The sequence below is a fragment of the Sinohyriopsis cumingii genome, chromosome 11 (assembly GCF_028554795.1).
Source record: "Sinohyriopsis cumingii isolate HCF-2022 chromosome 11, ASM2855479v2, whole genome shotgun sequence".
Lineage (NCBI taxonomy): Eukaryota > Metazoa > Mollusca > Bivalvia > Unionida > Unionidae > Sinohyriopsis > Sinohyriopsis cumingii.
The window spans coordinates 77,892,239-78,036,417 of record NC_142971.1 but is presented as its reverse complement, the minus strand read 5'-3'; the positions used below and the strand labels follow the sequence as shown (position 1 = coordinate 78,036,417).

The 144,179-nt window shown below is 35.5% G+C and overlaps 2 long non-coding RNA genes across 3 annotated transcripts; both read right to left on the bottom strand.

The window, feature by feature from the left end:
• Positions 1-52,389: 52,389 nt before the first annotated feature.
• LOC149788797 (uncharacterized) lies at positions 52,390-91,674 on the bottom strand. 2 transcript variants are annotated; one of them, XR_016424432.1, is made up of 13 exons: positions 91,641-91,674; positions 91,040-91,072; positions 85,166-85,189; positions 82,306-82,320; positions 81,673-81,696; positions 73,063-73,086; positions 72,549-72,572; positions 67,024-67,047; positions 64,658-64,681; positions 63,613-63,684; positions 62,040-62,063; positions 60,144-60,168; positions 52,390-53,973 (listed from the first exon to the last, which is right to left on the bottom strand). It is a non-coding gene; the product is annotated as an uncharacterized LOC149788797 (long non-coding RNA). The 2 variants fall into 2 exon arrangements; XR_016424431.1 differs by lacking the exons at positions 52,390-53,973; positions 60,144-60,168; positions 62,040-62,063; ... (1 more) ...; positions 64,658-64,681; positions 67,024-67,047 and adding an exon at positions 71,787-72,061.
• Positions 91,675-95,325: 3,651 nt separating this feature from the next.
• Positions 95,326-120,223, bottom strand: LOC149788796 (uncharacterized). The gene is made up of 7 exons (XR_016424057.1): positions 120,209-120,223; positions 110,173-110,203; positions 101,387-101,416; positions 97,840-97,872; positions 97,601-97,633; positions 96,818-96,850; positions 95,326-95,454 (listed from the first exon to the last, which is right to left on the bottom strand). It is a non-coding gene; the product is annotated as an uncharacterized LOC149788796 (long non-coding RNA).
• Between the last annotated feature and the right edge of the window lie 23,956 nt (positions 120,224-144,179).

Genomic DNA, 144,179 nt, shown 5'->3' with positions numbered 1-144,179 from the left:
ATTTCTTTGAGGTCAAGGTCATAGTCATGTATTGGACAAATAAATTTGATGAGTCAAATAAATCCTGGTCAGATAATATGGAGAATTATAACCCATTTATGTCAAAAGGTTCTATGTCACTTATTAGTGATTGGGTCAATCCTATCCCAATAAAAATATTAAGGTAAGCAGGAGCTTCTCGCAATATTTTATTATCAGGTATTCTGCCTTTGTCTGAGAAGTCTTCTGATGATGAAAGTGTCCTTGTTTAGGAAGTAGAGTGTGTTTTTTTTCGAATTCCACTCCATAACGTTAATTTGTCTTCACACCTAGTTTTAGAACCAAGGACTGTCAGCTCTGTGAGTTCATTGTCCATTGAGGATGTACATTTATTGATAGGCAACGACTTAGCTGGATATAAGGTTGTGATTAATCCACTTGTAACTGTCAATCCTAGTTTGGTTAAAAATTCTGATCATATTTAAAACTAAATCTCTTATTTGTACCCTGCTTGTGCAGTTACTAAAGCTATGGCAAAAAAAAAAAACCTCTTAGGAATGATGTTTCTCAGGAAATTGTTCCTTTGTCTGACACATTCGTTGGTCAGATTTTTGATATGGACACCTTTGCTCCTGTTACTGATCAATAAAAAGGTATTGATCATTGTGATCATATTTTAACTACTCATTCTCTTATTTCTAATCAGCCTGGCAAATGACATTCACTTGTCGTCGGAAAGGAAAAAGATCCTGATATCTCCTATTTGTATCAGAGGGTTATTAGTGTAGCTTATTCTGCAGATGTAACAATTCAATAGTTTTGGAAAATGGGGTCGTTATGATAAAATCGAGACCACCGGAGGCACCTGCTGGTGAAGAGTGGTCAGTGAGCTATCAAAATGTTGCCCTTATGTCATATAGACAGGAAATTCATAGTTTAGCTCATGTAGCTATCTTGGCTGGTCATTTAGGAGTCAAGGAAATCTATCAGAAATTCTTGCATCATTTTTACATCTTCTTACATCATGTTTCCAAATATTGAAGAGCAGTGGCTGGTTTCAGTTCTTTTGAACTAATTTTTGATCATATATTATCCAAGGGCTTGTTAAGAGAAGATGCTTTTTTATACAGAGGAATCTGATACTAATCCTTTTAAATTATATCTCTGATTGTGCTGTAGCAAGATATAATATTCTGTCTACTCACTCAAAATTACTATTAAGGCAGGTCAAAAGTACAAAGGTAAGACTTTTTCAACCTGGTGATAAAGTTCTGTCTCTTTTGCCAATACTTCAAAATTCTAGTTAGGTATGATATTAACTGTCCTTACAAAGTTAAAAAGAAACTGATTTTGGAAATGTTTCGATTATTCGGTGGAAATAGAAAGTGTGCATTTGACTAAAATTTGATTTTGGAACTAGTGTAAATTATTTAAACAAGTTCTGGATGACACCATTTTGACACAATGGATTGTTGGCAAACAAATATATTCTTGCATCTCAAAATTGTTTCGAACATTTCATTATTTTGGACCATAATATGATTATTTTGGATGCAGTTCATAATTATATGTTGCTCTTAGATTCTCTTTTTAAAGCATTGATAGTTAAATTCTTTGTTAAGTTTTACAAAACTTGTCAGTTTTTCTTCTTTCTATGACTTAGTTTATGACTAAAGACTTGTAACAGTTACTGATACAGGTGACAACCCTCTGTCGAACATGACTTAGTCCTCATATCTTATGAAATCACACATGTGTGCATGTGAACTGTGGATAATAATCCAGGAAAGTTACCAACAGGCATCCATGCAAGATGATAGTCATGTAGAGTACCACTCTACTTGAAAACGTCTTCGTGATTGTGACATGATAACTACAATGAACTGCGCTTATTTTTGGTATTTATAAACTTTTTATTTTAAAAAGAAATTACTCAACTTGTACTTTCTGTCAGTCCACAAACCCCTGGTTTCGTACATGTGCACTGAGTTGCAGTGGTTTTCCATTCCCACTCAAACTCAGCCATGCTAATTCGTTGATCCTCAATAGCCATTGAGTTACTAATTCTTACTGAAACCGCTTTATGCTGCCATGAAAAGTTTGGAATAGACACAGATTCCAGAATGCAGCCATAACAAAATAATTTTACCAGCACCATCTGTGACACTGGTTCCGACAATTCCACTGGGTGTACTATAATAGTCAATGTGGTTGAGATTCATACCACACTCAAACCAAAGGCTGTTGCCGTGTCGATTCCACAAATAGCATGTTACACATTTTAAGTTTACCAGTTCTATCTTCAATGTTCACAATCTCACCTGGATCAATGTCAGCAACAATGTGGCTGGTAAACTAAGCCAAATCTGGCTTGGTGGAAAATCTGCTCAGATTTTCATCAATACAACATCTGAGTAAATATTAACATACCTTTTGAAAAGAATGTTAAGCAAACTTAAACGTTATTTCAATACACATTTGCCTGGATGGTGAATGCTCAAGTGCATGCAATTCTTTAACAACATGACCATATATTGGCCTATCTGACAATGATGGCTGTCAGTCTGGGCTATTGACATGGGTTAAATAATTAACAATTTTAGGCGGTGGTACCAGCCAATACAAGTCAAAATATAAAAAATGTTTGGGACTTATTATGTATGTTACCCAATTCATTATAGGTGCCTTTGTCAAATATAGGTTAACAATGCCATTTTGTATTATTTGTGGAATCCTCATGGCATGTTCCCCCGCATAAAGACACCTAAAAAGTGTTCGATTTTACCACTGCTAACAGCACTGAAATCTCTGCGACGAATGGAAATATCCCACTGAACTTTTGCATTTACTGGTACTGGTATACAAAGGAAAATCTTACTCTAATTACAAATTCCATCAATAATTTTCTTTTAGTTTGTTGACTCTATCAGGATCATAAACTGCAATTGCTTCAACGCTGGATGTTACTTCATCAACATATGCTTCCTCAACAGTTTAAACGTTGCAGGGTGTTTTTATTGGCATTATATCTTAGCGAATCATTGTCTGAGTGCACAATAATACTCAGGAACAGATCCATAAGGTCGGCAAAGCTTGTTTTGTGATTTAACTCGGATGCCGCATTTAAGACACCATAAGGTCGGCAATGCTGGTTATGTGATTTAACTCGGATGCCGCATTTAAGACACCTATACCAACATGTCATGGGAGCAAATGTCATTTACAGTATACAAAATGGCAAGTTCTGCTTAATAGTTACCATTTTCCAAGGCCAACATCTCTAGAGTCATTTCTTACCAATGTCACTGAACTTTATATATTTATAAATTGTATCTTAACAGAAATAATCATCTGTGTTTTAATAACAATCATAATTTATGTTTCTAATTGTTGTGAGTATGTTGAAGGCCATATGTATATTCTGGCAAGCTTTCTCACATACCCACATTGGCCAAGCCTGTGCCTTGAACCCATGCAAATGTGACATGGTAATAATCAGTAAAGTTGACCCCTTTAGACCATTTAGTCACCCCCAGGGCCCCTAATATTTTTTTAATGATGGTGTACGTATTATCAGGCGTATCTCCTCAGCATGCACATATGGTCTTCAAAATACTCACAGTGGACAATATTTGATTGTATGGCCATTTGCGGTAAAATACACCGCTGTGAAAGTAATTTGCAAACCTGTGGTAGTGCATTTTACAAACATTTTTACACCAGTCTGCATCAACCAAGGATAAATGTCAAATATAATTGTGTGTCTTAGCATAATTTTCTTTAATTTAGTATCCTATACCAAAACATTAACGACCACCGCTTTTACAATTACAACTGATGTTCTTAAAACATTGTTTGTACAGTGACACTAGCTTTTCTCTTTGCATGTGAATCTCTTTCCACAAAACTTATAACACTGCATCATTTGCTTCTTCATCCTCCAAAAAAGTCTCATATTATTCATGTAAAGGTGTTGTTCGTAATTCAATATATTAATGCTAAAGACATCTTTCTCTAATTATTTCATTCTTGATGATCATCACTCTTAGGCTACTATATTCACTTAATGTTTCCAATGTCACCACTATCATCATCATTGCAGTATTTATTCATTTTTGGGTTCTCTAAATGTTAACTACTTCAGTTCTTTCCTGTTTAATATCAAAGGACTTTCCATGATTTTGTTCTTCTCCCGAGTCATGTTTACCTGTACATCATTGCTACTCTAAGATAATTTCAAATTTAATAAATTATCAATATGTCCAGGCTATGTCTTTAACAAGTCTCTGACTAATCTTTGTGATAATTTATGTGACACAGTAATTTAATCTTTATCTGTAGCATTGTACATAATTCACTGATCTGGTAAAATGAAAATACAATTTGATATGTCAATACATTCTTTCAAAAGACTATAATATCAATCTGTGACTTTTTAGCCATTTTTATATAGTGTGGTAATTGTCTAATATAAAAATATCTTCTGCTGCAATTTGTATAAAATAATTTCAAACTACATCTGCCACAGAAAATAAAATCATTGTAGTGGTGATCAATATTCCTATTTCTGCAGTTACACAAGAATTTGTAGTATTGCCACAATCAATACTATAGACCTGACTGAAACTTCAGCTCTTTTGTGTAATGCAGAATAATGAAAAATTGCTTATACAAGTAAAATCATGAAAGTCTTTTTGTCCATCTTCTTCTGAATAAGACCTTGTCAGACCTTTTGCATCAGTACCTGGACTCAACTGATTTACTTATTTTGTTTGGTTCATGAGTCAATGACTGGTGGTAAGAACCAACAAATTTACATGGGTAAAGCACATATGTAAAGGAATACAAATTTCCGATTGGACTGATGAGAAAGAAAACATAACCAAGACTGAAAGAAAGGAAATGTGAAAGAGCATGTTAATTTGTTTTAATAAATAAAAGTGCCTTTTCTTTTTTCAAAAATCAACATATTTAATAATAAAAATAAGCTTCTCTAACTCACAACCATAAAACAAACATGCAATGTATTAAACCTGAACATGTTTACAAGGTTGACAAGTCTGGTTGAAATTAGTGTGTCAAGATTAATATCGCAGTTGCCGAGGGACACAAAATGATGCACGATGGAGGAAAGACAATACCAAAGCATATAAAAGGCTTTAAAAGCAATAGATCACTTGGCTTTACAGATAAGATAAGTAAAACGCGAGCTCCTTCAAACGAGGTTACTCCGCTGGCCAAAATGAATTTCCAGGAACCAACAACTGTTTTCTTTTCTGTTAACTGATGTTGTGGAAACTATTTCTGATATTCTGGTGGAAAAGGTTTTCAAAATGGTCACCATGAGAACCATAATGGGAGTAAGATTGGGGCCATTGTTTTATGTGAAGTTTTCTGATGAAAGCCATATGTTGATATGACCATTCATTTAGGAAGAGTAGATATACAATGTTTTCCAAGATAGTCATTGTAGCAATCATATTGTCTGTGCAGACTGGCATCTTTAAAGACCAACGTTAAGTCATAGGGGTTGAACTTAGGTAACAAGACCAGGTAAAACCAAACAAGCATTCAAGTCTTCCAAAATATAAATTTACATAAATAAAATATAAATTCAAACAATGTGAGAGAATTAAAAATAACTTAAAATTGTATGATGGCTCCCATAGTGGCCATTGTTGATGTCACCTCCACAATGTTTTCATTTATGACCATTTAAAGCTTTTTGGTGAAAACCAAATGTATATATAACTATCCATTCAGAAGAATGCAACAAAAAAAAAAAATTCAAGATAGCTACAATGGTAGCCATGCTGATTGAAAGATTAGAATCATTGTCATTTGCTTTCATATAGGCTTGATAATAAATCACCTGGTGCAAAACCACATGTCATATGATTTTCCATTCATGAGATGACAGGAACAATATTTCTATGATGGCTGCCGTTATCATTCACATCTGATGTCAGATCAGCACCACAAACAAAATAAACAAGCTGTCTGGTTGCTTTGACCAAACTCTTGCTAAATGTGACCTATTTTTACCAGTGATGAATGAAAATGTAAATACATGTGATGATTAGTGACATTCTTTTTTTAATACAGATAAATATGCATTAATGTTCAATAATATTTTGCTTTGACCAGCTCTTGCGAATAATTTGTTCAGTTAATAAATATAAAAATAAAAATGTTTCATATTTCAACAGGCAACAGTATCCAAGATCTCAGAAAGTCAGCTTAATGTAAACAAAGAATACAATTAACCGAACCTGAACTTTACATCATGGTTCTACATTTGTTTGCAAATGGGTAAAACAAACTCTTAAAATAAATAACCAAATGTCATGACTGTATAAAGAACATTGTAAGGAAATATTAACTAAAGGCATAGCGATATATGTAGTCATGGGACGATGAGACCAGGTCTTTGTGACTAACTTTGTCAGTTAATTACTGTACAACAAGATTGAAATTATTTCTGCGTGTCCCCACTGTTGAACAAAAGGTTGCGAGTTTCATCTAAAAAAATTGTTACTTTTTTATTTTTATCTTCAAACTTTTTTAAGTTTCCCTATTTGATAACTTATTTATATACTTTTTCTTAAACTCCCATACCAGGACAGGCAATTAACCAAGGTTTGAAAATAAATATGGCCAGTAATACAGACCAATGGATGCCAGTAAATGCCATATTGTTTCCCCAAGCAATGCAGTTTAAAAACAGTACAACTTTTCAAACATTAAGAATAGGAGCAAAGCAAATATATTAATACTAAATTCCATCTCCATCTTAAGTATAATCTTCATTTCAGCTAATAATACAGGAATTCAGTGTACAGTTGCTTAGCTATAATTTCTATAAAACCTTTTAAATGAACGCAACACTATATGATAAAGCAGTTAAAATATTAGACTAATACAATGGTTTTCAAGTGCAATGAAATACTCCTGGTCACATTATAAAACAGTAATGTTTTACCCTGTACACAAGAATTATGACATAGATGAACATGCTTCAATGACGGATCATAGCCAGCTTTCTTTCCAAAAGGTGGAGCCACAGAAAAACATGGTCCCGATATTTGGTTATCCTTGGACTTTATCATCGCTCAGAACAATATATTATTGATCGGTCTAGATATATTATTTTAATTAACTCATTATAAGACAATTAAAAATGCAAAACAGCTTTGAGAACAGTTTCGTATTTAAATCTTGATAAAATGTTGTAAAACATTGCATTTATATTGGTGAACAAATGTGAAATACATGGTCAAGGAGAGGTAAATAAGACTTGGTATAAATTTACAATAAATATGCCTTTTGACAAAGCCAGGCAACAATATCACCGATGCCTAGCTTGCTTAACCTATTGACTAACTCATGTGTTTCACATAGATAACTTAGCTCGTCATTTAAACTCCTCTCTCACTACCGATAATATCAATGATCTATATGATTGAGACATTTTGCAAAGCTATATGAAGTATACCGCATATAATTTTGGACTGCTTTGTTCCATGCTGTCACCTATCAGATAAAGCGAAGATAACTGGCTATGATCCCTCATTATTTGAGATTGAGATGATTTTAAACCCCAAACTTTCCCCATATCTCTTGGTATATCTTGTTACTGTAAACAAATACATTAATTTCTCTTACTGATTATGTTCAGACTGTTCAGTTAGATTCTAACAAGCATGCACATACTGTGTCTCACTGTTAAATGTAGTAAAGCACATGCCCCAATTTCATACATATCTGGGTATAATTCAGCTTAACCAGTTTAACAGCCAATTCCTCCCCCCCCCCCCCCGCAGTGCAGGCTTTACTTCCATGTCACTGCCATGGTCATATACAAATATTGCTAGTGATACAAAGAAAATTCAAGAGTCTATTACGACTATTTGTCCCAACATACGCTAAATGACTACTAATCCAATATATCAAATAGTAGTTTATGGGACCAAACTCATCCAATATGAATTAACTGAATTCTTCTTAAATACCACCTGACACTCACACAGATTGTTGTTGTTTTTCAGCACAGGATAGACTATGTATTGCGGCCAGTATTAATGGTGGAAGAAGATCCTAGGAAAACCCCGGAAAGAACCACATACCCAAGAGAAGTTACTGTCAAGCTTTCTCACATGCCCACATTGGCTGAATCCGAGACTCGAACCCACGCATAATGAGGTGACATTGCAGTGGTCCGTAACGGACAGGGCTTTAGACTACTCGGCCACTTGGGGCCCCCACTCACACAGATCACTCCTTCATATGCTTATTATTGTTTGAAAGAACGAATCGATTAATGTGCCTAGTCGGAACGCATAAGCTATTGAATACACCTTCTCACGGTAGTACATCAATTCTAGATCCAGTGTCTGCATATGATGGTGTGCGCTACAAGTACGAATAATCCAAATATCTCATTGAGTACCTGTTCTAAAACGGTTATGTAATGCAAAGATTCCAAAGTATGTACCACGTATACAGATGTTCATGTGTTTACATGTGGCTATACCTTGCCCATTCTTATGTCTTTTTGGCTAGATTCCAGATTCTTTTATGCAAGCTTGGACGTTAATATCATGTATGCACGGTAATTTGAATTGCTTCTTGCTCTTGACTTCATTTTACTGATCTCGCTGGGAGACTTATGATTTTGTTCAATTAGATATTGTGTCGGACACTTTTCTCATGTCAGTTTTTCTTTGTGTAAACAATTGCTATTCATTATCGCAAGGTATTTTGTTATTATTGTTTTTGGTTTGACATCATTTTTCAGAGCACGTTAGGTTATTCAAAGCACCATTATAATTAGCTGGCGAAGAAGTCGGAAAGGCGTAGGTAATAATCAACGACCAATGTTAGTAGATATATATATATATATACATATATATATATATATATATATATATATATATATATATATATATATATATATATATATATATATATATATATATATATATATATATATATATATATATATATATATATATATATATATATATATATATATATATATATATATATATATATATATATATATATATATATATATATATATATATATATATATATAGATAGATAGATAGATATATAGATAGATGGATAGATAGATAGATAGATGAGCATGGAGTCTATATATTGAATTTATGCTTAAGTATTCCAAGGTTCCTCAAACGCATCCGTAGATATATATTCTTACTCGTATATCGCCCGTGATTTTAAAACTTGGGAGGAATAATCTAAAGCAGGCTCGCACAGAAAATAATGATTTTAGTTAAAAGTTGCGAGGATAGTGATACCTCTAACGAAATATGCCCACACATGCATGAGTTATTATGGCTGCGGTTTGTAACCACTCTCAGAAAGAAAAGGTAAAACCCATACAAACTCTATAACTCAAGTGGAATTATTTATACATTGGTTTGTTCCCACAAAACTTCAAAATATATTCTGAGTAATCAGTAAAACATCTCTATATTTAATTTCAGGCATGTTAATAATAATAACATAATCTTTCCTTAACCCTTCTATGTCTATGTAATTGGACCCATGTACGTATAAAACGCTTTTATTTGATTTGCGTGAGAACTTTATTACTCTCGCTCGCCCAGAATTTTTATAGAAGTGTATATCATGTGATTTTCATTAACATTAAACTCTCCCTTTCCCTCTGAAATATCATGTTTTTTTATGTTTCGTGTTCCTTTTATTTTAATTTTCTTCTCTTTTTCCGGAAATGTCCTGATGTCCTGACATTTGGGTAGTACATGAAAGAGTTTTCTTAAAAGATAATGACCCCACCGACCACCATCCAACTCTATTCCTGGACTTATTACATATGTATGTGTAACATTTCGTTACATATTTGAGATGATCCATGATTACAAATATTGTAGAAGTTATTTAACTACAGCTGATTGTTTAATTCCTATATAACCTCAGCACAGACAAGCTTGGAGAGGGTACGTCAACGCCTTCGTCAGGCTACAATTTAGAAAACTATGTTTCGATGTTGCAACTAGTAATCAGGTTATATAGGTATGCATTGAAGGTATGACTCGTTGATTATACAAGTATATTAATGGAATAGTCGCCACATAATTTAAGTAAACAAGTCTAAGGACGTTTTCTTGACTTTTGTAGCTTAAAAATATTACAGATTTTCAAATTAGATAAAGATTTACCCATATAAATGTAGTGGTATACAACTTAAGCAGAAATGGTCAGTGGTAGAAGAATCAAAAACAAATTAAAAATCAATTAAACAATATGCGAGGTCCTTGATGAATGTTAAGGTATCGAAAACTTAAAAGAAGAGATATATCCCACAATGGGAACAATGATGCCACTAAACGTTGGAATGAATTGCATTACGTATTTATTGCGCCTTGGTTACTTTTGATTTGTCATAGTTCCTCTGGATCAGAGGAAGATTAATAATAACAATTATATTTAGAATTAAAGTGTACAACGTTAATACGCCTCATATATTTAATGTACATCAAACACGTGTTAAACACCTTCTATTTATGCTCACTGGCAAATTCAAGTTTGCCATTGTAGAAGGAGCTATTGAAGTTATCAGGGTGATTATTTCCTTAAAACTATTTAGTAGATTTCTTCCCTTGAAACGTGTATTTGATGCATATGAATATACAATGATACAATATGCCTGCAAGTACCCAACATTATACATGATGAATGTCTGTCAGGTGAGTGTTGCACTGATCTTTCGTTAGGTCGCTGTATTGGTTTTTGCATCTAGTATGAATAATAGAGGATTTACGATCACAAAAAATAATAAATAGGAAGGAAAATATTTAACAGGGTAGCAGGGTAATGCATACATTCAAAACATCGCTTTCGGATATAAGTCCTTAAGGAAATATTATTTTATTTAAAGACTATAAATGTTTCTTTATCCAAATGATTTGTTAAAAATATTATTGCAAAACAAATACACATTGCTTTAACCCGAGCATACATTCACTTTGAACTGTAATTCAATCGTGATAAGTTAACCGTGTCAGAAGCAATATTAGGTGATGATGAAATAATTGTTTCATGGGTGTAATGACAAACGTTTTAATAAACAACGAACTCTGAGACTTGGAACTGCTCATGCACTGATTGCCTAGCATTATTTTTTATTTCTGAGAATTCAAGGAGGCAGCCATGTATGATATCAGACAGTTCCTGTTCAGTACCTACGAATGTAGTCCCAGTCATTTTTAGAACATCTTTTGGTGATTCGTGAGTTAGATTTGGCATTCCTGGTATGGATTTAAAGGTAATTTTTGTTTACAACATGTGCTTAGGGCAAGGTTGTCTGTGTTTGTTTTCCTGACTGTGTACAGTGGGTACTAAGGTCTTGGTGATGATCCGGAAGTGAAATATGTGTTTCATTTCATGCTGTTTTGCTTACAGTCCAGCCTCTAAATAAGGGGCCTTGAACCTATGACAAGAAATTCACAGTGAAGCCATCCTTGAAGAGATTTTAGATTAACACATGATTTGTATTGATAGCCACAGAGTGGAAAGTTCAGTACTGCGCAAAAATGCAGATCATATAGAGTACAATTAATGTTATTATGGGACTGTGTATTGATCCAATCCGTCAATAAGTGCATACTAGTGTAATATTGTTGAACACCTGCTACTCTTTGACAAATATACATTTTATATAACTATGGGAGTGAACTGCGCCACCACTTTATTAATAAAAATACTTTACTTGGTGTAGGTATACGGACTGATTATTCTTGCCCATTGGTCGTTCTTTACACTCAGCGACTCAAATAGTTTGATCAAACAAAAACAAAAAAAAAAAAAAACAACAAAAAAACAAACAACGATTATATTGAGAATCATGACAATTAACGCATTATTCAGTTTGATACAAGGTTATAAATGCAGCTTGTGTTTGCTATTACTGTCATTCAAGCTAATCAGGGAAATTAACAATGTGTCATAAATCGAAAACATATGTGATCATATAGTCAACCCCATATAAAACCGGTGTTACACGGGGCAAACCTACTCTGCGTGAAGGGGAATAAATGCACACCATACTTATATTTTGCGCCTCTATTATCCAACCAGCTCATATATATATTGCTTGGAAATAACTGTATGCATTTTTAGGTGCCTATGTGTGTAATGTTTGAATAACCATTAATAAATGTTTCCAAATAAAGGATAGAAGAGCATTGTTCAGCAATCCGTTATCTCAGTGAATAAATAACAGTGACACTTCACAGTGTTTAGCTATGAAACGGAACGAAAATGAAGCTCGTCACAATACATACTATTGTCAGTACAAATGTTACGAATGTCTGGTATTCAGCAAGGTAATATAAAAGAGAACACAGCGACAAATTAAAAAGGGTATTATGATACGATCAAATCCCAATATTCCTAGCTAATACATTTGTAGTTAAATGCCAATGGTGGTCGAACTAAAATTTAACGTTGACGCTGTTGATGTATGTGTAGTGGCTTGTGACGTGGAGATGTGCCAACAGTCTTTTGATGAAATGCAATAATATAATGCATGATGTCCGTGTTAGACGTTACTATAATTTTAAGTTAATATATATTTCGAATAATCTTATTCACCACTTCATAATTTTAGAGGAAAATAAGTTGAATAACACCAAATGAAAATTGAACAAAAAACACAAAATATTTTGACTTGGATGCTATTGATAGAATGAATAACTTTACAACTATACAAATTTATTGTTAAAGGTACATTAAAACCCCAAATCAGAGACACGCATACACACACACACACGCACACATATGGTAAAAATATTTTCTGAAAATACTAAGGTGCAAAAGAAAAGTCAACATTAGGTCATAATCTTTTCTGGACAATGTGATGTGTAACCAGATATCATTTATAATCAGTAAAGAAAACAATCCTAGTATGTACACGCACGTAATGACTTGTTTCTAATAACGAACTTTATTTTGGACAAGGTCGGTTACTATTTACAACTACACACCAAAACATAACGATGGGAAACAAAGGAAAATATAAAACAGAAATTGAATATGCAGAGTATTATACATAGCAAGTGAACCAAGCATACATATCAACATATGTCAGCACAAATCGAGCCACTTCATGTGTTAAAGTCAACTAGTTTTGTTTTAGTTAACATTTTTTCGTAAATTTATATTATTGGTAGAAACAGACCTAAATATAATTATGATAATACATTTTTTAATTAAATGTTACCGCTAATCTTAAAATCGTTATGGTCAAATTTATGGATAATTTCTGGATGTTTATGCATTGTTGTTTCTTTCATTTTGTTTCCTAAAGCACTCATTGCTGTTTCTGTAAACAAATGCGTCTCTTGACTAGATAGTTTCTTGACGAAGATTTAAGTCCTGTGGAGTTTTCTTCCTTATAAAAAATGTCTCCCAATGCTTGTTATTTCTAAATAGCGAATACATTGTGTTATTGTCTCATCCATCTTTGAGATTTGTACGTTTTTTCTCATGCCACTAATTGATAGGAGCGTTTCTTCCAAATTATTTTTCTAGGAAGGCAGTCTATGCTTTGGTGCTCTTTTTGGTTGCGAATGTCTCTCTTTTTTAAAGGTATGCTAAGTTTTTTCACGATTGTTGATGTTGTTGCTGTTGTTATATCTTTCTGCTTTTTGTGGGTCTTGTTCTTTGTGATCCTTTCAAACGAAACACATAAACAATTACTAGTGTGCAATTATGACTTTGAAGAAATTCAAGGACATTATCAACGATTTTCACTTGATTTTAATTTGAATATCATTTTCAGGAATGCTGGCACTACTGTTGTATGCAGTTAGTAAGTGTATAAATACCAAATAGGTTGGAACACGTTTCTTTATATTCAAATACAATTAGTTTACCAAACATTTTGGCACGACATCTATTTCAGGCATAACTTAATATTTGTGTGTTTTAACTGTAAATCTCTTCTGTACAATATTAGACCCGTTAGGTGAAGTAAGGTTAAAAGCTTTCCGGACTGGAGACCTACTTACCGCGGAGCCATCACACAATACCGATTTGGAAGACAACCGACCGAAGTCGCTCAATCTAAGATGGATCGTTCATAGTGTTGATGAATATACATGGCTGTTACTTATGGGTAAGGCGAGTGTTGCCTAATTTGCTAATCTCATTAGGAAACAAACCCTAAATTCGTGATCCGGCATGCTGATATTTATATTGTATTAAGTCACTAGTATTGCCCTTACTTTCCAAGGACTTTGCACAACAACCGTTGTCTACTGGAAATTCTAGCTAAGCATCAATACTATATATAATGTCCTCTAATCAGTGAATGACCACACATATATCAACCTTACAGATGCATTAAAATTACATAATTTAATGGCAGCCTCACAGTTATATGTTTTCTCCTTGTTAGCTCTCTGTAACATGGCGCCAATTCGTCAGGGCTTGGAAATAATAATACGTAGCAAAACACCAAGTACGGGGGAATATTATCTTACCCTACCATCCCTAGGTCAGTCAAATAATGATTTTTAAGCCTCATTTCGGACATAGCACTACACCATATTTACAATTAAAGCAACAGTAAAATGTATGTCCAGATAAAGGAAATCCACTTTCTTCATTGAAAGAGATACATACATGTATAATATGCATATTGTGCCTTTTTCATCATTGTTATACCACATGCTGTATATATATATATATATATATATATATATATATATATATATATATATATATATATATATATATATATATATATATTTCATCAAAGGAAGCGAGTTTTAATTAAAACTGTATATGAGTGGTATATCGAAGATACAGCATATATGATCATAGATAAACATACAAACATTTTCAAAAGCGTATTGACTCTGTTCGTAAACTCTTCACATCGCTGCACAGTGTATCAGTTGAACAATGCAGTTTTAAATCTTTACCGTGGATCCACAGTCTGTGTTCCAAATAAATAAGCTCCTTCTGTTCTTTCATGAGCTTCTTTTTATTGCAGTTGATTCAATAACTATATGACATATTCATGTTTGAAGCACGAAAGACGTTTTAAATTAAGATTTTAGAGCACTACAAATGTAACAGTGTTACTTTACTGAACACTGAACGCGTAGCAATTCATTTACCGGTGACTATATTTAAACAGGTGGAGAATACCTATAAAGCGAAAGGTAATTCAAATATTTAGTTTTATTTAAAGTCGATCTAGGTCTTTATTGCTCATTTAATTTTGCTACTGGACATATGACTGTTGTTATATGCTAACTCTTTCTTTGAATGTAAATAGTATCATCATTGATCGGTCTATGAGCAGCAGGGGGGGCGAATCGGACATTTTGTCCAATCGTTATTTTGCTTAATTATTACTTTCTGCACTCAACGATCTAGTGTCGTCAGCGCCTGGTAAAAAAAAAACGACGTCGGTCCATCCTACACGATGGTGACGTCATTTGGTTTAATTAACACCTTCTGCGCGTCGATCCCCAGCGTCGTCAGCGTCCGGTAAGCACATCGACGACCGCGTCGATGTCATCGCCCCCCCTGCTGCTATGATCTTACAAACAGAGTGATCACTAACTCCTCCTCTTGCAGATCAATTAGGTTATTTGACTGATCGGTAAGTCTGAAATTAATTCTCGTTAAAAACCGATCATGGCATCGCATATAGACTGGATTAATCGGACTCTCAATGATCAAAAATCCCGGAGGGGCTGTTGGTGAAAACGAATAAAGGATATACCCCTGTTGAGCTTGATTTGATTGCTTGGTATCCACCTGGTAACTCCCTTCGATAACATCACACACTAGATTGATCGCTATCACTGATGCGATATTTACGTTGTATGGAGCAATATGCCTACCACCATCTCCGTTATCGTGTCTGAGGATAGTTGATGGGGGGGGGGGGGGTGTCCGCGGGTGGATTCTCAGGCCATCCTAGTATGGTTCTTATTGAACTGTTATAAATATCAACCATATACCCCGGTGTGCTTATTTCAATCGTCGACGATAACGTCGGTTCATGAACCGTAATAGCGATTTTTGATTCCTTTCCTGTGATCGATTTTATCCTGCGTTGAAATTCTTTATTGATTTGCTCTATTTGGTATGACCCAGTTGGTATTGTAACCTCCTCCCAGTTTGGGGTCCCATCGGGTTTATTTGTCCGTGCAAAAACCAGCGAGTTATTAGGTTGTTGTCCGTTAAATGCGTCCGCTCGGATATTAGGCCAACTGTGATATACTCGCAATTTTGCCAGCGCTATTTCCTTTACTGGAACCGGTGATGGGAAGTTCACACTGAATTCGGGTTTCGTTGATGTTATCGATATCATACTTGTTTGTACCGGAGTGGTGTTCTCCGCGATCCGCTGAAGTAATTGAGACCCTTCGGGGTTCAGCGACATTATTATTATTCGTTGTTTTTAGTGTCTAATTTTAACAACCAGGTGGTTTCGGCTTCCAGTTGAAAATCCTCGATTTTTGACATCGCGGAGCTATATAACTGGACCATCGTGGAGAATTCAACATCGGATACGAACAAATTATCAATCGATAACGAGATCAACCCGGATAATTTCGAGTATGCGTCGGATACTATTTGATGTTTTACTGTATACTCGTTGAGTTTTTTCTGAAAACACGATGATATCTTCCTAGTGATTGCGTTGGCAACTCCAGCAACTGTTGTCATTGCGGAGACAGCGATTGGAACAGCGATCGGGGTTATCGTGGTCACCGTGGATAAAATAACACCGGCGCCAGCTACTATACCCGACACCGAGTACACGACCGCGTCGATGGCGGTTATTTTACGACGGTATTTTTTTATTTTTACACGGTATTGTTCGGAAAGCGTTTTCAAGTTCGCGGAAAATTCTTTTGCGGTATCGAATCGATATTGATGTGACGTCGGTGATACCTCTGATTCAACTTCCTTGGTGGTCATTTTTATTTTAAAAGAGCTAGTGTTTTTAATTACTTAGATTCGCTACAAATTCCACATACCATGTAATGTTTGCCCCGGCTAGATTTCTATCAACGGCATAAATTGTAAACTTTTCAGTTGCGTTCTTGTCTATAATTGTTGATATTGTATTGTTAAACCCGGATGAACTCGACGATAATATATTAAACTGCATCATTGAAATCAGTGTCAATCGATAAATGCCCTTAATAGTTGCGGTGATATTTACTGTATTCTGTGTAGGAGTCCAATCGAATGATCCATGCCGAATTGTGTATACTGTGTTGATGATGTTCTCATGAGGGATTTTTATTTTTTCAAATTGCTCTGCTACTCTCGGTAGCCCGTCTTTAATCGCTTCAACATCAGTTCTGATTATTCCTACTTCCTGCCAATGCGCGTCTATATTATTCTTGTTCGCTGCAACATTAGTTTTGATTGTTTCTATTTCCCGTGTATTCTCGGTCATACTTTTTTTGTTTGCTGCAACATCAAGTTTGATTGTTCCTATTTCATATGTATGCACGTCTATACCTTTTTTGTTCGCTGCAACATCAGTTTTGATTAATCCTATTCCCCGCCAATACGCGTCTACATTTTTTTTGTTCGCTTCGACATCAGTTTTGATTGTTCCTATTTCCTGTGTATGCGCGTCCACACCCTTTTTGTTCGCTTCAATATCAGTTTTGATTGTTCCTATTTCCTGTGTATGCGCGTCTATATTATTTATGATCGTTGTAACATCAGTTTTGATTGTTTCTATTTTCCGTCCATGCGAGTCTACATTATTTATGATCGTTGCAACATTAGCGCCGATTATTTCTATTTCCCGTTCATGCGCGTCTACACTCCTTTTGTTTGTTGCAACATCAGTTTTGATTGTTTTTATTTCCTGTCCATACGCAGTGATATCATTTATAGTTATTGTAATCTCATCCGGCTTGGTATTTTTTTTACCAAAGAATTTATCAAAGTTGTCATCGATCCTGTTAACATTTTTTCGCAACGGGGGTAAATTGGCCGACATCTCCATAAGATCCGAAATAGCATTTTTTATTATTACAAGATTTGGTTCGTCTGCCGTCGGGGGTCCCCGAAAAAAACTATTGACAATGTCTCGCATTTCGCTGACGTGCGTTATCATCGACCTGAACTGTTCTCCATGAAAGTTAAATTCACCACGTAAACCCTTTAACGAATTTGACATGGTTATATAATTGTCGCCAAGTGTACTTATTTTTCCATTTATTGTCAAGATGGATTCACCCGGTTTGAGTCGTCCGTCGCCGGTATACAACGCGATAGTGCCCTCGGCGGCATCACGCTGTCGTATTAAAACGTCATTCAGCGACACATTACTGGATTTCAATTTACCCTGGCGGTCTTGAAATACAACTATTTCGCCCGGGTCAACACTTGTTAGATTCAACGTATCAGCGATTTCATCCTCAATTAGTTTTTTTATGTCGGCGGCGGCCGTTTCCGTGGATTCTTTCAGCGCCGAAACCGGTCGCCCCCAGATATCAATCATTATTATTGTAAATGTTATTCTCTAAAATCCGTTGAGCTTCTACGACCCCACTAGTGTATTCGTTTACAACCACATGAGGTGGTTTTCGCGATGATGAAATAGCCGCGAGTACGTTCAATACCTCACGGCCACATATCGGTGGGTCACTCAATTGCTGTGTTGGCAGCGTGGAATAAAAGACCCGGGCTGAACACGCCCGGGCTGAACACGCCCGGATATACCGCATAAACTCTTTCGGCGGAGCTAACCCGTATGAATCAAAATAGACGATCGCACGCGGATCAATCGCGTATGCAACCCAATGAGTTCCCGCTCCGGAGGACCCATCGAGGTTAATTATACCGGTTTCAATATTCCTTGGTTTTGTCGGTAATTGATCCCTCATAAAAACACCTCTGAAGTTTTTTATCGCTAACGCGTTTGCGGCGTGTATTAAATCAAAATTAGACATTGGAGTCAATGACTCCCGAGTCAATAAACGGTTCCCGGTAGTCTTAGACCCTTTCCCGAGTACCATGAATACGGGGTTCCCGGTAGTCTTAGACCCTTTCCGGCCACGGGTCGTTTTTTTTTGTAGCCTTTCCCGGTTGCCTTCTTCAATGCCATCCCCGCCGCGGTACCAACGGCTCCTAACGCCGCCGCCTTAGCCACTGCTGGTGCGGCCGCGGCAATCAACGCTGGAATCGCAGCTAACAGTGGAAATATCCCACCGGTCCTTTCCATGTTTTTAATTGCTGCGGCTGAAAAATCTATTTGAACACCCTTTTTATTCTTCATCGCATCATTGAAATGTTTTATTTGACGCGCCGTCAACGATATCTTATGATTACCACCTGCCATCTGTGACGGCTTCAGTGTTATTGTGGTTCCGCATTGTTTAGCCGACTTTGATCGTAATTTCTTGACTTGACCATCAGTCAACTCTACACTGACGACACTATACGACATTTATTGTAAACGCGTTTTGTGCTTTCAATTACATGTTTTCCACTGGCGCATCAACGATTCTCATTCGTCCACCAACGCCTTCTAGCAGCATTGATTTATCGCTGAGAATGACAGCAACCGCTCTATAATTAACACCACCCGGGGCTATACGAGCTCGGAAGTGTATATCAACGACGGATTGTCTCGTTAAATCAAGATGTTCCAGCGAAAAATAATAAATCGGATACAGGTTTTTAAAATCAAGTTGTGATATTTGCAAACCAGTGTCGACGTTTTGATCACGACCCATATACGACAGCAATCGATGATACACACGTGCGATATGGTTGTCGCCGTAATTAAGCTGTATATCCTCGGATGGTTCCTGTTGTCCGTTTATTCTCAGCGAAACATCCCTGACTCCTAATTGATCAAATATCATATGGCTGCGTTCTTGACTACCCAATCGTTCCCTATTCTGCAGCGCTATGAATATATGACGCGGGGCTGAAACACCCTGTTTTGACGCCAGGTGCCATGTAAACGTATCGGCGACGTTATCCTCTTTAGCATCAGTTGTTACCGCTAGCCAACTCAACAACGATTTCCCTCCCTGTTCCATAAATGCTAACAATCGTGCTTCCGTGGTAACTGATGGAGTCAGCACCGGCATCCACAATGCCATTTTAGTTAAAATGACTTTACCGGCAGCGACGCCAGCAGCATGCCATATTGCATTGTTATCATCGCCCCTTCGCGTCAGCGCGATTGTATGCTTAGCCCCATAGACAACTTTTCTGACATTTCTGCAGAATCCAAATATGTGATGGAGTGGAATCGCGCATGAAAACTGTCGGCGTGGTCCTTGCAACATTCCTACTCGTGCTGCGAATCCCATATTGTAATTATCGTTAAGACTTTTTATAATATTGAAATTAGCGCCTGGTTTTACTCTGCGGTCTGGGTTATTTGCTTCAGCCTGATCAATTGCGGTATCTTTTTCCACCAGCAAGTTAACGTACTGAAGATGATCAGCGTTATTAGTGGTGTCCTTTGCGAACATTATAGATGGGCCCGCCGATCTTGTATAATCATCCGAGTATCTCGCCAACCCAATTATCGTTGTTGCAACATCAACCTCGCGTTCTATTGATTCAATTTCTCGCCCGTCAATAAGATATCTGGCGCTCTCAAATAACGCCATGATACCATTGTTGACGAAGCCAACTCGAACACGATGGTCATCTGCGTATGGTGCATTATCGGCGGCATTTGTCACGAGTTCTCCCTCGATTTCGATAAACGCTTCACACGGCAAAAAATATTTACTGGTATCTTGGACTTGAAGTTCAATTCGCGATCGTAGGTCGGGTTGCGCTGCATAATAAGAATAAAATTGATAATCACGGACAGAATCATCCCTGCGCACTGGGGCGTCCATATCAAACGCGGGATCAGCGGTTCGCGCAAACATTCTATTATTTATCATGTTGATGTTTTCAATTGAAATCCATCAACGTCGTTTTCGTCGTAAATTCTTTGAATTTAAACCACTCCCCGCTATCGCGTTCATGAGCGCGTTGGTTGCCGCATCGGCGGATGGCGAAGTCGCCAACGACTGAGTCGTCGCCAACGACTCTAGTTTTTCTTCCACGGCGTTATTTATTACTTTACTGACATTTGCAGGCATCACTGTCGTTGATGGCATTACCGGTGGTTTCTGTTTTCTTTTTGAAAATCTCTTGGATTTCACCAACGACATTAGTTTGTCTCGTGCGGCAGAAAACGCCCTTCCGGCAACATCTCCAATGGCACTAATACCCTTATCACGAATAACATCAATAGCCTTCATTCCTAATTGTTTGGCTAACGGCGCTACTTTTGGAGCCATTCTTGTAAATAACCCCGCAATGGTGCTACCGAGACCATCTCCATAGTACGCGCGGTAAATAGGCAATCGCGAGTTTACCACGTAGACGAGTACTGGTTTATCATGGTTGTAGTGTATGATCATCCTTATTAAAAACACCAGTTTTCCAATTAATCATCCACGAGTTCGTCTATGAGCGTTCGATATGCATTAATGTCCATAATACCGCCTGCAAATAACCGCTTGCAAATATCAGCGGCCTCATTGATTATTTCCGGAGAGTTATTTCCGGCTCGTTTTCCTCCGATTAGTACTTCCAGCCGTGATATATCACTGAGAACACTATTAGGACAGGTAACGCCGTAGGATTCTTTACCAACAGAGTATCCTTTTCCTTTTTTTGGTGTTATACTCTTAACTTCCTTGTGGAATGCGTCGTAATCGGATTTACTACGATGTGGTAATGCATCTTTATGTTTACTCGCTAAATACACTATTCTTGCCCAGTCCTTTAACGACTTTATATTTTTCTCGTAACCGCTATTGATATGCTTCTTATCTCGTATGCTCTTAGCAAAATTGTTGGCAGCAAAATTAATTAATTCTTCCCTGTTGCTGAAGCCTCTAATTTCATCTATTGTGCTCTTCTTGAGTACAATACGGGGTATATTCCCCTCTTTTTCTTCCGGTATTTCTTCTTCTGGTGTTTCTTCGGGTATTTCTTCTTCTGGTTCTTTCGCAGTAGCACCTAATTCTTCCTCGTCGGCCATTGTAACATAAGGTTCTTGTGGTTCGGTTATAGCGAGTGGTGGTGGCCTCCGTGTTGTAGCAGCCGCTATTTTTGCAGGGAGTGTTTCTAAAGACCTTTTTGTTTGTTTTGTCTCTGCCGCTATCTTTTCAAGCGCACCAAGAACGGGTACAGTTACCGCCGTAACATCCTTAGTCGCTTTAGTTACCGGGGCAAATAACTGTTCACTTCCAACAGCAAAATCAGTTTGCATTTGTTGTCGCGTTTGAAGTTTCTCTCTCACTCTGTCTCGTAACGGTATAAACTTTCTAAGCGCTGCTAGCCGCTCTCTGGCTAGCCGAGTAGTAAGTGATTCACCTACCATTATTGTAAATTGATCCGCAATTTTCTAATTTTCCGCCGAGTGTACCATCGGGGGCTCCACGGAGTTTTCGTCTATAATCCTTCTAATGTTTTTGATCTTACTAGAAATCTCCCGGCGTCGTTCATAAACACGTCCGAGTTTTTTTCGTATTATTTCAACGGCAGTGAATAGTCCAATGAATGCATTTGCGTCATTGTGGTACAGGTTCTCATTAATCGTATGTTGTAATCGTTTTATAAAAAAATACTCGCGGGCCAGGGTAAAACGCCCCCGTTTCGACTGTTCGTTAATAATCTCATAATCGGATAATATTTTTTCACTGTCGAGACCATCAGATAATTCAATTCCTTGATTTTTTAATTTTGAAATCTCGGCTAATATATTATTGATGTCTTCGATATTCATTATTCTTATAAAACATCTTGTTTTTAAATAAAAAGAAAAATGAAACCCCGTGTATCAATTCCGAAGGTGTTTAATAATTCGTTAGACGTGACCTCGTCAGCGCCATAGGCGCCGGTGACTTCGTCACGGTGACCTTGTCACTCGCTGATTTCTGTTATATATGAAAATCGAATTCTATGCCCGGTCTTTTTTGAGATCGCTGAATTCCGTATTCCTTCTGCAACAAATCGTATTGAGGCGATATAAATGTCAAAATATTTTCCTGCCTCATTCATCGACTGAAATATTTTTTCCTCGTGAGTTGTTGTATCAAATGACTTTACGGGTTTTGCTTTCTTTGGGTATTTACCGGTTTGGCCTTTTTTGGTATTCTGACTTTGCGAGATAGCTTGCAAGTTTGTAAGAGAATTATCAGTCTTATTATTATTAATATGATCAATCACAAGCCCATTTTCGATTAATCCGTTGAATGCTTCAAATACAATCCTGTGAACATAATACTTCTTTTTTCCGGCACCAAACATCAAATACCCCTGATTATTTTTCCATCCAACCGGCTTCTTCAGTCTACGATTTCTAACAATGCCGTCGCGAGATGCCTCGTAATTGACGACCAGGGGATGCGGCTGAAATTCTTGGTCCATTTGTATAATAATACTACTTGTCTAATTTATTATTTGGTTTAATTATGAATCTTTCAACGTAGTCTTGGGGGTTTTTAATGACGAAATCGGCGGTGGGGTCAATGACGGCGTTTTTAATTCGCTTGTCATAATAGCGTTTTAGTTCCCTGTATCGCTTTCCGCCACAATTAATACACAACTGCGATTTTCCTCTTACACCGACGTGACAAACCAAGCACGGGAGGGGGCCAAGAGAACCATTACGAACGCTTTGTAAATGATACCCGCAGAATTCACCTCTACATGATTTATTGCACGGGGTTGTCGACCCAATCATCAACCATTTGCAGTGATTCATTATACTATATTCTTTCATTTAAATACTTGTTTTAATTATATGGATGAGTTTGAGAGATTAGCAGTAATTAAGCCCTGGAAAAATATTAAGTTCAATCTCGATAGAGTCCTCAAGGACACACCAAAAGCGTTAATAAACGATAAAACCCTGTTGAATAAAATACGCGATTGTATCAATGAATTCAAACGTGATGGTGCATCTCATAGTTGGTCAACATTTCGAATTGATGGTGTTGTTGATGCTACCATGAACGACAACCGCGCAGCAATGATAATATCACAACTTGACAGTAAAAGGTATTTCTTCAGAGTAAAATTCATTGTCCGGGTGGAATCAGGCGATTGGATCATACGTGATAAATTTGAACCAGTTTTCAGCGACAAGAAAACAGTCACTGTCAGCCGCGACTCCAAGCCGGGGTTGTTAACCGGAATTGACAGACCATACTATGAACGAGCGTATCCTGAAACAGCAGTTGTTTATGGAATATACCCGTTAAATAAGAAACCTGATATCGGAAAACTGAAACCGATGAAACAGTCAACGGGGATAAATTGTGTAGCAGAACGAATAATAGAGCATTTTACAAATGCATGTCGAGGAAACAAATTGACTGATTTACGACGTAGCAAAATCAACCAGTGGGAACTAACCGTAAAAGAGCGTGGAGCGACCATCAGCGACATAGCGAGATTAGAAACATCGCTGAGATTTCCAATAACCGTTACAACGATAACCGGTGAAGTATTACACGAATCAAAGTACAAATCAAAGGGAGCCCCAATCAAAATTATCGATCATAACGAACACGCATGGACGCCCGTGATCATAATATTTCCACGGAATAGAACAGTAAAGTATATACCCGAAGAATTCCTGGGAGAACAATTCTCCAAGGACGGTTTTCTCGCGGGGAGGAAACTATTTGATGCTATTGCCTACTTGTGTAAAAACGACCCTGTATCAGTGTGGTTACTTCGCAGCGCTGAAAACGATGCGGATACCTTTGATCAGTTTGTAAGGCCAAACGGTGAATTATATCGCACTGAAGCATTTCACAACAGGATGAAAAAAACCGCCATAGAATTTGAGGAGCATGATGAACAACTGCTAACAAATTGTTTTACGATTCCATCGGTTGCGGCTCATGTTGCAGCAAGGAAAAATGCGTGGAGACCAACGCGCAAGGAATTTCTGCCGGATGTACAATCCAGTTGTTTGGAGTATTATCACGGTGGATTATGGAACACTGAATACAACCGCGACGCTATGATCTCGGTTGATATGGTTGCCTGTTATCCAGCGAGTTTTCTCGGGTATGGATCCGCCGCCGAGTACTTTAGACGATTTGGACACCCCAGTCATGAAATGACTCGTGTTGCTATTAATGGACCACTGCCTGATTTTGATTTAACCGGATTCGCTCGCATAGTATCATTTGAATTCGCGGCAGGACTCCATCGCTGTTGCTATATTTGGATCGGTAGACACATGGCTGAAAAGAAGTGGCTGCCAATAGCGCTGCTACGGTATATGATTGATTGTAGCATGCTAGTTTCGTTGATTGTCAGTGACGCGATTATATCATACCGGGCACAGACTGAAGTCTGGTTACCAGAACCGGAGCGTCTAGATAGCATAATTGACGAGTCCAGAAAGCGCATTGATGCCGACATGGAATATATCATCGAATGGTCCAGGAGGATATTTAACCAACGAAACCGCGAGGCAAAAGATCTCGGTAGAAGAATAATTGGTAAGTTCACACAAGGTGGAAAAAACCACGACTACAAACGATATTGCTCACGGCTGATTATAGATGACGCAGAATATGATTTCGTAATCAAGGACGCAGTGGCAAAAAATAGATACGTGAACTGCAAAACAGCTTTCTTGTCCAATGGAACGAGGTTGGGTACAGTTGTTACCTACAGCGATGGAGACAGCCCGGCGTATCCACATTTGAGGGCGTCTATGCTGGGTTATGCCGCTATCAATTTATTCTCGATGATAAATAGATTCCCCGATACCGCGGTTAGAGTAGCAGTTGATTCGTTTTATATTGACGTAAAGTATAAGGGAAACGTAGCCGAGTTTACTAGTCCGGACGAGAGTTGGGGTACATGGAGAATTAAAAATGAAATACGACGCGATTATTCCCCGTCAGCAGATGTCACCGTTGAGAACAACTACTTACGCGGTGATAAATTGTCAGAATGGTCTAATGCACCATCGTGTTCTGATCCAATTTGTAGACACAAGACGGTTTATTTAAGCGGCTGTGGCGGGTCAGGAAAGACGACTCGGGCAATTGAATTATTTCGAACGCGGGCAAGTATAATCGTGCTTACACCGACCCATAGACTAGCGCGAGAGATAAAACAACGAAATGTTGACGCCGTTACTTATCACAGCTTTTTTCGATACAGCGGCGGTGAGTGGACCCCTGATCGAATGGGTGAAAAATTTATTCCCGATATTATCATCTGGGATGAGATATGTACTGTTTCGTTAGATACTTTACAAATGTTTCTTGAGTGGTTGCTGCGCGCGAATACAGCGGTAATCATGTGTGGCGACCATGGCCAACCACCACCATTTGTCGGCGAGGGTCCACATGATTGGTTAAGGGGTTTTGTGGACTATTATGAAGAAACCGATACTGATTACCGAGCACTTGATGAACAACTGCGCGAGGTTAAAAAACTAATCAGATTACAGCCGGATAGAGTTCAGTGTGAAATAATCCGCGAGGTAATTCCGGAAACGCCGTTGAATGAATTCTGGGAAACATGGAGACCAAACGATTTAATTGTAGCGAGTAGAAAGATAGTCAGAGACACACTTCAGCGGAAGTTGTTTACGTTGCATAAGGAAAAGTTTCCAACGCGTCCAGTACCGTTATGTTATAGACCCGCGGACACACGGCGGCAGAACATTGAAGTTGAAATTCCAGCCCCGACAGCGTCGGGGACAAAAAAACAAATTCTCGTGCTGAATGATATCGTGCTCGTTGATATCGGTGTCGTCGAGGACGCGCTACGTGCTGATAAATCCCCGTGGACGCTAGGATACGCAACGACAATACACTCCTCGCAGGGATTAACCATCACGGATACAATTGTTTGGATAGTTGATAATCGCATCGAATGGTCAAATCTAGTCTATCTTGCAGTGTCCCGAGTACGGAGAATGAATCAGCTTCGAAGAATTGTTGTTGACGGAGCCGGTGACGAAGCCGGCGACAAGGTCACCATCGATACAAGCGTCATTGATAGAAAACTCTCGGGTTACCGCCAACAGGATAAAAAAAAACAGCGGCGTTTTGATATTGATGCCGAATTAATAATCTCGCTACGACAACAACAGAATAATCACTGCGCGAGTTGCAATTGTATAATGAGTTGGCGTTATTCGGATAAAGACACTCGCCAATTTACCGTGGATAGGATCGATAACAGTCTCGGTCATGTCAAAAACAATGTGAGGTTGACCTGTCTTGAGTGCAATAGACGCAACGGCGCTAGTTAAGACCACGTGGGGGTAATTGAGTATCGTTAGGTATCACTTGTAGTTGCTCGCGTGTAAATCCGCGCTGAGGAGCAGTTGAATCCAGTCTGTAGATCGGTGGTCTACCAGTTGATCGTGTTATCGTTGATATGTTATGTGTGGTAACACTCCAAATAGGATCGGTAGCCCTTTTTTTACCGCCTTCAAGCTCTCCTGGTTCATATAGATATCTCACGGTGACATTGCCGAGAATCGGCTTGGAAACGCTATTTATTTTTGATTTTCCGGGTATATACTCGTATTTAATCGCGTCGCTGGGCTTCATGTTGATTGCTCGGGTAATCTCGTTATTTAACGCTGCAATTACACCTGGCAACCTTTTAACCCATTCACGAGATCGTTTTTCTTGGATGAATTCCTTCGCGTACTGATATCCAAATAACCGTTCAGCGTGAGTCCGATTGAATCGTTCAACAATTGCCTGATCACGATGTAGCGCAGTATGACCTCGTCGTATCGCGACGCTATGATGTTTCAGCGTTGATAAAACAGCGCCGCGAAATTCACTACCGGGATCAACTTGTAATAGATTTGGCCAGCGCAGAGGGCCTCTTCGATAAATTCTTTCAAACGCAGCGGCTACTTCAGTTGCCGACTTTGTTTTTAACGGCTCCGCTTGTTTGTATCGACTCGCAACATCAACTACGGTTAGCGCGTATTTGTAACCGTTGTCATGCGGCAGAAATAGTATATCAGCTTGATGAACTTCATTAGGTACGCTGACATCAAAGCGCGAAAAGTTGATTTGTTTAGGCGGTGGTAGATAAATTTGCCATATAGCCTGTTTGGATAACCAATTAGCCGCAGTGGTCTTTGTTACCTTTGCAGCGCTTGCAAGCTTACCAATTGCGGCCTTCCCCTTCCAGTATCCTCTCGGAGAATAATAGATGGATTCCATGTTGTTATTAATTACCAGCGCCCATCATTAATTTACCTTTCATAGCCGATTTTACCAACCATGAGGCCAATTTTTCCTTGACGGATTTATCAGGAATAGCATTTAATGCGTGAATTAATTTTACATCCGCGATATGACGCTGTTGCAGATCGCTACTTTTGTAAGCAACATCATGAGCATGACACGCCTTATCGATAGCGTTTATTGGATACTCACCGGGTTTGGGCTGATTTTGATCATCGAGTCTAATATCTAATCGTGTTCCGGGGCCACAGTAGTTATATCCTGGGAGGTGTTTTTCTCCTGGATACTTTGCCCACGGTGTTCCGGGGAGTTTTGCCAATTTGGCTGCGATGTCACCTCCTCGCTTTTTTTTAAAACATCTCCGGGTCTAATAGAAATAAATCTAAATTTCTTTGTACCGCATTGTACACACTTACCAGTAAGCGCCGATCTGTTATTTCTTGTTGTAGCGGTTGTCATATCATTTGTGCCAGTACGTACTCTACACTTCACACAATATAGATCCATAATTTATGTATAGAAATATGAATATAATTGATTTTTCGGCGACTAAAACAAGAGAACCAGTTAAGCACGTTGCAGCGTTACCAAACTCGATCCGGATGATTATCATCGGACCATCTGGATCCGGCAAGACGCAATTGTTACTCAATTTAATAATGAGATGGATGAAGTGGGATAAGTTGTATTTAGTTGCTCCTAGCGTAGATGATCAACGATGCTACGAGGTGTTGAAAGATTTCAACGAGAATGCATCAGCGATCGCTAAAAAAAATGTTATTGAGTTTATTACAGATATCAATGATGCACCAGGTATTGATGATATTGATGGCGACGTTAACAATCTAGTCGTGTACGATGATGTTATGTTAGACAATCAAAAAAACCCAGCTAGGATATTTTCCAGAGGCAGGCATAAAAACACCGACGTGATATATGTCACTCAACGATACACTCAGATTCCAAAAGTAATTAGAGACAACTGTAATATTCTTGCCGTGTTCAACGGCGTTGATACACACACGCTACGAAATATTTGGCAGACATGGTGCGGCGGTGACATGGACTTTAATGTTTTTCGAAACTTTTTTAGTCATGCTCAGTCGACCCCACATGGATTTGTAACGATAAATTTACATGATCCTCGGACACGATATCGTATCGGACTTGACCAAATATTCGGTTAGTTGTAAATAATTTTCATTGTAAGCAGCAGGGGGGGCGATGACATCGACGCGGTCGTCGATGTGCTTACCGGACGCTGACGACGCTGGGGATCGGCGCGCAGAAGGTGTTAATTAAACGAAATGACGATTGGACGATCCCCAACGACGTCGTCGTTTTTTTTTTACCAGGCGCTGACGACACTAGATCGTTGAGTGCAGAAAGTATTAATTAAGCAAAATAACGATTGGACAAAATGTCCGATTCGCCCCCCCTGCTGCTCTATGGACACAGTCGAGGGTTCCGGGTGGCCGACTGGCGTAAAATGCAGCCCCTCTCATCTATGTCTATGTATGTTCGAGTCTCGAGTTCGACCAAAGCGGTATGTTAGGAAGCATGCAATATCTTCCCGTTCGTCGATGATTCTTACCGAGATTTACCCTAGTTTTCTCTATCGGTGTGTGTGTGTGTGTGTGTGTGTGTGTGTGTGTGTGTGTGTGTGTGTGTGATTTGGATTTTTATCGTAGCTTTACAAAAGTTTCAGACATATCGCTACGATGTCTGCAGTTTGACAATTTTAGTGATGTCTAACACTGGAGCATCATGCCATAGACATGTAGCATGATGTCACACCCAGTCACATTATCCTGACACCAGGCCGACGAGTCCGAACACTAACCTCATAATGCTGAGCGCCAAGCGAGGTAGCGGTTAGTACCAGTTTTGAAAGTCTTTCGTATGACTCGGCCGGGGAGCGAACCCACGACCTGCCGCATCCGAGGCTGACGCTCTAACCACAAAGCCACCGGAGCGGTCTCTATCGGTGAGAAATGGCGTTAAACACAAAATAACAAAAGGAGGCGTCATCCAATGATACACATCAAACTGTTATGAGGACGTTTATTCATCGAACTTAGAAAGTATCTATTTCTCGCCGTTCCAGAGAGAGAGAGAGAGAGAGAGAGAGAGAGAGAGAGAGAGAGATTAAGATAGTCTGTAGTATAAATGATGGTGACAGACCAACCCAAAATAGAGGGAGGGCGCGGTCGCACGAGGCTTGGGGACAAATACCACAACATTATTTTAATTACTATCCATTGTTAGGTTTCACCGTTGGTGGATTAGTTTTCTCTCTGATTGACAGACACAGGGAGCGAAAATGAGATATGAGGACAATGCCATTCAGATAGTGTAATATGTAAAATTAAGATGTTGTTATTACATTATTAAATGCTTAACAACAATAGTAATGATATTACAGTATGTGTTTTGATTGGAAACAATACATGTATTGTACATTCGCGTCTGTCTAAAGCAGCTTTATAGCAATGATGTTGTGAACATCTTACGTAAATTCCATATAACGTCTACCCATACCGTTACATCAATTGTATTATTAAACATAAATTATCTTACTCTCTCATACCACATATGTGCACTTATTAAGTCCTGTACGCAGAAGATAGAGAGAGAGATTAAGAGATAGAGATAGTGAAAGAGTTAGATTTACACGAGCTTGCGTATCATGTTTAATTTATTAAGAACACTTTAAATAGTAATTAATTTGTTCGTTATTTACTAATGTCGTTAATGATTAACGAACTATTTGTACGATGTATGTATGTATGTATGTATGTATGCATGCATGTATGTATGTATGTATGTATGTATGTATGTATGTATGTATGTATGTATGTATGTATGTATATTTTTATTATCGATACCAAATACGTTGAAAAAACATATTGTGCTGTTATAAAGTTATTTGGTATTCAACAGTACATCAAAATTTGATTTGATCATGCTGCTGATTACGCTTTAACATCATGCTTTCATAGCTACTGTACTCTTTATTACCATATGCTCCTTTTTTCCTTCATTAACTTTGCATTGTCAGAATCGTATAGTATTTTATGAAAATGAACATCCTCATAATGTTTAAATGTGCACAAAACGTGTATCTAAATATCGAATGGTTTATGACAAGCTAGTATGTAAACAAACCATGTACACTCATGTGTAGGCTTTATGTTAAAGAGTCTTTCTGTTGCTTGTGGATGAACTAAACAAGCGTTTCCTCTATATTAACCTTTAGATGATAGAGTGACCAATGTAGAGTGTTCAAGGAGTCACAAATGAAACTTTCAGACAAGGAAAGGAAGGAATGAAAGTGGTATTCGTTATGTCCACAAAGACGTGCGAGACGCAATATTGATAATACAATACTCATTATTTCAACAGTTGTGTGGGAGAAATGTTTGTAAATTTTCGTTAACGATAATAATGCATAATGTTTTCAAACAGCACATAAAAAGCTTATCGAGAGCAAAGACTATCCCATATATACCATTTTATAAGTGAATGTGGAAAATGTGTGGGATAAATGTGAGAAGGTATTGGTAGAAAAAAGTAATAGCCTCTGACCTTATACACAGAGACAACGAATATGTCTTATTTCCGTTGGCTGAAAGGACTGTCATACACCAGCTGTCACAAGTCGTGCAGTGACTAATAAAACCAGAACACTTGTTAATATTTGCCAATACAAATGCCTCACGATATCGAAGTTGCTATGGAATATTACAGTTGTGATGGAGAAAAGATAACGAAAATGATATGTATGTTCACTATTGTTTAGATAAATAATTCCAAACAAGGTGAACCAAGCAAATACATATTAGTGAGCTCCATCCTAAGTCGTATGTTTGCATTTTTGACTACACTGCTTTTTCCACTGTTTCCCTCTTTAAATAAGCAAAAACTGGGGAACTTAATTAAACAATAAGACAACACAGACACAAAAATGGAGAACAATCATGACGCATCATTTAATCTATGAAAATGTGACCTACTTGAACATATTTATAGAGATGCAGCTGTGATATTTGTAAAATAAAAATGAACATTCTGTGTCCAAATATCAAGTGTACATATATGTACACGATGAACGTCAATATATATTCAAATTTATAGAATTCAAACTGAAAGCAAACACTTTAAGAAATCTTTGATGTTTGGCCTGTGACAAAATTGTCGCAATTAAACAATTAAGCCAACGACGTACACAAAGTTCCCTAGTTATAATTAGGTAAACACCTTGCAGTTGTATCCTCAGTATAAGGAGAAAACATGATGTGAATTTGACTCAAACAGCAGACATAGCATAATCATCTATGTTGAAAACAACAATAACAAGAAGTGACAAACAAAATGTTTGCATGAACATGAAGATAAAGAAACGCTTAGTTAAGAAAAGAATTAAACGGAATGGAAGCATCTTAAGAGATAGTAAATGTATTTTCGTTTAAAAAGTCAGTGCATTATCCTTTAATGACTATTTACATTAAGATTCGAGGGAGTGACGGAATATTATAATCATTAATGTGGGATATTATGCTACAAAATAATCGTATATTCTAAAATGCATCAAAACAAATACGACAATGAGTGAAATTCAGTTGATATAGCTGCAAAAGGTATGGAGTGCAAAGACAATGGTTATTAACAAGAAGATATGTTTTGGTTGTTGGATTGGAATTCATGGCATACAATTTTAAGTCAATTATTTGATTAAATTACCGATTTGCACCCATATTTATATACTCAGAAAAATAAAAGAAAGCGATCCAGACCATTTTTGTTTACTACTTGTAGAAACACATGTTGGTCATGCGCAGATGTTGCTTCAGAAGGATGAAGCAGAATATTAAGTTATGCCTTATTAAACAAAGAGACGAATTATTCTAATTCTTCTAAAGGTTGTAGTAGTAGCCAGTTCATGTCCTTAGCTAACCATTTTGTTGTTATGTGCTTTGTATGTGCGTTTCGGCGGAAGAAAAAAAAGACGTAAATTATGCTTCATTTGCATTGATATTAGCTCAACGTATTTTGTTTTGCTTCGGTAAGGGTATGTCATTTATATCGATATGAACTGGACTCCCAACCCTTCCGTCCAAACTTTGTTATCATATTCATACAAATGTTCTTTAACGGTTCAAATAAGCATCAGCTTTGGCCTATTACACATGGAAACACGACAGCTCTGTAACTATTAGTAACACCCATCTTTTCGTTTACTGTATATATATATATATATATATATATATATATATATATATAAAATCTCCATCTTGTACGATCATTGATGCATTCATGTTACTGTTTCATTACATGAATTTAAACTAGTACGGCGTCCATCGTCCCTTATGTTTCTTGGCGCCATATTATCTCATTTATCAGATCATGTTTACCAGAAACATTCAATTTTGACTTGTGCTTCTCTCAAGTTCTACACCTGCCCTGCCGGAACGAGTGACAAGATGAAGAAATAGGTATGTAAGAACAAAATATACATTCAAGTAATGCCAATAGGAATTACTAGCAGGTGTTTTGTCTTTATAAGCATTGGTTCCTGTCGATATCATTGCTTTCGCTTCCTGGATTCATTTTGCCATAATCCATGCTACAATATTTCAAGAAGTGTATCGGTCACTTACTGCATTTGTTCGTTTTGTGTCTGCATATACATTTTTCAAATGTCACGTCGAAGTGTAGCCAATACGAATTGATCTTCTGGGTATGGGCTAGTAGAATGATCATACCACATTTCATCTCTGCCTCGTTGTCAAAATTCATAAAGTCTATCCGATGTGGCAGTCTTGGCCTATCACAAATCATTTTATGCTTTAACTTGCCTATGTCTAATTGGTTACTTTTGACTGCCACGGATGAGTTAGTTTTGATAAATTCGAACGTGGTTATAATTGCATCCAGCATGATGCTTTGATTGGACAACGCGACTTTGAATTAGGTCATCACAATTGCATTTATATTTTGCAATAGTATGTCAATATTATGTAGTTTCGACATTGATTTGCAAGCAAACACCTAGTTCTGCATCCGATGTAGTACTTATAACACACATATTTACTATTTTAAAAGAGCATCCCTTCTCTTGACATTTGTTCAACTGCATACCTCGCAGACTCGTTGATAAATACATTTACATTAGGTACCTAGAGCCAGAAAGCTAAGTTATGATGAACGTTTCTTTTTAAAAAAATTTCCAACAGACAACATGTAGTTTATGGTGAATTTTCAGAGATATTTGTTATGATTCCTTTTCTGCAATATATGTTTAATAAGCAAAGGACTCGCTTGTGTATGTGATTCAATAATGGAAATGTGAATATTCAATTGTTAGATTATTCACGTTGAACCAAAAGGACTTTTTATATAGTCAACAATGCCTTATATATATATATATATATATATATATATATATATATATATATATATATATAAACATTTACGCAACTAATTTGTAAGTTGCACTTTAAAATTGATGTAATGACGCTCTTAGACGTATAACTGCGACTATAAATTCCGAAGCAGCAGTCCTATTTAATTAGGCGAGAAAAAAACCTTCATACTCTTCACATGAAGCAGAATATGGAGACAAAAATCATCATGAACAATTAACAGTACATCTTCGCTTAGGAAACATACAACAATTTCCCCCACTTCATTTCTACAATATGTCACAATTTTATTACATTAAATAATTTATGGAGAAATGAAAACCTTACCTGGCATTATCTTTTTTCTTAACACAACTTTCATTCATATTTTCTTGCCTTTTATCATCTACACTGGATTCTCATATTGTGAACTATTGTTCTAAAAGCTTCAGGAGAATTATTTTGGTTAGTTCGGTATAGATAGTTTGGTTTATTATGATCTTAAACGAGACACAAGCATTATGTACATTGTTGTTGAACTCGACGATAAGATATATGTTTACAACCATTACACGTGTTAATTAAATTACATAGTTAATATTGTTTAAACACATTTGGGTTATTATTGAGGTTCAAACAGTTGTTTATATTTATGTGACACGAGCTTAACAGTGAAAACAGACAGTTATATATATATATATATATATATATATATATATATATATATATATATATATATATATATATATATATATATATATATACATATATATATATATATATATATATATATATATATATATATATATATATATATATATATATATATATATATATATATATATATATATATATATATATATATATATATATTAAAGGACAGGATGATTTGGTTTAAATTTCATCTACAGTCATAGGTCTTGTTATTGAGAATTCAAATATTCTAATATAAGGTTAATAGTTTTAAAATCCGATTACATTGTACTACTTCGGGCAATAATTTTCCAGTTAGTGCCGCATTGAACACATCGCATTGCCAAACTGAGGAGCGTGTTTAATCACTGATCATCAATAGCAACAAGCTGTTTTTTTTTGTTGTTGCACACACAGCATATTTTATCGACCTCTACAGAGTCCTACATAGTCATAGAATCCTGGATGAATATTGCTTGCTCCTCCGATGGACTACTCGTGTTGAAAGAATATCAGCGTATCTTAAATGTCGGTTTAGTACTTCATTTTGTCCTAATGTTTTCATAAAGTAATGATTTTATAAACATTGTCGTTCATCCTTTTTACATATTTTGTATCAGTTGAAAAGATATTGCGCCTATCAACGCGGCCTTTTAATTTGAATGTCCAACGCATTTCTCATTTATTTATATCGTCTGTTTTGCTTGGCTTTGCCAAATATCCCTGCTTTACATTTTCATTCATATCAATATGCCTAAAAGAGTAAAGAAAGTGGTATTAATATTTCACTATAAGCACTGTTTACAAAAAATGAAAAATATTTATAAAAGCTAGTCCTTATGTTAGTGTGAACCATAGAGACTCGTGTATTAGCCAAACAAAGGCAAACATCTTTAAACGGTGGCGAATTATTGTGTAAAGATTTATGAACAATCCAATATGCATGAAGCAATATAGATCATTAGTGACGAATAAGCTTATCATGACAGTATAACACATGCCATAACTACTGAGGCAGCTATTAATGTACAGCAATTTTAAGTAATTGAGTTTGAATTGTATAGATAGAGTGGTAATTTACAATATTACTCAACAATAATTCTGTCCAAATACTAGATAGACTTCTTAAGAAGCATTGTATAAAGATGATTCTTGGAATCGTTAACTCGAACACTACTCCAAGCAGGAGTATCCTAAATGTCCCACTGCAAATTATGGCTATCATTAATCCTGGCATAGGGGTTAATATATTTAGCTTGGAGTAAAGGTATGCAGCATATACGTTAGTCATGCTACTAAAGCAGCTATTAGAAACGAATGATTATTGTTACAGAGTACAGAGGCTTACTGACATAATTACTACGAGGGTATAATACGCATATGCAAACGTTGATGCATATATTCACCACTCAAAACTGTCCGTGGATTAAGATTGCTGCGTTGTAATTGGTAAAAATCAGTTTGGTACGGTGATGCCATCAGCAGGAAACACATTTCAGAGATTTATTGAGTTGCAACAAAAATGTTTTCAAAGCTGATCAAAACGATGAGCGATACACAGGAACTAATGCAAATTTTGCGAGAACATCTACGAAAAAATACTGGAACAGAAACAGATGCAAGCTAATTGAGAAAACATCGTCAATTATTAAAAGTTGCAGACAAGAGATGACCGGGCAACTAAGCTAGCTAAGTGCAATTCAATTGTATCACAGCCTGAGCAAGTAAATAGATTGGGATTATGCAAAATTAGATTATTCGTTCCCCGGAGATGGGTGAAGTTACGTCAAGATACATTATCGAAAACATTCCAAAAAGATAGCATCAGTTTTTTTGGAAATGGTTGGTACATCGCGATGGGTCTAAAAATATTTGTCAGCAGATGACCAATACAATATATTTTAAGCTGAATGAAATAGGAAATTTTAAAACGGGTCAGGATAGCAGGTCACAAACAATTGTCTGTGAAAAAGCAAACAGAAGAAGAATAAGCAGGCGAGAGTATCAGAAAATACGCGACCGCGGACCATTGACTGGTAGCCAAGTTTGAAACTTTCCTTGGGTGAACATACAGGGACAATAAGTTTCATGATGACGTTACTGGGACCTCATCGCTTTGTCACAATGATAATCATGGAGCGGGAAGCGTTTCACGTGTTGAAGAGATTTAGAATGTATATCGTACCTTGACCAATTTAATCTCATTAATGAAAATTTTATGTCGCCATTACCGTTTTGTGAAAGTTGGAGACAAGGACTTTAAATACGCACAAGATGTTTTATAATGCTGTGCATCTATCTATCTATGTATCTATCTGTCTATGTATCTATCTATCTATGTATCTATCTGTCTATGTATCTATCTATCCATGTATCTATCTATATATCTATCTACATACACATATATATGTATCAATATATCTATCAATTAATCAATCAATCTATCTATTTATGTATCACTTCATATATCTATATATGTCTCTCTGTCCCTCTCTGTCTCTGTCTCTGTCTCTCTCTCTCTCTCTTGATTTAAGTACGTTTTAATGTCTTTGCTATGACATAGATATGTAGTGAACAGCTTATCAGATAAATGCTACATGCCTCCACATAAAAAGGAGTTGTGGGCAAAATGGATTGTTTTAAATATATGGTGTAAAAATAAATTGTAACTAAGCTCTTCGATTTCATTTCATATTTCCCCTCGAAATCAGAATGTGTAAAATTGTATTTTCGCACAAAGAATTTACGCATAATGCTTTATTGCAAAGTTCCATGACATATACTTTTTAATGGTTTTTGGCGTTAATTAAACATAAAAATTTAGAAAATAATGCCACGACTCAGAAAACAATTATTTTATTTGCTTGTTAGATCATTAGAATACCGCAGCTTCGTGAACATCAAATAAATAAACATTACCTTTTCTTTCCCATTGATTGTATGTATATAACAGTTAAATGTTATTTGAAGCATGATAATTAGAAGAAAATCAAAATTATCAACGTAAACTGTTTCCTTCTTGTTAGTTATTATTTTGAAGTGTGGACACAATTTATATATTTCATTAATAAGACTACAATACATGGTAGTTAAACGTCTAATGGCCTTGTTTGAATGGATCGAGGTATCACTTTGTTTAACCTATTGCTGGATATACATTCCTCTGGTAGTTACGTGGTGCTGATGACGTAATTTAGCTCATATTAAAGTAGAACAAAGTGTGATAATTTACAATTCTTAAATCCAAGTGTATAAGCAATATGTTTCCTTAATACATCTTGCTTAAGTAAGCAAATGAGTTATACATATTAGACCAAACTTAATTCGTATGTATCGTAACTTACCCAGCCCTATCAAAAGCAAATAATGACTGACACAAGGGTATTGCGAAAATATGTATGAATTTCAATTCTGTCACCTCAAATTCGAAACGTGTTTTTGTAATTATAACTTCTGTCACATGTATGAGGTAATGTTATATACAACATGTACAAAACCGGCACTTACTAGTGTTCTGTCTGCAAATGGATTCTTTCAGAACTCTATCACCTTCCAGTCGTCTAACACTTAGGTATGTTGTAGTATGAACACAACATGTATGCGAAGAAGGCTTTGTTGACAATTCAACCCATGGTGACAACCATATATATACGTATAGGAGTGAAATAATCAATGCAAGAATACACCTGGACTTCAGAGAAGCAAATGCACTCTTCGTCAAAATAACATACACTATACATCTTTCATGATAAAAGCATATTTACCATATTGGGCCAAAATATATTCAAGTCTATTGTTGCTAAAATATTAAAAAGAAAATTCACAGCTTAAGATGGACGGTTACACATTCACAAGAGTAACAAAACATCGGTAGAAAATATGTATTGCAAATTTAGTTGGATTTAAAAAAATGACAATAATACAAACGCTTTATTAGTGAAAACTAGACATCTGAGTTATATAAACCCTCTGATCGACATAATTTTTTGGCGTCTTCTATTGGAGCTTTTTCAATTGATGTTCATACTGGCACTGGCTGACATACGTTTAGCTGACAGATCTATTGAACAAGCTTCTTAAGAGGTCATCTTTACTCATCGAATTAATCAATCATTCTCTGTTTTCCAATCATGATGACCATCGGCAAACATTTGTGGTCGAAAAAAAATCTATTCTTAAGTTCAGAGGGTTTTTTGCCAAACTGAAGGCCAAGACGTACATTTTTATTGATTTGTTAGCAATCAATACGTTGGAAAATGTTATGATTCTATGCTGTTAAAATAAGTACAAAAATAGTGTCAAATATAACAAGCTTTGTAAAATTTAACAAATAATTTATCTCCCTATAATACAAAGTGAAACTGAGAAAAAGAACTTGTTGTATCCCCAAATAGTCCAAGTCCAAATAATGTAAACTCCTGAAAACAGTTCAGAACAAGTCCCGAATAAATCTAAAAACTAAAGGCGATGACATGCCTGTTAGAACTTTTAGAGTCCTGCTAAGTATTTTGTTGAATCGCAGTAATATAATTCCAGGTTTGAATTCAGCCTAAATTGTAATGAATTAGTCTATGCAAGTTTGTATTTCTAGAGAGAATAATCAATTAAATTCAGTAATATGAAGAGAAAGATTCCAGCCTAGATCAAATATTGGTCACGACATATATTACAACTTGATTATACTAAGTCTTAAAGCACGATTGAAATAATTCTCTCAGCAACAAGATTATATAATAAATGTAATTGACCAAATGCCATCATTAGCATTTTCTAAAACCATTTCGTAAAGGATATAACCGTCTAGAATGATCATGATGCTTATAAAATCCAAACCGTAGCCTGCATTACAATCAGGAAATTCAAAACGTAGACCCAAACTAACAGATGCACTTATTCTGTTAACAACAATCCTGATATTAAGCCAATACACATACTGCATAATTTAGCTATATATTTGTCAAGTACAAAATACAATGTTAAATTGCAATAGCAAGTAATATAATAAAATAAAACAAAATTAACAATCAAATCAAATTGTATAAATAACAATAAAATTGAGACCATCTGAGGTACGGGCTCGGCTGTAGTCGTCAGTAAGTTAACAAAGTGTACTGCTCAATTATTATCTACAAGAAATTCTTTGCAAGGGCAGGACACTCCTTTGATTGGTGTCAATACGAATTTTCACAAGAATTCGAATAGACCAGAATTTGAATAGACTAGAATTCAGAATGATTTTTGTAAGCTTACCTTGTCATAATTGTCGAATGTTAAGAAGACACAAAGAGGAGATAGTTAAGGCTCAACTGTATCCTATACAGGCATATGACAAACTCTGTAGGAGAATAATTGTAGACTGTGATGGTCCTTTACCTAAGACCAGGTCAGGCAACCAATACTTGAAGACCATAATGAGTGCATCCTCAAGATCACCAGAGGCGTTTCTTTTGAGGGATATTAAAACTAAAAGATTATTAAAATCGTTGATAATGTCTTAGTCAAATTGTTATATCCAATGTGGTTGACGATCAAATGTTTTTCCCAAAATGTGCCTGCAAGTTATGCATGCATTAGGCATCTATCAATTCAAATGTTCTGCTGATCACCCTGAAATCTAATGGCGTTAGAATCATTGCTTGAAGCTTCAGAAAAAAACCCAAATATAATCTCTCATATTATTTTATACTGGAAAAGGTGTGGACGAAGATGTTCATTATCTGTTGTTTGCTGTTACATAATCATTACGATTTAGTTCCTTTCGGAACTAATGAGGTAGCTAAACGAAAAATGCCATTTAAATGAAGAAATATACATTACTCCGCTCGATATTTAAGATTTTAAGTTAGAAGTCAACAAATCTATGTGAGAGTAAAAAACTAACCAGCACCCTAATGAGTCAAAACTGAAAGTGTGGTATGACTAAATACACGGAAAAAAATGTTTTCAGTCTTGTGATAGAGTGCTGGCTCTCTTCACCATACCTGAACTTCCATTTTAGGCCGAGCACATGGATATATACACATTTCAAAATACCGTAAAATATTTATATTATATCATTAACAGCCTGAGAGGTTACACTACGATATTTTTCTACATAAATATGTAGTATGTTCACAGAACTAGTCATATAACCCATTCCAAGTTATTTGCACCTGTTAAACACACTGAGCGTTGGAATGAAATGGACTATATAAAATATGGAATAACTTATCTTTGGAATTAAGAAACGATATATACTGTTGATAAAAAACTCTCACATCTACAGCAAGAGGAAAAGAATGGTCGGAATCATATATTACTTGAACATGAGCAATTGGTTTTTGATTGTACTACACAAGCAATTCAACTCTACCATGACGTTCCAGTGATAGATCAACACATGTGAGACGTATCCATATAGCAATAACCATCTCATACGGGAATGTTTAGAAAACCAAGTTTAGTGACGTTTGGAAATCTGACTTAGAGAACATTCAAAATTTGTTTGACATGCTCACTGATGCTACTTTGACAATTAACTAAATGATATGTTAGTTTTGTCGCGATTGTGTAACATTTCTAGGACATATGGTGGGACATGGACAAGCTAGACACATATATAATACCGTTGAGCCTATATCTAAATTCTATTTGCCTGACAGTAAATGCAACTGATGATATTTTCAGGTATGGCTGGATATTATCAGAGCTTTTAATCCAAAAACTGCTGAACCTCTGACACATTTATTGAGAAAAAAATAAGAGTTGCATTGGTCTTAAATAAAATATACCAGGAGACTGTTGATAAGTTTGAAGCCATACTTAGAATTGCATCAATTCTTTCTGATACAAGTTTCAGTAAATCATATAAATTGTGGATGCAGGTGATCTTGGGGTTCGAACAGTAATGATCCAAGAAAACAAATATATTGCAGAACATCCTGTATAATACTTGTCTAACAAATTATCAAACGACATATAAAATATTCCGCGATCGGGAAGGAATGTTTGGCTTTGTTGTTAGCTTTGCAACACGTTAAAGTGAATATTAATTCCGCTTCGTCTTAGCTATTTGTAGTTAGAAATGATAGCTCCCTTATCTACATTATCAAGATGTTGCAGGAATAAAATGCTTACATGAGAAGGCACAATCTAATAGCAGATGCATGTTCGGATGTATATAAATATAGTTTGATTGCACGAGACACTATTTTCTGCATGAGGTAGGTTTTATCAATATTAAATTTGTATTGTTTGTTATTTTGTATGCGTTATTAACACCTGCTATTCAAGAATGAATTGTGCCTGCAATGTATATGCCTGCAATCATCCGAATCTATATCATCAGAGACAAAATGTAATTTGCAGTAAGGAAACTACATTGTGTTTTATCATTGGATTCTCTTTGACATATACTATTGGCTATTCGTCATGATTTCAACGTGATGTTTATTAAATAGAATACTTGTGTGCTACTAATAAGAATATTCATCGGACAGTCTTACATTGCTTTGACAAACAAGTAGAGAAAATAAAAATAAAAATAATAAAGCTTCCGCTGCCAGGTAGTTGGTGTTATTATATTTGGAAGTGTTATGTGTTGTCAATTTAACAGACGCTAAGCAACCTGAAACTGTTACCTTTGTTATCGTCTCAGCCAATATGACTATCTATTGAATATTTATTTTTGTTAAACAAAGAATTTAAATTGTATTTGTACACCAGGCTAATAGTTGATTTGTGTTTGGTGCTGACTGTTCTAGTTTAGTTAACTTCTTGGATATTCTCCTTTTATTAAGACATATTTGTTGTGCATATAGAACAATCTTTATAACATACTATTACTTATTTCTGCATGACTCTACACGCTTTCGCCTTCGTCATCTCTGTTTTAAAGGAATATAGTTTGTATCAAGAATGGCTAAAATATAAAAATATCAATCAAATTGTACAAATCGTTTATAATATGTCACGAGCTTCTGCAACATATCGATCTACAAATCGAATATTCAAAATAGGGTAGATTTATGATAAGAGGCCGTGCAACAAATGAAGCCAATTCATAATTTAATAACTTCATAGTGATCTTCTGTTACATCATGACCCATATTATTGAGCGGTGAGATTGAGCTATATATGATGCGTGTTCATGCATTAACTAACCTGGTACATCCAACACATTGCAGGGGCATCGAGTGGACGAGTGGTCACGGATCACTGAAAACTCACCTCTGTCTGTGTGGGTTCGAGTCTTGGCCAATGTGGATATGCGAGAAAGCTTGCTGGCATCATCTAGTGGGTTGGTGGTTCTTTCCGGGTTTTATCGGATTCTTCCTCCACCATTAATACTGGCCGCCATGGATAGCATATATTGTGCTGAAAAATGTTTTTAACAACAACAACCAACACATTGCAAGATCGATAATTTTTTGACGGAACATATGCGGAGCAAGATATTAAAATAAGGATTCACAGACGGATAGTTTCACGACAGTGATGAAGTTTCCCTGTCTTTTCTTCATTATAAGTTCCTGAAAAATCATTTGCGTTGTATACAGATGTTGAGCTCAAGTTGATTTACATATATATATATATATATATATATATATATATATATATATATATATATATATATATATATATATATATATATATATATGTGTATATATATATATATATATATATATATATATATATATATATATATATATATATATATATGTGTATATATATATATATATATATATATATATATATATATATATATATATATATATATATATATATATATATATATATATATATATATATATATATATATATATCTTGAGGCACAAACTATTATCTGTCTAGTTACAAAATAAGTTTATACAAGATTGGACCAATCTCTTCGCCATTGAAATAAACTCCTTCAAAAACAAGACGAAGCACGCTACAATGACGACGAGAGATAAAAGGACCTATGTACCTGAAATAAAACTGTTTAGCGCACAAAAGTGCAAACGTTATGTTGATGTTAAATAGCAGGCGCCCATCACAAATCAATCCTCAAAGAGAAGTATTAGGATTGTCACTCATCCTATTAAATTGTGGCAACTAAAGGATACACACAAAGGACGAATACAATGCATACTTAGACACAACGCCATTTAAGACCATAAACTACAAGATCTTACAAAGAAAATGTCCAGGTAAAGTAGCCATATAGATGATAGTCGAACAAACATAACATAGTAACGTTCCAGGTAGATCCAAAATAATATATACATAATATCAGTAATAATAATAACAATGTAAAATACTATTACTACTCTTACTACTACTGCTACTACTACTACTACTACAACAACTACTACTACTAACAATAATGCTAAATAAGTAAATAAATAATAATGGGAAGTGGGAGGAGAAAGAAATTAATACTACAGCAATAACTACTGTTAATACTATTACTCCTGATAATATTACTAGTAAGAATAAAATTAATGTATTTTATCGAAAGTTAAAAGGATTAGTTTAATTTTTTTTCCAGGTATTTGGGTAAAGGTCATTAATGATGCCGGACCAAAAAAAGTTGAAACGACAATATTTTAAGAATTTATAGGATGTGAACAATTCAAATATTCAATCGAGTGCCTTTTCAGAACTACTACATTTTTGGAGTACTTCATATCAACATAGCACTTTGTTTGCCACAAATGAAAATATACATGTTTCTACCTATTGGTTTTACAACGCCAGAGCTTAATTTATATAGGCTCCGTATTATTTATTTCAATGTTAGACGTTGAAATTAATCAAGCACGGTAACTTGTAATAGAGTTGGTATCTACACTTGAGTCTATTGTAATGATCTTCCTGATAGACATATCTTTTCGCACAGTTGAGAGAGGTTGTATGACCCGTTTCTGACCCCATTATTTTCATCACAAAGAACGAGGTATATAGTCAAGTTCTGTCAAACAATTCTGTTGTCATTCAATTTAAGTTAATGCTCTTTATGTCACTCTGCCTGTCTGTCGGTCTTTCTCTCTCTCTCTCAGGTTGCTCATGATTATCATTTTTCCTTCCTTTTGGTATTAAGTCTACCTTTTTTCCGACAAATGCAACAAAATTGCCGTGACATACAATGTAGCGACTGAACTTTCTTTATTATAAAGTAGCAGGTCCAATAAACGTCAATATCACCCCAACCCAATGCATTCAAAGTGGAGTTTTAAGCCTGAAACATTTAAATTGAAATCGAGTAAAAATGGTACAGCTTCATATAGTATTATCTCCAATGTTGTACTGAGCAGATTCGTTTAGTTGATGAATAAGTGTGTATGTTTACATGCAATGGATGTATGCAGTATAATATAATAATCTCATAACCAGATATTTTAGTGTTATGAGGAGTAGTTGTACAATGTTTGCCACGCCTTTCGTTAGGACTAAGTATGAGATTTCGACCTTGAAAAATGCATTTCATTACTTGTTCTGGTCAACAATTTTCCTAAGTACTTTTCTTATCAGGTTGTTTTCGTGCTACCATTCATGTGGTAGTTGCATTGGTTTCCTATCATAGTAGGCTTAATAGAGGACTTGTAATCAGCAGTAAAATAATGAGAAGGAACGTTATTGTTTGGGATTCTACTTTTTTAAAATGTTAACGAATCCAAGCGTTTTATAAGTACATGGGTCCAATTACATAGACATAGAAGGTTAAGGAAAGATTTAGTTATTATTATTTTATGCCTGAAATTAAATATAGAGATGTTTTACTGATTACTCAGAATATATCTTGAAGATTTGTGAGAACAAACTAATTTATAAATAATTCCACTTAAAGTGTAGAGTTTGTTTGGGTTTCACTTTTTCTTTCTGAGAGTGGGCACAAACCGCAGCCATAATAACTCATGCATGTGTGGGCATATCGCGTTAGATTTATCACTATCCTCGCAACTTTTAACTAAAATCATTCTTTTCTGTGCGAACCTGCTTTAGATTATTCCTCCCAAGTTTTAAAATCACGGGTGATAAACGAGTAAGAAGATATATATAAGGATGCATTTGAGGAACCTTGGCATACTTAAGTATTAATTAAATATATAGACTCCATGCTCCCTATCTATCTATCTATCTATCTATCTGTCTATCTATCTATCTATCTATCTATCTATCTATCTATCTATCTATCTATCTATCTAGCTATCTATCTATCTATCTACCTATCTATCTATCTATCTATCTATCTATCTATCTATCCATCCAGCCAGCCATCCATCCATCCGTCTGTCTATCTATCTATCTATCTCTCTATCTATCTATCTATCTATCTATCTATATATATATATATATATGTATATATATATATATATATATATATATATATATATATATATATATATATATATATATATATATATATATATATACAGAGAGAGAGAAAGAGAGACAGATAGAGAAAGAGAGAGAGAATTAAAAATATACATCAGAGAAAACAGAAAGTGCTATCCATTGATATCTATAGAAGAATGTTTGATAATGATCTCCAGAATTAATAGTTTAATGCAAATAATAATATCATCCAAGCTAGAGAAACTTTATTCGTACTCTACGGAGATTCAAATCCAGGTTCGCAGGTAAACGGTACCCATCACCTTGCCTGCACACATAAGCACATAGTGCCTCACGACTAGTGCACACATCACCAAGAAATGATGTTACTTAATCAATGTTGTATGCAGTCGTGTGCAGCAGACCCACTCGCATTGCGATCTAGTAATTAATCTCGCCTTTGCTGCGCACACTAGCCCATATTTCCTCACGGTGTATATGGATGATGATTAATTACTAGGTTTTCTTGGCTTATAATATGTTACCATCCTGTTCCATGCAATTTACCTTAATCCAGTATCACGTTCAGCATATATTATACATTCCAAACGTGTTCAACAAGTATAATTAAGTACTTACTCATCATTTAATAACCAATAGCCAAAGTCTCTAGCGTTTTGTCACACAGTGAAATATGTTCCATTGAAGTATCATTGTTGGTTATTGATTGTACTGGTCCAGGTTAAATGTTAACTATAAATCATTAATTAGTGTAGATTATTCCCTGCATGACTAATATGATGTTCTGGTAAAGCAACTGAGAAATGTCGCAAAAAAGTAATCCATATGTAAGGCGCTGAAACAAACATGTTGTCAGTGCGTGTGGGTACGTGAATCGTGCCAAATTTGAACGCATTGGCACGAAACCTCCTGTAAATTAGTCTTGCATATATGAATACGCGCTCTGTTTTATTTTTTTTCTAACCTATATGACATTATTGTTTGTATTGGACTATGAAGTATGCCTACTATATTCTAGCATTCTTATATATGACCCAGCGAGTCCACTTTCCATTATGTGTCTGAATGAGCATGATAGTGGCAATATCCACAACAGACGCGAGAGACGAAGTATTGAATCTTCCATTCTGGTCATGTAAACAGCTTTTTCAGGAAAGATGTTCGTAACGTTTCGCTAATGAAACGAATCCAATTTTAACCATTGCTATCTGGTTGCTATGCAAATAAAACATAAAATCATATCGTGACCAGGGTCTATCACAAATCTATCAGAGATGTACCGTTTTATAAGTAAAGTACTAAATTCGAAACAAATATGCAACTGAAAGTTTTGGTAGAAAGGTAATTGTCTCAGAGTCTCAGAGTCAATATCTGATGACGAAGAATTCATATTTGCGCTTGCTGAATGGACTGTCACGCACTAGCAGCTTACCAATTTTCCACGTTAACCATTTTGACATAATGACTCGGATAACGGCTAGCTATCAACGTCATACATGTCATTGCATAGGTAGGGTCCTTACAACGAGCAAGCAAGTGACAAGGCTTAAAAATATCTGCTCTAGCTCGTAATGGAATTTGCACAATTTACATTCCTGACATCTTGAATTTAATCAGATTGACGTTTCCTTATTTGTTCTGCAAATATGAGTGTCACGTCATGGGATTTAAAACTTTCTTATACACGGCTATAGTGTGTTTTGATTTCCGTTACATTTCCATTTATAATCGCATTCGTCTTACAGCGCTCAAAATTGAATAAACGTATAATTTTTATAATTACAATTGAAAGCGTTTATATTCGTCACACATGATGCTTTAAAATAATCAATCACAGGTCAAAAACATGTACCCTGCTGAGTAAAGGAGGGACCCTCCTTTCTCACATGTACTTAATACTGAAATGAAGCAGCTAAAACATTTAGCTACACGCAGAAATGAAAAGAATAGACGGACAAAAACAACAAAATCAATCCATTGCAGACCAACTGGAAATGTTACAATGTGCATCAATTCACAATATCAAGAAAAATTGCAATTTTGAGCAGACCAAGGCGACAATTATTTTAAACTAATCGCAAGTGCATGACGAATTTTAAGGGTTACATGGCGGCGCTATGTGTTCATTAAAATGTGTAACGTGAACTAAGGAATGTAGGTTTATTTATGTATTATTTTGTGAAATGCAGCACATTTCAATATACCTTTTTCTTGAAGATTATTTTCTTTTTCATTAAAACAAAATGTGTCATTCGTATTAGAAGATATGAATTTGTCTTACCGAATTCAAACTATTCTCCAAAAATCGTAGAGCACTACCTAGACAACTCGTTCATACTTTACCATGTATCTCTCTCTCTCTCTCCGCAGAATATTAGTCAAACACATCAAACACAAAATATGAATCCATTATTAATATTCTGTACATTTCTAGACCACTTCTGATATTAAAATCCAATATCCTAATATGTTTAGGACAAGTTGAAGAACATTACACACTCAGACATTCACTAATACCAGGTGATGGATCCTTAAAAAAGTGTAGGGAAAACGTCTTTGTGACATGCACTCTTACAAGCAGATATATCAACATAACATATCTCAATCACTAATGTATCAATTTATAATTGCAAGCTGACTTGTTTTCTCAGTATCAGACGGGATAACTTGAAGTTTTAATTTTGGACCATTGCATCTATGCCATATTAAATACGTATAAGGTTTTCTAGTCAAGTTACATGCAAACAAAATAGAGATATAATTCAAGATTATTGTATTATTTAAGATCATTAAGCTGTAAACAGGTGCTATTCCCTCAGTAACATCTAATGATCTTTAAAAATACATTGTAATATTGCAATAGCGCCAAAGAAGAATATATCAATGTCATGTGACATATGTTTGTCAAGGATTGTGACAAGGTAATATTACTAAAACTAGTAATATAGTCTTTGTTTGAAAATCCCAACAGATTAGGTACATTTTACAGACCACGCTGGCATTGTAATTGTATTTGCGCATGGATCAGAAACAACACTTTGAAACACTCATGTAAATACTTCGTTAGTAGTATTTATGTTTCTATAGGCGGGTCGTATGTTTCCAGAATGAAGTAATTCTAAACAAAAGCACATATGTATTTAAAGCTTGATATGTTTTAAACAAATATTAATTTACGTATTCACATAAAGTTTACACTATTGCGACATTGATCTATGAGGAGATATTATGACCACAATTGTAAATGGTTTTTACTGCGAGTTAATAATGCCGACACGTGTTCGGAGTGGTATAGTTCTGTAATACCTGTATATTTGTCTTCAATACCAATGCACGTGCTTGAAGTTTTAAACACGTGTCCAATTTCAAAGTGACTCACAACTGAAACAACTGTTACGACCCGTGTAGCCATCATCTTGCTTTCCCACAGATATTTTGGTGTAATATTAAAACTGCTCTATCTTGAAATCTATTAGATAAATAATCAAAATATGTATGAAGTTTGATAATGTAGTGTATTCCTAATATCATAAATGGCATATCTAACAAACAGTGAAATCTTTATATTATGCATACACATAAATCTATATGGAGGATCCACACCGTTTCGATAGATGGGAGACATATTTGCTAAATGCTTTATTTCCCATATATAATCTAACATTTCCATAACCCTATAATACAATGAAATTATTAACATTATATAATTATGCTAGTGGCATTTTTATGTTAAATTTCAAGTAGCCTTTCCACTGATGTGTTGATTTGACGTGTGCCCGATAACAGCCTATTTGGATAACCTCGTTAGTGCCCCACAAACCAGTACTTAGATTATATATAGCTTTTTAAACTCGTAAAGTAAATGCATGAGTTTACTTGATTACAACACATGATTTATTAAAACATGATATAAACACAGTCTAAAGTTCACGATAATTGTATTGTATATAGATCATACAAGTACACAGGAAGATAGCACTATAAATAAATTCACTTTTTAAAATGGTCAATGTAAGTAATATGTAAATCCAAATGTTATTTACTTCAAATAGAAAATGGATCTGCCATTTCCAATATTAGGTGGCTCCGAAAAAGGCGGAGATGTGCTAAAACCACCATTTGGCAAGCACGTTTATTGGCCTATACAGCTGTGAAGTAGAAGCTAACGTTAAAGAAAAAATAACATTAGAGAATTTACTAACAATACAGCTGTGGCAATTTAAAATTGTTTTATAACTACAGTTGTGATAACATCAAATATTAGTACACCATACTATGTTTTGTGAATAGCTTACCACATCATGTATGAGTAATTGACTGAACAAGTTGTACGTTTTATGAGAACAATTACTAATTTTGTCTGCATAAAAAAAATATGAAAATTATAAATAGAGAGTATATAACATTCGTTCTCAACCAACAGCCCGAGGGATCTACAAACAAAATGCAGGGTTGTGGACAGGACATTGTACATGAATGTGAATGGCGTGTCAAAATGTGTACATATATTCTATTGTAGACAAAAATCTGTATATTATCTTAATAATCACCACTTACAACAGTTCGTACCAGTGGTTATGAGGAGTTATGTGGCAATGCCAACACGGGGTGTGGGTGGGGGTGGCATGCGCCGAAAAGTGATATATTTTGCATAAACTGAATTAATGATTGCGATGGGATAAATAAATGTTGTTGTTGTAGAGTTTAGCGCCATTTTTTAGCCATTATCAGCACAATATAGGATATACATGGCGGCCAGTATTAATGGTGAAGGAACAACCCAGGAAAATAAATAAATAATGATTGTTTTGATTTGTTTTGATATATATGTATATAAAATTAAATAATAATATGTAAAGTATATGTAAGGTGTCTGTTCATGTTAAGTATCATCCTCGCCTTAACAATTTATTTGTATATTGTTATCTGCCCGATTGAACATTTATAAAGAAGTAGGTAAATACAACATAAATAGAGAAATAAATAAATATACCAATACACATATAACTCAATAAATGATAATATAGCACAAAATAACAAATGATTTTTAAAAAAAGAAACATTTAGAGTAATCGAAGTTATTCCTTTTATCTCAAGAAATATAAAGAGGTACAAAATGAAGTTCGTAACATACGACAAGAACTGAATGCTTACCAAACAGTAAGTTTACCATTGGGCTATCTATATAGACTAAATTTGTTCTCTGTAGTTAAATGCAAATGGCGTTTGTCACAGGGGTCATACTAAAACATTGTTAAGACATTATGCTCATGCACACAACTTATTTTGCTACTTGACAAGTAGCTTAAATGTCAGCAAGTGGTGTAAGAATACTGAAGAAGATTAAGCATTAAGAGCTGTTTTCTTGTTTAGAACATTGATTCATAACAAATATTATTCTATTTGGAAATTGTTTTTGGGCGAAGAGTAAGAATTGACAGATTATATACATTTCAATCATGGAGCGAATAACTGTCTGTGATAATGAGTTATATGGCAACCTATGATAAATATAAATTACAGATATTAGATTAGCTTACCATATAAATGTGAATACATGCATATATATATATATATATATATATATATATATATATATATATATATATATATATATATATATATATATATTGTTATAAATATGTAATTTAATTGTCTGTTTGTTAGTTTTTTTAATTCCATTGTATGATATTGTCATGTGATAGTGTTTACTGTATATGATATTGTCCATAATAATGTACAGTTCTAACTGATATTTTTTATTCTTTTATTTTCAACGTAAACAGAAAATACATGTTATATTGTATTGTTTTGCTGACCTTGTTTTACAATGAATGGCAGTCATGGTAAACATCGTTTTTATATATAAAAAAATCTTTGTCAGAGTAAAAATTTTAAGGTGACTCAAGGTCACAGCCGATTGACGTATTGATTATCATGTAAAAAAATTTCATTTCTTCTGGAAGGTTGAATTCTTGACTCCCATCTTGTAATCTGTTTTGCCTTGTAGTTAGTTTTATAGTTGGTGTTATGATAAAATTATATTAGTAGTGTCTTATCATTTGATACATGAAGTTGTTTTATGCTGTATTCTGATTGGGCTAAGTGCTTTTTAATTGAAATTATTGGAATTTAAGTGGTTATTTTAACTGGAATTACATAATTGATATGTTAATTATCACAAAGAGACATTCATTGGAAATTATGCAGAATTCAAAAGCTGGATTAGTACTTTCTGCGTTTCAATAACAGACTTTAGACACATCAGTACAACGCTGACTATCACAGTCGTCATCAACTTACATGTTGGATTTCATCGGGATGTGAACTCTGATTCACTTAGAACTCTTCACTGAAATAACTGGTTGGATTTTTAATTATTGGATTGTTTTTGGATTTAATTTGTAAAACTGTTAAGTTCTATTTTGGCTTTTGTTTCCACTTAGTATTTAAGGAAATACAGTTGTTGTCTTTGCCCTTTTTCTGTTACTTAATTTTAGAGCATATAATCGTAACAAACTACATTGATGCCTCTGTACTTTATATTGAATTATTGCATAGACACGTAAGAGAAAATCGGGATGCCCGTCCTTATGATTCATACATTTTAGCTAACATATTTAAGAATATGTTGGTATTCAAATTTAAATGCATACAATGTTTGAATTGTTTAAATCCAATGTACACAGTATACAGATGGAATATTATTTCCTGCTACTTATGAAGAGACTTTTGACAATGCTGACTATTACAGTCGTTATCGCCTGTCATCTTGTATTCTGTCGTTATTAGCTCTGAGTGTTAGTGTTAGGACTGGTATACCCGGTATCAGTATAATGCGACTGGGATGGACAGCATGTTGCATGTGTGCGACATCAAATCCTGGTGCTTGACATTATTATAAACTCCCACACTCCAGACATCATATTGACAGCATGTTACATGTCTGCGACATGACTGCGACATCATATCCTGGTGCTTGACATTATTGTAAAGTCCAGACATCATAAAGATACGACTAAAACAATTCTTAAAGCTACGTTCAATATCCATGCCACACACTCTCAATGGTTTATATCACGTATGTTAGGTAACAAATGTTTTATTTGAATGTAATGTTGCGAATCTATTTCACTCCGAGCCGTTTCGTTCCAGCTGCTTGTTTATGTCGCCATGAATGAATACGTGTTCCAGTATCAAGATTAAATAGCCTCAATATGACAGCGTGTCATAATAAGCAGTTTCTGAAAAGGAAATCGGATGGAAAATAACTTTTGTGCAGGTGCATAATGTTTTCGAAAGATAATCCGAGTTGTAATTAGAAGTATATTACTAAAATTATAATATGAAATATGTAGTAAACAAGGTGCATACTCAGCAAAGTTTTAGGCTCAGACTGAGTTAAACTTGTTAAAACGAAAATCAATAATTCTGGTTTGTTAAATAAATAATTTGATTTTGACAAGGTCGAGTCCAAAATACATTGTCACATTATCTATTGCATATAATAAAATTAAAAAAACTGAATTAAAATAACTATGGAGAAACAATGCAAATTAAATATACATAACGCTATTAAATATATTAAACTACTGGTCGTAAACTGGTCTGCTCTGATTGAAATCACCTTTGCATGCATATATTTGTTGAATCGAATAAACTCCTGTTCATTTTGTTAAGGTTAATTGTGAACTTTCCAATTAGACTTTGTCTCAGGATCCCTAGCAGTTTTAGCATAGATTTATTTACCCATCAGTGCGCCAGCAACAAGAAATATGGTGATTAGAGTTATAGAGAATGATGCTGATCTGAAACTTAATCGATTAGATCACACATTTGTTGATCGGTCTTTTGATGCGGTCTCTATTTTTGATCACAATATCATTCTTGCCACCACACATTCTCTATAGTATAATCAGGCTGAAAAGATGCATTTTACGCGGTATCTAACAGGAAAAACAATACATTTTTGGCGGGGGGTAGGGGCGGGGATCTATTTGCTAAACTGCCACACATATGCCCGTGTATTACTTTGCTTGTACTGGGATTATTATGAGATACATAATTAAAGTCTTATTCATAGATCACATCGACAGACAATTTTATAATCTAGCCTATGAAAATCATTGTATGGTCAATTATATGTAATTCAGTCCTATCACAAGAACTTCGAACATATTAAACGTTCTGTTCTAAAGGTTGCCAGTCGTGTAAAACTGGTCAAATGGTAAGATAATACAGTGTTATAAGATACCTTATGTTCGTCTACTTCCTGCATTTCACGAATCATTTGGCATAATATTGGTAAACTGTGTAGACCCATTTCTTAAGTACAAGTAAGGCAACCAATACATTTTGAGGGACAAAATGATTACCATATACAATTCCGTTGATGATAATTATATTTAAACCATATCAACAGCTTTGATAAAGTTTACATTACACTCACTGAGGTTCCCAAAGCTATTCAATCTTATCAAGAGTCAAACGTTATATCGGGATTTTCCAACATGTTAAGAATTAAGTATATGCATTCAACATAATAATCTTCCACCTAAGACTTTTATAAAAGCTCAGGATGCCCCTGTGTTTTACAATGATTTTGATGCGTGATAATGCCACCAGTAGCTTCATGTGGGTCTGAGGGACATACCGACGTCTATCCGGGTTGTTATTCCACCTCTTGTACTTGCTGCCATATATATACAGAATAATGGTTTGTATGCCTAAAGCAACAGCATCAATCTGAACAGTATGGGGGCTTTAGAAAGATTTTGTCAAACGTTTAAGGATATTACTCGATCAAGATTATTTCATACAATTAACTATTGTGACGAATGCGTTCATTTTTTGCTGTTAGTGAATCAGTTTAAGAATAGTTAGGTTTAAGACGGTCTGATCTAGATTTTGGACATAATGTCCGTTGACTGTTGAAATTATTGAAAGAGAAAACTTAAACAAAGACGTAGAGAATATACTTATTGATTATGTCTCTAATTCCAACTGCATGTTGTCAAAGACTTGTGAAGTACCTATAATAATATTCTCTCTGCTAAGTCAAAATTGAAATGAATGTGTGACAGATACATAAAGAAAAGGAGTTTGAGCCTGATTATATTCCCCATACCTCAAATTCGTCTTTTCACTTTTCATTATGGTCCGTGTACAATTGAAACGATCGTAAATTACTCCATTGACATTTCTTATGGAGGTTACTCATTTAATAACTCTGTCAGAGAAATATTGTAAAAGATTATAACAATAGAGATACTCATGATAATCGTTCGGGGAAGTTATTTTTACCAGGAACTCATGGTGAGGATTTAAATGACTCTATTACCCATGGTTAAAGCCAATTCTCAGGGTTCAGAGTTCGGAAATTCTAACGACATCTGGAGCAGAGGATTTCACAAGTACGGCCAGATGTCGAGATTGAAGTTAAAGAGCTAGCATATTACAATGAGCAGTTATTTCTGGAAATTTGAAGACAAACGCTTTGTACATACCAGGGTAATATTGTGTTGATAAAGTGCGTCTAGAGTTAGGAATGCCTAAATTTCCATTCATCATTTAAAGATTAGGGTTTTCTACAATCATTTCAAAAAGTCAAACTTGATAACATGCGGTGCCATCCAATTATGTGTATGCAGTGATTGTTTAATGCGCAAATTAGCGTCTTGCTTCAGTAGACTGTGAACTCAAGTTGTTTACTTTGTGTTATGAAATCATTTTCCAGATTTGTTTATTTCGACCATTCCATTTCTAGAGGATTCATGAGGAAAGAATGACGATTCGCGGGTGAAGAATGTACATTTTAATAGCTCATTTTAGCCAATCTATACTTAGAAACATGATCAAATGGTCATACAGTTGAGACAATGGATGCCATTATGAGGCTAACTTATATAATTTCATTATGCAAAGAGACCTTAATGTTTTGGTAACGTTGTGCATGTATATTCGCGACATACTTCGACAAAATATGCATCAAGCATCGTGGATGACTATTATAAACTACAGGCACACTCTATACTTCCATGGTTTTTATTAAATCTACTCATAACAATTCTTGAAATTTCTATACAAATCTTACTTCAGGTCCAAGTCTCGTGACGTTCCGATTTAACAAAAACTGATTTATTACAATGTGTTGAAAAGCAAACAAATAACGAGCATTAACGCATGGAAAGGCACATTTACGTCTGTTTCACTGCTGTTTCCTTTTTTGAGAGGAGTATGTGCCTTTTGGGTAAAGCGTAACTAAACGTGATCGGTGACGTACCGTGGTTAGGTTTCCTTATTTCAAATTGAATGACGATTTATTACGCACATACATATATAATATTGCATGATTATAGCAAATACTTTTGCTCGATTATGGTCAATAGAATCCAAACATTTTAAATATATCTTATATAAATTTGCCACTAAAAGACAATACCGTTTAAAGTATTTTCAAAAATAAGTACGAATATCTAGTCTTGCAAATGATATTTTCAACATTTAAGGAGAAAGGTGGGATGATTTCAATCTATATTCGATTCAAAGAATCATTATGCATGACCATATCGAAGGGAAAAAAAAATATAATTCCAGATTAGAATTTAATGTTCCATAAAAAACAAATCGATTCAGGTGCAGATATCACCGGAACGTTAGAAATATGTCCTGAGAATCCGATCTGATCCTGTACCACAACCAAATATGTCAGCTTGAAAATCAATATGTGCAAACCTTATACCAACTGGAGAAAATAAAATCCGCCCCAGTATAAGCCAGGACTGTCCCAACAAGTTTTGAAAAGTGCTGGATATACAGTTCTTGTCGACCCGCCCGAGTTTGCCAGGAAAGGGTATATTAACACAAGCTAGCATGTATTGCAGGGAAGGCACCCACAGTCGTGTGACGGTGTAACAAATTGGTTTGTGAGAGCTTTCCGCTGAAATGCAGGCGACTAAGGATGAAGTGAAATGGATTACATGTATGAGTGATGTACTCGTACCCACCAATTCACTACCCATCAGTGTATCCTGATCCATTAACTATATAAATCACCTCGGGCTCCAATCAGAGATCCCTCAAAACCTCATACATAATAGACCGCGGCATTTTGATTGATTATAAACGCTTGTGGGACGTTTATGTGCCAGAAATAACTCCCACGGTTTCATCTATGAGGCAACTGCAATCTTTTATAGTCTGTACACACATGAAGTCATGGAAACATGTGTATCTCGTATCTCACGCTAACCAGTGATATGTGACTGACACCAATTAATTTATCGAAGTTATTAGTTAGAATTCATATATTCTTGATATGGATCGAGATGCCGCAAATCTCACACGCAGTACACGGCTAAGCCATATGCTTGGAAATATAACTCCGGTCACGATCTCGATCGTGTCTGGGTCAAATACGAGACCACGTTTTGATATTATATCTATAAACGATATTGCTGCACCGAGGGGACATGCGCTCGAATTTGACCTAGTGCAGATGAGTCTGTATTATAGTTGACTTAATAGTTATCATCTTCATTTCATGGTTTACAAATTTACGCGAGTCTAAGATTCAGCCAATGTGGGCATGTGAGAAAGCTTGCCAGTAGCTTCTCGTGGGTCGGTGGTTCTTTCCGGGGTTTTCCGGGTTCTTCCTCCACCATTAATACTGGCCGCCATGTATAGCCTATCGTGCTGAAAAATGGCGTTAAACCCCACAACAACAACAACAACAACAAATTTACGCGCTTTTGTTATAGCCTGAATATCGCTGTAATTCTAGAAGTCTCTTATGAAACGCATTGGCTCATAACGTGTATCACAGGAAAAGTGTCTGAAACAGCACTTGTCTTGACGTTCTCGTGAATTCAACATCTTATGTTGTTGCTTGCATTTATCAGAATCGATGCACACTTGAAGAGACATTTGTCTAGGCGCTTGAATTATCCTCAATACTAGTCAATGCTAGTTTTGATGGAACATGCCTTGGTTTTGCTTTAGATCCATGCTGTTGATGCTCGATCTTTGAAGTATCGCGGGTTACCTGTAAAACGTTTTATGCGTCCAGGTGCAAGTTACTTGTGCAGCATTAGGAACCAGCCTCCTACTTTCATATGCATGACAATCGCGTTCGACATGTATGCACATTTCAGCATCTTCGACTGCGCATATGGAGCTTAGATAGCATATTTTGTATGCATATGCCAGCAAAAGAGATGAATGGCGACCATAGGACGGTTCTCGTCTAAGAATAACAGGCGTCCTCTACGCATCTAATCACGCCACAAACTCATTGCGAAAGGCCTTATCACGTTTTACCTCTGATACAGTCCAGTATTTCAAATGCCACAGCTATGTATCGCAAGACATCTCTAATTACGGGATATAACTAGATGAGCTTCACGGGAGGTTCAACGACGGTGTGAGCCGCAACGAAACCCATCAGTAGTACAGAATAAGGACTTTGATTATAGAACTAGCTGAATTAAATAGGTACAATTATTACGACTAAGTCGGCAGATGTGAGCGATGAACCGACCTGAGGAAAGTGACTGCCAATTATTGGATCCTGCCTTGGCAGGTACAACGAATTCGGTTTACAAGATATCTACGTTAGCTTGTAGTAACCTTAGCATCCGAGGTTGTTTGGCATATTGGTATTGATTGCATTTAATTTAATCCTATTCCTTGCGTATTGAAGAAGTCTAAGTGCATTTTACCTATTTGTAATCTAATCAAATTTTATTTTATTCGTATTGGACAAACTCTAAAACAAATTATATAAAATTGATAACCTTGAAACACTACAGTTCTAAACAAATGTATTAGTTTTTATCTACCTAGATATGCAATAAAATAAGTACTTTATTTTGAAGCATTCTGGTCTACCATTGCTTTATACATCAATTTTACTTCTCAGGCTGAAACTACCTTGTTCAGTGTCTTATTCGTAGAGGTCAAGAAAGTATTTAATAAAAAAAACTGTAGAAACAAGCATAACCAAACCTTGCATTTCAGACATCGGCAGTAGATTTTGCAGGGATCACCAAGCTTCAATTTTATAGGTCTGATTAATACGTATAGCAATAACAGTATGCCTCTTTCACTGACGCTAATTTTGTAATTTTATAATGTCGACATGGTTGAATAGTACTGACAAAGTAAGGCCAATACACTAATAAATTCAAGTTTTTGTATGCATAGTAAAAGCTCTTTAACTCTAAAATTACATATGAATAAAAGGCTGACAATAAAGGAAACTATGTTTTACTGTTACAGCAAACACTGTTGTTTTGTAAATTGTATTGTCACATTTTGTAAGGTTATGCACTGGCTAAATATTTGATATTTTTTCTTTGGATTGTACTATGTGGCCAACTTAATTGAAGAAATCAGAAATGAAGAGTATACGTACAGTTGCGTACAAGCCCTCTGCGACGCTAAGAAAGAAAACGATCACTGTTTCAGACATGGTAATGTTAAATGAATGAAACGTTACTACAGGTTATATGTCCACATGCACTATTACAAACAAATATATTATTAATGATACATACGAACAGGCATGACATAATTATTTGATAATGACATATTTTAGGAATATATGTCATTGAATATATCTTTGTCAGGTTACCTATCACTAATGTTTCCTCTCTCATCATCAATATAAAGCTGTCTTTAAACGTATTATAGCTATAGTTTTTTTGACCACATTAATGCAAACCGAAACATGCATACTACATAGACTAACCATAATCCATGTCATAACTCAACAAGGCATTACTTGACGAGAGTGATTGCAAAGTATCGGACGAACAGAAGGATGGTATTTCAAGATCAATACATATTGGTGACAGTACATAATGGTGATTGGCTATTTAACATATATTCTGAAGTTTATAGAGGTTGTAATTGCATGAACAGGTAATATATGTATTATATTAAGATAATCGATATAGAGGTTACATTATTTGTCTCCCCAGGAGTATATGTGGAGTTGGGAGATAAATAATGTAACCCCGCGTTTGGGATTTCCTTGTCGTGGTACAAACACCGGCATAAATTATTTTTCTCACCTAATGTATTTTCCAAAGAAATTAAAATAACTCTACACATTTACAGTTTAGTTAACATATTTATTCATTAGATATTCTTGTTGCTTCTCCCTCATCTGCTTCTGAACAATGTTATGACAATCTGAATAATTATCTAAGCAAAATCTAGCTATATATGCCATTCTTAAAAAAGGAAAGGGAACATGTAAAGAAAAAAGTCAGAATTGTTAGGTTTTGAAATCAATACGCCAATACGCCAAGAGTGTCTGGTGCCACGTGCTATTGTTGTGCAATATACAGTACTGCGCTTTTATGCGAATATGTTAATGCGGACAATGGATAATGTGTCGACCCTAAGTAAACAAAATCTATGCATGAGAAAATATAACCTTAAAATTATTTGATATTATTACCAAATTATCACATACAAAAACTATTAGATTTGTAAATTTAAGTTGTAAAGTTTATCAAGCTTCATTTAAAGAATATGTTTTTAGCAGTACATCAACAATATATTTATTCAGTTTGCTTATATTAGAACCGTTCAAGTAGATATTGCAGTTAAAATGATAATGCATATTAAGTGATGCAGTTTACAAAATGGTTGTTTGGTGGATAAAGTGCGATAGCCTCTGAAGCTACGAAGAACATGATGACAAGATAGACGAATCATAAAAGGCCTCTACATTAATATCTCGTTTCATACAAAGTTGGAAGCCTAAAGGGTAAGATTCAAAGAGTACGTGGCTTTAGGACTCCCGGTACTAATTCAACTTGAATAGTAAACATATGGAAACACGATCATATTCAAAATTCAATAACTTAAAATTTCTGGGTGCCGATGATGAGACCTATACTTCTCCATGCAAATCTAACCTTTTGAGCAAGCTTACGTGCCGCGGTATTTTGTTTATTACATGTGCATGAAACACATGTCATTGATTCTGCACCAAATGAATCAGTTGCTGCTTTCATTATTGAGTAATCCTGAGTCAAGCCTGTACAAATACTAAAATTACATTAGCAGAAATTTGTCTATATTTTTTAAAATTACATAAAGGATAAGCTCTCAAAAGATATTTTTACCAAACTTTTAATTTTCATTATTTACCAATTATGGACCACCAAACCCCTAAATACTCTATTATTTGTTCACCCATTTTTAGACTGGTTCACAGTTCTTCCATATAATTAGTACCGTGTGTCCTATAAAGCTTTATTCACTGCGATATGGAATGAAAGGGGAAAATACTTACATTTCTCAAATAATATCTCTGCTGCTGCAACCGAATGGAACCAAGGTCAGATTAAGAACGAGAACATATGAACAATATCATGACATGTGTTTAGCTTGCGTGCTACTTTTCAGGCAACAAAGTGTGTGCTAATTGTGATGCCATGTTATAATTACATAGATCATAACATATTCAATGATAATACTACTACGACTACTACTACTACATTACTAATAATAGTTTTTGTTATTAATTATTATTATTATTATCATTATTATTATTATTATTATTATTATTATTATTACTATTATTATTATCATTAGTAGTAGTAGTAGTAGTAGTATTGTTATTATTATTATTATTATTATTAGTAGTAGTAGTAGTAGTAGTATTGTTATTATTATCATTATTATTATTATTATTATTATTACTATTATTATTATCATTAGTAGTAGTAGTAGTAGTATCAGCAGTAGTAGTAGTGTTATTATAGAAATACCACCATTATTACTGCCAGTATTGATACTATGATAACCGTTACATATATACTAACACAATAACAACAACAACAATACTACTACTACAACTACTATTACTATTACTACTAATAATAATGACAATATTAATGATAATAATACGACCAGGCACTACCTGCATATAGATCTATCATTATTTATAGGCATAACTACCTTTAGTTTTGGTAATATAATTAAATTATTCATCAACCAAAAAATGTTTCACTTCGACTGAATTGGTCACAATACCATCACAACTGAAAAAGTGAAAGTATCTCTCCAAGACAGAGCGTATCTATAATGAATAACATATTAATATAGTTGTCAAAATTGCATCACTGCAGTATCTGACATAAATAATATTATAATTAAAATGTTTGAGCAAAATCAAATCGATACTGCTCATAATGGTTTCATAGAGGGCACATTTTAATCAGTACGGACAATACAAGAAGGTCCAAATGATGTCACTCAACGCAATGTCAACACACGGCCTTGATATGATGCAGCAAACTATCATGCACTTGATGAATAATAACATGACAGTTAAAGTAGCTTTACATACATACTATATAAATATGTCCATAAAACAAGACACAGACGAAATCTAGAAACGGAAAAGGCAAGTCCTGGAAACAACTCTTATACAGACCGTTAAAATGTCCAATTAGCAGGCATGACACAATTAACAGAATGCATCGAAAAATTAACACCCTTTATATGATTGACCAATAGCTGAGAGTAAAAGAAACAATTATCTATCTATATATCTCTCTATCTATCTATCTATCTATCTATCTATCTATCTATCTATCTATCTATCTGTCTGTCTATCTATCTGTGTGTGTGTGTGTGTGTGTGTGGTTGAGTGTGTTTGTGTGTGTGTGTAATCTAAGTATGAATATAATATAAGTTTTGTGTTACGATTGTAGACATTGCATATATTTCAATAAAAGTGGCCTACTTATGAATAATTACGACGTTATAATGCTAAAGGTTTCGGTTTCAATCTCTAAAATCCATGTGCAAATTGAATATTTCAGTCACTATACCTAAATTAACTATATTTCGTGCTTTACCTGTAACTCGTCTGTTTCTTCTTCATTCTCTTCCTCATCGTCAGGAGGGACGTCTTCCTGTACATTGCCTTGCTGGGAAAATAATAATAGTAATAACAATATTAAGAACATACTACTGATGCTAAAAAAATAGTGGCCCTATGTTATAATTACATATATAATAACAAATGTAACATTAATGAATTCTCCAACACAAATTATTATTATTATTATTATTATTATTATTATTATTATTATTATTATTATTATTATTATATGGTTTATACCAATCAACATATATTGAGTATATTCATATGTCTTACTACAATTATAGTATTGTATTACAACACACACTTCAAACGATTTTATATATAGTGAGCTTGGTAGAATATATAGACAAGTGGTTAAATATAGAACAATTAGTAAATATTCAAGATGATTGCTGTTATATTCTCAAAACTATACTATAACCCACACTTGACATACGACGAACAATGAGACTGTTGTTTAAATAAAAATAAATATTAGCCATCGTCGATTTGTTAGTTTTGTTGCTGATATACATTAATTGTATGTGATCGTAACAGATCGATGTCACCGCGCATGAAACCTACGCTAAATGTGTAAACACGTGGTCGACAAAGAAGGAAGACAGTATGTCTGTTTTGCAAACATACGTTTGGAAGTGTTTGTCATACTTTAATTGCCTCCACCATGTTCGACAGATGTACAATGTACCAATGTTACACACATTTGTTTAGTTTACATTACAGATTAAGGGAGGCAACTCATAAACTCCAATATATGTAGCACAAAAGTATATGTTCGATTAAATAAACACTAAGTGATATACAACTTTTAAGCAAAAGTGTTCCGCACATCATATATTTACGAATATGCACCTTAGATGCATTCTTAAAGCATTGGATCATCCATAATTTTAACATTATTTAAAATCCTATGAATACTTATAGTTCATTCGCCATATTATAGTGAGGAAACGTTCTTTGAAAAAATGAACTAATCACTAGGTGTTAAAGCATTTAAAGTTTATGAAAGGACGTACTGTATTGTTGTAGTTTCCATGAAGCTGAAATAATCAAAAGCGGAAAATTCAGATTCATTTTAATACTCCAAAATTGGCATTGTGATTACCATGCATTTGTTAGTTTCCTTCAGTGCAAGTGATAAGTCAAATCAAATATAGACAACACTCTTCATTCGATAATGCTTTTATTCAAATGATATTTACATGAGAGTAAACATTGTATGTATCGTTTTTCGAAATGTGTAACATAGCTTGCTCTAAACCACTAACGTCAACCCTATGACTAATTCAATGCATTATTTGTTTCATTTCCTCTGTTACGTGTTTAGGCTCGAATAAACAGTAGCAGAAGAAAGAATGAAAACAATAAGCTTTAAAAAATATGATTTCCATAATCAAATCCAAGAGTAATCCACGAATAAAACTGTAGAAGTCCTAATAATCAAATATTCTAATTATTTCAAGTTCGAGTCCCGAAGAAGACTCCAAGATGGAAGGCGATGACGTATGCTGTAACCTGTACTGTGCTGAAGTCTACAGTTCCCTGTAAAAACACAATAATGAATCCTCCGGTTTTGAAAATCTAATTAAGATTTTAAGAAATGTCCTTGTTCAAGAATTCTTAGAGAATAAAATAATGTTTCCAGAGAAACGAATTAATCTTTAAGAGTCCAAATAATCTGAAGAAAAACTAACATATAACTCAAAAACTCAAAAATGTAATACTGGCTGCAAAATAAGAAAATGACTTGACATTAGAGTTTAAAAGCCCTGACTCTGAGATCTCTCTCTATCTCGAAACATCACTATTAATACAAAGTATTTCGTAATTTCGGAAATGCCGAATTGCGAAATAGATGATCATGTGATCATGTTTCCATGAAACAGTCCCATAGCTCATGTATGTCATTGATAACAACCAATAATTTTACTCCTAGAAAATGTTGTTCACTTGACCAAGCAAACAATGCCATGACTAAGTCATAAAAAGATGCAAGTGTTTATAATATTAGGTATCAAAGAGAAACTCAGAACACACTTAATTTTCTTGAAAATATCAAATTCCTAGTTTAAGAAAGTACATTACATTGACCTGTACAGAAAATAAAAAGACTCCAAAACCCACAAACAAACAAATCAAATCAAACGAAAATACAATCAAATATAAATTCAATAAAATATTTGTAACACAGTATGCTTCTCCAAACAGTTGAACCAGTGAAGTTATTATCCTCACTTCGCTTTCTTAATGCTCGTAATATTTTAATTGTTTTTGTCACGTTTTCGCTGCATTATTTATAAGAACTGAAATAATGTGTACACGTGGACGACGTAACCTATATATTGTTCTTATATTACGTGTTTTGGCTCGAATAAACAGTTACACAAGTAAGAGTGTAAAAAACAAGCTTTAAAAAGTATATTCATTTATTTCCATGGAAAATTTCTGTAAACATGAAAAACATTACAACTTACTGATATAAGAATCAAAGCCGAAAATTATCCAATAATAATTCACGAATATGGTTTTAGGAGGCATAATCATACAATGTTCTAATGATTTCAAGTTCGAGTCCCGTCGATGGCTCATAGATGGAAGACAATTACGTATGCTGTAACCTGTAGTGTTGAAGTCTGCATTTCCTTATACAAACAGGAAATATCAACATGACTCCGGTTTTGGAAATCTGAATAAGTTCTTATGAGAGCTGTCTTTGATCAAAAATTATGTATGACCACACATATATGTGCAGGTATAAAATAAATATTCCTTTTGAATTCGAATAATCTGGAGAGAAATTAATGTAAAACTCGAAAACTGGCCACGTACATTTTATTGTGTAAAAGTAAAGCCCTAAACTCAGAATATCTCCAAAGCATACGTCATATCGTATTCTAAAACGCTAAAGGTGTGTCACGTGATCTTGTTCCAGGTCCTCGTCTAACTTATCTAATTACGTAAACCCAGTATATCCCTGATGAAAGCCAATCATATTTTTCTAAGAAATAAAATACAATAAATTGTTCACATCTTAAACCACGTACTCCCATCATGACGTCGTTAACAACCAATCATTTTAAAATGAAAATATAACTTATCTACGAGGCTCCTACTAATGTTGTTATCAAGGTCAGGATCTAGGTCAGCACTGTGTTCTAAAACAAGCAGTCAAGGTCAAATCTTTTCCTAAAAAAGAACAAGTTCCTAGCAAACAGAACTTCATTCTTTTGATATATAATGAGATTTAAAAAATAAAAAGATATTAAAACTTGCAAACAATTCAATACGATATTATTAAATCAACATACATAACACTTGATATGTGCTAAAAACAGTATCACTTCTGCAGTACTAAATTATATGAAATTTGAAAAATACTTACGTTTATGTTGCATTCAGCACGTGCCTGGAATAATAAACACAATCTTAAAGTTTATCTATTCCAATAATTCAAAGAACCTCCTGTCAACAATTAAAGCATATTGGAAGTATCGAGCGATATGGATTCTTATTAGCTACCCAAATGGTTTCCCACATAAATAGTGGTACAATGTCAACTCATTCAGTAGAGTATGATATCCTCTAAATTTGCCACCCTAACACGCCGACGAAGAAATATAGACCATTGCCTACACAATTCCATCCTTTCCATAACATGTAAGGGTACACTGTTTTCCAAATGTCGTAGGCATTATGCCTGTTCAAAAAATGTACCCTTACATGGTATGGAGAGGGCGGAATATATTGGGTTCTGAATTAAGTTTGTTTGTCGGCGTGTTAAATTGGCAAATTTAGAGGATATGATACTCTGCTATAGGAGACATTGTGCCAGTGTGAGTCGAATCTTCTTAACTTCGCATGTTTGGAATATAAGATAAACCAAATTTTCTTTTCCGACGTTGACACCGTTTATGTTTAGTAAGGCAATAATAAAACTATATATGGTAGCTTGTTCCTTCCGCAGTGTTACACATAAAATATATTTGGTACGACACCGTAAAACGTATCATAGGAAAAGAAAAATATATTGCATGTATTATCCATGGATTTTGTTAGGCCTATTTATTTTAGTGGATGAATGCTTAATCTTCAGATTCGGTTTGATGGAGGGCGAGAGATCTACGACATAGAATGCATCAGTCCCATATCCGATATTTATCCATGTTTATTAGCGTAGGGAACACTCAGGTATATATGCTGAGTAACCTAAGATATGTATAATTTGTTTGCTAGTGTTTGTTATTGTTTCGTGGTACATGAGACGAAGTATTCATATTTGTCTAGAAACAAGCTTACTGAAGAGTCGCACAATTGTGAAACAAGTAGCAAAATTGCAAGAGATATATTATAGTGTCGTGATTTATGATCACTCAGTTATTAAAGGAACATTATTTGCAGTATGTGCGCGTTTCAAATGCCGTGAGGTTTCAACAAATGTTGTGTTGAGGCCCTTTGATATTGGAAATAGTACCATTATGATTCCTTACGATTTCGGGGACTAAGTTAGGCATAAACCTTCTATAGCGCATGCCTTTACTCTTCAATTACTCGCGACGGTTCCCTGAACCAATAGTGATCCTCAAGAAAAGATTTACCAAGTTGGATCACTGCTGCTGAAATATGTCATTCATGATCACGCTGGACGTTGTAAACATTTTATACACTATGACGATCTAAAATTCAAAAGTATGCAACAAATAAAGATGTCAAGCCATAAATGCATGTAACACTCAAACGGCTCATGTTCCTAAAATACAAATTGGGAATTTAAGATAAAATTACATTAATATTTCAAATAGCCCTAAATGTGGTATGGCAAGTCCACACGTGTATTATGATTTGAATTAACTGAAGTGGTCTTCAATATCGTCGTGCCATCCAGACTGTGTTTGTATGAATTCAAATAACTCCAGATCAATGCGGTAATCAAAGTTTAAAGATAACGTTAATAACGTCAATGAATATAATACACAATTCCAAATTAATTATATGTGAATTCTACTGTAAAATTTGAGCATATATTAACAAAGTCTGAAATTTTGTGAACATATTACCATAGCAATTGAATTAAGATATTAACACGCACCATAGTTTCATCCAAGAGGTTCACAATATAATTTTCCAAAACATATCAGAGTTTACTGATACTGATCGATTTTTGAATTATGTTGCGAAAGCTAATAGTTGATACTCTTCAGGAAAAATTGGGTGCCGGTTATGTTGAGTTGGATATAGATGAATCGAAGGAGTATTCATACGATGATATAATAAGATAATAAATAAATGCCAATGACATTCCAGTAGAATACATTAATGAAAGAGATGAACTTGGCAGTGTAATTATGGAATCATTGATGACAGGTTTGTGTAAGAATGATAACTTTTTGAAGATGAATATATTCGAAACTAATGGTGATATATGCATATATTGAAACACCTGAACTCTGGGAGACAACATGCAGGGCGAGAGCGAAACTTTACGCCATCGGATGTCATCGTACATACAGTTGTCATTTGTATCTGGTGCAATATTTTTTCTTGTTCTGTTAAGCATGCAGTGTTTGTTTGACATAGTGAATAAAACTGAATTCCAACACACATACACATATTTAACGGTAATTCTCAGCATCTTCGAATATAGGAAATATTTGTTTTCTGTAAAATGACCATGGTAAAAAATAAAAAATAAAACTGACAAACTATTAAATTGAAATAAATATATATATTAAATCAGATACAAGTGAATCAAATATAAATACTACTTCCCCCATAAGAAAAAGAAAACTTTATAAATAAAGCAATCTTCGTAGCACATACTAATTATATATGGGGTTACAAAAACTCATATAAATTACAGTGTACATGGAAATACTATAGTTTTATACACGGGCAAGTATGTCTGCTATTAAATTATTAAATTATCGTTTCCCTTGACGTGTCTCATGTCAAGATTATATTCCTGTAAAAAGAAACTTCACCTTAAAAATTTTTTATTTGTTTTTCATATTGCCGATGAAAGTAAGGTGGTTGTGGTCACTAAATACAATAATCGAAGAAGGAGCTGAACTAAGGTAAACTTCAAAATATTGCAATGCCAGTATCAAATCCAAAAATTCATTCTCGATTGTTGAACAATTTCTTTGGTGCTTATATAATGTCTTAGAAAATAAGCACATTGGATGATTCATCTTCATCTTTTTGAATCAAAACTGTTCCAACTCCAAAATCACTTGCATCAACAGATAATTTAAATGTTTAGCTGAAATTTGGAGAGGTAAGAAAAGGTGCACATTTTAGTGTGGATTTCAACTTGTCAAAGATCTCCTGCCATTTTTTCAGTTCAGTTCTTGTTTTTACTTAATGCGTTTGTCTTGAGTTCAGCAATTACATAACAATTTGAAGAAAATGTTCGTGGGTATCCGGCCATACCTAAATATAGCATCAGTTGCTTTTTATTAGCAGGCACGGGAAATTCAGAGATAGCATTGACTATAGCATTTATAGGTTTAACTTGTCCATGTCCCTAGATAAGTTAGACTTTTACGATAGAACTCCCTTTTAGACAAATTAATTGTCAGACATGCATCTGTGAGTCTGTCAAATAATTTCAGAATTGTGGCTAAATGTTTCTTCCAGGTGTCGTTGTAGATGATAACATCATCGATTTATATCATCACAAATGTTCTAGACCAGAGGTAATAATATTCATGTACTTGGCGACCCTTTCATCCCAAACGGCGTTATTTTATATTGGTTAATCCCATCAGGAATCACGAATGCCAACATTTCCATTGTTTTTTCCGTTAATGGAATTGTCCAAAATCATGTCAGGAGGACATATTTGGTGACATTCTTGGATTTCCCGATCTTATCAATGCAGTCATCGATAATTGGTACTGGGAATGAATCTGTTTTTATCACACTATTCACCTACCTATAATCGGTACACATACGGACAATTTTATTTGGTTTTGGAACAAGTATGCATGGTGAATTCCAGGCACTTTTTCTGGGCTGTATAAAAGTATTCTCCAGCAAATATTGAATTTCTTTTTTCAAGCACTCCTGCTTGAGAGGGTTCATCCTGTACGGGAGTTGTTTGACATGGATGGAGGTTGCAATTTAAACGTCATAGAAAATTGTCTTTGTTCTTGTCGATACATCTGGAAATAAGTGCTCATATTCAAATAATAACTATTTAGGTTAATTTCTTTCTTGCGATTGCAAAATGTGAAAGTTTCTTGTCTAGAACTTTCATAATTTCTAAATTCATAAGATTTGTCACTCCATTGTCAGCAAAATCAGATGATATTCCTTCACTTAAATCTTCACTGAGTGGGACAGGCACAACTAAATGAATTGCATGTTTAACCTATCTCTTTCAGTATAGTCTTTTAGCATGTTTAATGTGACAGAGTTGTTTTTCAGTACGCCTCCATTGAGTATTTATGATGTAATTTAAATCATGTATTTTATGTAAACTGTGTAGGGACCATACTACTTGGCCTAACGAGGATTTTATGTTATTGGCATATTTCTAAAGTTCCAGCTTCCTCACTCCAATTCCATCTTTAAGTTTAATTATATTCCTTCATATTTGTGTCAGAGCCTGATACAGACTTACTGATCGAAACCAAAGCACTTTTATTCAAAACATTCTTTTCTACCAAATACTGCACACGTATTATATCTTGTTTCTTTTGAGGAATCTTTTACTTGAGAAAGATCGTATTTCTGGCAAGTTCAATTAATTAGTCTCTTTTGTAAAGATTTAATTGCTCCTAACTAGGACTTGAAAGAATGATTTATACGTTTGATGGCATTTTAGAACAAGTCGAAAATAGGAGAATTCAAATTTCAAAAGCATAGTTTTCTGAAATATTCTATTCAAAATTAAAAATTATCCCGGACGAACCCGGATTGATTATGTCACGTGCTATAAAAAAAATTAACACAAGAAAGAGCGAAAGCAACAAGCTTTACAAAATTAAAATCATTTATTTTCCTGGAAAATAAATTGTAGAAATGAAAACCATGATATTAGAATCAAATCAAAATCCAAGCATAATCAAAGAATACAATGTTCTACTGATTTCAAGTTCGAATCAAGACGAAGAGTCAAAGATGGAAGACGATGATGTATGCTGCAATCTGTATTGCTGAAGTCTACAGTTCCTTTTAGAGACAATAATTGGCACACGCATTTTAGAAATATACAAAATCAATTCTTAATATAAAACTGTCTTTTATTAATAATCTGACATGCTCACAAATATTTTCCAGAAGAAAAAAAAACATAATTAGTCCTCTTGATTCCAATAAATTTGATGTAACTCCAAACAGCACAACATACAACTTCGAGTTTAACAGCCCGGGTTGTACTGAGAAGAACTCTCCAAAAACAGAGGTTATATCGTATCCTAAAATGTAATAAAGGGGTCACGTGATCATCTTCTGAAATTTATAGAAGCTAAGTGCTTGTTAAAGATCACGTCTACCCACTGTGACTCTATCGAAAATCAATAATTGTATTCTAAGAAATAATAAAAAACAACTGTGTTTACATCTTTAAGACGATGTCCCATCATGCCCTGGGCAACAACCAATCGTTTTAAAATAAAGTATAAATTGTTTACTTGGACACTACACATTTTGAAACAAAATGAGGATTTAGATCAACAACTGTTGTTTTTAAACTAACAGTCAATGTCAAATTTTTTTCTGAAGAAAGCATCATCTCTAGATAATAAATTTACATTACAATAGCCTGGTATAAAAGATAAAAAGTAAAACTGACAAACAATTAAATTGAAATAAATATATATTAAATCTGATACAAGTAAATCAAATATACATACTAATTATAAATATGGATCTTAAAGCATAAAAAGTTTATAGAAGACTTACTGTAATGTTGCCATGTTCCGAAAACTGAAATAATCAAAAACTGAACATTCAAATTTATTTTAATTTCCAAAATTTGTAATGTGAGTACCATGCATTCGTTAGTGTCCTTAAGTAATTTCTTCGCACATCTGCTTGTGATAAACTCAAATCAAATATATACACCACTCATTATTCGTAAATGCTTGTATTCAAATGTGATGCACATGATAGTAAACCGCATGTATGACCTATCTAAGATGTGTGATATAGCCTGATCTGAGCGACTAACGTTAGAGATGTTACTAGTTCAATACATTAGTTTATTTCAATAAGCATCCGCAATCAGATAGTTGAACCAGTGAAGTGATTATCCTCCCATTGCTATTTTAATGCTTATAATATTTTAATTGTTGCTTTCTCGTTCTCGCTACATGTTTGAAATATATGTGCAGATACACGCATGTGGACGGCGGAACCTATATATTGCAATGATCTGAAAACATCTAGTATCAAATGATATTTAAAATGTACTTACGTTTTTATTGTACTCAGCGCGTACCTGTAATAGTACAAAACAGAAAATCAATTTATTCGATTAATTCACAAGAACACCCTGTCACCACGCAGACAATATATCAGGTAGAGCGATATCCATTCGTATTAGCTACCCAACTGTTTGCCACATAAACAGTGGCACAATGACAACTCAAGCAGTAGAGTATTATATCGTCTATACTTGCCATCCTCAAACGCCGACAAAGAAACACAATCGAGTGCCCACAACTTTCCGTCCTCTACATACCATGTAAGAGTATACTGGTCTCCTAGATGTCATAGACTTTATGCACATACAAAAACAATGTACCCATACATGGTATCGACTAGGAGGAATGTATTGGGTACTGGATTATTTTTTTTGTCGGCGTGTTAGGGTGGAACGTTTGGAGGATATGATACATTACTTTAGGGGTTGACATTGTGCCAGAGTGAGTCGGATCTTCTAACATTAGCATGTTTGGAATATAATGGAATGCAATTTTTGTTTCTTACGACGTTGACACCATTCACGTTGAATGCTTTATTGCTAAAACCATATATGTTAGCTCGTCGCTTCGCCACTCTTACAAATATAACATTTTTGGTACAACTCGATACAATATATCATAGGAAAAGAGGAAAAAATATGTTATTATACAGGGATATTTTTAGGTTTATTTATTTTATTGGATGATTGCTTATTCTTCCGATTTGGTGGAAGGTGAGAGATCTACGACATAAAATGCATCAATCCCAGGTCAGATATATATTCATGTTTATTAGCGTAGGGAACACTCAGGTATACATGCAGAGTAACATAAGATATCTATAATCTTTTTTGTTTGTGTTAGTTATTAGCTCGGGTTAGATGAAATTAAGTATTAATATTTTTCTATAACCAAATTTACAGAAACAAACAACGTCAAATGACAAAACGCGCTTTATTGAATGAGGTCACGTGTTTGTTTCTAAGATCAGTATGCAATTCGCTTCGAGAAGCTAAGGTCTCATTTATATTAGAACGTTGCATTTATGATTTCCTTTTAATAGCGTAATTGTTGAAAAAGGAACATGTGTGTGTGTGATTAGGATTTTTAATGTAGCTATAAAAATGTGTGAGTCATATTGATACGATATATGCAGTGTAATATTTTAAAGTGATGTTTAGCACTGGGGCATAATGCTTAGGACATGTATCATGATGTCCCACCCAGTCACATTATTCTGACACCAGGCCGACCAGTCCTAACACTAACTTCTTAATGCTGAGCACCAAACGAGGCGCTGTTAGTATCATTTTTGTAAGTCTTTGGCATTACTCAGCCAGGGATCGAACCCACGACATCCCCCATCCGAGGCGGTCAATTCCACCGGAGTTGTCCCGGATCGTTGGTTTCTAAAAAGGATGAAGTCAGCTAGGTATATTGCACTGAAGCGAATCAAGTAAATGCAGAATAGTGAATATATTTTATGTTAGATTCTAGATCGAATGGGTATCTAGTGAAGATAACAAAGCAATATTGAATATTGCGATGATCTTTGCACTCTAAAGATAATCCGATGAGCTGTGTTTTAAGCTTTATGACGTGGTAGATACTAAGATAAAATAGGTTTAATTGAAGCACAGTAGATCAGTCTTGAAAGTACCGATAAACAGAATTTAAGTGACGTGAACCGAAATAAAATTATTTGTACTTTTACTGATACGTCTCAGCTCCGCATGTGCAGTGTTGCACATGTTGATCTGCATACGTAATTTTATCAACTCTAGCACGTGTTTGAGACAATGTTCCCATCTGGATTCAAGTTTCTGATTATTATTAAAGCGTAAATTACTATGCCCGTTCGTATACCGAAAGATGGTTTTCCTCCATTATCAACCGCTGTCCGGTATACACTTGTGGTAGCGTTGACTGTCCTGTACAGGAAACCGCTATTAATGATTCCGAACGACTCTCAAACCTGGCTATGCCATAGACGTCTTTGTTTTGAATAAATTACTAGATTCAATTCGATAACCCACTCTTTTGTGGTGTGCATCATAATATTGCTTTGATTTTTTTTCGTAAGAAGTGTAGAAGAGACTGAGCAAGCGATGTTGTTTCTATTAAATCCGTTAATAAGTGAAAGAATATATGAAATACCTCGAGATAATCGCACGAAGGATCAGGTAACAGCTCTCCTCTTAGTCAGGTGTTATGTTGTACGCATCCTTTAGTCTCGAGAGGCGATGCAACTGCGTCAATGAGAGATGTCCCAGTTGGTGGTTGTGCAGCGTCTGTTGTGGCTATTTAATCCAACACAGGAGTGGCAGTCCTTGCTGCATTTGCTACACTTGAAGGTTGCATCTGGTGTGTTTTGGTGCTGCTTCGTCTTCCTCTGCGATCGTATTTCATCAGCTAGCAAGCGTCGCTTGTCCTCACCGGCTTTCAGACCAGTGGTCAGAGCATGTCGGCAGCTTGATCTCGCTAGAGCGAGCTCTTCCCAGAGGTTGACATCGATGTCAAGGGATTTCGTGTCGCGATTACAGACATCCTTGAAGCGGATATGTGGCCGTCCGATTGACCTTTTGCCAGGGGCTAGTTCCGAATAAAGAATATCCATGGGGCTTTGACCGTATTCAATCTCATGCACATGGCCCAGCCATCAGATGCGACGTTGGCGAAGGAGTGTGACCATCCTAGAAATCTTGGCACGCTCGAGCACCTCACTGTTTGGGTCGGAGACATCCAGTTGGAAAGGCTCTCAGTCTTTTCTTGTGTGAGGCTTACATAGTCCAGGTTTCATTGGTGTACATGAAATTGCTTATCACGGAGGCACGGTACTTAGTGTATAGGGTCAGCATGATGTTGTTCCACACTCTCTGCGACAACCTGGAAAGAGTTGCTGATGCCTTTCCGATCCACTTGTTGAGTTCAGCATCGAGCGAGAGGTTGTTAGTAATAGTAGAGCCGAGGTACATGAACTCACTGACCACCTCAAGTTCGTAGTTATTGATGATGATGCTTGAGGGTACGCGTCCTGAGCCATCACGCTCGTTTTTATCTTCAGCTTATTGTCAACCCAGTTGTATCGCATACTTTAGCAAAGCGGTCCATCAGGCGCTAAAGCTCAGCTTCTGTGTGGGTGGCTAGAGCAGCATCATGTGTGAAGAGCATGTCCTTGATTGTGACTGCACGTACTTTGCTCTTTGCCGTTAGTCGTGCCAAGTTGAACAGCCTGCCGTCTGATCACGTGTGCAGGTAAATCCCTTCTTTGGACGTCCAAAAAGCGTGCTTGAGCAGGACTGAGAAGAAGATGCCGAAGAGCGTGGGGGCAAGGACGCAGCCCTGTTTAACTCCGTGCGGAAGTCAAAAGGGTCGGATGTTGAGGCATCGTACTACAATGTGCCTTTGATGTCACCGTGGAAGGACTTTATCATGCTTAGCAGCTTTGGAGGGAAACTAATTTTCGCCAGGATTGTGAAGAGAACAACACAGATCCCACTGAGGCATTATATCTGGTCAGCAGAGACGGACTCTGCTGACCATATATAATGCCTCAGTGGGATCTGTGTTGTTCTCTGCATTTTTTCCTGCAGTTTCCTGACGGAGAAGATCATGTCGATTGTGAACCTCTCTGCGCGGAAGCTTCTGCAGTCTGTTCAGGAAGACTCGTGCGAAATATGTACCCACGATGCTGAGAAGTGGTATGCCCCTGTAGTTATTTAAGTCGCTTATGTCACCCTTGTTATTGTACAGGGTTATGATGCTGACATTACCAATGCCCTGAGACATTGCACACTTGTTCCATCACTGGCAGAGGAGGGCGTGCAAGTGTGTGAGCAGCACACTACATTCGCACTTGAAGACTTATGCTGAGATACCATGCTTTCCTGGGGATTTACCCAAGCACAGTTTCTCTAAGGCCTTCTTTATTTCGGCTACAGTCGGTTTCTCGTGCAGTTCGGCCATGAAAGGGAGGTTTTCAATGGCGTTGATGGCATCATTGGTCACATGGTTCTCTCTGGAGTACAGTTCAGAGTAGTATTCCAATCAACGCTCCATCTGATTGCCCTTGTTGTGGATGGCATCGCCTGTGGCAGACTTCAGTGGTGCAGCAAATTTCTTCGTCAGACCCATTGCTTTCTTTATTCCATCCTATATGCCTCTGATGTTTCCAGTATCTGCTGCTGTCTGGATGCCCTGACAGAGCTGAAGGCATTATTCATTGGCACACTGCCGTGCTAATCTCTGCACTTTGCTCCTGGTATACCCGTATGCCTGTAGTATCTTCTGGCATGGGGGTTAGTTACGTTAGTTATTTTGAGTTAGCCTCAAACCAGTCATTGTTATTTCATTGCTTCTTACCAAGGATCGGCGTATCTGTGTTGTACTCAATCTCTCTGATGCGATCCCATCTTTCTTTGGCACTGCATTTGTTGGTTTCTGCATCAAACATCTTGGAAAGATCATAGGTTGATTCCTCAGCCTTGTTTGGATATAATGTTTTACTCACATCAATGCGTGGTTTACCCTCTTGTATGAAACGTTCGATCTTCTTCAGCTGAAGCTTCATTTTTCAGCACAACAGCGAGTGGTCTGTGTCTCAGTCAGCACTTTGAAAGGTACGGGTAAGAAGCACACCCTTCATGGCTGACCGTCTTGTAATGATCAAGTGCAGCTGGTGCCATTGTTTAGACCGGAGATGCCTCCAAGACACTTTGTGCTGTGGTTTTGTCTGAAAGAATGAATTGGTGATGATGAGGTCGTGGTACGAGCACATCTCTAGAAGGCGCTGCCCATTTTCATTCATCTTCTCAACGTCAAACTTGTAAGACAGGATGGTCAAGAGTCATGGTCAGCACCCACCCTACCATTTAAGTTGCCCAGCATAATGAATTTCCTTTTCTTGGTAATTTTGTCAATGAGCGAGCTTAACTCATTGTGAAACTCATCATTGGTATATGTGGAGGCGCATGGTGTTGGAACGCAAACGCTGATCAGATTGACAGGCCCGTTTGTGGTGTGGAGGCGGACGGATAACATTCTTCCATTTCCTTGTCGGCAGGGTTCCATCATCCCCAGCAGAGTGTTCCTGACAGAGAATCCAACACCAAACTCTCTTTCCTTGCCAGTAGAATGTGTATTTGTTTTCTATGAGGGACCCTAAATCTGGTAGCCGTGTCTGCTGTAACGAGGCGACGTAGACCTGGAGTATTGAAAGTTCATCGTTGATGACTAAAGTCTTTCGAACAGTGCTGATTTTCTGGAGATCAGCTGAAAGCTCAGTCAGCATGGTCCGGATATTCCAGGTACCTAGCTTCGTGATTGGAGGTTTCCTTATTTGTTTTCGTTTGCTATTTCTTTGTGCAATAGTTGTTGTCCGCTTGACAGGCACTCACATTCCTTAAGACTTACGCATCCAGCAAGGCGGGCGAACTGTGACGATACTGCACCTCAATGGCTGGGAGCTGTCCGGTTTGAGGCGGGCGGTAGCTGTCCAGTGAAACATGATGGTCTCTCCCACCATCAGAAGCAATCCCTGGCGCATGGCTCTACCTCATTCGAGCGATAACATTAATCGTTAAACTGCTGCTTCCTGTGTTGTGTCGACGATGTGGAGTGAAGCTGGAGTGCCATCTCCGGGACTCAATCCTTGCCAGGATGATATGAAGAATCAACTGTTGTCCATACAGCTGATCCCTTCTCTCCACGCAGCTGATGGATTAATAGGAACCGACAAGCCGATGCGTCATGGCACCATCTGTGTCGAAGGAGTTGCCGAGGTGACACTGAAATCTATGTCAAGTCGCCTCTGGGACTCCGTCTTCGGATTTTCTGTTAGGGTTTACTCCCTTAGCCTTTCTCATGAGAGGGTATAGTCGAAAGAGAGCGAAGGTTTGAAATCGGGATTTACCTTTTCCTAGATGGGCGACCACAAAAGGTTAACGAGCCCAATCTGCCAGAAGCGTCTGGTTTTGTGGCACCAGAAACTCGCCGGTCATCAATTCTCCAGTCAGTTTAAACAGGTTCTCCCACTCGTGAAGGCCTGGATCTGGATATGGTTGTCAGAGGCTTATTTAGACTCAAGCCATTGGGATATTTTCAAGGGAAGTGGGTGCTTTTCTCCCACATCTGCCACCGGCGATGATAACCCTTGGAACCGATAGTGTTATGACTAACGATGATATAAAGTTTTGAAGGGCCTGTCATTTCTGGATATGTGATGACCCTTTTATGGAACTAAAAGTCACAAAGTTTGCTATCAGTATCAGATCACTGCTGCATATAAATAAGTGTAACACCTTCGTTTGAATGATGGTCCCTTACCAATGCAAGCAGTAGCCACAGCATCAGCTTTAAAAACTAAACGTTATCCATTTGAATTGTGTTAATGACTTTGGAAGATGCCAATTCTGACTTGGTGCTGTACGCGGTGAATAAAGAGTATCACACGATTGTTTTATTTGTTTTGCATTGATGTTTCAGCGTCGCTAACAAGGAAACCGACAAACCGGCGAAAAAATGTTTTATTTTCTTGGGCGGCATTCCAGTCTTAAACTGTTTAAATTTCATCGAGTAGATTTATGTTGTCATTCTAAACTTTCTGGAGTTGCGAGTTCGCATCCCACGAATGTGATATTAATGTTTTCGAGCTGCTGGTTGTCGTCCTTTGGAGCTAGACTATCTTGGCTTAGGGAAAGACGTGCAAGGTGATGATTCAAACCCGCTCATGTCGCCTTCAGTTCGCTGTCATAGATATATGTCAACGATGCCTTGCCTCTTACTTACTTCCATGTTGAAATAGTGCTATCGTTTCATATTGACTGAAACATTTCATTTAAGTAGGTTTTACACGTAACAAGAATATTGATATGAGGATATTGCTTTGGATTTAATTTAAATATAAAACGCGACTTTATCCTGATGAAAAAATTTAATCGATTTCGATCCGATCTTGGACTATTAATACCAGCGACTCGTCTCACGAACTCGTCTTTGTTTAACCAATATCAAAATTATTAAACTGTTGGTCATTTAAGAGTTCCAACTGTATACGATACCCACATATATGAGAAATAATGACTCCAAATTATTTACTGCAACTGTTTTATAAATACCCCACACAATAACTATCAACCGAAAATGTTCTGTACATCACCTAGGTATGGTTAATTACTTTAAATGTATGCCTTGAAATAGTCAAGAATCTATATTTCGACAATTATTTATATAGAAATTACGTTTAGTAATATCTCAAACCATATGGATTAGCAAAAGTACAGGAACCAGATTTTTTGTGATGACCTTGTGTTATACTTGATATTGATCAAAGAAAATACAAACAATTACGTTTTCCTTTGGATAAATATTATATCAATATGGTTTTCCCATATCTTGATCTGGCTTTCAGTCATATGTGTTTTAAACAACTGATTAAAAGTATCATTTCTGCGACCAAGATATAATCATAATTCCAAGTGATTTCTGTTTGGGCCTTGACATTTTATGACATGAAGGAAATATAATGCCTGTCTACTCCTATTAGTAAATGTCTATCTATCTATAAAGACCGTAGTTTCGGTGGACATAGTTGGTGTCATGTCTAAATATTTATTTGTATGCTCCCAATAAAATTGTTAATGTTATTAATGAATAATTTCATGAAATTAAATGCGTTTTTAATAATACATGCAAATATTGTCAACCATTCCGATAACAACACCATTAGCCAAAATAATACTAGATATTTTGGAAAACGGCAACTTGGGGATAAATGTAATAAAACAAAGTGTATTTTCCTGCTTGCAAAGACGCTTTTAATTTAGTTCAAAGACAATACGAAGGTAGTACTGATCTCCACAACAGAACAGGGTAGCTGACTCTGGCTGCCCTTGTGGTTTGATTCAGACCATTACATTCCGATCAGTCCAGTCGTTTGTGTTTCGGAAATGAATTAATGAATATATATATATATATATATATATATATATATATATATATATATATATATATATATATATATATATATATATATATATATAATCATAGACGCTAATATGTATTTCTTTCAAATTTGGTAATACTAGTCGCATCTCGCAGCGGTTAACGAAACTGTCATCCAATCTATGTCCATAAACCATAACCACGTTCCCCACCCAATCGACCCCACCCTCGCGTCCAAGGAAGATTGATAACGTTTCAAACAAAGCTTTCATTCAAACCGCACACTTTGTATGCATTTGCCATGATCCCCAATTATTACCGCAGTTCCATTTCCGTTACACTGTAATAATTGCAAATATGTCCTCTATACTAATGATCAAGCAATTGTGTTCAGTACGTAACGTATTTATACAAACGTTCCGTAAAAATATGCTTGATAATTGTTTAGGTAGGGACTGGTTTTAAAAATAATTCAAACCCTATCGATCCTTATAGTTCATTCACCAGATGATGAGGTTGCCCTCTTTTTTTAAAAGAGACAGGGGTAGATTCCCACTATTATATACGCCTGTATTATATGCTTTGGTGCGCCATTCCCCCCAAAATCATTACTGTTTTGGTTATGCAAATGCATAACGAACACAATCCTTCCACTATATGAAAATTTAGAAAGAACTTACGTTGAGCTGTATTTGGTAATTTGCCTGGAAAGATAAAAAAAATTAGATTTATATAAATACCCCAATACTTTTATGTGATATTGTCATGCTATCGTTATTTCAAGGTCTTAAGAGATATGTTCGCTGTACCGTTCGCGATAAAGTTAAATAAAGGAGAAGCATAGCTTTTTGTTCGATCATATATGTATTCAAGTTTGATCTACATGATAGGAAAACTTAGCTGCTATCATATGTTTGAACCAATGAAGAAATATGCTAATTCGCTCTTTAAACAATTGTAATATTCTAACTTTTACTCTCATTTTTGTACTACTTTTGCGATAAGAGATTTTAAAGTCAAATAGTGTTAGCAATCCCATTTTCAATAAGATCTTTTCAAATAAAACTCCTCAAACTTTGTATAATCTGTTTTCTTTTTTGTTTTAGACAATGCATAATGGTAAAGTTTATCTTTTCACAGTTAAACTATAGAAACAAACACAATATTCGACACATTCCGATGCAATTGTAAAGCTGAAATAAATTTGCATATTTATGAATTCATGTGTGTAACGAAACTTATATATTTACGACATATGAAACATTAACAAATCTTCCAGCATGAAATTGTATGTAATGTAAAAAATGACTTACATTTATGTTAGGCCTCTGAAATAAATACAATATAAATTTAGCATATATTATAATAATTCTAATTCTTTAAATCTTGATTTAATCTTTTAATTTTAGTGATATGTTTTTAAGAATAACCGACGTTTAATTTCGCAAACATCAGTATCGCTAGAGAATTTTATTGTCCAGTAGGAAATGTTTTGTTTAAATAAATGTTAAATGTGACCAGAAGACTATATACTTTTATAGCTGAAAGGAATTTTCAATCGTACCTTAAGATCTAGAACAATCAAGTTCTATTACATGTTGTGTCGAGTAATTCAAGGGATGGAATTTATTTTTTTATTTCTTACAATTATAATATTCAAGTAATTATTTTCTCTGGAAATACAAATATGTTCTGATAATGTTCTTGAATAGAAATATTCATTGGAATGTATAGTGAATTCAATCATGGAATTATATTACTGTGATTCAACAAAAGATTGTTGACACATCTTCATTACACATGAAACAATATACGCATCAACACCTTTAGCTGTAGGTTTAATTTGGACTTCTACATAATTGTATTACGTATTTTATTAAATTAATAGATTTTGTGTCTCTAACTTTATGATTATGTTTAGATTTAATTCACAATATCGTACTCCTTTTCATGTTCATGTATTATAAGGATATGCATTATTGTTGAATTGTACAAAGTATGCTGCCTTTTAATATTGAAGTTTAATTAATTTAAGAACATATACTCGTAACAAATAGTACTAATTAAGTATATTTTTTTTCAATATATTTCTACAAATGGAGAGTTTAATAAATATTTCGAGTTGAAATTCAGTTTGAGGTTTATGTCCTTTATCAATAACTGTTCTTACATAACTTTCGTGTTTGTTTTTACGATTTAATGTGTCATTGCGTATATGTAATGATTGAAAGTGCAGTGATGAAGTTGTGGAATTTGGTGAGCGGGTGTAACAATGATTGAGAGCGGATGCAAAAATGATGGTGATTTTCATCCGCTTGTCGAAAATTACTGGCATAAATGTTGTGTTGAAACCCCTCGTATATACGAAACCAAAATTATGTTAAATGTCAAAAAGTAAATGAAAGTTGGGACAATTCTAACGTATCAATACCAACTAAGGTTCAGGTTTGTGTTATATCAGTAGCACATGAAAATATGCTGACTACACCGCCAGGTGCAAAACGTCACGAGGCATTCACTATTTTCCAAGGCATTTGTGACGCCTACATTAACTCAGTTGTGGAAAAAATAAATTGACTGTTCTTTAGCAAGTACACACATATTCGGCTAAATTGTCTTGGGTGAAGAAGGCAAGAATCGATCCAGACGTCGCTATGTCATACATTATAGTCAGCACTTAAATATGCCCAAGTATATATCATATATGACTCCATGAGAGTCGTCCCTGAGAAACGATAATTGGTTGGAGAAGTGCGTATACACGTCGCATCTGACTATAGTATGTGCGTCAAGTCGATTAATTTATTATTGGTCGTTATTTTTTCAGTCAGTTGACATTTTGCTCTTTCTCAAGGCAATAATATGGCTACCAAAAGCAAGTGGTATCTCCAAGGGTCAAGATGTTACTGTCTTACGGGAGGCGGGGTATACCTGCATTAGGAAAGTCAGAGTATGATAACGATTCATATATTGTTTATCATGACTAAAGCTTCAGAGCAAATACTTAGTCGTATATTTCTCATTTATTTTTATACTTACTTACTGTTTGATATTAAACACGTTTCATAATTTGAATGATGAAAACTAAGGGAATATAAATGCGTATTTAGAAAAAATAGTCGTGCTTAATTGTCCAATGAACAAACACAATTGAATGCATCTAAAATTCCAGAACGTAAGTTTAATTTCGAAATCTAAAAAGTGCGTTCCGAAAATGTAACAAAACATATCACCAACCTAAACATAAGACTTTGTAAGCATACAGAAACGGACATTTACAAGATTGACACCTCTGTGATGATAGAAGTACCTTAATAAATACCGATTTTGAAGTTCAGATAAATGTAACACGTTTACAAATTTGAACAATTGATGAGGAATAAGGGCAATATGTATACATAAAAGCTGACATTATATCTTTCTGACTCTCGTAAGACTCGATCTGTTTCAATGCTTTCAACTGATATATATTAGACTTTTGGACATTCGCATTGAACGTAACATTGTAACCCCAAGATAGATCCATTTTTTTACTTTTCCTGATTGTATACTTTAATTTGGTATTTGACAGGAAATACTACGTTTGTTAAAACAGTGATAATAAACATTCCATCTATGTCAGCCCATTCTGCACTAACATTATACGCCTTATTCGAAATATATGCAGCAGAGGAAATTTTATGCATACAATATTTGTACCATTGTACTAACATTCATTTGTAAAACGTAGTCGTATCCTGCGAAGCTAAGTCTGTGCAATTAAATTGTTAGAGTATATCTGAGTTTATGGAACCAAATACAAAATAAATAAGTAAAACTGCCAAGATCGGTACTCAGCGACACATGCGCGAGCCACTGTATCTGAATTGACCATTCCTTAGAATGCATCTATATGCTAAGGGCATAGCCTTTATCTATCTATCTATCTATCTATCTATCTATATATCTATCTATCTATCTATCTATCTATATATCTATCTATCTATTTATCTATATATCAATCTATCTATCTATCTATCTATAAACACACACACACACACACACACACATATATATATATATATATATATATATACGTTGAGAGTAGAAATAGCAACACTACTGCTATACTACTATTTGTAGTCAGACCATACAAAATCCAGATTGAATTGGTTTGGATAGAATTGCACTCACCAGGCCAACCAAGCGTCTAATTTTCTGAAAGAAGAGGAGAACATGATATAATATTCTGTCTCTAAGGACCATAACCAATACTCGTCTTCTTCTCTTTCTATTTTGAAATGGCTCTTGATTCATTATTTCTTACATATTATTTATTTATTATTATTTTCTTATTTTATTTATATTATTTTATCATTATTATTCATTATTATTATTATTAGTAGTAGTAGTAGTATTAGTATTATTACCATTTGTTTTCATACATAGGCATAAATTGTAGTAGTGATATCAGCACTTTAAGCCCTTGTTATAAGAAATGTCAGAAGTTTTGAAAGCATGAATTATGACATAATATGTATTTCATTTCCGATTGTACAATTTCAACCGTGATTACATTTAGATTCGGATTTCCACTGGAACAGTTCCGAAGAAAGTCAACAAATCACCTGACAATGCATAATTTGAACATAAACGACTTGGATATAATTTTACTTAAATGTGTAAGAATGCATGGCCGTCTGGATACATTCAGAAAGAATAGGAGAATATTTTGCAATGTCTTGTCTCTCAGGAACATTATCAGTACTTGTAGATATATAACGATATACTTCCGCGTGAGATTGGGTTTTCTTTTATCCCGCTAGATGTGTCGTGTAACGCGCTGTCAAGGGCCAATATACTCAAAGTTTATATTCACGTGTTCTGCATCGCCAATCACAATGCTTTCGCACCGGCTGTGCGCTGATGGATTCACTCTGCTAGGGATTTTGGCGTCAGTTGAGCCAATTTCCTTCTTATGTGCGAACGTGTTTATTTTATGGTATAATTTATTCACCGTTGTTATATGTTCACATTGTCAGAGGTTCCTTGTTTCCTGGAATTTTGACCTGGACGAAACGTACAGAAAGTTAAGCAGTTAAATTGTTTCCATTTCACAAATTCTGCTAACACTTCTTTTCTTACACATTACTTCACTCTCATACTGGGTCATTATATCCGTAAAAGACTGCAGTGTCATTTAAAATCAGAAATAGACGATCGATATCGTCCCGACTTTAATAGTTGGCGCTATTCTAGAATTTATATTCATGGGGTTCGGGGCAGAATAATCGACCCAACTATCAGGCCGATCTCTATGTCGTATGCAAAATTAAACCAGATAACGATAAAGCTATATGTATATATACTTCCCATTGTCTCTTGCATAAATTAATTCATCAATATATGTGCCTAAGTCTATTATCGTTGGTTCACTGTTAAAACACTTTCGAGCAGAATTTGCAAACGACTCATGTTTATTTCCTTTCAATTGGTTCCGTATCACTAGCTTTTGTTTTCCAGCTGGTTTTGTACTACTGGATTTTATGTTAGCCCTCTGTATCTCATTTGGTTCAGTACCACTGCAATTCATGATTACCAGTTGATTCCGTATCACTTGCCAGTGTGTTTACCAGCTGGTTCCGCACCACTGGATTTTTGATTATCAGTTGATTCCCAATCACTGGCCTGCGAATTTACCAGTTGGTTACTTACCACAAAATTGTATTATTACCAGTTGATTCCGTATCACTGGCATGTGTGATTAGCAGTTCGTTTCGTGCCACTGTATGTTATGGTTACCAGTTGATTCCGTATTATTGGCCTGTGTGTTGACCAGCTGGCTCCGCATCACTGGATTTTATGATCAAAAGTTGATTTCGTATCACTGGCATGTGTGTTTAACAGGTGGTTCCTTACGTTTTACATTTGCTACGATTTTCATGCTTGGCGTAGTTTGTTCCCGCACCTCACTACATGACACTTCATTAGTCATGTATGCTTTCTACTTCCACCACTTTGCTCCATGTTAATGGGCTAAGTGTTTACCAGTTCGTTTAGGCCAACTGACATGTATTGTTTTGTTGCTACTATTTTTATGTTGCATTCAAAACAATGACCCGAACATTTTATAATGTTCCAATTTTGTTCGATTTTTCATTTTCTTTCTTACTAATACCCCGTTCGTGCCTCATCTCACTACAGTGAACAGTGATGTTCATAATATAACAATACGGGTTCTGTATTCTGTAGAGGCGGTGAAGAGGCCCAGAAAGAAGACACCATTGTCGGATGGATCCCCATCTTCTTAATGTTATAACCCAAGAAGTCTCCGACAGGCTCGCCAACGAAGTGGCACAGGGGATCCGTAACACATTCGATCAGGTGGTATCTATGCTCGGGCCGTCAATGTAAATTAGTCCGCTAATTGGATTTCAACTTTAACCCTCCGTAGCAGCAGACGACACATCAGCAATATCTCCAGTGACATTGTGGAAATCACGGCTTCACTTACATGTACGGCTGTGGATACAGGTAACGTTGTCCAAATCGTTTCTGACTCAGGGGGCGGGGAGCTTTCAGTCACAGCTTGTAAACTAGTCGATCACACCATCCACTCTAATCCCTGATAATGTTGAGGCAAATATATGGGCGGGCTCATATATTTAGTTTTGTACCCTCCTGAGTAACTCAAATTTCAGTTAGATACGCACAGTACTGGTCCAGAACTTAGCATTGTCTCTACTATTAGGAACGTCCTATTCACAATAGAACACTGGATTATTGCTTGGAGCAGGTTCACCAGTGTCCTATGTGAAAAAATATCCCCTAGTTAATGCCTTTCTTCACCACCACCTAGAAGCTGTCCTTAAGCATGAAGAGAGTCGCGCTGATTGGGGGTACTATGATGAAAACATTAGACAACTGGTTGCAAAGGGAAGAGGGAAGCTAAATGGGGTACCACTCATCTAGAACTCTACATGAAGGCTGTTCTAGAGTCGGGCCATACCAACTACGGAAAACACAATCCCTCACAAATTACAAACATAATGTATCCGAAGGGAGTCTGTTTTAGATACCACAAAACCGGTGGCTGTTCATCGTGATTGTCATGCAATTTTCAGCACAACTGCTTCAGTTGTTTAGGGGGACACTCATTCATTCGCCTGTCCCAAACCAATTTATCAGCCCTTTACGGTACTTCTACAATACAGCCAGCAATGGCAGCGACCTTACAACCAGCGTATTTTTTTGTTCCAACGATCCAAACAACCTCAAACCACTAACAGAATCAACAAGAAACATGTCGGCAAATTGTGGTGATCCATTGCCTACCCGTGTCAGAATTGACCGCTTACAAAATTGGCTCCACGATTTCGACCCTACCACAAAGGAATACCTCCTTTTAGGTTTTCAAATGTGTTTTGATGTGGGTTGAGGTGGCAAACACACGTATGTAATAATCTGAAATCAGCTCAAACTAATTCCCATATTACTGAAGCAAAGAGACATAAATATTTGGTAGCGGGTCGCTTTGCAGGGCCTTTTCGTACAAAACCATATCCGAATTTACACATTTCGCCACTAGACCTAGTCGAAAAGATAATACCTGGGTTTTTCAGACTAATTCCTCACCTTTCCGTCCCACATAGCAATTCGATTAACGATGGAATTCCAATTCAACAATCAGCAGAACTTTCTACCTCAGTCGGATACTGCTAAAATTCTGCCCCATCTTTCTGGCAGTTGAGGTCTGAGGAGAACAATTATCAAATAAATGTATATATTTCCATATTGACGATCAAGCATTAGTTGAAATCATAAACAATCAATCCTCTAAAGACAGAAAAATCATGCATTTAATTCGAACATTTGTCCTATCTTGTCTTGAATTAAATATCTCGTTCAGGGCAAAACACAGACCGGTATGCGTAATAGACTCGCCGATGATCTTTCTCGCCAATAGGTTTCGAGTTTCCACGCCATGGCTCCCCTGCGGAGTCACACCCTCATTGAATGCCGCTTATTCCAACCTTTCTACAGCTAGATAGTACACTTCACCAGTTTCAATGACCAATTTTGGTCCTTTTCATAGCGCACTTAATCAACAAGAAGTATGCAACATCTTCGATATCCACTATTGTTTCTGCAGTTTGATATGTGCATGATATTAACGGCTTCGCATACCCTTCTTCATCTTTGCTTATTCACACACTCATTCAAACAATTCATAAAAGTAAATCTCATGATGTTCGTTTGCCAGTTGACTCAATTGCACTGGATAAGCTTACAGTTTATATGATGCATACCATTTCAGACCTTTTCAGGCGTACCATGTTTTTGAACATGCTTACATTAGCTTTGCATGCGTTGCTCAGAATAGGAGATAGTACATTGCAAACAAATGCACATCATAATGATCATTTGATACAATTATCTCAAATTACTTTTTCCCATAATCGGCTTACAATCACTCTTCGACACTTCAAACACGGCTCGGAACAACCATGTATATTGCATGTTGCTGCCCAACAAAATCCTGCGACATGTACGATAACTCATTTACAAGCATACCTAACCCTCAGGGGTAATAATCCAGGACCAATTTTATGAACCAAAATGTGCAACCGGTTTCCGGAGTAGAATTTAGTACATAACTTAGGACAGCGCTCTGCTTTTGTCGCTTGAACTCTAACCATTTCAAATCCCGTAGTTTCAGAATTGGGGCCACCACTGAGGCGGCCAGACAAGGTATTAGTGTCAACAAAACAAGGGAATTAGGCCGCTGCAGATCAGATGCATTTAATAAATACATAAGGTTAGGGAAAAGGGTCTCAGCGTTGAAACACGTCAATCATTTTTTCTAAGATCGACATTCTGCCGTGTGTGTTACTCTCTCTTTCAGGTCTAGTGGGTTGCACAGACCTAGACCCCTGGGCATCGACCGTGCTTTGCGGAGATATTATTCACTCTATCCAGGCTAATAATCTGTATCTACCTGCCTTTTCGAACTCCAGGAACGTATGAGTCTACTCTAACAGTTCCAGAAGACCATCAGCGCATTCTGGAAGCAAGCTTATCTGTTTTAAAGTTTCTTCCAATCCACCATACATGCTCGATATATTATAATTACCTGTCATTATGATGGTGCTTTACTTCCCCGGCACTACAGAATGCATCGTTTTAATTTTGATCTACATTGATATTATCTTTTTTTCTGATGCTGGTCATTTTTTTTATATTGCCCAAACCCATCCTTTTGTGGCTGCCAGAAATGCAGCAAGCTCTATTTGCTCTATTTCTGTTTATGGCGATTGCAGCCTCAAAAAGATTCTGTATTATACGCTATGTTTCATTGTTCAATTTCTTGGCACGTTTGCCCTGTATTATATGTCCAAAGAGTTAGGTTATGCTTTAAATACATGGCAAATTTTGGTTCAATAATATCATTCATATTCAATGCAAAGTCACAAATGTGGCCAGCATCAAACACAATATTTGTCTTTGTTTTATGTACCTATATACTTTGACTTTGTAATATTTTCACGACTGACCTAGGGAATTCTCTCTTTTAACTCTCTTATCTTCGTCTCCACTATGTTGATGTCGAAAAGAGTAGGCTGGTGTATGCTCATCTAATTTTAAAATCTCATCAAACAAGTTACAAATTCAGAACCGTGTTTTCATTCACTTTCTTTCTAACAATAATTTACACCTCTGTTCTACATGTGCAAAAGCAAACAATAACTTACACCTCTCTTCTACATGTGCAAAAACACATCATATCAAAGGATTTACGCTCGCGTAAGGACATATTAGGGAGGTGTCATTGGGTCTCCAATTTATCGCCAGATATATATATCCATACAAGAGTCGTGCTTAGTTGTCAAGTAATCAATGGCAGTTGATAAATCTGAACATCAACACTAGTTTCTTTAAGCCAGGGATGAACAAACCTCGCCAGGGAATATTCAAAACGATATAAATACAATCCATCACTAAACAATCTACAAAACACAAGACCATACCGAATTCAAACTTAAATGGTTTGGATAGATTTGCACTCACCCGGGCAAGAAAACGTGCCACTGTGCATGTATTCTGAAAGAAGAGGAGAAGATTTGTTAATGTTTTGTTTCTAAGGAAAATCATCAATACTTATCCTGCCCTTTTAATATTTTGTAAATTTTTCTTGTTTTTACATATGTACCTTTATTTATTTGTTAAACTTCTCCAACCTACACTATATATATATATATATATATATATATATATATATATATATATATATATATATATATATATGTATGTATATATATATATATATGTATGTATATATATATATATATATGTATATATATATATATAAATATATATATATATATATAAATATATATATATATATATATATATATATATATATATATATATATATATATATATATATATATATATATATATCTCCGTACAAGAGTCGTGCTTAGTTGTCAAGTAAGCAATGGCAGTTGATAAATCTGAACATCTACACTAGTTTCTTTAAGCCATGGATGAACAAACCTCGCCAGGGAATCTTCAAAACCATACAAATACAATCCATCAGTAAACAATCTACAAAACACACGACCATACCGAATTCAAACTTAAATGGTTTGGATAGATTTGCACTCACCCGGGCAAGAAAACGTGCCCCTGTGCATGTTTTCTGAAAGAAGAGGAGAACATTTGTTAATGCTTTGTCTCTAAGGAACATCATCAATGCTTATCCTGCCCTTTTAATATTTTGTAATTTTTTTCTTTTCTTACATATGTACCTTTATTTATTTGTTAAACTTCTCCAACCTAAACTATATATATATATATATATATATATATATATATATATATATATATATATATATATATATATATATATGTCTGTACAAGAGTTGTGCTTAGTTGTCAAATAATCAATGGCTATTGATAAATCTGAACATCTACACTAGTTTCTTTAAGCCAGGGATGAACAAACCTCGCCAGGGAATCTTCAAAACCATACAAATACAATCCATCACTAAACAATCTACAAAACACACGACCATACCGAATTCAAACTTAAATGGTTTGGATAGATTTGCACTCACCCGGGCAAGAAAACGTGCCCCTGTGCATGTTTTCTGAAAGAAGAGGAGAACATTTGTTAATGTTTTGTCTCTAAGGAACATCATCAATGCGTATCCTGCCCTTTTAATATTTTGTAATTTTTTTCTTTTCTTACATATGTACCTTTATTTATTTGTTGAACTTCTCCAACCTAAACTATATATATATATATATATATATATATATATATATATATATATATATATATATATATATATATATATATATATATATATATATATGTCTGTACAAGAGTTGTGCTTAGTTGTCAAGTAATCAATGGCTGTTGATAAATCTGAACATCTACACTAGTTTCTTTAAGCCAGGGATGAACAAACCTCGCCAGGGAATCTTCAAAACCATACAAATACAATCCATCACTAAACAATCTGCAAAACACACGACCATACCGAACTCAAACTTAAATGGTTTGGATAGATTTGCACTCACCCGGGCAAGAAAACGTGCCACTGTGCATGTATTCTGAAAGAAGAGGAGAAGATTTGTTAATGTTTTGTTTCTAAGGAAAATCATCAATACTTATCCTGCCCTTTTAATATTTTGTAATTTTTTTCTTTTCTTATATATGTACCTTTATTTGTTTGTTAAACTTCTCCAACCTAAACTATATATATATATATATATATATATATGTGTGTATACATATATATATATATATATATATATATATATATATATATATATATATAGTATACTACCAATTGAAAAATGATCTTACTCTTATGATGAGTTTTACTACTACTTGACAGTATTACATTACGTTAGGTCAAAACGTACAGTATTTTAAATTCGAACATAACTTCATTCTTGAGACTTATTAGTGAATTGCATTGTCATACTGGAGACTCCAATTTATCTTCTTGCAAGGTAAACTGGAACCTGGAATAAGTCACCAATTGAAATGAACACTGATGTGTACTGCAAATCAATTGACCCGTATCAGCATCAGTCTTGACCATGTCTCATGAAAATTAAATAATACGCAAATAAATATTTTGAAAGGAATATGCATTGAGACTCAACGCTCTGATCTGGCATATATTGTTAATATACTTCGAGATTTTAAACAGCTGTGTAGAATAATAGGATAGAGGTGGAATCGTCCTAAAGACGATTTTAAGAAACCTGAACTCGTATTGTAACGTTCATTATTGAATTATACCATTATATAATGCTAGCATATCGGCTTTATGCATACGTTTCATTAAAATGCCGGAAAGTCTTATTTATCCATTATAAAACATTGGAAGAAAAAGAATATTGCAAACATCAGCGGGGCACACATGGACGAATATTCTGTATACAATTAGTGTAGTCCTGATCCTCTCAGGGACTTAATGGTATGGGAGACAATATTTAGGAGGTACGGACCTTCTCAACCTTATCCAGAAGGATATTCCGTTGATGAACTCATGGACAGGATATCATTTTGATATCAGCGTAATCAAACATGTAATATATGCACTGACATGCATACTCTTTGTTGTTAAAGTTATTGCAGAACAGATAATTTTACCAAAGGGTAAATAATAAGCAACAACAGTCTAGATCATATAATTCACTGCAACAATTATAAGAAAATGCTCAGTAGAATACTTCCATAAGCTAATGACATACTATGTCGAGGATGAACCTACATTTAACTTAGCACTAAGGAATAGTGCTAAAATTGTACAACTGGAAATTAATTGGGCTTTTGCCGCCCATCAACGATTCGAGGGTTCGCTTTGAACTTTTAGATGTATTCCATACAAGCGCACTTCTAAAGATTTTATGTTAGCTACCAAGCAATACGTGGCTATTAACGTAACATAACCGTTGTCTTCTGCATCTACTGATGTTTCCTCTTCATCAATACTTTAATAATAATAATAATAATAATAATAATAATAATAATAATAATAATAATGAAAATACTATTTACTAACAATACAACAATTACTACTACTAATAATAATACTATTATTATTATTATTTACTATTATTATTGTTATTATTATAATTCTTCTTTTTCTTCTTCTTCTTCTTCTTCTTCTTATTATTATTATTATTAATGTTTAGCGGAGTCATTATCGCTTATTTCTATCGGGTTCTTGGGGAGTAAGTTTTATTGGCGTTGTTGTTCCTATAGAAATCAAATAATTATTGATTTGTGACAGTTTTGAATTCAATGTTATATCATGGTAGCAAGTCCTCCTTGCATTTGTTTCTATTCTTAGATTTCACTGGATGAATAAGCTAGTTATTTATATCTCTCCTTATTGCACTCTTAACTATACTGGTTACTGCTAGGTTTCTAAGTTATTTATTTACGTATTCGACTCTTTGCAGATACATGTATTATAATTATTGCTAAGAGTGGGAATAGCAGTGAGAGTCGGATCAATATCAGCTGGATCACAAGTTGTAGTAAATAGTCGTTGTTGATGTTGTTGTTATTTTATATGTGGGATGATCAGTATTGCAACTATGAATATAAAACTTTCAATTCCTCATATTGTTCCTTAATGTGATAATATGATATGCATCGGATTTCGGAACTTAAAACATCTACCGTAATTACATTTAGATTAAGATGTATAATATAATAGATGACGGTCAAACTACAATGTAAATGACCACACCTTTACATGATCTGGAACGAATTGACTTACCCTTCGAATCGAATGTAGGCTTGCGCCAACACCCTAACAAATTAAATGCGTTTTCTATTTTGGTGAAACAAAGGATTTTTCTGTATTTGAAAAAAGTATTATTATTATTAATATTGCTTTTATTATTATTATTATTATTATTATTATTATTATTATTATTATTATTATTATTATTATTATTAATGTTTCGAGGATTCATTTTCATTTATTTATATCGGGTTTTTGCGGAATAAGTTTACATGGTGATAATATATTGGCGTTGTAGTACCTGTAGTAATAAAACAATTATTGATTTGTGACAGTTTTGAATTTAATGTTATATCATGGCAGCAAGTCATCCTTGCATTTGTTTTTATTTTCAAATATCTTTCGATGAATAAGCTAGTTATCTATATCTCACCGTATTGCACTCTTAAATATACCGGTTCCTGCTAGGTTTCTAAGTTATTTATGTACTTATTTGATTGCTTGCAGATACATATATTATAAATATTGGTAAGAGTGGGAATAACAGTGAGAGTCGGATCAATATCAGCTGGATCACAAGTTGTAGTAAATAGTAGTTGTTGCTGTTGTTGTTATTTTATAGGTGGGATGATCAGTATTGCAGTCATGATCTGGATCGAATTTACTTACCCTCCGAATCGAATGTAGGCTTGCGCCTACACCCTGAAAAATAAAACAAGTTTTCTATATTGGTGAAACAAAGGATTTTTCTGTATTTGAAAAGAAGTATTATTATTATTATTATTATTATTATTATTATTATTATTATTATTATTATTATTATTATTATTTATCATTATTATTAATGTTTTGCAGATTCATTTTCGTTTATTTATATCGGGTTCTTGGGGAATAAGTTTACCTGGTGATACCATAATGGTGTTGTAGTACCTGTAGTAATGAAATAATTATTGATTTGTGACACTTTTGAATTCATTGTTATATCATGGTAGCAAGTCCTCCTTGCATTTGTTTCTGTTTTAGATATCACTGAATGAATAAGCTAGTTATTTATATCTCATCGTATTGCACTCTTAACTATACTGATTACTGCCAGGTTTCTAAGTTATTTATTTACGTATTCGACTCTTTGCAGATACATGCATTATAATTATTGCTAAGAGTTGGAATAGCAGTGAGAGTCGGATCAATATCAGCTGGATCAAAAGTTGTAGTAAATAGTAGTTGTTGATGTTGTTATTATTTTATATGTGGGATGATCAGTATTGCAACTATGAATATAAAACTTTCAATTCCTCATATTGTTCCTTAATGTGATAATATGATATGCATCAGATTTCGGAACTTAAAACATCTACCGTAATTACATTTAGATTAAGATGTATAATATAATAGATGACGCGTCAAACTACAATGTAAATGACCACACCTTTACAAGATCTGGAACGAACTGACTTACCCTTCGAATCGAATGTAGGCTTGCGCCAACACCCTAACAAATTAAACACGTTTTCTATTTTGGTGAAACAAAGGATTTTTCTGTATTTGAAAAAAGTATTATTATTATTAATATTGCTTTTATTATTATTATTATTATTATTATTATTATTAATGTTTCGAGGATTCATTTTCATTTATTTATATCGGGTTTTTGCGGAATAAGTTTACATGGTGATAATATATTGGCGTTGTAGTACCTGTAGTAATAAAACAATTATTGATTTGTGACAGTTTTGAATTTAATGGTATATCATGGCAGCAAGTCATCCTTGCATTTGTTTTTATTTTCAGATATCTTTCGATGAATAAGCTAGTTATCTATATCTCACCGTATTGCACTCTTAAATATACCGGTTCCTGCTAGGTTTCTAAGTTATTTATGTACTTATTTGATTGCTTGCAGATACATATATTATAAATATTGGTAAGAGTGGGAATAGCAGTGAGAGTCGGATCAATATCAGCTGGATCACAAGTTGTAGTAAATAGTAGTTGTTGCTGTTGTTGTTATTTTATAGGTGGGATGATCAGTATTGCAATCATGATCTGGATCGAATTTACTTACCCTCCGAATCGAATGTAGGCTTGCGCCTACACCCTGAAAAATAAAACAAGTTTTCTATATTGGTGAAACAAAGGATTTTTCTGTATTTGAAAAGAAGTAGTATTATTATTGTTATTATTATTATTATTATTATTATTATTATTATTATTATTATTATTATTATTATTAATGTTTTGCAGATTCATTTTCGTTTATTTATATCGGGTTTTTGGGGAATAAGTTTACCTGGTGATACCATAATGGTGTTGTAGTACCTGTAGTAATAAAATAATTATTGATTTGAGACACTTTTGAATTCAGTGTTATATCATGGTAGCAAGCCCTCCTTGCATTTGTTTCTGTTTTAGATATCACTGAATGAATAAGCTAGTTATTTTTATCTCATCGCATTGCACTCTTAACTATACTGATTACTGCCAGGTTTCTAAGTTATTTATTTACGTATTCGACTCTTTGCAGATACATGCATTATAATTATTGCTAAGAGTTGGAATAGCAGTGAGAGTCGGATCAATATCAGCTGGATCAAAAGTTGTAGTAAATAGTAGTTGTTGATGTTGTTGTTATTTTATAGGTGGGATGATCAGTATTGCATCCATGAATATAAAACTTTCAATTCCTCATTTTGTTCCTTAATGTGATAATATGATATGCATCCGATTTTGGAACTTAAAACATCTACCGTAATTACATTTAGATTTGGATGTAAAATATAATAGATGACGCGTCAAACTACAATGTAAATGACCACACTCTTACATGATCTGGATCGAATTTACTTACCCTCCAAATCGAATGTAGGCGTGTGTCCACATCCTGAAAAATAAAACAAGTTTTCAATTTTGGTGAAACAAAGGATTTTTCTGTATTTGAAAAAGTATTATTATTATTATTATTATTATTATTATTATTATTATTATTAAATGACAGCTAGATTAAAAAATGAAAAGTTGATAAGGGAAGAAATCAAAATATGCAATCAATAATTAACCTCAAAGAGCCTTCGAAAGACGTGGACTTACCCTGTCAACCACACGGTTGGTGCTGCTGAAGTCCTGAAAGAATCCGACAATATTTCGTGATGATGATGATTATTTCATGCATAATAATGTGTCATCATTAATCTCAATCAATACAATTTATTGTACTTTTAATTTAGGTAAACTTAGATAATTACACCTTATCGTTATATGTGAATTCAAGATGTATGTATGTATGTATGTATGTATGTATGTATGTATGTATGTATGTATGCGTGTATGTTAAATGATATTTTTAATTCATTGGGAACGTCTTACAAACGGGAACAAGCCTATTTAGCATTTTATCATTGTGGATAAATGTACAGTTATCGAGGATGTCACCAAGAAATTGTAACCACTTTCAACTGACATCGATATGTTATAGGCAATAAAATATGCAATCTATCTGAGATTATATCTTTCATTTCCAAGTATATTCCTCTTAGTATATCATTAAAGTCAACGTACTTACTACTAATCATATCGGCAATATAGAATGTGTAATTGGAACATATTGTCTTATATTCGCTCTCTTAATCTCCTTTCTTAATATATTGGCTCGTCTTTATCTCGTCGGTAATGAAAAGAGTATAGTCGAATAATTCACTCGATGTTATGATAATCTGTATAAATCAGCAATCTGCATTATTCAAATCTCTGCTATAGCATGAGCTTTGAAATTGCTTTTCCAGTCCTGGATAAGTTGAAACTAATTTTGAGATTTGGTTTGTTGAAGTAGAGACATTTTTTTTCGACGATAGTGACCTGAAGATAGTCATGTAATACTTTCATTTCAATACGGGCCACATACAGATAACATGATCTTGTGTAGGACGCCTCATACGTATTCCATAGTTCGATAATGGATGTAAATTTGTATCTGCCAACATCGCGAATGGAACTACGATTGTCCTATAAACTGCTCTAAACTACTACTACCTATGCTACTACTACTACTACTACTACTACTACTACTACTAGTAATAACAATAGTAAAGTGTACTTAGTATAGAGCCTTATAGTTAGAAGATCTAAGCGCTTTGCAGTTTTTGAGAACACATACATTCGCATCGACAACATTACAAAAGCAAACAATATGAAATTTAAAAATACCCTACAAATTTGCACTGATTGATTAAGGAAGTAAAGATTAATAAATATTTCAGTATTTTATATTATGTGACTTTTAAGAGCAATATGTGATGGGATCACCGTATCCTAGTGTTTAAAGTATATGTGCAATTCGTTTCACGTATCTGGGCCCGCGAGCGTATTAATACTTTTCGGATATAAGTTGGATGTGACTGGGAACTATGCTAATTCGGGTGTCAGAAGAGAAGAGTAAGTTTCTAGATACGATGTATACACTGGTGGGGCCTGAGGGGTATACTCGACTACAGTTAGTCAATAGTGTTTGTCTGATTCTGGATCGTACGGGTTTAAAGTTTATATAGTAGATACTTAGACAAACAAGATAGAAGTGAATTACAATTGTATTTTATAGAAAACATCAGGAGACAATGCTAGCGTTTAATATCATCAATTTAAATAAACTTGTAAATGAAGCGAACGTGTTAAGCTCCATATATTCAGCCTCGCATACGTTCTTTACATGCTGGTGTAATGGGAGAGTACAGCTGAGACTGACAGTTAAGTTTCGTACTTGTAATGTTAGTATTGCTCATTGTTATTATTTGATGCAAAGAAAATGTGACCAAGACAGTTTGTTCGTGGTGGTCATGGTATCTTTACATTTATTGTGATTCATCACTAGTTTGTTACATAACATCCATTACTCAACATCAGAAATGCACCTCTCTATGTCTAAGATGGTAGCCGCAGCTTAGCACGGCAGCTAGGGGATCATATTTGAGTACCATTAGCGTAAATCGGGAAAAATGTAGAAGATCTCAAATTTCTTTCAGAATCTCAGTGTGATAGCTTCAAATGCTGTGTGAGGTTGCCTGTATATTCTTGATCACAACTGTAAGACAAGTGAAATTGAATTTATATTTGCCAGGGAAGATATCTGCACACAAGTCCGGAAGGTCGACCGAAGAGAAAGTCGTTTGAAGTTGTGTTCACGTTTTTATTGATAACGCAAATGGAACATTCAGTGACCATAGTATTGTAGTAGACTGAGTTTGGTGCCTGAACTGTGCTTGTGACACTCCACTTAGTAGTTTATTAGATCTGCTTATATACATCGTGTGAAGCATTATCATCTCAACCCTACAGCGTTCTCGTTTGGAAGTGAGAAACTGGTGCATTGCAATACCATACCATATATAACACTTCTGAATTGACATTATGCACCTGCATCAATGAAAAGCACTTTTCAACCTGAAAGGATAGATAATGAAGAAGCTAGGTATTATTGTATGTTATGCAACATTTTGTGTGTTATGTACCGTACTGAGGTGTTTCTTAGTAGCCAACACAGATGCAGTGCTACAGACTAATACATTATGATGGGAGTTGACAAATATGTTGTTGTTGTTTTGTTGTTGTGGGGTTTAACGCCATTTTTCAGCACAAGAGAGGCTATACATGGCGGCCGGTAGTAATGGTAGAGGAAGAACCCGGAAAAAAACCGGAAAGAATCACCGACCCACGATAAGCTACTGTCATGCTTTCTCACATACCGACCCTGGTTGAGTCCGAGACTCGAATCCACGCAGGCAGAGGTGAGATGGCAGTCATCCGTAACGGAGAGCGCGTTAGACCAGTTAGCCACACGCCCCCCCCCCCCCCGACAAATAGGTAGCATAATTCAAGTCTGAGGGACAGCAATAAAGACTGTATCATATCATACTTGGGTATATGAAAGATGCTGTATACAACATGAATGGGTCGATTATCTATCTGACTGTACGAGATTGAAAATGTAAATTTATTGTAGGAGGTGTGATATTTCCAGGAGAGTCAAAGCGAAAGTTGAAAACGCCAAGAATAATTAGGTTGTCACTTATTGAATTTATATTATCCACATGGTTTGGAATCTCATCCAAAAAGAGAGATTCAATCAGATGTGTTTTACCAGGTTAGGAAGATGGCGGCAAAGGCAGAAACAATGTACGGACCTTTATTCCCATGTTAGTGTGGACTGGACCAGCTCAAACCAAGAGTGTTGGAATGGTATAGTTGCAGTGTAGTTAAGACGTTGAATTATATAATTCGTTGAGATGACCGCATCTCCAACTCCTCGGAAGTGGCACGAAAGCGACTTGATGGAGGATCCTGCATGTGTTAGATACATAAACATTGGCTCAGGGCCTGAATTTTATTTATGTTTCTGTTTGGAAGAAGACGCAATATCCCGAGCGCTGACACTGTTAACTGTTTATATGAACATTTCCGGATGTTCCGCTGATTGCGCTTGATTTATGCAATGTGCAGTGCCTGGTGAGACGTCAAGAAAAGATGTGAATTACGTTTTCCAAATCACCGGTCGATTTTTCAAATTGATATGAATATGATAAAAACACCAAAACACCTGCAGTATACATGACACTCTCTTCAATGCTTTGGATAGACTTGGACTTACCGAGAAATTCGATGATATCGAGTTGTCATTCTGAAAGAATAAAACAAAAGAAGTTAATGTATTTGTCGGATATAAACTGAAGCAGTTTTTTTCTTGTTTATAGTCCTCCTTTTAATTGCACATAACTTTTTTTCTAGATTTTAAATGTATATTGTTATTTGTAATTTTAGTATTATTAATAATACTAATACTAATAATTATGAGGATTTTGTATAGCGCCTAAACTTTAGAAGGCCAATGCTCTTTGCAACATTAGACAACACCTATAAGATAAAAACATATAATGATATGATTACAAAAACAAACACCATACAATTAGAAAACATTAAAAAAAATGCTGAGAATATTTAAGGTAGGAAACATTATTAGATCTTTACGTTTCTTCTATCAGTCGAAATAAGTGAGTTTTGAGAGCCCTCTTGAAAGTGCTCACTGTGTCTTTGTGTCTAAGTTCAGTGGGCAATTCATTCCACGTTGCTGGGTCCTGGTATGCAAAAGAAGGTTGTCCATATGACAGTTATGATAGTGGGAATAATGAGTATTCGATTGTCAGAAGAGGAGCGTAAGTATCTTGCTGGTGTGTACACATGGGTGAAGTCGGATAGATATGTTGGAACAGAGTTCGACACTGAAAGCACAAAGAACAAATGGTGTGTTTGATTCTGGATCGAATTCATAGCCAGTCTAAGGTACTGATCAGTGGGGAGATGTGCTCTGATCGTGGTACTCTAAGGATGATCAGAACGGCTGTGTTTTGAATTGTTTGAAGTTTCTGGAGCAGATATTGAGATGAACCAGACATAACTGAGTTACAATAGTCCAGTCTTGAAAGTACTAACGAACACACAAGTGTTTTAGTGGCATCAACTGAAAGATATTTGCGACTTGAGCTGATTCATCTGAGCCCAAGATATGCAGCATTGCATATGTTCATGACATGTTGGTGAATTGTGAGAGTACTGTCCAGAGTAACACCTAGGTTTCGTACTGATTGTGTGAATTTAATGTTGGTGTTGCTGATATTTATTGTTTGAGGTAAAGGATCTGAATGAGAAAATGTTTGTGTTGTGATCAGAATGGCTCAGTTTTATCTTCATTCATCTGCAGCTTGTTAGATGTCATCCTTGATTTCACATCAGAAATGCACCACTCTACATCTTGGATGGTAGCATCAACTTCAGTTGGGTGGCTAGATTTGTATATTTGTGGGTCATCAGCGTACAATTGGTGAGACACTGGATGATGATGTATGACACTTGAGAGCGGCTGTGTGTATAGAATGAATAGAACATGTCCAAGAACAGACTATTGTGTAACACCTCAACATAGATCAACTGGGCTGGAGTGTATTCCATTTGCAGGCACAATTTTCCTGTTGACCAAGTAGGACTTTAACCACAGTAAGGCTGTACCATGAATGCCAAATAAATGCTGGAGACGGTGAAGTAATGTATCATGGTCTATTTTGTCAAATGCTGCAGATAAATCAAGGAGGTGCGGACTGTAATCTTTCCAATATCCAACGCAGGGAAAATGTCATTAACTACTTTTAGAAGAGTAGATTCAGTATTGCGTCAAGGGCGATATGCAGACTGTACATTACTAATAAGACTGTTTGAATTTAGATGACATACAAGCTGGGATAGAACAACCTTTTCTAAGATTTTTTATATGAATGGGAGATCAGAAACTGGACGGTAGTTCTTTAAATCGTTATGGTCTAGTTTTGGTTTTTTCAGCATATGCTTTATAATGGCAGTGTTGAAAAATGATGGAAATTCCCCGGATGAGAGAGAGATATTAATAACATCAGTTAATGAAGGCACTACTGCAACATCTAAGCACTCAAGCAGTAGTGATTTTGGAATTGGATCAAGTTTGCATGACTTTGGTGCACTCCTCATCAGGATTGTACGTACGAAATCCATAGAGACAGATTCAAATGCTGCTAATGGTTGCTGCTAAAATGCTGTATCCCAACTATATGGTGACGACGAGTCAATTGAAATTGTGCTGTCAAGTTTATCTCTAATGGTTTGTACTTTGTCACGGAAGTAATTTACAAACATGTCCGGAAGGTCGACTGGAGATAAGGCAGATGGATGTGGTATAGATTTGTTCCTTGACATTAGCTTGTTAGTAATCTCGAAGAGCTCTTTGCAGCTGAAACTTTCCATGATCTTAGTAGTGTAGTGGGCTGATTTCGCTGCATGGACTTACTTGTGACATTCTTCTTAGCGGCTTCATAGATTTGCTTATGAATAGTGAGTCTGGTGGAAAGCCAAAACCTCTCAGCCTTACGGCGGTCTCTTTTAGGAGTGCGAAGCTGGTCCCTAACACTGCTATACCATAGAAAACATTTTTGAATTGATACTATTCACTTGGTAGCTGGTGCATATTTGTCAAATAATGAACGCAGGCAGTTATAGAGTTGTTCTGCGGTAGGAGATAAGCAAGTTGTTAGGTTAGTTTGGATGTCGTGCATTAGTTTGGTTCTATTTATCATACGGAGGTTTATCTTAGTAGCAGATAGAGGTGGAGGGTTAGGGACTGATACGTCAAGATGGCGTATAATGCAAAGGTGATCTGATGCAAGGTCAAGGGTTACCAGGGAGGAGAGTAGAATGTTATCATCAGGTCTATGAAGAATCCAATCTGAAATGTGACCATGTTTGTGGTAGGGTTGATTAACTGACTGTTTGAGGTTGAAACCATTAATGGAATCTATGAGTTTTGATGTATTTAGGTTTCCGGGACAGTCAAAGTGAAAGTTGAAATCTCCAAGAATAATCAGGTCGCCCCCTATCGAATTTCCATAGTCCAGGAGATTCGGAAACTGCTCCAAAAAGACAGAGTCAGGCAGCTTGTTGTGTCTACTAGGAGGAGAGCGGTATAAGCAGAAAAAGTGGACTAAACTTTGCTCCAGTGTGAGTGTAGTTTGGATTAATTCAAACGATGTGTGGTCGAAATAGAATGTTGTGGTGTGTTTGAGAAGTTTTATTATGGAGTTCTTTGTTATGAAAGCAATTTCACCTCCGCGAAAATTACGGGGAACGATTTGATGGAGTAACTAGTGGATGTTGGATCCGCACACGTGGGCTCATCGCCTGATGTTGTTAGCCATGTTTATGTCAGGGAAAAGACGTCAATATTCTGTTCGTTGATAAAATTAACTTTTCTTGTGCGCTTTTTTGGTCGTCCTACTGACTGGCATTGAATAATGCAATACGCAGAGGTATCTCCTGGATAGTTGACACAAAGGTTTAGAATTAATAGGGATTTGAATTAGGTTATCTAAATTAACTGTCGAATTGTTTTTAAATTGTTGAGCCGAAACAAGGGAGATAACTGGAATTGTCCTTCCTGTTCTATGCCGGCCAGCTTTGAAACAAAGTTTCTTTTTTCGCTTCTGTTTACATTTCGATAATGATGAATGTAGTCCCAGTTCGTTTAGTCTTGAGCACAATGTTGTGTGAAGAGCCAAGGAGTGATCGTTTAGAGCAATTAACGGGGGTCCATCGTAGCATAAACGGGTTGAAAAGTGAGTATCACGTAGTGGCAGTTTGTTCAAAAACAGTGGAGCAAGACAGCGGAGAAAAAGTCGAATTGTTCTCATTTCCAAGACAAGGAGATGAAGAAACACATACGAATTTAACAGCCACTACATACTTAATACAATAACGTAGCTAAAAACAGGCAACAAGCAAAAATATCATGAAAACGGCAATAAAAAACGGAACAGCTGCTTCAGGCCGGTTAAACGATAGCGGCCATCTTGTCACTTGTATTTAATACTACAACTCTGAATAACTATACTCCTACTACTACGACCACTGCCAATAATATTACTGCAATATTCCAAATTTAAATGAATAAATGCCAATCAAGTTTGAGTTTTGGTTTTCATAGAGATTAACATTTTCATTCCATAGGTTTCAAAAGTAGTTATGTTATGTCCGTTTTCATTTCGGAACTGGATCAAAAGAGGGAGCGCACACACGTTAATTTCAGGAAATACAATTTGTAATGCTTATACAGCTATCATCAGTGTTCTTTGGATGTTCGGACGTTCCCCCATCAGTTAATTAAATGAAACAGATCTATGATCTAATCCTTTCATGTTTTCTTATACGCTTATTTATTAATTTATCCTCTTAACATACATAGGATAACACTTATTTGAATGGTGATAATGCTAAACAATGTCCCAGAGATAAAATCTATAATCTAGTAGGGACTTTGTTATGCTAAGTTCAAATATGACGATTACAAAGTTGTTGCCTATTGTTTCCAATATATTTAAATTTGGTTATTTTACATCTACGTATATTGTTTAGATAGCAGCGTTTAAAATCATAAATTGTTAAACAACGTATTTTCCTTTGATGATGGTTGCTTTATATGATAGTATTTCACATGTCCTGTCAATGTAGCACTTTAAAAACAGCAAAGTGGTTATATGCGTAAAATGTATTATGAAACAAACGGCAATTTATAATATCTACATGTAAATACATTAGTTTAGTCCTTATTCATTGTCTATTCGGCGTGTTTAGGCTTATTTCTGGTATGCATTAAATGGAGCATCTCTTGTCGCTGTCTGTAATAGCCTGCAAGCATTAATTAAATCCATTTGCCCTGATGCTTTTCTTCATTGTTGCAATGTCATGTTGAAATCGCTAGAAGTGCTCGTCTCTCAATGCTGCGCAGTTAGGTGGAAAACAAATATATATTTGAGTTTAAAAAATTAATCTTTAGTGACATGTTGCACTGAAGGCGTTTGAGTGCCTTAAGGAGGTCTTCGACCAAAGCCTATATTTATCTGCCTTATTAATTCCGGGACATTTTGTTGCCACTAACTGGTGTGCTTTGCATGTCGTCTTTTCCTTGCTACGCAGTGCACGGTTAAAGATGAAGGTCACGAATCTGAGGACCAGCAAATATACATTTCCTTATCTTAGCTTCGTTTTATCTTGAACATTGACCAAGGAGAAAATTTAAATCTGCTTATGTTTGTTCTTTCCATTCTCTTTTCAAGATCCATCATCAGACCCTAATTGATAAGCATGGTGGTAGAACAAATCTTCCTTCATTCAACAAGTGGTAGATACTGAACACTTTTTTCTCCCAGTCTCCAAAGTCTGTTGGAGTGGCCAATCTATATGGATGGAGTGGGAATCTCGTACGAATATCGCAGTTGCAGCGAAAACAATACTTTGTGTATCCAGTATGCTGACCAACAGAGCGAGAACCTTCAAATCGCCAAAAAAGCTGCCATTGATGTTGGTCATAGTGTATGCACCTCAAAAGTTGTTTAATGTTTTCATAGGTCTCATTCATATATTCTACTGGAATGCAATACCTTGTCATTATGTAAGAAAAGAGATTGAAGGCTCGTGTTCGATGAATCAATTTAAAGTCTCCACTCATCTGGGTCATGAACGATAGTGAGGGTTGTCATCAAACTATCAATGTTGTTGCAGGCTACAAGAAAACCTTCCATGATGAAGCATGGGACAAAGTCCTTTTGACGGTCACGGAACATTTAAAACATGCCAGGAAATTCCTATTTTGTAGTCTGGTGACAAACATATCGGCCTTAGGCTTGGATAGTTCCAAATCCATGACAAGGCCATTTCAGTCAACAATGTGTTATGAGGTGTTGTTCAGATAAGGAGGGGATAAAATACGAGTCATCTGATATTGATGGTTGAGGACTAAAACAAATTCATCCTTATCCTCTTCCTCGTATGACTCAAGTGACAACAATGCTGGTGCATCAAAGACTTGAAGTCCTTCTCCGTTAGGTAATGGCACATGGCTCATGGAATGCTTGGTTAATGCACGGTTCACCTTTTCTGCTTTACACCCCTTTACCATCTGGAGGCAATGTCAAGAGGTTACACTTGCTGATATGATATGTTTGCTCTCTCCAAAAAATTGGTACTGCAAAGGACATATGGATCCTTTTCCTGTTCAACCATTGGAGAATATTTGTTGCACACGTGTTACGGTATATATGTGGGTCCTACCTCTTGTCCTGATTTCCATCAATTGCATCCAAAAATGAGAAGTTGTCTTAACCATAGCGGTTTTGCTGCGTTTTTGTGATGCAAATGTCACTTCACCACAAACATAACATACGTTATCTACATTGTTTACACAATTGCGATGCATCTCTACACACTTTGGTTACATATAAATGTGTCTCTTTGCAAAATCAAACACTGACACCCAACATACCAGGCTACTGTAATATTTCAAGCGATGTTATAGGGCGATGTATACATCAGAGTGATGCAAGCTTAGTTATGATTGCATCATCCATGACTTCTGGGAATAAGATATGCAATTCATATCATGTATAACGCGTTACCTGCTTCAGATTGCACAATTCATTGCTTTTGCATACAAAGCAAGTACTCTCTAAATCTAGCCTTAGATTTATTCACATATCAAGTCATATGTGTATTTTAGTCATTTTTGTTTTAAAATTAGTTCAGGTCCCTTTATAACTCACTTATCCTCCGTCATTCCCAAGTCGAGGGTCGTATATACTGACCCAGTAGCATATATCTACAAATAGAACTGAACAATAATTTGGAGCCTCAATTTCGTTTTCAGTGAACCAGAAGTATTAAAGTTTCACTGTTATGTGAATTTGATATAATTTAATTTTTTGTTCGTTTTAAATGTTTTTCTATTCCATTACATGCTAAAGTAATGTAAATTTATTTACTGAATTTGATTTTGTGCAGAAATTCAGTTCAGGTCTTTTCGACAAAACTGTTAATTTCGTTTATAAACAACTAATATTAGAAACACTGTATCTAGTCTATGAACTTGATTCAGAACCAATGACAGTTTTATTGAAAAGCTTTATACAAATGTATTTATTCTCAGAGTGCGATTTATTCAGATAAATTAAGGCCATACCTGGATTATGTGATATTTATTATGGTACCAACGTTATTTTCTAGAAGGTTGACTCCCATCCGGGTATCTGTTTTGCGTATTCGTTGGGCTAATTACTAATGTTTTGAGAAAGCATACTTAGTTAGACTTGAGACGTCAGTTCTGGGCTAATTATTGTATTTCCTTCAAATTATTTTGAATTTAAGTGATTCTTTTCCCTAGAAATTCTAGTGCTCTAAATTAATTAATGGACAAGGACATTTATACAAATTTATACAAAATTCAAAAATTAGAATAATATTTGATATAATTCAACAATACACTATTAGCATTGCAGCACTTCGCAGATTACAACGTACGTCATAGTCTTCCATTTTGGATTTCATCCGGATTCTAACTCAGTTTCATACTTGACTTTTTATTACAATGACTATTTTTAATTCTTGGATTTTTTTTTGGACTTGATTCGTACACCATATATTCTTTTTCTCATTTTGTATTTGATATTCTAGGTAAATGCATTATTTGTTACATTTTACAAAGCTTGTTGGATTCACCTTTTTCTATTAGGTTTTGCAAGATCATAGGCTCGTAACACGTCTACATTTATTTCGGAAGCATTTTTGTTGTAGACCATTGTTATAAGAAACATAACAAGGAATTCAAATATGAGCAGTGTATCCCTATTTCGCCGTTTTGAATCCATTTCTCTTTTATGATCTCCTAGTTATTATTGAGAACTTTAGGTCATATTATGATGCTGTTATTTTCTTCTTCGAAATATGTAACTTGGCAATTTAAGTAAAAAATTTAGCTTTCAACTTGTTTTAGATAAGCTTAACCGAATGAACAAACTTTTACCGAAATTTGTGTTTATTTACGTCGAGACATTTTCGTTCACTAAAAGTAAATTTCAAATAATCAAATGTGACGTGTGTTTCAAAAAGAAGCAGTTGTACTTTAGTGTGGCGGACATCTAACTTTATTAAATGGTTAAATATATTATAACCGCTACTGCTACAATCGCGAAAATATCAACGTTGACGTTGCCAACATTACAGCTAATCATATAATTATAACATTCATGAGAGTTCTCTGAAACGCTAATGGCGTATCCTAACTCGGGGATAGGTCGATATGTAACGTTCAGATCAGGGATGGCGCTTAATTGTGCATCTGAACGCTCATGTGGGATTTTAGCATAGATGAACGAACCAGGCCTTAACTTTACAATACTATACATATCGCAGTTAGGTTTCAATTCATTATTATTAGATTATTCGTGCACGAATGCTTTACATGAACTGATCTGCCTCTACTTCTCCTTCTTCTTAATATTTGGAAATAGTGTAAGTTTAAAAAATAATAACGGTTTTAGTCAGCTGCATATTATGTTTTTAATGCATTTTCATTTCAATGTTTAGCCATATTTTAACGAGGTATTGTAGTGTGGTAGTTTCTGAAGAATCTAAATTGTCTGGAAAAAGACTTTGAAATCTTGAAGACGAACAGGAACCCAAGTTACACCGTGTGTAGGGCTCGAATCCCTATTTTGTTCTGCTTACATGCAACGTGAATTACAATGACCACACTGTTAGTAATCTTTTAACTTGTAATAATGAAAATAAGTAAAAAACAGAACAAAATATTAGTGAAACATTCTGTGTTTTGCAATACAGGTGTAGACAGATGTGGTACTAGTGTTTTAACTCAATGATCATTCCATAGTAAAAGGTAAAAATAAAATGTAAACCACTATTGCTTAATACATTAATACTTCAAATTTGAGATGAAAAGTGCCATATTTTGCTGCACATACAATGATGGTAATGTGTCCTGGATAATTACCTCGTGCGATGAATGCAACTTACCCCCATATTTTTAATGTCTCGGTATATACGTCTGAAAAAAGAAAAATGGAAATTAAGAAGCATATCAAGGCAAAAGAAGAGTATGTAGTGTCTTAGCTTTTCCCTGCTTTATCGTTAATCTTCATTTATCTTGTATACAAACAATTTGTTTTTGTTAAAGTAAAATACCAATATATGGATACATATTTGATCGACTCTATACTTGTAAATACATTTTCCTTACGCTGACGTAGAAACAGTGTAAACCATAAATGTGAAATGTAAAGATAATAAGTATAGCAAGCATTGAAGCTAGATCGAAATTGGATGATTGTATTTTAAGAGATGTTGACGCAGATTACAATTCCATTATTTACATAGTGTTACTCTATGTTTCATCCACTTTCCCATGTCTTTATGTAGTAAAATGTCCAGGTTGTGTTTTTTATAGCAGCCTAATCAGTTCAGTTACATTTGGAAGTGTAATGTTCAATGAACACCCCAGAGGAAGAGCAAATGGATACAGTGGAAATTCTTACATCCTTGCATTTGTATGGGCCATATTTGGCTTGTCAACATTTTTTTAATCCTTATAAAATCATCGAGACTGCTTGATATGGTGTCATATACATTTTCACATCATTCTGCTTTATATCCAAGGCTATGTCATCAGCTCTTTTCAACTTTATATCAACAAAATCAATCAACACCATTAGTGGAATTATTATCAGGTTTATGATCGTGTAAGGTATGGTAATCTAATATATTACATACTTATGTTGATTTATATATATATATATATATATATATATATATATATATATATATATATATATATATATATATATATATGCTGTGCGTGAACATTCATATTCATTTTAGTTTGCTTGATCAGTTTAGGCAGCTTGAACTTCCAAGTTTAGCCTGACCCTGAAACATATATATATATATATATATATATATTTTTTTTTTTCTTTTGGATAATCGTACATATTTATGGGTACCTCATTTGGTATGTCTCTCAGGTGACAAAAAAGGACGATGCATGGGTCCTTGTTTTACATTTTAATCTATAAAGACATAGGAAAGTGGATGAAACCTAAAGTAAACATACGTAGTATCATGTCATAATTAATGCCTGATTATGTATCCTGTAGTTTGGTTGACAAGTTCAGATTTATTAATAAATGGAAATAATTGGTGCTTATGTGGATACTAAATACATATGCGTATATTTATGTTGAGTAGATCGAATCATTACAATTACTTCTAGTATTGAATATAAAGAATATGTTCAGTGTTCATGCACATTTCATGTTTTTTTTTTAAATTCTCAAAACTATATATGGTGGTGATATTAAGCAAAGAAGGCAATAAATGGTACCCCTCTCTTGCATATGACTACAAAAGGTTGGATACAATGCTGTATTGGTGGATATTTCAACGAGAGTTTAAATTTGTGATGGAAGTCACACAATGTGGGACCCTACTGTTTTAACTGTTTCAGTCTTGTAATCTGCGCTAGAGAAATTCTATATTGCTGGTCGTTTCCTCTTTCACCGATAGAGGGTGGAAAATATTATCACTTTGATTCTCGTCAAATTGCCAAAAATAATAGTTTCCAACGAATATTGTATTATAGTCACACAGCAATAACATTTATTGGGAAAGTAGGATAATTCAAAGTCGTCATTCGTATGCAAAACTCAATATTTATCATCTCTTTACACATGTGATTTCTATAAATTACTGACGACGTTTATATGACCATCAGCGCTGAATGTAAGCGTCTCGTTATCCACATCATATAGCAATTTAACTTTAAATACCTTCTTGGTATAGTGCTAATACGAAACAATATGAAACAAGCCTGTTTGGTGAGTGGAAAATATTGCTTGATAATTTATTTGTTGAGCTGTTTACTTTTGGATACGATAGCCTTCGGTTTTTGGTTTTATACTTCATATATATGTTGTCTTGTAGAGAGAGGTTAATGTTGTTCTCCTTATTTGATGTTTGAGTTCTGCATTGTAGTTCTTCATTTGAGTTTACCTTATTATGTCCTGTCTTATTTTTGTTAATGCTTATTTTTTCTAAGCTTTAAGTGAGAAATTCTTTGGCTGTTTTGATTTACATTTTGACTGATGGTATTTTAGAGGTTGCCTTTTGTGGGCAGGAATAAAGTTAAATTGGAGATGATGTAGTCGATCATAGTTTATCTGGGATCCCTTGTTTTTGAAACTTCCTGGGATTTGACGCTTATGCGCTAGTGTGATCTCTTTTTTGGGATGAGTTATTTATTTGATAAATATGCATTGATTTACTTGTTACAGTTTGAGTTTTAGTCCTAATTTCTTTTGTCACGTCCGCATATGATATATTTGGGGAAGAGGTCATCTTTCCGTTCTGCATGATGCTTTCCGACTATGTGGCTGGTGTTGGAACCAAATATATCCTAGTCAACATATTTGATTTGGGATATACCCTATTCTTTGTTGGCTGGTTTTGTTTCTTTATATATATGTTGTGCTAGCTTTTAGAGGGATAGATAAAGCTCATTGATAGCTTCCCAGGATAAGTTTCCTTTCTTTTTAATTACATAATTTCATAAATTGGTATTAAATTGGAAGTTGCGCTCCGCTATATTTCCATTGTTTCCTATTGAGTTCGTCGTATGCGAGTGAGGCTGACTTTAAGATAATTGTGTTGTTATTTTGTAACTTTCTATTTTTGTTACATTATGCTAGTTAATTTGTAGTTGTATTACAACATATCCATATAGGTCCTTACAAATATCAAACAATAGCTTTTGTGTTCAATTTATTTGTGTGAGATCGTAATTGGCATACTGTACCCAACGTTCAAGCAGGTCAAACCAGGAAAGGCATATATTTATAGCTTCAGAGTTTATTATTAATTTCAATTATCCTGATTCCAGTGAGCTATGTAATTGAATACTTATCTTGAACCTGCAGTTGACAAGGTACGATGAATGGTTATAGGGATAACGGGCCTGTGTTAAAACACGTATCAGGACAACATGTGTATTTTGGTTTAATTCACGTGGACATACTCTGGCGATTTCTAATCCAATCACTGATTCGATTAATGTTCATAACCAAAGTAACTGGATCTAAGGCTAGAATCAATAAATTATCAAATGCTGTGTCCAATGCCTCGAATTTTTAAGAATTCATTATCATAATGCTGTTTGAATATGTATTTCTTTGTTGACTAACATTTGTTGAACTGAAGTAAAAAATTAAACATATGGATGTATGATTGCGCGTCGATCACCGCAATGACAGATATGACAAATGATATAAGATAGCATGATTGCAAATATGATAAATATATGGGACTTGCAACGTATCCATATATACCAGAATTTTGCATTTATTGTACCTTAGTTATACGTAAGTGTCTGGTACTAGTTCATCTCTGATCGTACATTAACTGAGAAACCTTTATATTGAAACAGCAGTTTGAATCTACATTTGTATCATATGTGGTTTGCGTTCCTCACCTAAAGAAGCGATTTAATTATCTGCTACAAGTCTCTACAAGAACTGAAATTCCATTAAAGTAATATCATCCCTATTGATTTTTCAAAATGGTAACTAGTAAACGATCAGCATTGTTCAAAGTTAAACTATTATTTTTTCGTTACAAGTCAAGTGAAGTAAATGTACCTAAGGTGTCATTTATTTTACAGGACAATCTTTGGAATTCTATGATCAGAATTTGTGGTTGATCAAGGAATGTAATTAGTCCACCAACCTCATGTAATTGTATCACCTCTAATTCAGATAAGTTCATCTTTCGTCTACGATTCTGCGACAATTTAAGTCATTTATGCTGCTGAATGATAACATCTGACCCCACAATTAGTTTGTTTGAACGTTTGATTTTTCCAGGTAAATTTCACTATGGCTGACCATCTCGATATGACATCAAGATTATGTCATTGACCGAAAAGCCATTGAATTACATTTTTTCCACAGGTGCATCAATGTCCCTCTTTCGACCAACAGTACTCTACAGCTGATGTTACAATTATATATATATATATATATATATATATATATATATATATATATATATATATATATATATATATATATATATAAGACTGCAATTTACATATGAATCTTTTATTTGATATCTTCTTTTAATTGTGACATTAGCACAATATATATATATATATATATATATATATATATATATATATATATATATATAAAAATTAATGTATATGTGTGTATGTGTGTTTGCGTTCACTCGTTCGGGTTTACCGCTTCAAATATTGTTACCTGACTTGTTTCTTGGAATAATACATGGAGTTAGTATGGTAATGCAATGAATGCAATCATGTCCTCATTAAACGTCATTGGATATGCTCGTATTATTGTCTACATTTAACACAAAATTAAAACAATGTCCAACTGAAATAGTCAGTTTAAGACCTATTATATGATTTAAACCACATTGAATGTATGCATAAGATTCCCTAAGTCACTTCATCACATTGTAACTAATAGAAACAACAACAACAATTGTCAGATATTTACCCTAGTTTTTTACCCTGTCGGTCACTTTAGATTCCGAATCAGAACAAACTCGCTTCTAAAAAGTAATAATGCCAACAGCAGAATAACTACAAGTAATGTTAGTGTTGCATCATAGCCATTAAGTTGCAAGACAGTCAAGTATGTATAAACTAAAAGGATGAAAGTAAATGTGAACTTTGTACAAATAATGAAAACAGTCTTGTCTTAAACTGTCGTATATGCCTTTCAAATATTAATCAGCATTATCGGGACAAATTAAGAACGTATAAATTACTATACTTATTTAAAAATGAATTTTTAACAGGTATTAAAGTCAAGATAAATATTTGTATAATCAATCCATTGGAAAGGTATGTTCTCTCGCTGTCCATGGTTATCTACCTAATTATATAATCATGATTGTGTATATATATATATATATATATATATATATATATATATATATATATATATATATATATATATATATATATATATATATATATATATATACAAAGAGATCTATCTATATATACATATATTTATCTATATATCAGAAGTTCGTTGTTTGAATGCTTATTTATAAACAGGTTATGGCAGGCAATGTCCACAACAAACGTGAGTTACGCAGACTTGAAAATGCTTTTTGATCATTTAAACTATGATTTTGAACAGAAAGTGCGTAACCTTTCGTAAATGGACTGTTCCAGACAATGAACAGTGCTCAGTGGGATATATATAATAGTAATATAGACAACTATCGATTCCTATGTATATCTATCAGAGATGTACCATTGTATGAGACCAACTGCTTCATTCGAGAAAAATAATCAAACAACTGAAGGCTTTTGATAGAAAAGTAGGGACTCATATACATTTAGCCAAGGCGACGAAGAATTCGTTTTTCTGACTGCCGAATGAATTGTCGCTGATCATCTGCCTTGCAATTTGCCATGGTAACCTTTGGATAGAATATTTCCAATTTAGGCCAGTGATAGTCGCCATAAATGTCATAACATGGTTGTGGTACCTACAAAGAGGATGTAAGTGACAATATATAACCATGACTTCTTTAAAAAGTACTAGAATAACGAAAACATATTTACACTTTTAGATCTTGAATTTCTTCAAAATAAGTTAGTTCATCAAATTCTACTTACATGAGCTATGTCATTGGTTGTTACACTTGATTACACACCGCAAACTTGTACTGCAATCGCATTCTCGAAATTGCACTCCAAATGAAATAAATGTGATATTTCATATCGTTTTTGGATAATTGCAATTCAAACAGTTGAGAGATTTTCCACAATATGATTCTAAACATTAAATGACAGAACAGAAACACACATGCAGCTGACCTAAGACAAATTTTGCCCAAATCGCACGTACTTCATGTGGAATTGACACAGATAGTAAACGAGCAGAATTGAATAGAACCGCTAAAAAAAATCCAACCTTTGCAGACCAACTGGAAAAGGTGTTGCAATGTGCATTAATCCACTTTGTGATTCTAAATTTCAATTGTAGTTGATCCAAAGACAAATCCTTTTTGGAACTTATATCATGTGCTCTGCCAAGTTTGCTGGGCGATCTAATGCGCGCATTAATATTACTATAGTTTATTGACGAATCTACGGTTCTGTGTTTGTTTGGAATACAGCATACTTGCTTTGTTTCAACATATTTCTATATTTCTATGCTTCGATATTATGTTTTCATAACTAAGTCTTAGGTACAATAAGAAAATGAATACATAATAAAACAGTTAATGCATTTGTGAAGGAATATATGAACGAGGTTGGTTTTCGGATTAATACTGAATGACCTTTCGGAATGGAGCATCAATCTTATAAAACAAATTCATATGTTCCCTTACAAATGATGTAACTTATACATATTTTAATGTGCGACAATTTGAACTGCTTACTTGACTATGTGTCTCCTTGAAGGTATGGCTTACTTTGCAGTATATTATAAAAGTCTGCTCATTACCTTAATGACAGGCAATGAGTTCCCTCGTATTGTACAAGGTTCGCCAACCTCTAATGCTTCTATGGAATGCGAGGAATGTTATAGTTAGGATTGCAACATATCAATTAAATGATTTAATATTATTAAAATATCATGCACAGGAATAAGCTTGCATATATCTCCTTTATTCCATACAATTTTATTCCACTGTGCTCTGCCATTTGATTCTAACCATGAAGAACTACTAGACAGTAGTAATAGGTTAATATGATGGAAAATGTGACGGCTTTACGCTTCGTGTTATAGGCTGAAGACATTGGCAAGATACAAATTGTATCAATGTGTATGCATTTTTGCTTCTTCTTATCTAAGATTGGCTTTCTGATATGAACTGATATTTTTTTCAGCTTTGAAATATACGAACACGTTTAAAACTGCACGTTTATATAATATTTTTTCTACAACTTTATCTTATCTTGAGCGTCAGAATAACTGGTGAGGAACATATAGGATCACGATTTAAATCATACTGTAGTCGTATTCCGACCTTGCATAATGCATTGCCATAGACTATGGGACAATAACAAGATAATATATGTTCTTTTTGTTTTTAATTATGTATATTTTAGTTTGCTTGTTTGTTTGTTAGTTTCTATTTTTTATTTCATTACATGGTATTATGATGTAACATTGTATGATAGACTTGACCTTGTTCCAAATTAAGTTTATCTGCGCTTGAACTATTTGTCTTTTCTATAAATGTGTTTAATTTTAATTGATGTAAACAAATTATAATAGCTTCATTATTCTCTTTGTGTATTATATTAATATCAGGATGTTGATTCAGGTAAACAAGAATGAATAAATACATTGATTTGGATAAGGATTTTGGAATTTGCTAACTGACTTTTACAGGATAATGTGTTATAAATAAACAAGGCTCCTTCTATCATTATAGACGGTTATTTTTATTAGGCAATTATTTGTTTATAGAAAATGCTAATTGTTACCTGAGGTCAAGGAGAAAATTATATAATCTTGTGACTGTGGGGATTTTACAATTCGTGTTTTAACATAAGCACCTTCAAGTTGCATTACGCTGTGACCAGTTTGGCCTGTCTTTTTTTTTCCTCAAATTACAGAATTCGGGTGATTGTATGTTCTGAAAATACAAACGTGCTCAGATAACATTCTTAGATATAGACATTCACTGGCGTTTATAATATATTGAAAACTAAAATTATATTACTGTGATTCAATTAGACTGATGAAACATCAACGCTCCATAAACTATAACAGACCCATCTTGGCTTCAATTTCTGGACTTATTAGGGACTTATACTGAGTGTTATTAAGGACTTTATATTAATTGGACTTGTGACTCATTCAATATCTGGATTATATTTGGATTTTATTTGCAATACCGTAAGTTATTTTTTCTCATCTTCACGTTGTATTCTTGGGAAATACATTTAACGTTACATTTTACAGGCTTGTTTTATTGCCCTATTTTCTCTTACATTTAATAAGATTATAGATTCGTAACAGAAGGCAAACAAATATTACATATGGATGTATAAAATACGCGCTTCCGTAATAATGTGAAAGTGAGGAAGTTATATGAGATCCACATTGGGATATATCTGTATCTTTGCTGGATATCAATATATTTCTATTAGCGACGCTAGTTTACTAAATATGATTTTTTTTTCTTCAAAGCACATAGCATTAAAGTTGTTAATCAAAGTAATACATTCATTTTAGATAGTATTATTCAGGATAACAATATGGCTTTAATAAACATATATGACTTGAACAAAGATAACCCAATCTTACACTGAAGAGAAAAGGAATAATCACTCTTTTGGATAATGAGAGTGCATGTTAATGAGGTGACTCTAATGTTGCTCTGAACCATGCCTTATACACTTATTGTTTTTATATCAATAATTACAAGGCAAGATAAAAGCTCCTCGATTTATGTTTTGCGTTTGATCGGAATGAAATTTGGAATGAATATAACAATAATACTTGAAAAAAGCAAAACCTTTTCAACATTTGGGTGTTAGAACATTTATTAATGTATGCTAAAGAATTTTTAACCTAACCTACATTGAGTGTTGTGTTCGTTCCAAGGTGTGTGCAATTAAAGTATCTAATCTTGTGCCTTTTCCAAAAACTGCTATAATATACCGATAGTGCAGACCATATACCGCAAATGAAGATGTATTTATTTTTACATTTGTCTGTAATATGCCTCTATTTAAATCATTATGGTTAGTTTAGACTTCTTTCATTCAATATGAGACTTTAGTATTAACCAGGTACGGCGACATACATTGTAATAGTTGTGAGCGCTCGAGTACATTGTATTGATCTCTCTTCATTCAACTGAGAAATATAATCTGACCCTTTTGATCCCAGTGTATGCACCATCAATGGCAAGGTATTTTGGAAAGGTCTCTTAAACAATTTGATATTATGCACGTTCTTTCTCCCCCCCCCCAGTCTTAGGTTGTTCATGTCTAGGGGTATTCATTGTCGTTCTTTTGCCTATTTTGTCCTGAAAGAAATGCCTTTATTTATTCTAAAATACTAAGCCCACTCCAAACTTTTCCCGTCCTTAGACAATGAGGTTTTAGACTTCAAAACAGCAATTATGTGAGCGGGTACGACTTTTACACTTTGCATTCTTACTCTCGCATATATTGTATGCCCTCACACCCCCTCCTGCCTTGCTACCACCCCAGCATCATTCCTGGACTCTGAGTCTTAAACTTCAAAACCTAAGGCGAAACTTATTACGCATTACAGTTTCCAATAATAGTATCTCCATCGTGGTACGCAAGACCTTCGTTTGCTATGAGTATAAATATGCATGCGTGTGTAACATCTTGTGTCAAATTTGTGATAGCGCATTATTATAAATAAGATGCACGTGGTTTCAATATATATATATATATATATATATATATATATATATATATATATATATATATATATATATATATATATGCCATTCCTTCTGGAGTCTCACACTAATCATATACATTTAATTATACAGAAAATAAGAAGGATACAAACAGATGCATGTATTGGGAATCTGCTAGAATTTATATTGTACTCGTTAATCCTTAAAAGTTGTCTACGTGACCTAACATAAATACAAAGCTATTTAAATACAGAGGCGCCATTTGGAAATCAATCGGGCGGTGTACTCCTTGCGTAACCTTATATATGTCGATTTCGGTTGAATTGATAGTGAGCAGGGATCATGCAACCCAATTTATCAAACATCGATGTGGATTAAGGATACGTTGTGCACACTCCGTTAATGCGGGAGATTGATCGTAAGGTTCTTTCTGTAAGCACCTGTCTAAATAATATGTAAGTTAGACCTAGTAATGTATACCAAGATAACGACTGAACCAAAATATAAGCATTTACTAAATTAAAACATACCTCTTCGATAAAGTTAATTCTTTTTCTACTTTTATGAACTAAATCCTGAAAACAAGTGAAAAATTACTTACGATTTATAAGCTTGCAAAACTATAACCCTATTAAGGTACCTGTCATGTTGATATATCGAATGAGAACAAAGCATGCATGCGCAGAAGGCTGTAACGAAGTCAAGTCGATCCATTGTGCTATATTTCAAAGAATCTGTTTTGAAAGTAGTGTTCTGTTGTTGCGAAGAGATCGGAAATGTAATCGTCAATCAATGATAGATGTTTCATTAGAGGCGTATGAAAAACCAGGAATATGACGTCAAAATAAATCCAATCCCTTTAGAATCAGCCTGGTAAAATAAATAGAAAGTGTCGTTCTTCGTTTATTAAATTAGACACACGAATGTGACAACTTGTTACATTTTTGCAAAACAATTTTGCAGCATATGTTATCGTATTATGGACCTCGATTTCCCATGCAGGAAACACGCTTCAGCTGCAGTACAAATGCGTGTGCTGGAAAAGTGAGAGCAACAATTTCAACTGTGTATATTCGATTTAATAAATATCTGATTTAATCGTTTGTAATTTATAAAACCTTTCTATTTTTTAATTTCATTATATGTCAAAATTATGTAGTTATGTTTACTAGTTTACTTGATTTTAGTGAAGTAAACAACTTTTATTCTCGGAGTAAAATGATTGGTTCTGATCAAGGACATACAGAAGCTACGTGATTTTTGTACGTAAACGTGATTACGTTACCCTTATCAGGGCCTCTTTTTTGCGCAAAATTCAAGTTTTAAACCATCGTTTTAGAGAAATTGTCTCAGTTGGGCTTCCAAACACTGAGAAGTAAAGGTGTTTCTTTTGATGTGTTATTTGGGGAATTACATTTCAATCTTTATTAAAACTCATGGATTAAGTATGATTAATTCGTTTCTGTTGAAATAGTATGAGTGATGATACATCATTCTTCAACAAAGACATTTCTTAAAAGGTGTACTCGGAACGTAAACACCATTTTACTTCTTGTGTTTCTACAAGGAAATGTAGACCAAACCACAACACATGATACAGCATACGTCATCGCCTTCCATCTTGGAATCTTCATTTGGACTCTAATTTGATTTCATTTGAACCTTTCAATATTAGGACTTCAACTCTTCTCTTCGTGGATTATTCTTGGATTATTCTTTAATTTGATTCTTAAAACCGAAAGTTGTTATTTTCTCATATTTACTGTATTTTTCGGGGGAAATACATTATTTGTTAAATTGTTCAAAGTTTGTTATTCTCACGCTTTCTTGTATTGTTGTTTATTCGAGCCTAAACAAGTAACATACGAAAAATGTAACCTTCGTAAATCGTTTACTGTATTATGCAATAAAGCGTGTCCTCGTGGATGCAGGTGGTAGGTCAAAATACACGGTAACATGCACTTATTCTTCCTTCAAACACCTTATTCATGCTGTTGTTACTCTTCAGAATGCATTACATTCATTTGTCATTAAGCAGCAGGGAAGTTGTACAGACCAGACGTTCCAGACCAAATAAAGCTTCCTACGAGAACTTTCTCCGTAGAAGCCTCAGATTTCAAAAATAAGCCTTCCTACGAAAATTAATTTGCGTAAATTCACTCCCGACTGCAATTTTTTGTGTGCAAATTCAATGATTCCAAACAAGGATTTTAGGGGGGGGGGGGAAATTTATTCTGGTGTCGATGAAGTTTGCAAAGTTTGGCTGCGAGTCTCATGAATAAAATTGATCAAGACCGATTCGATATCTACTACGCGGATCATGAAGATTAATCGTGATAAAACCATGCGGTGTTGCCTGGGCGCGGCTGAAGAAAATTTTGAATTTATTTATGTCCATATCGCCGTTACACCAAGTCTGATGAATATTTCTCAGCGTGTGAGTATCGACGCCATTGAACACCGATAAGATATTACAATTGTCCCTAATTACTTTAGGAATTTGCGTATATCGCTGCGTCACGTAAATCACATCGGTGTTCTTGTGTCGGCCACGCGAAAATATCCTAGCTGGATTAGTTTGCTTATCCAGCATTACATCATCAAAAACGACAAGATTATTAACATCGCCATCTAAATTTTCCACGGATGGGGTTTCATTGATGTCTGTGATGAATTCGATCGTGCCTTCGTCGGTATTGTCGCTGAATTCCTTTAGTACTTTATAACAACGCTGATCATCAACGGATGGCGCAACCAAATACAATTTGTCCCATTTTAGCCATCGCATTATCAAATTTAGCAACAATTGAGTCTTTCCAGAACCAGACGGGCCAATAATTATCATCCTTATCGAATTCGGTAATACCGCGTTGTGTTTCGCTTGCTCGCGTTTCTTCGTGGCGGAAAAATCAATTACATTCATGTTACTAGAATACATGGATCTATATTGTGTTAAGTGTCGCACGCGCACAGCTACGATAAATACAACCGAAATCGTCACACGCAATAACAGGAACGCAATTGCAGGAGAATGCGAAGTTTGTAATACGCGCAAATTCAGATTTGTAAAAAAAAAAATAGAAGAACCGGAGGAGACATTACCGCCTCCATGAAAAATCTACCTGGGTTGCCCTGGGCGAAATATCCCGGAGAAAAGCATCTGCCAGGATACAATTACTGCGGACCTGGTACGAGGCTCGATATAAGACTCAACGATAATAATCAACCAAATCCCGGCGAAGATCCAGTAAACGCCATCGATAACGCGTGTTACTATCATGATCTTGCGTATCGCAGCGGGGATTTACAACAAAGACATCTCGCTGATATTAGGCTAATTCATGCAATAGACGCGATTCCTGACAAAAGTTTCAAAGAAAAATTGGCAACTTGGTTGATAAAAGGCGCGATGAAAGGTAAATTAGTATTCGGCGCTGGTAAATAATAATGGAGCAAATATATTATTCTCCGCGAGGTTTTTGGCGAGGAAAATCAGCAATAGCCAAACTCGCCAAGGCAGCAAAAGTAAAACAATCCGTTGCTGAATCGTGGCTATCGAAACAGGCAGTCTGGCAAATTTATCTTCCTCCACCTAAGAAAATACCGTACGCGAGTTTCTCTGTCAGCGTCCCTAATGAAGTTCATCAGGCTGATTTAATGTTTCTTCCTTACGATACCGTCGACGGAGTCACATACAAGTATGTGTTGACGGTTGTTGATATCGCAAGCAGATACAAGGAAGCCGAGCCGTTATCGAATAAAACAGCAACGGAGATCGCTAAGGCGTTTAGCGAAATTTATTCACGATCTCCATTAACATGGCCGAAGCTTCTCCAGGTTGATCCAGGTCGAGAATTTCTTGGCGCGGTTACTTCAATGATGAAAAAGAATAATGTTAAAATCCGTCGCGGTATTGTAGGTGTTCATCACAATCAAGCTATCGTTGAGAGATTCAACAAAACGCTCGCAGAACGATTATTCGGATACCAATACGCGCGTGAATTTATTCAAGATAATCGATCTCATGATTGGGTATCGAGGTTGCCTCACGTTATTAACGCACTAAATAACGAGACAACGAGAACAATAGCAATGAAACCCGCAATTGCAATTACAAAAACAAATATACCCCTAAAGCGAGATTCCACAATTCCGCCTGTGCTAGGTAGCGTCACGGTCAGGTACTTATATAAAGAAGGCGAGGCCGAAGGAGGAAGAAAAAGAGCAACTGATCCAAATTGGAGCGTTACAACACACAAAATATCAGCCGTAACAAGATCATCGGGAAGACCGGCAATTTATTTCCTAGATTCGCTAGCGCCACAACGCGGATTTACCAAGGAGGAATTACAAATAATACCGAAAGATACTCAACTACCGCCAGCGTCATTAATGTGAAACCGAATTCTACCTAACTGAGATAATTTTCTTACTCTTGACACGGCTAAATAAACTAAATTTGACCAGGAAATTCTATCATCGACAATCCAAACTTGGCCATCTACGGTTAATCCCTGCGACGAGTGTATCGTTGTTGCATATCCTAGTTTCCATGGCGATCTTTCTGCGTTTATCGCGTCATTAACAAGATTAATATCAACAAGAATAATATCGTTCAAGACCAAGATCTTTTCCTCTCCGCAGGGTAAAGTAACACTGATATTTTGTTTCCTGGTATCAGCGGGCCTGTAACACAACGGCACCTGCAATGTTGGAAATTTCTCACAATGAAGCTTGAATAACATTTCCTGAATAACATCGCGAACAATTTTCCTACTAGCAACGATCAAATGATCGGGACGCCACAAATTTAGAAAAATATCCATCGGAGTCTCGTCGATTATTTTTCTCATCACATCGCATTGAATTTTATTCGGTTGTAATCGAATTATTTTCTTAAATTCAGTCAGTAAAATATCATCGGATCTATAATCAGCGTCGATTTCCTCATAATAGTCAACGAAGTTCCTGAGCCATTCGTGAGGAGATTCTCCATCAATAGGATCAGGCTGGCCATGATCGCCGCACATTATCACGGCTGTATTTTTCTCCTCCAGCCAGGTTAGGAACGATTTTAATACAACTAAATTTACTGTGCAAATTTCATCAAATATTATAATTCTGTTGATATATTTATTTCCCATACGAGCCGAATCCCACAATCCACCGCTGTATTTGAAATAACTATGATAAGTACCAGAATCAACGCCGCGTTGCCTTATTTCTCGCGCTAATCTGTGAGTTGGAGTCAACACGATCATATCAGATTTCGCAAATAAATTTATCGCTCGCGTTGTTTTACCGCTACCACCAGGACCATTTAGGTAAACGAATTTACTACGTGAAATCGGGTCAAATGCGGATGCAGCCGTCGATATTTCCTCAAATTTATCTCGATGAAATTTATCGCAATCTTCGACATCGGCGTCTTCACAGTAATCTAGGATATCCTCGTTTTTTATCCTCCAAGTTCCCCAAGAACCATCAGCGATTAAATTTTCTAGCCTATACTGATATTTCTTATCGATATAAAACGAGTCCGTTGCGACCCTCACCGCGATATCAGAAAATTTATTTATCATCGACAGTAAATTTATACTCACATAAGCGAGCATCGATGATCTCAAATGCGTATACTGCGCTGATTCTCCATCGAGATAGCTAATTACGGTACCCAACTTTTCTCCGTCAATGATAATATTCTCTCTGTTGCAGAATATTCCTCGCGATACCGTATCGGCAATAATAAAGTCCATCTCGGCATCGTTGATAAACAATCTAGCGTGTCGGTGTTTATGATCAACAGATCCTCCTTGAGTAAATTTGCCAATTATTTTTCTTCCGATATCTTTCGCGTTTTCACAATCCGTCGGTAGCCACACCTTAGTTTGTTTTCTATACGATATAATTGCCTCGCTCACTGTCAACGATACTAACATTGACGAATCTAGCATATATCTCAATAACACTATAGGGACCCATCTGCGTTGAGAGAAATGCCGACCAAACCAAATATAACAAATTTTATGTAAATTTTCAGCAAACTCGAATGAAGTAACACAAGCGAATCCGGTCATGACAAAATCAGGTAACGGCCCGTTAATTGCTACCCTTGTCATTTCGTTGGTGGGATGGCCGAATTTAGCAAAATAATCCGCACAATCTCCGTATCCGAGGCAACTTCCAGGATAGCACGCGCTCATGTCAACGGATATCATATCTTCGAAATAATATTTGGTATTCCACAATCCGCCATGGCCGTATTCGATACAGCTAAGTTGAATATCAGCGAGGTATTCGTTCCTTGTAGGTTTCCACGAATTTCTCTCTCTGGCAGCGTGAGCAGCAACAGACGGAACAGTAAAACAATTTGTCAGTAACTGATCAGGATTTGACGAATATTTCACCGCGATATTTTTCATAGATTCATGTAATTTTTCATCACGGTAAATATCTCCTCGCGGCAATATGAACTGATCGTATTTTTCTTCGCTCGAGAATAACCAAACCGATATCGGATCAGATGCGGCTAATATTTTGATATATCGGAACATGGCATCAGCGCCTTCCACGGGATAAAATTTAACAGCACGATTCCGCGGGAATATCATTACCGACTGCGACCACGCATGTGAATTATGATCAACAATTTCGATTGGTACTCCTCGAGATCTATACGGCGACGAATATAATATTTCTCCCGATAAAGTTTTCACGGTAATAGGAAATTTAAGTTTCTTGCTCAACACAGCAACATCGTCAATCGATGCGCCATCAACAACTGTCTTCGCCCACGCGTTAATTTTATCCAACCTCAACTGAGTCAGACCAGATCCACGACGAGCGTTTTTCATGTGCTCGATAACGCGCTCGGCAACGCAGTTTATCATCGGTGATTCTTTCATCGCAGGTAGATTTTTCATATCCGGGTTGTTATTCAGCCGATAAATTCCATAAACAACAGCACTAGAGGGATACGCCCTAGCATAATAAGGACCATCGATTCCCAATAATAATCCTGGCTTCGAATTTTTATCAAGAACGACGTTTTTCTTACCGCCACGCACGGGATCTCGTTTATCGCGAATAATCCAAGTAAGTCAGGCATTTGTGCGATGAATTTTATTCCAAAGATAAATCGCTCTTCCTTGTGTTCGGATTTTATGTGTTCGATTATCTTCTTGGCCCGTTCCAGATTCATCGTAGCATCAACAGAGTTAGTTTTCCATGTCGACCAAACATGAATCCCCCCATCATCGAGGAATTCTCTCTTGGCACGATCAACCTCAGGAATGATATATTCTGCCTCATCAAGATCAAAAATATCCATTATTATATTTTAGACAAATATTTAAATTATAATATGCAGTGCAAATGGATACCAATCGGATCAACAAAATCATGCGACAAATCCTGCAGAGGCGATTATTGTGGCGCTCACATATATGCGATTCGACGAGGCAGTAAAGGACCACAGCGGTGCTTAGTTTGTCAAGTTGGCACTCGAGGAAAGACTCGATTGTGTTTATCCTGCGGAGGGAAAAATTATCGGGAATTGCTCAGATATTACAAAAAGAAATCTTCCTCGGTGATAACCTGCGAAGAGGATTATATTAATCGATTCAAGGCAAATTATGATTTAGACAGATAATTATTATATAATGGAAATGAAATCGACGATTCCTGCAATGAAAATCACGCACGAGTATAGATCTCATCCAACTATCGAGGGTTACGAGGCTTCATCGGATGGTACCGTCAGAAATATCAAAACAAAGAAAAATGTTGGTTTCGTTTGTAATTCAGGTTATCTCATATTTACTTTTGGTCCAGCAAAGAGAAGAATTGCGTATTCCAATCATAGGTTTGTATTCGAAGTTTTCAACGGACCAATAGAAATTGGACTTGTTATCGACCATATCGATGGAAATAAACTTAACAACAAACTATCCAATCTTCGCGCGGTTACAGAAAGCGTAAACTGTAGATCCGGTAATTCTGGCAGGCACCCTAAATACGCCAAGGCCGTCAAATCGATAAATCAAGCAACAGGCGAGGAGATGATATTCGAATCGATGACTGCCGCTGCGAAATATTATGAAATTAACTCACAATCGGTGCAATTTGCAGCAGAAAAAAAATATAAAGCAACATTTTCATATAATCTCGGTGAATGGATCAAATTCTCCTATATCCCAATAATATTCGATTCGGAAAGCGACGAAGAATAATTGAATATTACAAAATTAATATAACATGAACGAACAAACCATAAACAATATTATCGAAGCCATCGATGATCTGAGAAAGAAAAAAATAAATCTTCCCTCGGAGTTGGACACAAATAAAATCCGATCCGAATTTGAGACGATTGTTCAAGGGAAACTTGAATACAAATACACGCTGCCGTCAGAATACAAATTAATAAAGAAAATCCAAATTGCGATGTATCAATCGCTTGCGACTGTCAGCGATGATCGCGTCGAGGATTTTGTTAAATTATCTACGCTGGTAGAAAAAGCTAGATTGATTTTATCCGACGAATATGAATCAAGAAAAATTACAAGCTCGCGCATCAGACAACTGAAAAAGCTTGTCGATGAGAGCAAGGCCAAGGAAATCGCAGATTCTTGAATTTTCCTGAATATTTTCCGCAAACAACAAAAAAAAACAAAAATTAAAAAAATATATTAATTTTGAAAATTTCCCTGGATTTTATTTATTTTTTTGGCCTGTTTTTCCCTGGTGTACAGATTTACGATTTCACCAGGAGATTGATACTTATCGTTTCTCCGCGTATATCAAGCAAATTTCCTTTCTGATCCGTTAGTTTGAAATTTATCCTTGACAACAATCGATTATGACATCGCAGATAAAACGGATTCACCGGCTCCTTTATTATCAAATAACCCGGAGAGGCGCTAGGTGAAAACGAATGCAAGATAAATCCCTGTTGTGCTTGATTTGACTCTGACGAATCAACATTGTAGCTACCCTCGACAACATCCGCGTGAAGATAAATCGCGATAACTTCCGTTATATTAACAATACCTGGCGAGATATGCCGCCCGCCTTTGGTAGGATCATTATCGTGTCTGAGTAACAACGCCAATTGTCTTTTCTCTGCCCATGCGGCGTGTAATTTCGGAAATAACTCATCAATGGTATCAGTGACTGATTTTCTTAGTTTATCAACGTCATAACCGGGAAATTTGAAATTTGGTAGCGTTTCCTCGGTTAATTTATGTAATTCCATGAATTTTTTCTTATTGCCTGAATTTTTGATCAATGTAAATTTGGTAATAGGAAGAACATAATCACCGATTGATACATCATCGATGATTGCCTGAATGAGCATTTTATGATAATATTCAAGATCATTCGCAATTTTATTCAAACTTCTCACAACCCCTGGGAGAAATTCACACAATATTGATTTATTTTCGATACATTCATTGAAAAATGATCGAAATTGAGAAAGAAATATTTTATGTACTCTATTAAATTCGCTGATGGTTTTTTTTACATGATCGCCGTTTATTGGGGTTGTTGCAATTTTTTTATATTCACCAGCATCTACCACTGTATCCGGGGGTGGGATTTTGGGAAGAGCTAACCATGAAATATATCCCCATCCCCTATAATTAAAAGAAAATACAATACGATCGTGTTTATGTTGCTCCATGAGATTAATGGCATCATTGATTATATCAAAGCTGGATGTGGGGAATAATCCCGAATCCTCGTCGGTGATAAAGTCGGATTTTTTTAGTTCGGGCTGCCTTGGTAAATCCAACGAGGTAAACCCCGGAGTTGTATCATCCGATGTTTCCAGAGGGGGAATTTCGGGCCAACCTAATATGGTCCTAATCGATGATTGGTAAATATCTACCATGTAAGGTGATTTAACTTCTATCATCGATGATAGTGTTGGTTCGTGCGCAGATATTTTTATTCCCGGAGTAGCATCGCCGGTTATATTTGATATTCTGGTAGTAAATTCCTTATCCAGCTGATCAATTTCATAACTGCCTGTTGGTATACCGACATATATCCAATCAGGTGTCCCATCGGGTTTGGTTTTGTTGGCAAAAACAAGTGAATTATTCGATGATAATTTACCGAACGACGTCGATCTAACATTAGGCCAGCTGTTGTAGACACGCAATTGTGTTAACGCAATTTCCTTGACGCTGATTGGTGTTGGAAAATTAATGCTAAATTCTGGCTTAGTTGAGCTTAACGATATTAACGTCGTTGTCGGCGGCGTCGTGTTTGTCACGATCTGGGCTAGTTCGGACATTATTAATATTCATTTGTTCAATCTCCGAGTAAATACCGATCATTACCGAAAATTCTGGATCGGAGATAACGCCATCATTGAGACTCTCCGAAAGCAACGATGATAATTTCGAATACCCGTCGTTAATCTTGGTTAGTTTGTTTTTGTACAACGATAATTTCTCACTCGTGCACGAGGATATCTTTTTCGCTACGATATTGAGAACACCTGCGATTGTCGTTGTTGACGAGATTATTATTGTTGCAACGATCGGCGCGATTGTTGTTACCGCGGATAAAATTATTCCAGCACCAGCGACTACCGCAGATACCGTGTACACGGCGACGTCAATGATAACTAATCTACGCTGGTATTTCTTTATTTTTGTTTGATATTCGTCTAGTAGTTTTTTTAGCGAATCCTGCCATGATCGCGCCTGATTATAACGATAATCCGATGCGGTCATTTATTAATTATTTATCTAGCCAATTGATTGGGGATTCTCTATCTCGGCAACTTTAAATGGCTCGGGATCCTCCTCTTCGGCAACACTGACCGTCTTGGGGGGATTGGTCACACTCCAACCAAATAAATATTCGAAAATTACAAAATAATGCACTGGTCCCATGTTGGTTCTATCCGATGGCGTTAATTTAAAAGTTTCAGTTTTATTTTCATCTATGGAAATAACGAAAAATCCAGGATGGTATTCATAAATTTCACGAAGAAGAGCCGTCACGTTAAATTTTATTAATGACTTCGAAATAATATATACTCGATATACACCTTGAATTGGCGCGGTAAAGTTAAAAGAATCATTATCGGGTGTCCAGGTAAAATATTCTGACCTCAGCACAAATGGTATATTGAGAAGAAGATTTGTTGTATATACCTCCGGTGGTACCATAATAAGCCCCAACGCAGTAATATCCAACGGTGACATTTCTACTTTGATTTCGTCGACGCTTGTTGTTACGGCGAGAAGTTTCGCGTTGATTTCTTGAATTTTTCCATCGTTCGCTGATGTATCAACCTTTTGACGCGCTAATTCACGTACCGCGTTAATTTCATCGTTAATTTTAGTAATATCCTCGTCGATTTTTTTTGTTTTCTCATCTGTCGATTCACGTATCGCGTTAAACCCCTTGGTAAATTCGGGAACAACAAGATCGTTGAGTTTATTAATTTCCTCGCTGATTTTTTTGTTGAGATCGTCGATTGTTGCTCTCTGACCTAACGAGATATTTATTTTGGTAATTTCCTCGTTAATGGATTTTACTCTCTCGATGAGATCGCTGTGTGATGTTCTATCGGCTTTTTGAAATATTAGTGCACGTGCCGATTCAATATCTTTGTTGATTTGGGCGATATCTTCGTTGATGGATTTTATTTTCTCGCTGAGGTCGTTATGTGATGTTCTATCGGCTTTTTGAAATATTAATGCACGTGCCGATTCAATATCTTTGTTGATTTGGGCGATATCTTCGTTTATTTTCTTTGTTTTCTCGGTAAGATCGCTGTGTGATGTTCTATCGATTTTCTGACCCATCGCGGTATTTATTTTGGTAATTTCCTCGTTGATGGATTTTACTTTCTCGCTGAGATCGTTATGTGATGTTCTATCGGTTTTTTGAAATATTAATGCACGTGCCGATTCAATCTCTCTGTTGATTTGGGCGATATCTTCGTTTATTTTCTTTGTTTTCTCGGTAAGATCACTGTGTGTAGTTGAGGAGGTTTCGATGAATTTTTTTATATCCTCGTCGAGTTTTTTACTGAGATTTTTTGATGTATCGTCTAGTTTTTTAAGATCGTTAGTTAGCTTAGTAAATCATTTTGTCATTCTGTCCTGAAGATCGTCGTGTAATGCTTTATCAGCCTTTAGAAGCATCGCCGCTGATAGCTCTTTGTCGGATTTTTCCACATCCGCGATATTAGCCTTTAGTGGCAATACCGCTAATAGATCAGTAATATCAGCTATAGATTTCAACACTAATTCCGATTGACGAGTAAACTGACTAATATGATCATTATATTCTTCTCGCTTGATTATATCAGTTATTTTCACGTTGCTGGTGTGTAATCGCCCTTCGGTATTTTGAAAAACAGCAACTTCGCCAGGGTCCACCTCTGACAGCGATAGAAGATTGTTAATATCGCTCTTGGTTGCGAACTTTGATAGATCGACGTCAGTCACTTCTGCCTTTTCCTTCCTGTAGATAAATCTACCGTAAATATCAACCATGATATTTATCTACGGCGTATTCAAATACAATTTTGTGATACGGACCGGATGATTTTGAAATTGCGTCAAGAACATTAATTGACTCTGGACCGCATATTGGTGGATCAGCTAATGTTTGTGTTGGAAGAGTCGAATACCAAATCGGAAGATTTAGTTTTGACACATAGCTGATAAATTCATTTGGCGGTGCTAATCCATATGAGTCAAAGTAAATAACTTCGCGAGGATTAATCGCGTAGGCAACCCAGTGTGTTCCAGGGCCGGTATTTTTATCGAGATTTATTATTCCCGTCTCGGTAAGGTTTGGTTTGTTCGGTAGTTGATCCCGCATAAATACGCCTCTGAAAAATTTTATTTTTTTTTTCTTTGCTTCGCTAAGTAAATCTAAATTTGAATAGGCCGTGCTAATCTTAGGCCTGATCCGTATGGGGGCCGTCTTAGATAAAGGCCTGATCCTTTTTGTTGTTTTTGCAACATTTTCGCGATTAAGGGAGAGAGGACGGGAAGTAACCCTCCCTTTTTTTTACGGTATCCACTTCCGATAATTTGTCTTGTTACTGTGGAACCTACTTGGGAACCTATACCCGAGAGCGCGCCTAATCCTAATGTCTTTCCAATCATCGGAAGGGCCATTTTCACTAGCCCCAATAGAGGAAGAATTCCGCCTGTTTTGACCATGTCTCTGATGGCGCCTATAGAAAGGCTCACATGAACACCGGAATTTGCTGATTTGGCCTTGGTAAATCGTTCACGTTGACCTCTAGTTAGCGACAGTTTGTTAGGTCCACCGTGAATCTGATCGTTTTTCAGTGTTAATTTCATACCGCATCGCTTTGATATCGCTGATTGGAGCTTTTTCATCTGACCCGGGGTCAGAGTTACACTGACGTGTTCGTATGGCATATTAATAATCGCTTAGTCTAAATTTGGAATTTGTCACATGTTCTCGACAGGAGCATCGATGACTCTCATTCTGCCGCTGATGCCTTCCAAGATCATTGTTCTATCGCTGAGGATTACAGCGATGGCTCTTGCTGCTCCGGCTGTGTTAATTCTGGCTTTGAAATGAATATCAACAACGGATTGTTTTACCAAATCGAGATGCTCCAGGGAAAAGTAATAGATAGGATAGTGAGTATTAAAATCTAGCTGTGATATTTGCAATCCGGTATCGATATTTTGATCGCGGCCCATGAAACTTAGCAAGCGATGATACGCGCGGGCCGTCGAAAAATTTTCAAAATCGATGGCTATTTCCTCGGATGGCTCTTGCTGGCCGTTTATTCTCAGTGAAACGTTTGTTGCTGCAAATTTGTCGAATATCATATGACTGTGTTCTTGATCGTATCTGTTTGCGGCTTGAAGAGCAACAAAGATGTGTCTAGGTGCCGAAACACCTTGTTGTGACGCAATTCGCCAGGTAAATATTCCGTTGATATTAACATCGCAGGAGTCGGTCATCGTTGTCAACCAGGACATGACGGATTTTCCGCCTTGATTCATGAATGATAATAATTTTTCTTCCTCGAGCATCGATGGAACTATCGCTGGCATCCACAAGGTAAATTTGTTTAGGACAACTTTACCGACATTAGCGGCATCCGCGCTCACTTCTCTCCAGATAGCTTTGTCACTGCCAGCAGCGTCTCGAACGAAAGTTATCGTGTGTTTTGCTCCGTAAATAACTTTTCGGAAATGCCTACAAAATCCAAAAATGTGAGATAGCGGAATTGCACAGGAAAATCTTAGTTCATTCTTAGTCAACATAGCTCTTCTCGTGGCAAATCCAAGGTTGTAATTGTTATTGGTGTTAATTATCATGCTCTCGACGTCAACTTGAGCATTACCAGCGTTATTATTCGGTCTCCTGACGGTATACTGGACATGATCAGCTTGATCAGAATTATCCTTGGCGAACATCATGCTAGGACCGGCCGACCTGGTAAAATCATCCGAGTATCTCGCTAGGCCTATAATCGTCGTTGCTATATCAACGTTATCTGTAATTGATTCGATCTCTCTTCCATCGATCATGTAAGTGGCGCTCTTGAATAAAGCCATGATGCCGTTATTGACAAATCCGATTTTAAAATGTTCGCCAAAGTTGGTATCGTTTGTCCTAATAATTCTCCCAACAACCTCGATATATGCCTCAGATGGAAGAAAATATCTCGTTGTATCGTGAACTTGAATTTCCAAGCGATTATTTGTATTTGGGTCAACTGCGTCGTACGAGAAATACTGGAAATCTCGCACGGATGTATCTCTGCCTACAGGCTCGTCCATGTCAAACACTTCATTTGACACTTGTGCGAACATTTATTATTAAGAATATCATCTAAAACGAAGACCGCTACCTGAAATGAAGCTTGTATTTGCTAGATTTGTCTTAGCAATTTCCTTTGCTAGATTTGTCTTAGCGACTTCCTGCGCTAAATTTGTCTTAGCAACTTCCTGCGCTAGATCGTTTATTTTTTTATTTGCCGCGTCGTTTATGACTTTGCTGATTTCGGGTGGCATTTCTCTGGTGATAGGCAATTTGACGGGTTGTTTTTTACGCACTAAATTTAATATTTTACTTTTGACAATATTGAAGCCTTTACTGGCCAAATTACCGATACCAGAAACGGCAGTCTCGCCGATCTTTCCTATTGCTTTTAACCCGAGCTGTTTGATCATGGGTCCGATTTTAGGTATTATTCGCGTAAAAAGACTTCCAATAATATCGCCGAATCCATTACCGTGGATATATCTGTATACGGGCAATCGAGAGTTTACTACGCGGACCTGTTTCGGTCTGCGCTGATGTTTGTGAACAATCATGTTATTTCAATTGTGTTGTTTTAATCGATGAGCTCATCGACAAGTTCCTTGTAAATGTGAGAATCAATGACACCACCGCGGAATAATCGCTGACAAATATCTGAGGCTTCGTTGATTATTTCGCGAGAGTTATTTCCGGCTCGTTTTCCTCCGATTAATATCTCGAGGCGAGATACATCGTTGACAACACTGTCAGGACAAACGGTATATCCGCTTCCTGTCTTTGGTTTTGAAAATGACGATGGCGCGTCCTCGAATTCCTCTTCTTCTTCGCTAAATTCTCTCACAGCCTTTTGAAATTTTTTGAATCCGGGGTGATCAGGATCGATTTTCTCTCTCCATGAGGCAAAATATACAGCGGGAACCCATTCCTCGCGGGTATATTTTTCAAAAGCTGCGGGACGTAAATATTTGCCCCTTACGTCGTAACCGTATTTTGCAATTTTGACCAGGTTGCCTTCATTTAATTTTTGAATTCCAACATTCGTAAAATCTTCCTCGGGTCTTCTTCCAGCAAGATTAGAAAATTCCATCGGTCCAGTAATTTGAGTAGATGCATATTTCTCAAAATGAACAAAATTCACATCATCCCCCCTGGCTTGAGATTTACCAAATTTTAATCGGTATATTGCCTTATACCAAGAAATTCGTGAACTATAAAAATTTGATCCCACATCCGTTAAATATTGATGTCGATCATCAAAGCTGCGCCTCGCAAAATATCCGAGCTCATCAAGATTATTAGGATTAATTTTGTCTAATTCCAAATTCATTTTGATAATACCACCTTCTTTAAATTTATCCTTTATATTTGCAACAGGATCGGTTCTTTTTTCCTTCTTTTTTTTTTTCTTCCTTTGGTGTTTCTTCTTGTCCTTCTTCTTCTTCTAGTTCTTCTTCTTCTTGCGCTTGTTCTTCTTCCTCCTCTTTTATTCGTTCTCGTTGTGCCCGTCTCCTTTGTTGTTCTTCCCTTAATTTCTCCACATACCGCTCCTTCTCATCTTCTTGTTGCGCTTGTTCTTGTTGTAATTTTTTATCTTCATCTAATTCTTCAATAAGTTGACTCACCCTCAATTCTGCTTGTGTTTTCTGTAATTGTTCTCGTAGCGCTTGCTCTTGTTCTCGTTGCGCTCGTGCTTGTGCTTGTTCTTGTTGTGCTTGTGCTTGTGCTTGTGCTTGTGCTCGTGCTCGTGCTTGTGCTTGTGCTTGTGCTCGTGTTTGTGTTTGTACTATTCGCTCCGGTAATAATCGAGTGTGTTGCTCAATGTCTCTCGTCATAGGAATAAGCCCCTTCTTCCTGAGTTCCTTATCTTCCTTTTTATCGCCGTATGCGACTTGCTCGATTGCTCCAGTGACTGGACTCAACAACTTTGACGAAATCTCAGTAATTCCATATTGCGAGTCTTCGTAATCACGAACTTTTTTCTTAAATAATTGTTTAGCCGGGATAAGTTTCTTTACTGCCGCTAATTGTTCTCGCGCTAATTTGGCAGAATGAGGCTCTCCAACTCTACTAGCTTTCCGACTCATATTATTTTCAACTATATTGTTTTAATGCGAGGTAAAATTAGGATCAGCAGCCAAACTTTGCAAACTTCATCGACACCAGAATAAATTCCCCCCCCCCCTAAAATCCTTGTTTGGAATCATTGAATTTGCACACAAAAAATTGCAGTCGGGAGTGAATTTACGCAAATTAATTTTCGTAGGAAGGCTTATTTTTGAAATCTGAGGCTTCTACGGAGAAAGTTCTCGTAGGAAGCTTTATTTGGTCTGGAACGTCTGGTCTGTACAACTTCCCTGCTGCTGTCATTATGAAATGTTTAACGTGTAATTGTGATTAACCTGTCTAAGTCTTAAGTTTATCGTGTCATATAGCTCTTTATATTCCTTCATTTCCTTATGATCTTAAATTTTGTACATGCCCCATTGAGGTCCCCATTATAATAAAATAACTGAGTAGTAGGACACAGTTTGCCTCAAGACCTGATTCAACTGAACAATGCTTTTATACCCGGTAATACAGAGCAAGAATGCTAACAGAACAATATTACACAGATCTCTTGGTATCACATTCCTCTACATGAGATCGTTGTATTATCTAAAATAAATGCATTAGCATATGCATTCTCGTCAGTCCCTGGCTCACCAGTGCTTACATATATTTTTTTTAAAACACATTTCTGGCACCTTAGGTCTAATGAAACACAAATACCTTTTCATCTTCCTTTCTATCTTTAGTTACACTTAGGACGTGAGTTAGAGTGTTGACACAGACTGTGAGTCTGACTTACAGTGTGAATGTGCGTGTGCATGTGAATGAGAGATAAAGCGCAATAGATCTGTCTTGCGTTTCCATAATACAATGTTACGTTATAATACCATGCAATCAATAGCAGCAACACCTACATTACATTCACATAATCAGTACGAAACCTAGGTGTTATTCTAGACAGAACTCTCACATTGCAACAACATGACATGAACATATGCAAGGCTGCATATCTTGAGCTGGGACGCATCAGCTAAGTTCACAAATATCTTTTAGTTGATGCCACTAAAACACTTGTGTCTTCATTAGTACTTTGAAGACTGGACTATTGTAATTCAATTCTATCTGGTTCATCTCAATATCTGCTTCAGAAACTTCGAAAAGTTCAGAACACAGCTGCTCGGATCATACTTAGCGTACCACGATCAGAGCACACCTCCCCGCTGCTCTGTACCCTACATTGGCTATCCATTAAGTCCATAATTAAACACAAAATTTGTTCTCTGTGCTACAATTCACTGTCGGACTCTAGTCCAACATAACCTATCCGACCTCACCCATGTGTACACACTAACACGATACTTACGCTCATCTTCTGACAATCGTATACTCATTATACCCACTATGCAAACAAAGTAGCATGGACATCGTTACTTGGGATACCAGGGTCCAGGACTTTTGAATGAATTGCCCATTGAACTGAGACACAAAGACAAGGTGATGACATTCAAGAGTGCTCTCAAAACTCACCTATTTAGACTGCAAGAACAAACTCAAAGACATAATAATGTTTCCTACCTTAAATATTCTCAACATGTTTTTATGTTTTCTAATTGCATGGTGTTTGTTTTTGTAATCATATCATTATATGTTTTCTTTTTAATCTTATATGTGTTGTTTAATGTTGTAAAGCCCTTAGAGCTTCTAACGATTAGGCGCTATACAAAGTCCTCATTAGTATTATTATTATATAAAGCCACTGTTGTGAGACCTACTTATTTCAAGTACTTAGAAAGGCAAACACCATATGGACTATTTACTTATATATGTAACTGTGTAGTATTATTAATCTCCTGCTGGACCATTGCAGAAAGACAAGTCCAACCTTGAATAGTTATATTACAATGGAATAAGATTATGTCCATTCTTTCTAAAAATTAATTTCATTAAGATAAATTTCAATGAAATCCTAAGGTACATGACTGAATTGCCTTAATGATCTGTTATTACCGAAAGAGTAACCACAAGAATGGCAGAACATGTCTAACTTCAATCCGTGCTTATCATCAGCCAGTTATTATTCCTTAACACCAGCGACTTGTTGACTTTAGCGAAATCAAGAAACTGCTGAGGTCCCAAGTCGAAAATACCTCTCTCATTATCTCACTTTATCTCTCTCTCTCTCTCTCTCTCTCTCTCTGTATATATATATATATATATATATATATATATATATATATATATATATATATATATATATATATATATATATATATATATGCGCATGTGTGTGAGTTTACGTTGTTTACGTGCACATGTGTATCATAATGGCTGCAAGAAAACCACCTGCAAAATCGTATTTTCATCCAAAGCATTTTAGAGACCACTAGCATAAGAAACCGAAGTATGGTATATGTACATATTAAGCTACTCGAAAATAACCCGACAAATACAATATTATATACACATATATATATATATATATATATATATATATATATATATATATATATATATATATATATATAGAGAGAGAGAGAGAGAGAGAGAGAGAGAGAGAGAGAGAGAGAATTTGAAAAAACTGTCATGTGAAGTCAAAAAGGCTCTACGCTACTATACATGGCGGCCAGTAATAATGTTGGAGGAAGAACACGGAAATACCCCATAAAGAACCACCAACCCACGAGACGCTACTGGCAAGCTTTCTCAAATACCCACATTGGCTTAATCAGAGACTCGAACCCACGCAGACAGAGGTGAGATGGCAGTGATCCGTAACGGAGAGCGCTTTAGACCACTCAGCCAATCTGTGCCCCTTTGAAGCTCTAATGCTATTGCCCGTTACTGAAGCCATGCAGTATGAGTGCAAGTAAAATCCCACTCATCCAAACAGCTAAACATACATATTGTATTGTCATCATTATTGTGCAGGTTCGTTCCATCTCGTGAAACAGCCCTCCAATCAGACCGCAATGGGTCCTAAAAATGACCCGTGGCTTAAGGCTAAAAATATCAGTGAACTCCCAGGAACAATTATCAGGTCGCCGTGCTATCAGAAACCAGAGGCACATGAACATATGTACATGTGTACAAAGTCCAGTGTAAGTATAAGAACTCCGTGCGAAGGAAATACGCATATAATGTCAATTAAAGCTGTGAAAAAGTGTTCCTACTTGCTTAATACAACTTACACTGATATAAATTTTCCCACATATATTTTCCCTTGGACACAATGAGACTCACACAAAGTAATTATAAATACACTAGCTGAACATAAAGTAATTTTTACATGTATCAAACTTTGACCCAGGCATTAATCCTTCCTAAGGAATGATTTTCCCTACCCGTTCATAGCTTAAAATCTTCACAAATCATATATGCATCCTGACAACAAATCAATGTTCCATTGGGAATACCAAATTTGGGCAAAAATACAGATTTGCAACGTGTTAACAAGCATATCATCAAAGTGGAGTTTAAACGGGAAGGCGATGGAATAATCACCTGCATGTGCGTGTTTATATTTTGAACAGAACCAATGTTTATTTCTAAATAAAACAATATCGCATATCGTGCCTTTCTTAGGGTTAATGTAACATGAAAATAATTTGAAGAAATAAAACAATAATATTGGACATATTTCATTCTTAAAACAGAAGGAAATAATGTTCTTTATGTTTCAAAGTACCTGCCGTACAAACAACCAAGCAAATAAAATAAGCGCACATACACACTTACGTTTCAAAAAAATTATTTTTCACGCCAGATTGATTTTTTTGCTAAAGCGTTATTTTAATTTGTAAAGAATAATGTAAATCCTATCTTATTTCGTGACCTTTCTCTGCGTATATGTCTGCGTCCTGCCCCAGTGCTTTCTTGCTCTCAATTATAGCGTCAAGGACACACCTCTCAGATCCGGTATGCATTGGGTGTCTAAGTCAATTGTAAACATCATTTGTCACAGTGGTATGCTCATTTCATATATGGTATCAAATACAATGTAATGACGAAACGAACAATGGCCAGTCCATTTTAAGTGATGAACATATCATTAAAATCGCATATACCGTTTAAAGTTAGGCAACGCAAAGGAGTTGTACAATTCTTTACACCAATTGCTGTCACCAACTGCACTGACACAATTTAATTTTTAACGTTTGCCTTTTGCATTATGTTTCTTATCAGACCTTTATACGTAAATTTAGTATATGATCTCACCACAGGAAGGGACGTTTTATCACTATTACCGTAAACTATTTCCAGGTATAAAAAAAAATATTGTTTTGTTAGATTTCACTTATATCTTCATGATAAGGGCAAACCACTGCATCCAATTATGCTTGCTTAATTGCATCAAGCTATAATCAAAACACATGTATAGGAGCGTTTGTTCAACATAGTGTTTGTCATACAAGGGCTTATATAGCTACTAGATGAAGTTTATCTTGATATGAGTGTTCCCGAACAGTTGATGGTTGATTTTGCCAATGTGATAGGCCATACAAACATCATGCCAAAAGATATCCTAATTGTTGTAGCGATTTCTTTATAACCGGCTTTTCCCAATTTGAATAGCTGTATATCTCCAAATTTGCCAAATATTTAAACATAAACCAGTTTTGGGCCATAAACCATTAACATGAGTATAATGCAGAGAAACTGCACATAACATAAATGAGGGCAAGTGATTCACATTCAGTATCTATTCCGTAAATGAAGCCATAGAGTATCTCGCTTTACAACCGTGGTATGTGGTAATTTTCTCTTTAAGGTTTAAGCCTTGGTAAAGCATCAAAAGCAAACAACGTTTGCAAAATCAAGAATTTTATCAAAGCAAATTTTCAGTAAGGGGCACATTTTATCTGCTCTTCAAGGCAAGCAATTTCTTTATTTCCATTAAAGTCATCAAGCAATCTAGTTCAATCAAATTCATACCATTCAAAGTGAAATATGTACCCAATATCCTACATTAGTACATTGGCCATACATTATCAATTTCCGGACACATTGGCCATTATAATATTTTTATTTCCAATTCAAATATTTTTTTATTTCAAAATATTGCCGTGTTGACATACTACCGAGGCCATGGCGATTCATATCGGAATGTGTGTCTCCTAAGACAAAAGAGAACCGTCTCCGTATAAAAAGCGGTTCTATTTTGGACTCATTTAAATTACACAAAATGCCAGTAACGCTTGTGTTAGTTACAGTTTTACAGCAAGAAGTTCAATTCTTATCATACATGAGTAAAATGATAAAGGTCTTCTCTTTTGATAACATTTCTCAAAACTAGAACACGGTGATAAGTCGCCATTGTTAATGATTCAATGCTTTCATTGCATGCGGTATGCTCTTCACCACTGATAAACATATATTAGTCAGGTTAGACAATTCAGGGCATTCTCCAGAAAGTCTAATTTAGTCAAACCAAATCTTGTGTTTTAGCATATCAGTACTAGAAGACCATATTCTGTTTTGTTTCATATTGAATCATTTCTACATAATTCTTTCATTACCAATTATGCCTCTCTCTCTCACGTCTAAACAAAACATATTTTATGCCACTAATACTAACAGGAAGGACATTTTTCACCCTAGAAACAATTAATGCTGAATAAACCTTGCAATCTGCATTAGGGAATTAGAGTGGCCACAACTTGAATGAATTTCATGTCTTTATTTTCTTTTGGAATGCAAATAATGATTTCCAGCGAATTACATTTTGAAAATTGTTACATATTATATTCAGAATTTAAAGTACTAAACCGAAAGCCGCAAATAATTAATCAGCAAATCCATCTGTCCCAGGGCTACTTTATTTGGTCATATTATTGAGTGCAGAACCACATTCTCCAAAATTTATCTTGCCATTAAACGAGGTTCTATTAAAATCGGAATGTTTTAACGAGAATACAAATGTCATTGCAAATTGGCAAATTACTAGATTATTATATTTTTAAAAAAAATATTAATGGTGATATAATTTCTTGTAACCCCTTACACTTCTTCGTCTACCATAATTAACTATGCCATTAATTTCTTGATGTGATTTTTGTTTTCAACATTACCTAAATAATAAGATTGTTTTCTCATAAGAATCGTACCGCCATGCATTCAATCTTAACATTATACATTTCAACTCTTTTCTAATTTATTCTAAATCTATGCTTTTGTTCAATTCTTTGCATGGCAGTGTTGATCTGAATTTGTTTCACAAGAGTTTGGTTTGTCTTTATTTCAGCTTCAATTCTCTTTATAGTTCATTTCTTCGTTTTGGCTTAACTTGAGAATAAGTAACTAATTATAATCTTGTAATCATCTTAAAGGTTTTTAAACAATATTTGATCAGATCACTTCATCTGGAGTGTATTTTGCATATCGCCTTTTTATTTGCATTTTTATTTTACCCATGAGAGGGTCATTACATGAAATAAACATATTTGTAACATTTATTTAGGCTGTTTTCTTTACTATTTTTTACTACCCTTCTACCCGCATTGTACATTGCGAGTGAGTTTAGTATAACCATTATGGTCACATCAGGCAAATCTTGTAAGGTGGTTTGATCATTTGGAGCCAAAAAATCTGAATTGGTATCGCGTAGAAGAGTATAATACATAATATATAAGAAATCATTATGACATTGCCTTCAAAGCTGCAAAAGTCCTTATGACGGGGATGCTCTTGTATGTGTGTTTATGTGTGTCTGTGTCTGTATGTTGTGCACATAATCGCTTAACTTTACTTAAGACGAATAAGGGTATGTTGCTACGAATGGAGCATTGTATTTGGGAGATGTGTAACTGTTGTTTAAAATATCGGTCGAATCCGGACATTTTGTGAACATGACATGGTATTTAAATTGTACTGGATTTGCGGATGCTATACATGTGTTGGACGTTCGTTCGTAAGTCACAACGCACAGACATGACATATTGCATAACATGCAGAAACAGACACATACGCTTGAAAAATTATGCATGAAAGCGCGGTGTGAAAACACATATAGGTAAGCATTCAACGTAACTTATGTCTCCGTGCTTATTTGTGATCATGAATTAGATTCAATAGTTACATGTTTTAGTGCAGTTAGTACATGTATATTTGAACAAGGTAGGCCACACGTGTGAGGGGCCCCGAGTGTCCGGGTGGTATAAAGCGCCCACCGTTACCGGTCAATTCTATCTCACTTTTGTGTGCTGGGGCTAGGCTAATGTGGGTATGTGAGACAAATTGCATGTAACTTCTCGTGTGTCGGTGTTTTTTTCGTGGGTTTTCCCGGGTTCTATTTCTACTATTAATACTGGACGACATGTATATCCTATATTGTGCTGAAATATGGCATTAAGCCCTATAGCAATAAATGACGTGTGAGAGTGTATTACCATATAGCATCCGATCTGCGATCCAGACTGAGATTAAAAAGTACTGACAATTCTCACTATATAAGAGAAAACTATAAAAAGCTTTGTTTATTCGCTGTCTGAAAGGTATGAAATTTTGTACCATTTAGGGTTGTAAAAATATTATGATAACAAGCTCAGCTTGATCCATGTGCATGTGTCTTGTGCTATTTAAACTGCCACATTACCACACAAATTGATGTTAGTAAGTTAAATTAGTGAGACGAACGGAGTTAGCAAGAGAGAGAGACGGAGAGGCAGAAAGAGAGATATAAATGAGCAAATTATTTGTCTTGCCTTTTGTCTCAGGTACAGATACAACTA